This window comes from Triturus cristatus, chromosome 1_1, assembly GCF_964204655.1.
Source record: "Triturus cristatus chromosome 1_1, aTriCri1.1, whole genome shotgun sequence".
Taxonomy (NCBI): Eukaryota; Metazoa; Chordata; class Amphibia; order Caudata; family Salamandridae; genus Triturus; species Triturus cristatus.
This window is the reverse complement of record NC_140579.1, coordinates 811,965,558-812,109,736: the sequence shown is the minus strand read 5'-3', so window position 1 is coordinate 812,109,736 and position 144,179 is coordinate 811,965,558.

Sequence of the window (144,179 nt, the reverse complement as noted above, 5' to 3'; positions counted from 1 at the left end):
GCATGGTGAGCAAAAAAACGATGGATTTAGGCCCAGATCTCTGTACTGGGGTGAATGTATGACATTGTTCTGCATTCTGTCCATCAACAGTTCTTTTTGCATTTGTCAGCCCGAGTGGGACGGGTATGCTCAGACGTGAGTCCCGTGCTCTCCATGCCACTGGAATCAAGCTATCCTGGCTGAAGAGGGGGTGAAACCCCGAAACCGGTCCTAGGATGCTTGTTTCCAGTACAGGGAGTACCTGGCCTGCCAGTTCGGGCTGGACTGTTCCCATAGGGCACAGGTTCAAGACCGATTTGCATATGGCTGGGTTCAAACTGGAATGGCATGGTGAGCAAAAAAAACGATGGATTTAGGCCCAGATCTCTGTACTGGGGTGAATGTATGACATTGTTCTGCATTCTGTCCATCAACAGTTCTTTTTGCATTTGTCACCCCGAGTGGGACGGGTATGCTCAGACGTGAGTCCCGTGCTCTCCCTGCCACTGGAATGAAGCTATCCTGGTTTAAGAGGGGTGAAACCCCGAAACCAGTCCTAGGATGCTTGTTTCCAGTCCAGGGAGTACCTGGTCTGGCAGTTCGGGCTGGACTGTTCCCATAGGGCACAGGATCAAGACTGATTTGCATATGGCTGGGTCCAAACTGGAATGGCATGGTGAGCAAAAAAACGATGGATTTAGGCCCAGATCTCTATACTGGGGTGAATGTATGACATTGTTCTGCATTCTGTCCATCAACAGTTCTTTTTGCATTTGTCACCCCGAGTGGGACGGGTATGCTCAGACGTGAGTCCCGTACTCTCCATGCCACTGGAATCAAGCTATCCTGGCTGAAGAGGGGTGAGACCCCGAAACCGGTCCTAGGATGCTTGTTTCCAGTCCAGGGAGAACCTGGCCTGGCAGTTCGGGCTGGACTGTTCCCATAGGGCACAGGGTCAAGACTGATTTGCATATGGCTGGGTCCAAACTGGAATGGCATGGTGAGCAAAAACACGATGGATTTAGGCCCAGTTCTCTCTACTGGGGTGAATGTATGATATTGTTCTGCATTCTGTCCATCAACCGTTCTTTTTGCATTTGTCACCCCGAGTGAGACGGGTATGCTCAGACGTGAGTTCCGTACTCACCATGCCACTGGAATCAAGCTATCCTGGCTGAAGAGGGGTGAAACCCCGAAACCAGTCCTAGGATGCTTGTTTCCAGTCCAGGGAGTACCTGGCCTGGCAGTTCAGGCTGGACTGTTGCCAGAGGGCACAGGGTCAAGACTGATTTGCATATGGCTGGGTCCAAACTGGAATGGCATGGTGAGCAAAAAAACGATGGATTTGGGCCCAGATCTCTGTACTGGCGTGAATGTGTGACATTGTTCTGCATTCTGTCCATCAACAGTTCTTTTTGCATTTGTCACCCCGAGTGGGATGGGTATGCTCAGACGTGAGTCCCGTGCTCTCCATGCCACTGGAAACAAGCTATCGTGGCTGAAGAGGGGTGAAACCCCGAAACCGGTCCTAGGATGCTTGTTTCCAGTCCAGGGAGTACCTGACCTGGCAGTTCGGGCTGGACTGTTCCCATACGGCACAGGGTCAAGACTGATTTGCATATGGCTGGGTCCAAACTGGAATGGCATGGTAAGCAAAAAAACGATGGATTTAGGCCCAGATCTCTGTACTGGGGTGAATGTATGCCATTGTTCTGCATTCTGTCCATCAACAGATCTTTTTGCATTTGTCACCCTGAGTGGGACGGGTATGCTCAGACGTGAGTCCCGTGCTCTCCATGCCATTGGAATCAAGCTATCCTGGCTGAAGAGGGGGTGAAACCCCGAAACCGGTCCTAGGAGGCTTGTTTCCAGTCCAGGGAGTACCTGGGCTGCCAGTTCGGGCTGGACTGTTCCCATAGGGCACAGAGTCAAGACTGATTTGCATATGGCTGGGTTCAAACTGGAATGGCATGGTGAGCAAAAAAACGATGGATTTAGGCCCAGATCTCTGTACTGGGGTGAATGTATGACATTGTTCTGCATTCTGTCCATCAACAGTTCTTTTTGCATTTGTCACCCCGAGTGGGACGGGTATGCTCAGACGTGAGTCCCGTGCTCTCCATGCCACTGGAATCAAGTTATCCTGGCTGAAGAGGGGGTGAATCCCCGAAACCGGTCCTAGGATGCTTGTTTCCAGTCCAGGGAGTACCTGGCCTGCCAGTTCGGGCTGGACTGTTCCCATAGGGCACAGGGTCAAGACTGATTTGCATATGGCTGGGTTCAAACTGGAATGGCATGGTGAGCAAAAAAACGATGGATTTAGGCCCAGATCTCTGTACTGGGGTGAATGTATGACATTGTTCTGCATTCTGTCCATCAACAGTTCTTTTTGCATTTGTCACCCCGAGTGGGACGGGTATGCTCAGACGTGAGTCCCGTGCTCTCCATGCCACTGGAATCAAGCTATCCTGGCTGAAGAGGGGGTGAAACCCCGAAACCGGTCCTAGGATGCTTGTTTCCAGTCCAGGGAGTACCTGGCCTGCCAGTTCGGGCTGGACTGTTCCCATAGGGCACAGGGTCAAGACTGATTTGCATATGGCTGGGTTCAAACTGGAATGGCATGGTGAGCAAAAAAAACGATGGTTTTAGGGCCAGATCTCTGTACTGGGGTGAATGTATGACATTGTTCTGCATTCTGTCCATCAACAGTTCTTTTTGCATTTGTCACCCCGAGTGGGAGGGGTATGCTCAGACGTGAGTCCCGTGCTCTCCCTGCCACTGGAATCAAGCTATCCTGGTTGAAAAGGGGTGAAACCCCGAAACCAGTCCTAGGATGCTTGTTTCCAGTCCAGGGAGTACCTGGCCTGGCAGTTCGGGCTGGACTGTTCCCATAGGGCACAGGATCAAGACTGATTTGCATATGGCTGGGTCCAAACTGGAATGGCATGGTGAGCAAAAAAATGATGGATTTAGGCCCAGATCTCTATACTGGGGTGAATGTATGATATTGTTCTGCATTCTGTCCATCAACAGTTCTTTTTGCATTTGTCACCCCGAGTGGGACGGGTATGCTCAGACGTGAGTTCCGTACTCACCATGCCACTGGAATCAAGCTATCCTGGCTGAAGAGGGGTGAAACCCCGAAACCAGTCCTAGGATGCTTGTTTCCAGTCCAGGGAGTACCTGGCCTGGCAGTTCAGGCTGGACTGTTGCCAGAGGGCACAGGGTCAAGACTGATTTGCATATGGCTGGGTCCAAACTGGAATGGCATGGTGAGCAAAAAAACGATGGATTTGGGCCCAGATCTCTGTACTGGCGTGAATGTGTGACATTGTTCTGCATTCTGTCCATCAACAGTTCTTTTTGCATTTGTCACCCCGAGTGGGATGGGTATGCTCAGACGTGAGTCCCGTGCTCTCCATGCCACTGGAATCAAGCTATCGTGGCTGAAGAGGGGTGAAACCCCGAAACCGGTCCTAGGATGCTTGTTTCCAGTCCAGGGAGTACCTGACCTGGCAGTTCGGGCTGGACTGTTCCCATAGGGCACAGGGTCAAGACTGATTTGCATATGGCTGGGTCCAAACTGGAATGGCATGGTGAGCAAAAAAACGATGGATTTAAGCCCAGATCTCTGTACTGGGGTGAATGTATGACATTGTTCTGCATTCTGTCCATCAACAGTTCTTTTTGCATTTGTCACCCCGAGTGGGACGGGTATGCTCAGACGTGAGTCCCGTGCTCTCCATGCCACTGGAATCAAGTTATCCTGGCTGAAGAGGGGGTGAATCCCCGAAACCGGTCCTAGGATGCTTGTTTCCAGTCCAGGGAGTACCTGGCCTGCCAGTTCGGGCTGGACTGTTCCCATAGGGCACAGGGTCAAGACTGATTTGCATATGGCTGGGTTCAAACTGGAATGGCATGGTGAGCAAAAAAACGATGGATTTAGGCCCAGATCTCTGTACTGGGGTGAATGTATGACATTGTTCTGCATTCTGTCCATCAACAGTTCTTTTTGCATTTGTCACCCCGAGTGGGACGGGTATGCTCAGACGTGAGTCCCGTGCTCTCCATGCCACTGGAATCAAGCTATCCTGGCTAAAGAGGGGGTGAAACCCCGAAACCGGTCCTAGGATGCTTGTTTCCAGTCCAGGGAGTACCTGGCCTGCCAGTTCGGGCTGGACTGTTCCCATAGGGCACAGGGTCAAGACTGATTTGCATATGGCTGGGTTCACACTGGAATGGCATGGTGAGCAAAAAAAACGATGGATTTAGGCCCAGATCTCTGTACTGGGGTGAATGTATGACATTGTTCTGCATTCTGTCCATCAACAGTTCTTTTTGCATTTGTCACCCCGAGTGGGACGGGTATGCTCAGACGTGAGTCCCGTGCTCTCCCTGCCACTGGAATCAAGCTATCCTGGTTGAAGAGGGGTGAAACCCCGAAACCAGTCCTAGGATGCTTGTTTCCAGTCCAGGGAGTACCTGGCCTGGCAGTTCGGGCTGGACTGTTCCCATAGGGCACAGGATCAAGACTGATTTGCATATGGCTGGGTCCAAACTGGAATGGCATGGTGAGCAAAAAAACGATGGATTTAGGCCCAGATCTCTGTACTGGGGTGAATGTATGACATTGTTCTGCATTATGTCCATCAACCGTTCTATTTGCATTTGTCACCTCGAGTGGGACGGGTATGTTCAGACGTGAGTCCCGTGGTCTCCATGCCACTGGAATCAAGCTATCCTGGCTGAAGAGGGTGTGAAACCCCGAAACTGGTCCTAGGAGGCTTGTTTCCAGTCCAGGGAGTACCTGGCCTGCCAGTTCGGGCTGGACTGTTCCCATAGGGCACAGGGTCAAGACTGATTTGCATATGGCTGGGTTCAAACTGGAATGGCATGGTGAGCAAAAAAACGATGGATTTAGGCCCAGATCTCTGTACTGGGGTGAATGTATGACATTGTTCTGCATTCTGTCCATCAACAGTTCTTTTTGCATTTGTCACCCTGAGTGGGACGGGTATGTTCAGACGTGAGTCCCGTGCTCTCCATGCCACTGGAATCAAGCTATCCTGGCTGAAGAGGGGGTGAAACCCCGAAACCGGTCCTAGGATGCTTGTTTCCAGTCCAGGGAGTACCTGGCATGCCAGTTCGGGCTGGACTGTTCCCATAGGGCACAGGGTCAAGACTGATTTGCATATGGCTGGGTCCAAACTGGAATGGCATGGTGAGCAAAAAAACGATGGATTTAGGCCCAGATCTCTGTACTGGGGTGAATGTATGCCATTGTTCTGCATTCTGTCCATCAACAGATCTTTTTGCATTTGTCACCCTGAGTGGGACGGGTATGCTCAGACGTGAGTTCCGTGATCTCCATGCCACTGGAATCAAGCTATCCTGGCTAAAGAGGGGTAAAACCCCGAAACCAGTCCTAGGATGCTTGTTTCCAGTCCAGGGAGTACCTGGCCTGGCAGTTCGGGCTGGACTGTTGCCAGAGGGCACAGGGTCAAGACTGATTTGCATATGGCTGGGTCCAAACTGGAATGGCATGGTGAGCAAAAAACCGATGGATTTAGGCCCAGATCTCTGTACTGGGGTGAATGTATGCCATTGTTCTGCATTCTGTCCATCAACAGATCTTTTTGCATTTGTCACCCTGAGTGGGACGGGTATGCTCAGACGTGAGTCCCGTGCTCTCCATGCCACTGGAATCAAGCTATCCTGGCTAAAGAGGGGTGAAACCCCGAAACCGGTCCTAGGATGCTTGTTTCCAGTCCAGGGAGTACCTGGCCTGGCAGTTCGGGCTGGACTGTTCCCATAGGGCACAAGGTCAAGACTGATTTGCATATGGCTGGGTCCAAACTGGAATGGCATGGTGAGCAAAAACACGATGGATTTAGGCCCAGATCTCTGTACTGGGGTGAATGTATGACATTGTTCTGCATTCTGTCCATCAACCGTTCTTTTTGCATTTGTCACCCCGAGTGGGACGGGTATGCTCAGACGTGAGCCCCGTGCTCTCCATGCCACTGGAATCAAGCTATCCTGGCTGAAGAGGGGGTGAAACCCCGAAACCGGTCCTAGGATGCTTGTTTCCAGTCCAGGGAGTACCTGGCATGCCAGTTCGGGCTGGACTGTTCCCATAGGGCACAGGGTCAAGACTGATTTGCATATGGCTGGGTCCAAACTGGAATGGCATGGTGAGCAAAAAAACGATGGATTTAGGCCCAGATCTCTGTACTGGGGTGAATGTATGCCATTGTTCTGCATTCTGTCCATCAACAGATCTTTTTGCATTTGTCACCCTGAGTGGGACGGGTATGCTCAGACGTGAGTCCCGTGATCTCCATGCCACTGGAATCAAGCTATCCTGGCTAAAGAGGGGTGAAACCCCGAAACCAGTCCTAGGATGCTTGTTTCCAGTCCAGGGAGTACCTGGCCTGGCAGTTTGGGCTGGACTGTTGCCAGAGGGCACAGGGTCAAGACTGATTTGCATATGGCTGGGTCCAAACTGGAATGGCATGGTGAGCAAAAAAACGATGGATTTAGGCCCAGATCTCTGTACTGGGGTGAATGTATGCCATTGTTCTGCATTCTGTCCATCAACAGATCTTTTTGCATTTGTCACCCTGAGTGGGACGGGTATGCTCAGACGTGAGTCCCGTGCTCTCCATGCCACTGGAATCAAGCTATCCTGGCTAAAGAGGGGTGAAACCCCGAAACCGGTCCTAGGATGCTTGTTTCCAGTCCAGGGAGTACCTGGCCTGGCAGTTCGGGCTGGACTGTTCCCATAGGGCACAAGGTCAAGACTGATTTGCATATGGCTGGGTCCAAACTGGAATGGCATGGTGAGCAAAAACACGATGGATTTAGGCCCAGATCTCTGTACTGGGGTGAATGTATGACATTGTTCTGCATTCTGTCCATCAACCGTTCTTTTTGCATTTGTCACCCCGAGTGGGACGGGTATGCTCAGACGTGAGTCCCGTGCTCTCCATGCCACTGGAATCAAGCTATCCTGGCTGAAGAGGGGGTGAAACCCTGAAACCGGTCCTAGGAGGCTTGTTTCCAGTCCAGGGAGTACCTGGCCTGCCAGTTCGGGCTGGACTGTTCCCATAGGGCACAGGGTCAAGACTGATTTGCATATGGCTGGGTTCAAACTGGAATGGCATGGTGAGCAAAAAAACAATGGATTTAGGCCCAGATCTCTGTACTGGGGTGAATGTATGACATTGTTCTACATTATGTCCATCAACAGTTCTTTTTGCATTTGTCACCCCGTGTGGGACGGATATGCTCAGAAATGAGTCCCGTGCTCTCCATGCCATTGGAATCAAGCTATCCTGGCTGAAGAGGGGGTGAAACCCCGAAACCGGTCCTAGGAGGCTTGTTTCCAGTCCAGGGAGTACCTGGGCTGCCAGTTCGGGCTGGACTGTTCCCATAGGGCACAGAGTCAAGACTGATTTGCATATGGCTGGGTTCAAACTGGAATGGCATGGTGAGCAAAAAAACGATGGATTTAGGCCCAGTTCTCTCTACTGGGGTGAATGTATGATATTGTTCTGCATTCTGTCCATCAACCGTTCTTTTTGCATTTGTCACCCCGAGTGGGACGGGTATGCTCAGACGTGAGTTCCGTACTCACCATGCCACTGGAATCAAGCTATCCTGGCTGAAGAGGGGTGAAACCCCGAAACCAGTCCTAGGATGCTTGTTTCCAGTCCAGGGAGTACCTGGCCTGGCAGTTCAGGCTGGACTGTTGCCAGAGGGCACAGGGTCAAGACTGATTTGCATATGGCTGGGTCCAAACTGGAATGGCATGGTGAGCAAAAAAACGATGGATTTGGGCCCAGATCTCTGTACTGGCGTGAATGTGTGACATTGTTCTGCATTCTGTCCATCAACAGTTCTTTTTGCATTTGTCACCCCGAGTGGGATGGGTATGCTCAGACGTGAGTCCCGTGCTCTCCATGCCACTGGAATCAAGCTATCGTGGCTGAAGAGGGGTGAAACCCCGAAACCGGTCCTAGGATGCTTGTTTCCAGTCCAGGGAGTACCTGACCTGGCAGTTCGGGCTGGACTGTTCCCATAGGGCACAGGGTCAAGACTGATTTGCATATGGCTGGGTCCAAACTGGAATGGCATGGTAAGCAAAAAAACGATGGATTTAGGCCCAGATCTCTGTACTGGGGTGAATGTATGACATTGTTCTGCATTCTGTCCATCAACAGTTCTTTTTGCATTCGTCACCCCGAGTGGGACGGGTATGCTCAGACGTGAGTCCCGTGCTCTCCATGCCATTGGAATCAAGCTATCCTGGCTGAAGAGGGGGTGAAACCCCGAAACCGGTCCTAGGAGGCTTGTTTCCAGTCCAGGGAGTACCTGGGCTGCCAGTTCGGGCTGGACTGTTCCCATAGGGCACAGAGTCAAGACTGATTTGCATATGGCTGGGTTCAAACTGGAATGGCATGGTGAGCAAAAAAACGATGGATTTAGGCCCAGATCTCTGTACTGGGGTGAATGTATGACATTGTTCTGCATTCTGTCCATCAACAGTTCTTTTTGCATTTGTCACCCCGAGAGGGACGGGTATGCTCAGACGTGAGTCCCGTGCTCTCCATGCCACTGGAATCAAGTTATCCTGGCTGAATAGGGGGTGAATCCCCGAAACCGGTCCTAGGATGCTTGTTTCCAGTCCAGGGAGTACCTGGCCTGCCAGTTCGGGCTGGACTGTTCCCATAGGGCACAGGGTCACGACTGATTTGCATATGGCTGGGTTCAAACTGGAATGGCATGGTGAGCAAAAAAACGATGGATTTAGGCCCAGATCTCTGTACTGGGGTGAATGTATGACATTGTTCTGCATTCTGTCCATCAACAGTTCTTTTTGCATTTGTCACCCCGAGTGGGACGGGTATGCTCAGACGTGAGTCCCGTGCTCTCCATGCCACTGGAATCAAGCTATCCTGGCTAAAGAGGGGGTGAAACCCCGAAACCGGTCCTAGGATGCTTGTTTCCAGTCCAGGGAGTACCTGGCCTGCCAGTTCGGGCTGGACTGTTCCCATAGGGCACAGGGTCAAGACTGATTTGCATATGGCTGGGTTCAAACTGGAATGGCATGGTGAGCAAAAAAAACGATGGATTTAGGCCCAGATCTCTGTACTGGGGTGAATGTATGACATTGTTCTGCATTCTGTCCATCAACAGTTCTTTTTGCATTTGTCACCCCGAGTGGGACGGGTATGCTCAGACGTGAGTCCCGTGCTCTCCCTGCCACTGGAATCAAGCTATCCTGGTTGAAGAGGGGTGAAACCCCGAAACCAGTCCTAGGATGCTTGTTTCCAGTCCAGGGAGTACCTGGCCTGGCAGTTCGGGCTGGACTGTTCCCATAGGGCACAGGATCAAGACTGATTTGCATATGGCTGGGTCCAAACTGGAATGGCATGGTGAGCAAAAAAACTATGGATTTAGGCCCAGATCTCTATACTGGGGTGAATGTATGACATTGTTCTGCATTCTGTCCATCAACAGTTCTTTTTACATTTGTCACCCCGAGTGGGACGGGTATGCTCAGACGTGAGTCCCGTACTCTCCATGCCACTGGAATCAAGCTATCCTGGCTGAAGAGGGGTGAGACCCCGAAACCGGTCCTAGGATGCTTGTTTCCAGTCCAGGGAGTACCTGGCCTGGCAGTTCGGGCTGGACTGTTCCCATAGCGCAAAGGGTGAAGACTGATTTGCATATGGCTGGGTCCAAACTGGAATGGCATGGTGAGCAAAAAAACGATGGATTTAGGCCCAGATCTCTGTACTGGGGTGAATGTATGACATTGTTCTGCATTATGTCCATCAACCGTTCTATTTGCATTTGTCACCTCGAGTGGGACGGGTATGTTCAGACGTGAGTCCCGTGGTCTCCATGCCACTGGAATCAAGCTATCCTGGCTGAAGAGGGGGTGAAACCCCGAAACTGGTCCTAGGAGGCTTGTTTCCAGTCCAGGGAGTACCTGGCCTGCCAGTTCGGGCTGGACTGTTCCCATAGGGCACAGGGTCAAGACTGATTTGCATATGGCTGGGTTCAAACTGGAATGGCATGGTGAGCAAAAAAACGATGGATTTAGGCCCAGATCTCTGTACTGGGGTGAATGTATGACATTGTTCTGCATTATGTCCATCAACCGTTCTATTTGCATTTGTCACCCCGAGTGGGACGGGTATGTTCAGACGTGAGTCCCGTGGTCTCCATGCCACTGGAATCAAGCTATCCTGGCTGAAGAGGGGGTGAAACCCCGAAACTGGTCCTAGGAGGCTTGTTTCCAGTCCAGGGAGTACCTGGCCTGCCAGTTCGGGCTGGACTATTCCCATAGGGCACAGGGTCAAGACTGATTTGCATATGGCTGGGTTCAAACTGGAATGGCATGGTGAGCAAAAAAACTATGGATTTAGGCCCAGATCTCTGTACTGGGGTGAATGTATGACATTGTTCTGCATTCTGTCCATCAACAGTTCTTTTTGCATTTGTCACCCTGAGTGGGACGGGTATGCTCAGACGTGAGTCCCGTGCTCTCCATGCCACTGGAATCAAGCTATCCTGGCTGAAGAGGGGGTGAAACCCCGAAACCGGTCCTAGGATGCTTGTTTCCAGTCCAGGGAGTACCTGGCATGCCAGTTCGGGCTGGTCTGTTCCCATAGGGCACAGGGTCAAGACTGATTTGCATATGGCTGGGTCCAAACTGGAATGGCATGGTGAGCAAAAAAACGATGGATTTAGGCCCAGATCTCTGTACTGGGGTGAATGTATGCCATTGTTCTGCATTCTGTCCATCAACAGATCTTTTTGCATTTGTCACCCTGAGTGGGACGGGTATGCTCAGACGTGAGTCCCGTGATCTCCATGCCACTGGAATCAAGCTATCCTGGCTAAAGAGGGGTGAAACCCCGAAACCAGTCCTAGGATGCTTGTTTCCAGTCCAGGGAGTTCCTGGCCTGGCAGTTCGGGCTGGACTGTTGCCAGAGGGCACAGGGTCAAGACTGATTTGCATATGGCTGGGTCCAAACTGGAATGGCATGGTGAGCAAAAAAACGATGGATTTAGGCCCAGATCTCTGTACTGGGGTGAATGTATTCCATTGTTCTGCATTCTGTCCATCAACAGATCTTTTTGCATTTGTCACCCTGAGTGGGACGGGTATGCTCAGACGTGAGTCCCGTGATCTCCATGCCACTGGAATCAAGCTATCCTGGCTAAAGAGGGGTGAAACCCCGAAACCGGTCCTAGGATGCTTGTTTCCAGTCCAGGGAGTACCTGGCCTGGCAGTTCGGGCTGGACTGTTCCCATAGGGCACAAGGTCAAGACTGATTTGCATATGGCTGGGTCCAAACTGGAATGGCATGGTGAGCAAAAATACGATGGATTTAGGCCCAGATCTCTGTACTGGGGTGAATGTATGACATTGTTCTGCATTCTGTCCATCAACCGTTCTTTTTGCATTTGTCACCCCGAGTGGGACGGGTATGCTCAGACGTGAGTCCCGTGCTCTCCATGCCACTGGAATCAAGCTATCCTGGCTGAAGAGGGGGTGAAACCCTGAAACCGGTCCTAGGAGGCTTGTTTCCAGTCCAGGGAGTACCTGGCCTGCCAGTTCGGGCTGGACTGTTCCCATAGGGCACAGGGTCAAGACTGATTTGCATATGGCTGGGTTCAAACTGGAATGGCATGGTGAGCAAAAAAACAATGGATTTAGGCCCAGATCTCTGTACTGGGGTGAATGTATGACATTGTTCTACATTATGTCCATCAACAGTTCTTTTTGCATTTGTCACCCCGTGTGGGACGGATATGCTCAGAAATGAGTCCCGTGCTCTCCATGCCACTGGAATCAAGCTATCCTGGCTGAAGAGGGGTGAAACCCCGAAACCGGTCCTAGGATGCTTGTTTCCAGTCCAGGGAGTACCTGGCCTGGCAGTTCGGGCTGGACTGTTCCCATAGGGCACAGGGTCAAGACTGATTTGCATATGGCTGGGTCCAAACTGGAATGGCATGGTGAGCAAAAAAAACAATGGATTTAGGCCCAGATCTCTGTACTGGGGTGAATGTATGACATTGTTCTGCATTCTGTCCATCAACAGTTCTTTTTGCATTTGTCACCCCGAGTGGGACGGGTATGCTCATACGTGAGTCCCGTGCGCTCCTTGCCACTGGAATCAAGCTATCCTGGCTGAAGTGGGGTGAAACCCCGAAACCGGTCCTAGGATGCTTGTTTCCAGTACAGGGAGTACCTGGCCTGGCAGTTCGGGCTGGACTGTTCCCATAGGGCACAGGGTCAAGACTGATTTGCATATGGCTGGGTCCAAACTGGAATGGCATGGTGAGCAAAAAAACGATGGATTTAGGCCCAAATCTCTGTACTGGGGTGAATGTATGACATTGTTCTGCATTCTGTCCATCAACAGTTCTTTTTGCATTTGTCACCCCGAGTGGGACGGGTATGCTCAGACGTGAGTCACGTGCTCTCCATGCCAATGGAATCATGCTATCCTGGCTGAAGAGGGTTGAAACCCCGAAACCGGTCCTAGGATGCTTGTTTCCAGTCCACGGAGTACCTGGCCTGGCATTTCGGGCACAACTGTTCCCATAGGGCACAGGGTCAAGACTGATTTGCATATGGCTGGGTCCAAACTGGAATGGCATGGTGAACAAAAAAACGATGGATTTAGGCCCAGATCTCTGTACTGGGGTGAATGTATGACATTGTTCTACATTCTGTCCATCAACCGTTCGTTTTGCATTTGTCACCTCGAGTCGGACGGGCATGCTCAGACGTGAGTCCCATGCTCTCCATGCCACTGGAATCAAGCTATCCTGGCTGAAGAGGGGTAAAACCCCGAAACCGGTCCTAGGATGCTTGTTTTCAGTCCAGGGAGTACCTGGCCAGGCAGTTCGGGCTGGACTGTTCCCATAGGGCACAGGGTCAAGACTGATTTGCATATGGGTGGGTCCAAACTGGAATGGCATGCTGAGCAAAAAAACGATGGATTTAGGCCCAGATCTCTGCACTGGGGTGAATGTGTGACTTTGTTCTGCATTCTGTCCATCAACAGATCTTTTTGCATTTGTCACCCTGAGTGGGACGGGTATGCTCAGACGTGAGTCCCGTGCTCTCCATGCCACTGGAATCAAGCTATCCTGGCTGAAGAGGGGTGAAACCCTGAAACCGGTCCTAGGATGCTTGTTTCCAGTACAGGGAGTACCTGGCCTGGCAGTTCGGGCTGGACTGTTCCCACAGGGCACAGGGTCAAGACTGATTTGCATATGGCTGGGTCCAAACTGGAATGGCATGGTGAGCACAAAAACGATGGACTTAGGCCCAGATCTCTGTACTGGTGTGAATGTATGACATTGTTCTGCATTCTGTCCATCAACAGTTCTTTTTGCATTTGTCACCCCGAGTGGGACGGGTATGCTCAGACGTGAGTCCCGTGCTCTCCATGCCACTGGAATCAAGCTATCCTGGTTGAAGAGGGGTGAAACCCCGAAACCGGTCCTAGGATGCTTGTTTCAGTCCAGGGAGTACCTAGCCTGGCAGTTCGGGCTGGACTGTTCCCATAGGGCACAGGGTCAAGACTGATTTGCATATGGCTGGGTCCAAACTGGAATGGCATGGTGATCAAAAAAACGATGGATTTAGGCCCAGATCTCTATACTGGGGTGAATGTAAGACATTGTTCTGCATTCTGTCCATCAACAGTTCTTTTTGCATTTGTCACCCCGAGTGGGACGGGTATGCTCAGACGTGAGTTCCGTACTCGCCATACCACTGGAATCAAGCTATCCTGGTTGAAGAGGGGTGGAACCCCGAAACCAGTCCTAGGATGCTTGTTTCCAGTCCAGGGAGTACCTGGCCTGGCAGTTCGGGCTGGACTGTTGCCAGAGGGCACAGGGTCAAGACTGATTTGCATATGGCTGGGTCCAAACTGGAATGGCATGGTGAGCAAAAAAACGATGGATTTAGGCCCAGATCTCTGTACTGGGGTGAATGTATGCCATTGTTCTGCATTCTGTCCATCAACAGATCTTTTTGCATTTGTCACCCTGAGTGAGACGGGTATGCTCAGACGTGAGTCCCGTGCTCTCCAGGCCACTGGAATCAAGCTATCCTGGCTGAAGAGGGGTGAAACCCCGAAACCGGTCCTAGGATGCTTGTTTCCAGTCCAGGGAGTACCTGGCCTGGCAGTTCGGGCTGGACTGTTCCCATAGGGCACAGGGTCAAGACTGATTTGCATATGGCTGGGTTCAAACTGGAATGGCATGGTGAGCAAAAAAACGATGGATTTAGTCCCTGATCTCTGTACTGGGGTGAATGTTCGACATTGTTCTGCATTCTGTCCATCAACAGTTCTTTTTGCATTCGTCACCCCGAGAGGGACGGGTATGCTCAGACGTGAGTCCCGTGCTCTCCATGCCACTGGAATCAAGCTATCCTGGCTGAAGAGGGGGTGAAACCCCGAAACCGGTCCTAGGAGGCTTGTTTCCAGTCCAGGGAGTACCTGGGCTGCCAGTTCGGGCTGGACTGTTCCCATAGGGCACAGGGTCAAGACTGATTTGCATATGGCTGGGTCCAAACTGGAATGGCATGGTGAGCAAAAAAACGATGGATATAGGCCCAGATCTCTGTACTGGGGTGAATGTGTGACATTGTTCTGCATTCTGTCCATCAACAGTTCTTTTTGCATTTGTCACCCCGAGTGGGATGGGTATGCTTAGACGTGAGTCCCGTGCTCTCCATGCCACTGGAATCAAGCTATCCTGGCTGAAGAGGGGTGAAACCCCGAAACCGGTCCTAGGATGCTTGTTTCCAGTCCAGGGAGTACCTGAACTGGCAGTTCGGGCTGGACTGTTCCCATAGGGCACAGGGTCAAGACTGATTTGCATATGGCTGGGTCCAAACTGGAATGGCATGGTAAGCAAAAAAACGATGGATTTAGGCCCAGATCTCGTTACTGGGGTGAATGTATGACATTGTTCTGCATTCTGTCCATCAACAGTTCTTTTTGCATTCGTCACCCCGAGTGGGACGGGTATGCTCAGACGTGAGTCCCGTGCTCTCCATGCCACTGGAATCAAGCTATCCTGGCTGAAGAGGGGTGAAACCCCGAAACCGGTCCTAGGATGCTTGTTTCCAGTCCAGGGTGTACCTGGCCTGGCAGTTCGGGCTGGACTGCTCCCATAGGGCACAGGGTCAAGACTGATTTGCATATGGCTGGGTCCAAACTGGAATGGCATGGTGAGCAAAAAAACGATGGATATAGGCCCAGATCTCTGTACTGGGGTGAATGTGTGACATTGTTCTGCATTCTGTCCATCAACAGTTCTTTTTGCATTCGTCACCCCGAGAGGGACGGGTATGCTCAGACGTGTGTCCCGTGCTCTCCATGCCACTGGAATCAAGCTATCCTGGCTGAAGAGGGGGTGAAACCCCGAAACCGGTCCTAGGAGGCTTGTTTCCAGTCCAGGGAGTACCTGGGCTGCCAGTTCGGGCTGGACTGTTCCCATAGGGCACAGGGTCAAGACTGATTTGCATATGGCTGGGCCCAAACTGGAATGGCATGGTGAGCAAAAAAACGATGGATATAGGCCCAGATCTCTGTACTGGGGTGAATGTGTGACATTGTTCTGCATTCTGTCCATCAACAGTTCTTTTTGCATTTGTCACCCCGAGTGGGATGGGTATGCTTAGACGTGAGTCCCGTGCTCTCCATGCCACTGGAATCAAGCTATCCTGGCTGAAGAGGGGTGAAACCCCGAAACCGGTCTTAGGATGCTTGTTTCCAGTCCAGGGAGTACCTGAACTGGCAGTTCGGGCTGGACTGTTCCCATAGGGCACAGGGTCAAGACTGATTTGCATATGGCTGGGTCCAAACTGGAATGGCATGGTAAGCAAAAAAACGATGGATTTAGGCCCAGATCTCTTTACTGGGGTGAATGTATGACATTGTTCTGCATTCTGTCCATCAACAGTTCTTTTTGCATTCGTCACCCCGAGTGGGACGGGTATGCTCAGACGTGAGTCCCGTGCTCTCCATGCCACTGGAATCAAGCTTTCCTGGCTGAAGAGGGGTGAAACCCCGAAACCGGTCCTAGGATGCTTGTTTCCAGTCCAGGGTGTACCTGGCCTGGCAGTTCGGGCTGGACTGCTCCCATAGGGCACAGGGTCAAGACTGATTTGCATATGGCTGGGTCCAAACTGGAATGGCATGGTGAGCAAAAAAACGATGGATATAGGCCCAGATCTCTGTACTGGGGTGAATGTGTGACATTGTTCTGCATTCTGTCCATCAACAGTTCTTTTTGCATTTGTCACCCCGAGTGGGATGGGTATGCTCAGACGTGAGTCCCGTGCTCTCCATGCCACTGGAATCAAGCTATCCTGGCTGAAGAGGGGTGAAACCCCGAAACCGGTCCTAGGATGCTTGTTTCCAGTCCAGGGAGTACCTGAACTGGCAGTTCGGGCTGGACTGTTCCCATAGGGCACAGGGTCAAAACTGATTTGCATATGGCTGGGTCCAAACTGGAATGGCATGGTAAGCAAAAAAACGATGGATTTAGGCCCAGATCTCTGTACTGGGGTGAATGTATGACATTGTTCTGCATTCTGTCCATCAACAGTTCTTTTTGCATTCGTCACCCCGAGTGGGACGGGTATGCTCAGACGTGAGTCCCGTGCTCTCCATGCCATTGGAATCAAGCTATCCTGGCTGAAGAGGGGGTGAAACCCCGAAACCGGTCCTAGGAGGCTTGTTTCCAGTCCAGGGAGTACCTGGGCTGCCAGTTCGGGCCGGACTATTCCCATAGGGCACAGGGTCAAGACTGATTTGCATATGGCTGGGTTCAAACTGGAATGGCATGGTGAGCAAAAAAACGATGGATTTAGGCCCAGATCTCTGTACTGGGGTGAATGTATAACATTGTTCTGCATTCTGTCCATCAACAGTTCTTTTTGCATTTGTCAGCCCGAGTGGGACGGGTATGCTCAGACGTGAGTCCCGTGCTCTCCATGCCACTGGAATCAAGCTATCCTGGCTGAAGAGGGGGTGAAACCCCGAAACCGGTCCTAGGATGCTTGTTTCCAGTACAGGGAGTACCTGGCCTGCCAGTTCAGGCTGGACTGTTCCCATAGGGCACAGGTTCAAGACCGATTTGCATATGGCTGGGTTCAAACTGGAATGGCATGGTGAGCAAAAAAAACGATGGATATAGGCCCAGATCTCTGTACTGGGGTGAATGTGTGACATTGTTCTGCATTCTGTCCATCAACAGTTCTTTTTGCATTTGTCACCCAGAGTGGGATGGGTATGCTCAGACGTGAGTCCCGTACTCTCCATGCCACTGGAATCAAGCTATCCTGGCTGAAGAGGGGTGAAACCCCGAAACCGGTCCTAGGATGCTTGTTTCCAGTCCAGGGAGTACCTGAACTGGCAGTTCGGGCTGGACTGTTCCCATAGGGCACAGGGTCAAGACTGATTTGCATATGGCTGGGTCCAAACTGGAATGGCATGGTAAGCAAAAAAACGATGGATTTAGGCCCAGATCTCTGTACTGGGGTGAATGTATGACATTGTTCTGCATTCTGTCCATCAACAGTTCTTTTTGCATTCGTCACCCCGAGTGGGACGGGTATGCTCAGACGTGAGTCCCGTGCTCTCCATGCCATTGGAATCAAGCTATCCTGGCTGAAGAGGGGGTGAAACCCCGAAACCGGTCCTAGGAGGCTTGTTTCCAGTCCAGGGAGTACCTGGGCTGCCAGTTCGGGCCGGACTGTTCCCATAGGGCACAGGGTCAAGACTGATTTGCATATGGCTGGGTTCAAACTGGAATGGCATGGTGAGCAAAAAAACGATAGATTTAGGCCCAGATCTCTGTACTGGGGTGAATGTATGACATTGTTCTGCATTCTGTCCATCAACAGTCCTTTTTGCATTTGTCAGCCCGAGTGGGACGGGTATGCTCAGACGTGAGTCCCGTGCTCTCCATGCCACTGGAATCAAGCTATCCTGGCTGAAGAGGGGGTGAAACCCCGAAACCGGTCCTAGGATGCTTGTTTCCAGTACAGGGAGTACCTGGCCTGCCAGTTCGGGCTGGACTGTTCCCATAGGGCACAGGTTCAAGACCGATTTGCATATGGCTGGGTTCAAACTGGAATGGCATGGTGAGCAAAAAAAACGATGGATTTAGGCCCAGATCTCTGTACTGGGGTGAATGTATGACATTGTTCTGCATTCTGTCCATCAACAGTTCTTTTTGCATTTGTCACCCCGAGTGGGACGGGTATGCTCAGACGTGAGTCCCGTGCTCTCCCTGCCACTGGAATGAAGCTATCCTGGTTTAAGAGGGGTGAAACCCCGAAACCAGTCCTAGGATGCTTGTTTCCAGTCCAGGGAGTACCTGGCCTGGCAGTTCGGGCTGGACTGTTCCCATAGGGCACAGGATCAAGACTGATTTGCATATGGCTGGGTCCAAACTGGAATGGCATGGTGAGCAAAAAAACGATGGATTTAGGCCCAGATCTCTATACTGGGGTGAATGTATGACATTGTTCTGCATTCTGTCCATCAACAGTTCTTTTTGCATTTGTCACCCCGAGTGGGACGGGTATGCTCAGACGTGAGTCCCGTACTCTCCATGCCACTGGAATCAAGCTATCCTGGCTGAAGAGGGGTGAGACCCCGAAACCGGTCCTAGGATGCTTGTTTCCAGTCCAGGGAGAACCTGGCCTGGCAGTTCGGGCTGGACTGTTCCCATAGGGCACAGGGTCAAGACTGATTTGCATATGGCTGGGTCCAAACTGGAATGGCATGGTGAGCAAAAACACGATGGATTTAGGCCCAGTTCTCTCTACTGGGGTGAATGTATGATATTGTTCTGCATTCTGTCCATCAACCGTTCTTTTTGCATTTGTCACCCCGAGTGGGACGGGTATGCTCAGACGTGAGTTCCGTACTCACCATGCCACTGGAATCAAGCTATCCTGGCTGAAGAGGGGTGAAACCCCGAAACCTGTCCTAGGATGCTTGTTTCCAGTCCAGGGAGTACCTGGCCTGGCAGTTCAGGCTGGACTGTTGCCAGAGGGCACAGGGTCAAGACTGATTTGCATATGGCTGGGTCCAAACTGGAATGGCATGGTGAGCAAAAAAACGATGGATTTGGGCCCAGATCTCTGTACTGGCGTGAATGTGTGACATTGTTCTGCATTCTGTCCATCAACAGTTCTTTTTGCATTTGTCACCCCGAGTGGGATGGGTATGCTCAGACGTGAGTCCCGTGCTCTCCATGCCACTGGAATCAAGCTATCGTGGCTGAAGAGGGGTGAAACCCCGAAACCGGTCCTAGGATGCTTGTTTCCAGTCCAGGGAGTACCTGACCTGGCAGTTCGGGCTGGACTGTTCCCATAGGGCACAGGGTCAAGACTGATTTGCATATGGCTGGGTCCAAACTGGAATGGCCTGGTAAGCAAAAAAACGATGGATTTAGGCCCAGATCTCTGTACTGGGGTGAATGTATGACATTGTTCTGCATTCTGTCCATCAACAGTTCTTTTTGCATTCGTCACCACGAGTGGGACGGGTATGCTCAGACGTGAGTCCCGTGCTCTCCATGCCATTGGAATCAAGCTATCCTGGCTGAAGAGGGGTGAAACCCCGAAACCGGTCCTAGGAGGCTTGTTTCCAGTCCAGGGAGTACCTGGGCTGCCAGTTCGGGCTGGACTGTTCCCATAGGGCACAGAGTCAAGACTGATTTGCATATGGCTGGGTTCGAACTGGAATGGCATGGTGAGCAAAAAAAACGATGGATTTAGGCCCAGATCTCTGTACTGGGGTGTATGTATGACATTGTTCTGCATTCTGTCCATCAACAGTTCTTTTTGCATTTGTCACCCCGAGTGGGACGGGTATGCTCAGACGTGAGTCCCGTGCTCTCCATGCCACTGTAATCAAGTTATCCTGGCTGAAGAGGGGGTGAATCCCCGAAACCGGTCCTAGGATGCTTGTTTCCAGTCCAGGGAGTACCTGGCCTGCCAGTTCGGGCTGGACTGTTCCAATAGGGCACAGGGTCAAGACTGATTTGCATATGGCTGGGTTCTAACTGGAATGGCATGGTGAGCAAAAAAACGATGGATTTAGGCCCAGATCTCTGTACTGGGGTGAATGTATGACATTGTTCTGCATTCTGTCCATCAACAGTTCTTTTTGCATTTGTCACCCCGAGTGGGACGGGTATGCTCAGACGTGAGTCCCGTGCTCTCCATGCCACTAGAATCAAGCTATCCTGGCTGAAGAGGGGGTGAAACCCCGAAACCGGTCCTAGGATGCTTGTTTCCAGTCCAGGGAGTACCTGGCCTGCCAGTTCGGGCTGGACTGTTCCCATAGGGCACAGGGTCAAGACTGATTTGCATATGGCTGGGTTCAAACTGGAATGGCATGGTGAGCAAAAAAAACGATGGATTTAGGCCCAGATCTCTGTATTGGGGTGAATGTATGACATTGTTCTGCATTCTGTCCATCAACAGTTCTTTTTGCATTTGTCACCCCGAGTGGGACGGGTATGCTCAGACGTGAGTCCCGTGCTCTCCCTGCCACTGGAATCAAGCTATCCTGGTTGAAGAGGGGTGAAACCCCGAAACCAGTCCTAGGATGCTTGTTTCCAGTCCAGGGAGTACCTGGCCTGGCAGTTCGGGCTGGACTGTTCCCATAGGGCACAGGATCAAGACTGATTTGCATATGGCTGGGTCCAAACTGGAATGGCATGGTGAGCAAAAAAACGATGGATTTAGGCCCAGATCTCTATACTGGGGTGAATGTATGATATTGTTCTGTATTCTGTCCATCAACCGTTCTTTTTGCATTTGTCACCACGAGTGGGACGGGTATGCTCAGACGTGAGTTCCGTACTCACCATGCCACTGGAATCAAGCTATCCTGGCTGAAGAGGGGTGAAACCCCGAAACCAGTCCTAGGATGCTTGTTTCCAGTCCAGGGAGTACCTGGCCTGGCAGTTCAGGCTGGACTGTTGCCAGAGGGCACAGGGTCAAGACTGATTTGCATATGGCTGGGTCCAAACTGGAATGGCATGGTGAGCAAAAAAACGATGGATTTGGGCCCAGATCTCTGTACTGGCGTGAATGTGTGACATTGTTCTGCATTCTGTCCATCAACAGTTCTTTTTGCATTTGTCACCCCGAGTGGGATGGGTATGCTCAGACGTGAGTCCCGTGCTCTCCATGCCACTAGAATCAAGCTATCGTGGCTGAAGAGGGGTGAAACCCCGAAACCGGTCCTAGGATGCTTGTTTCCAGTCCAGGGAGTACCTGACCTGGCAGTTCGGGCTGGACTGTTCCCATAGGGCACAGGGTCAAGACTGATTTGCATATGGCTGGGTCCAAACTGGAATGGCATGGTAAGCAAAAAAACGATGGATTTAGGCCCAGATCTCTGTACTGGGGTGAATGTATGATATTGTTCTGCATTCTGTCCATCAACCGTTCTTTTTGCATTTGTCACCCCGAGTGGGACGGGTATGCTCAGACGTGAGTTCCGTACTCACCATGCCACTGGAATCAAGCTATCCTGGCTGAAGAGGGGTGAAACCCCGAAACCAGTCCTAGGATGCTTGTTTCCAGTCCAGGGAGTACCTGGCCTGGCAGTTCAGGCTGGACTGTTGCCAGAGGGCACAGGGTCAAGACTGATTTGCATATGGCTGGGTCCAAACTGGAATGGCATGGTGAGCAAAAAAACGATGGATTTGGGCCCAGATCTCTGTACTGGCGTGAATGTATGACATTGTTCTGCATTCTGTCCATCAACAGTTCTTTTTGCATTTGTCACCCCGAGTGGGATGAGTATGCTCAGACGTGAGTCCCGTGCTCCCCATGCCACTGGAATCAAGCTATCGTGGCTGAAGAGGGGTGAAACCCCGAAACCGGTCCTAGGATGCTTGTTTCCAGTCCAGGGAGTACCTGACCTGGCAGTTCGGGCTGGACTGTTCCCATAGCGCACAGGGTCAAGACTGATTTGCATATGGCTGGGTCCAAACTGGAATGGCATGGTGAGCAAAAAAACGATGGATTTAGGCCCAGATCTCTGTACTGGGGTGAATGTATGACATTGTTCTGCATTCTGTCCATCAACAGTTCTTTTTGCATTCGTCACCCCGAGTGGGACGGGTATGCTCAGACGTGAGTCCCGTGCTCTCCATGCCATTGGAATCAAGCTATCCTGGCTGAAGAGGGGGTGAATCCCCGAAACCGGTCCTAGGAGGCTTGTTTCCAGTCCAGGGAGTACCTGGGCTGCCAGTTCGGGCTGGACTGTTCCCATAGGGCACAGGATCAAGACTGATTTGCATATGGCTGGGTCCAAACTGGAATGGCATGGTGAGCAAAAAAACGATGGATTTAGGCCCAGATCTCTATACTGGGGTGAATGTATGATATTGTTCTGTATTCTGTCCATCAACCGTTCTTTTTGCATTTGTCACCACGAGTGGGACGGGTATGCTCAGACGTGAGTTCCGTACTCACCATGCCACTGGAATCAAGCTATCCTGGCTGAAGAGGGGTGAAACCCCGAAACCAGTCCTAGGATGCTTGTTTCCAGTCCAGGGAGTACCTGGCCTGGCAGTTCAGGCTGGACTGTTGCCAGAGGGCACAGGGTCAAGACTGATTTGCATATGGCTGGGTCCAAACTGGAATGGCATGGTGAGCAAAAAAACGATGGATTTGGGCCCAGATCTCTGTACTGGCGTGAATGTGTGACATTGTTCTGCATTCTGTCCATCAACAGTTCTTTTTGCATTTGTCACCCCGAGTGGGATGGGTATGCTCAGACGTGAGTCCCGTGCTCTCCATGCCACTAGAATCAAGCTATCGTGGCTGAAGAGGGGTGAAACCCCGAAACCGGTCCTAGGATGCTTGTTTCCAGTCCAGGGAGTACCTGACCTGGCAGTTCGGGCTGGACTGTTCCCATAGGGCACAGGGTCAAGACTGATTTGTATATGGCTGGGTCCAAACTGGAATGGCATGGTAAGCAAAAAAACGATGGATTTAGGCCCAGATCTCTGTACTGGGGTGAATGTATGATATTGTTCTGCATTCTGTCCATCAACCGTTCTTTTTGCATTTGTCACCCCGAGTGGGACGGGTATGCTCAGACGTGAGTTCCGTACTCACCATGCCACTGGAATCAAGCTATCCTGGCTGAAGAGGGGTGAAACCCCGAAACCAGTCCTAGGATGCTTGTTTCCAGTCCAGGGAGTACCTGGCCTGGCAGTTCAGGCTGGACTGTTGCCAGAGGGCACAGGGTCAAGACTGATTTGCATATGGCTGGGTCCAAACTGGAATGGCATGGTGAGCAAAAAAACGATGGATTTGGGCCCAGATCTCTGTACTGGCGTGAATGTATGACATTGTTCTGCATTCTGTCCATCAACAGTTCTTTTTGCATTTGTCACCCCGAGTGGGATGAGTATGCTCAGACGTGAGTCCCGTGCTCCCCATGCCACTGGAATCAAGCTATCGTGGCTGAAGAGGGGTGAAACCCCGAAACCGGTCCTAGGATGCTTGTTTCCAGTCCAGGGAGTACCTGACCTGGCAGTTCGGGCTGGACTGTTCCCATAGCGCACAGGGTCAAGACTGATTTGCATATGGCTGGGTCCAAACTGGAATGGCATGGTGAGCAAAAAAACGATGGATTTAGGCCCAGATCTCTGTACTGGGGTGAATGTATGACATTGTTCTGCATTCTGTCCATCAACAGTTCTTTTTGCATTCGTCACCCCGAGTGGGACGGGTATGCTCAGACGTGAGTCCCGTGCTCTCCATGCCATTGGAATCAAGCTATCATGGCTGAAGAGGGGGTGAATCCCCGAAACCGGTCCTAGGAGGCTTGTTTCCAGTCCAGGGAGTACCTGGGCTGCCAGTTCGGGCTGGACTGTTCCCATAGGGCACAGAGTCAAGACTGATTTGCATATGGCTGGGTTCAAACTGGAATGGCATGGTGAGCAAAAAAACGATGGATTTAGGCCCAGATCTCTGTACTGGGGTGAATGTATGACATTGTTCTGCATTCTGTCCATCAACAGTTCTTTTTGCATTTGTCAGCCCGAGTGGGACGGGTATGCTCAGACGTGAGTCCCGTGCTCTCCATGCCACTGGAATCAAGCTATCCTGGCTGAAGAGGGGGTGAAACCCCGAAACCGGTCCTAGGATGCTTGTTTCCAGTACAGGTAGTACCTGGCCTGCCAGTTCGGGCTGGACTGTTCCCATAGGGCACAGGTTCAAGACCGATTTGCATATGGCTGGGTTCAAACTGAAATGGCATGGTGAGCAAAAAAAACGATGGATTTAGGCCCAGATCTCTGTACTGGGGTGAATGTATGACATTGTTCTGCATTCTGTCCATCAACAGTTCTTTTTGCATGTGTCACCCCGAGTGGGACGGTTATGCTCAGACGTGAGTCCCGTGCTCTCCCTGCCACTGGAATGAAGCTATCCTGGTTTAAGAGGGGTGAAACCCCGAAACCAGTCCTAGGATGCTTGTTTCCAGTCCAGGGAGTACCTGGCCTGGCAGTTCGGGCTGGACTGTTCCCATAGGGCACAGGATCAAGACTGATTTGCATATGGCTGGGTCCAAACTGGAATGGCATGGTGAGCAAAAAAACGATGGATTTAGGCCCAGATCTCTATACTGGCGTGAATGTGTGACATTGTTCTGCATTCTGTCCATCAACAGTTCTTTTTGCATTTGTCACCCCGAGTGGGATGGGTATGCTCAGACGTGAGTCCCGTGCTCTCCATGCCACTGGAATCAAGCTATCGTGGCTGAAGAGGGGTGAAACCCCGAAACCGGTCCTAGGATGCTTGTTTCCAGTCCAGGGAGTACCTGACCTGGCAGTTCGGGCTGGACTGTTCCCATAGGGCACAGGGTCAAGACTGATTTGCATATGGCTGGGTCCAAACTGGAATGGCATGGTAAGCAAAAAAACGATGGATTTAGGCCCAGATCTCTGTACTGGGGTGAATGTATGACATTGTTCTGCATTCTGTCCATCAACAGTTCTTTTTGCATTCGTCACCCCGAGTGGGACGGGTATGCTCAGACGTGAGTCCCGTGCTCTCCATGCCATTGGAATCAAGCTATCCTGGCTGAAGAGGGGTGAAACCCCGAAACCGGTCCTAGGAGGCTTGTTTCCAGTCCAGGGAGTACCTGGGCTGCCAGTTCGGGCTGGACTGTTCCCATAGGGCACAGAGTCAAGACTGATTTGCATATGGCTGGGTTCAAACTGGAATGGCATGGTGAGCAAAAAAACGATGGATTTAGGCCCAGATCTCTGTACTGGGGTGAATGTATGACATTGTTCTGCATTCTGTCCATCAACAGTTCTTTTTGCATTTGTCACCCCGAGTGGGACGGGTATGCTCAGACGTGAGTCCCGTGCTCTCCATGCCACTGGAATCAAGTTATCCTGGCTGAAGAGGGGGTGAATCCCCGAAACCGGTCCAAGGATGCTTGTTTCCAGTCCAGGGAGTACCTGGCCTGCCAGTTCGGGCTGGACTGTTCCCATAGGGCACAGGGTCAAGACTGATTTGCATATGGCTGGGATCAAACTGGAATGGCATGGTGAGCAAAAAAACGATGGATTTAGGCCCAGATCTCTGTACTGGGGTGAATGTATGACATTGTTCTGCATTCTGTCCATCAACAGTTCTTTTTGCATTTGTCACCCCGAGTGGGACGGGTATGCTCAGACGTGAGTCCCGTGCTCTCCATGCCACTAGAATCAAGCTATCCTGGCTGAAGAGGGGGTGAAACCCCGAAACCGGTCCTAGGATGCTTGTTTCCAGTCCAGGGAGTACCTGACCTGGCAGTTCGGGCTGGACTGCTCCCATAGGGCACAGGGTCAAGACTGATTTGCATATGGCTGGGTCCAAACTGGAATGGCATGGTAAGCAAAAAAACGATGGATTTAGGCCCAGATCTCTGTACTGGGGTGAACATATGACATTGTTCTGCATTCTGTCCATCAACAGTTCTTTTTGCATTCGTCACCCCGAGTGGGACGTGTATGCTCAGACGTGAGTTCCGTGCTCTCCATGCCATTGGAATCAAGCTATCCTGGCTGAAGAGGGGGTGAAACCCCGAAACCGGTCCTAGGAGGCTTGTTTCCAGTCCAGGGAGTACCTGGGCTGCCAGTTCGGGCTGGACTGTTCCCATAGGGCACAGAGTCAAGACTGATTTGCATATGGCTGGGTTCAAACTGGAATGGCATGGTGAGCAAAAAAACGATGGATTTAGGCCCAGTTCTCTCTACTGGAGTGAATGTATGATATTGTTCTGCATTCTGTCCATCAACCGTTCTTTTTGCATTTGTCACCCCGAGTGGGACGGGTATGCTCAGACGTGAGTTCCGTACTCACCATGCCACTGGAATCAAGCTATCCTGGCTGAAGAGGGGTGAAACCCCGAAACCAGTCCTAGGATGCTTGTTTCCAGTCCAGGGAGTACCTGGCCTGGCAGTTCAGGCTGGACTGTTGCCAGAGGGCACAGGGTCAAGACTGATTTGCATATGGCTGGGTCCAAACTGGAATGGCATGGTGAGCAAAAAAACGATGGATTTGGGCCCAGATCTCTGTACTGGCGTGAATGTGTGACATTGTTCTGCATTCTGTCCATCAACAGTTCTTTTTGCATTTGTCACCCCGAGTGGGATGGGTATGCTCAGACGTGAGTCCCGTGCTCTCCATGCCACTGGAATCAAGCTATCGTGGCTGAAGAGGGGTGAAACCCCGAAACCGGTCCTAGGATGCTTGTTTCCAGTCCAGGGAGTACCTGACCTGGCAGTTCGGGCTGGACTGTTCCCATAGGGCACAGGGTCAAGACTGATTTGCATATGGCTGGGTCCAAACTGGAATGGCATGGTAAGCAAAAAAACGATGGATTTAGGCCCAGATCTCTGTACTGGGGTGAATGTATGACATTGTTCTGCATTCTGTCCATCAACAGTTCTTTTTGCATTCGTCACCCCGAGTGGGACGGGTATGCTCAGACGTGAGTCCCGTGCTCTCCATGCCATTGGAATCAAGCTATCCTGGCTGAAGAGGGGTGAAACCCCGAAACCGGTCCTAGGAGGCTTGTTTCCAGTCCAGGGAGTACCTGGGCTGGACTGTTCCCATAGGGCACAGAGTCAAGACTGATTTGCATATGGCTGGGTTCAAACTGGAATGGCATGGTGAGCAAAAAAACGATGGATTTAGGCCCAGATCTCTGTACTGGGGTGAATGTATGACATTGTTCTGCATTCTGTCCATCAACAGTTCTTTTTGCATTTGTCAGCCCGAGTGGGACGGGTATGCTCAGACGTGAGTCCCGTGCTCTCCATGCCACTGGAATCAAGCTATCCTGGCTGAAGAGGGGGTGAAACCCCGAAACCGGTCCTAGGATGCTTGTTTCCAGTACAGGTAGTACCTGGCCTGCCAGTTCGGGCTGGACTGTTCCCATAGGGCACAGGTTCAAGACCGATTTGCATATGGCTGGGTTCAAACTGGAATGGCATGGTGAGCAAATAAAACGATGGATTTAGGCCCAGATCTCTGTACTGGGGTGAATGTATGACATTGTTCTGCATTCTGTCCATCAACAGTTCTTTTTGCATTTGTCACCCCGAGTGGGACGGGTATGCTCAGACGTGAGTCCCGTCCTCTCCCTGCCACTGGAATGAAGCTATCCTGGTTTAAGAGGGGTGAAACCCCGAAATCAGTCCTAGGATGCTTGTTTCCAGTCCAGGGAGTACCTGGCCTGGCAGTTCGGGCTGGACTGTTCCCATAGGGCACAGGATCAAGACTGATTTGCATATGGCTGGGTCCAAACTGGAATGGCATGGTGAGCAAAAAAACGATGGATTTAGGCCCAGATCTCTATACTGGGGTGAATGTATGACATTGTTCTGCATTCTGTCCATCAACAGTTCTTTTTGCATTTGTCACCCGAGTGGGACGGGTATGCTCAGACGTGAGTCCCGTACTCTCCATGCCACTGGAATCAAGCTATCCTGGCTGAAGAGGGGTGAGACCCCGAAACCGGTCCTAGGATGCTTGTTTCCAGTCCAGGGAGAACCTGGCCTGGCAGTTCGGGCTGGACTGTTCCCATAGGGCACAGGGTCAAGACTGATTTGCATATGGCTGGGTCCAAACTGGAATGGCATGGTGAGCAAAAACACGATGGATTTAGGCCCAGTTCTCTCTACTGGGGTGAATGTATGACATTGTTCTGCATTCTGTCCATCAACAGTTCTTTTTGCATCTGTCACCCCGAGTGGGACGGGTATGCTCAGACGTGAGTCCCGTGCTCTCCCTGCCACTGGAATCAAGCTATCCTGGTTGAAGAGGGGTGAAACCCCGAAACCAGTCCTAGGATGCTTGTTTCCAGTCCAGGGAGTACCTGGCCTGGCAGTTCGGGCTGGACTGTTCCCATAGGGCACAGGATCAAGACTGATTTGCATATGGCTGGGTCCAAACTGGAATGGCATGGTGAGCAAAAAAACGATGGATTTAGGCCCAGATCTCTATACTGGGGTGAATGTATGATATTGTTCTGCATTCTGTCCATCAACCGTTCTTTTTGCATTTGTCACCACGAGTGGGATGGGTATGCTCAGACGTGAGTTCCGTACTCACCATGCCACTGGAATCAAGCTATCCTGGCTGAAGAGGGGTGAAACCCCGAAACCAGTCCTAGGATGCTTGTTTCCAGTCCAGGGAGTACCTGGCCTGGCAGTTCAGGCTGGACTGTTGCCAGAGGGCACAGGGTCAAGACTGATTTGCATATGGCTGGGTCCAAACTGGAATGGCATGGTGAGCAAAAAAACGATGGATTTGGGCCCAGATCTCTGTACTGGCGTGAATGTATGACATTGTTCTGCATTCTGTCCATCAACAGTTCTTTTTGCATTTGTCACCCCGAGTGGGATGAGTATGCTCAGACGTGAGTCCCGTGCTCCCCATGCCACTGGAATCAAGCTATCGTGGCTGAAGAGGGGTGAAACCCCGAAACCGGTCCTAGGATGCTTGTTTCCAGTCCAGGGAGTACCTGACCTGGCAGTTCGGGCTGGACTGTTCCCATAGCGCACAGGGTCAAGACTGATTTGCATATGGCTGGGTCCAAACTGGAATGGCATGGTGAGCAAAAAAACGATGGATTTAGGCCCAGATCTCTGTACTGGGGTGAATGTATGACATTGTTCTGCATTCTGTCCATCAACAGTTCTTTTTGCATTCGTCACCCCGAGTGGGACGGGTATGCTCAGACGTGAGTCCCGTGCTATCCCTGCCATTGGAATCAAGCTATCCTGGCTGAAGAGGGGGTGAATCCCCGAAACCGGTCCTAGGAGGCTTGTTTCCAGTCCAGGGAGTACCTGGGCTGCCAGTTCGGGCTGGACTGTTCCCATAGGGCACAGAGTCAAGACTGATTTGCATATGGCTGGGTTCAAACTGGAATGGCATGGTGAGCAAAAAAACGATGGATTTAGGCCCAGATCTCTGTACTGGGGTGAATGTATGACATTGTTCTGCATTCTGTCCATCAACAGTTCTTTTTGCATTTGTCAGCCCGAGTGGGACGGGTATGCTCAGACGTGAGTCCCGTGCTCTCCATGCCACTGGAATCAAGCTATCCTGGCTGAAGAGGGGGTGAAACCCCGAAACCGGTCCTAGGATGCTTGTTTCCAGTACAGGTAGTACCTGGCCTGCCAGTTCGGGCTGGACTGTTCCCATAGGGCACAGGTTCAAGACCGATTTGCATATGGCTGGGTTCAAACTGAAATGGCATGGTGAGCAAAAAAAACGATGGATTTAGGCCCAGATCTCTGTACTGGGGTGAATGTATGACATTGTTCTGCATTCTGTCCATCAACAGTTCTTTTTGCATTTGTCACCCCGAGTGGGACGGTTATGCTCAGACGTGAGTCCCGTGCTCTCCCTGCCACTGGAATGAAGCTATCCTGGTTTAAGAGGGGTGAAACCCCGAAACCAGTCCTAGGATGCTTGTTTCCAGTCCAGGGAGTACCTGGCCTGGCAGTTCGGGCTGGACTGTTCCCATAGGGCACAGGATCAAGACTGATTTGCATATGGCTGGGTCCAAACTGGAATGGCATGGTGAGCAAAAAAACGATGGATTTAGGCCCAGATCTCTATACTGGCGTGAATGTGTGACATTGTTCTGCATTCTGTCCATCAACAGTTCTTTTTGCATTTGTCACCCCGAGTGGGATGGGTATGCTCAGACGTGAGTCCCGTGCTCTCCATGCCACTGGAATCAAGCTATCGTGGCTGAAGAGGGGTGAAACCCCGAAACCGGTCCTAGGATGCTTGTTTCCAGTCCAGGGAGTACCTGACCTGGCAGTTCGGGCTGGACTGTTCCCATAGGGCACAGGGTCAAGACTGATTTGCATATGGCTGGGTCCAAACTGGAATGGCATGGTAAGCAAAAAAACGATGGATTTAGGCCCAGATCTCTGTACTGGGGTGAATGTATGACATTGTTCTGCATTCTGTCCATCAACAGTTCTTTTTGCATTCGTCACCCCGAGTGGGACGGGTATGCTCAGACGTGAGTCCCGTGCTCTCCATGCCATTGGAATCAAGCTATCCTGGCTGAAGAGGGGTGAAACCCCGAAACCGGTCCTAGGAGGCTTGTTTCCAGTCCAGGGAGTACCTGGGCTGCCAGTTCGGGCTGGACTGTTCCCATAGGGCACAGAGTCAAGACTGATTTGCACATGGCTGGGTTCAAACTGGAATGGCATGGTGAGCAAAAAAACGATGGATTTAGGCCCAGATCTCTGTACTGGGGTGAATGTATGACATTGTTCTGCATTCTGTCCATCAACAGTTCTTTTTGCATTTGTCACCCCGAGTGGGACGGGTATGCTCAGACGTGAGTCCCGTGCTCTCCATGCCACTGGAATCAAGTTATCCTGGCTGAAGAGGGGGTGAATCCCCGAAACCGGTCCAAGGATGCTTGTTTCCAGTCCAGGGAGTACCTGGCCTGCCAGTTCGGGCTGGACTGTTCCCATAGGGCACAGGGTCAAGACTGATTTGCATATGGCTGGGATCAAACTGGAATGGCATGGTGAGCAAAAAAACGATGGATTTAGGCCCAGATCTCTGTACTGGGGTGAATGTATGACATTGTTCTGCATTCTGTCCATCAACAGTTCTTTTTGCATTTGTCACCCCGAGTGGGACGGGTATGCTCAGACGTGAGTCCCGTGCTCTCCATGCCACTAGAATCAAGCTATCCTGGCTGAAGAGGGGGTGAAACCCCGAAACCGGTCCTAGGATGCTTGTTTCCAGTCCAGGGAGTACCTGACCTGGCAGTTCGGGCTGGACTGCTCCCATAGGGCACAGGGTCAAGACTGATTTGCATATGGCTGGGTCCAAACTGGAATGGCATGGTAAGCAAAAAAACGATGGATTTAGGCCCAGATCTCTGTACTGGGGTGAACATATGACATTGTTCTGCATTCTGTCCATCAACAGTTCTTTTTGCATTCGTCACCCCGAGTGGGACGGGTATGCTCAGACGTGAGTTCCGTGCTCTCCATGCCATTGGAATCAAGCTATCCTGGCTGAAGAGGGGGTGAAACCCCGAAACCGGTCCTAGGAGGCTTGTTTCCAGTCCAGGGAGTACCTGGGCTGCCAGTTCGGGCTGGACTGTTCCCATAGGGCACAGAGTCAAGACTGATTTGCATATGGCTGGGTTCAAACTGGAATGGCATGGTGAGCAAAAAAACGATGGATTTAGGCCCAGTTCTCTCTACTGGAGTGAATGTATGATATTGTTCTGCATTCTGTCCATCAACCGTTCTTTTTGCATTTGTCACCCCGAGTGGGACGGGTATGCTCAGACGTGAGTTCCGTACTCACCATGCCACTGGAATCAAGCTATCCTGGCTGAAGAGGGGTGAAACCCCGAAACCAGTCCTAGGATGCTTGTTTCCAGTCCAGGGAGTACCTGGCCTGGCAGTTCAGGCTGGACTGTTGCCAGAGGGCACAGGGTCAAGACTGATTTGCATATGGCTGGGTCCAAACTGGAATGGCATGGTGAGCAAAAAAACGATGGATTTGGGCCCAGATCTCTGTACTGGCGTGAATGTGTGACATTGTTCTGCATTCTGTCCATCAACAGTTCTTTTTGCATTTGTCACCCCGAGTGGGATGGGTATGCTCAGACGTGAGTCCCGTGCTCTCCATGCCACTGGAATCAAGCTATCGTGGCTGAAGAGGGGTGAAACCCCGAAACCGGTCCTAGGATGCTTGTTTCCAGTCCAGGGAGTACCTGACCTGGCAGTTCGGGCTGGACTGTTCCCATAGGGCACAGGGTCAAGACTGATTTGCATATGGCTGGGTCCAAACTGGAATGGCATGGTAAGCAAAAAAACGATGGATTTAGGCCCAGATCTCTGTACTGGGGTGAATGTATGACATTGTTCTGCATTCTGTCCATCAACAGTTCTTTTTGCATTCGTCACCCCGAGTGGGACGGGTATGCTCAGACGTGAGTCCCGTGCTCTCCATGCCATTGGAATCAAGCTATCCTGGCTGAAGAGGGGTGAAACCCCGAAACCGGTCCTAGGAGGCTTGTTTCCAGTCCAGGGAGTACCTGGGCTGCCAGTTCGGGCTGGACTGTTCCCATAGGGCACAGAGTCAAGACTGATTTGCACATGGCTGGGTTCAAACTGGAATGGCATGGTGAGCAAAAAAACGATGGATTTAGGCCCAGATCTCTGTACTGGGGTGAATGTATGACATTGTTCTGCATTCTGTCCATCAACAGTTCTTTTTGCATTTGTCACCCCGAGTGGGACGGGTATGCTCAGACGTGAGTCCCGTGCTCTCCATGCCACTGGAATCAAGTTATCCTGGCTGAAGAGGGGGTGAATCCCCGAAACCGGTCCAAGGATGCTTGTTTCCAGTCCAGGGAGTACCTGGCCTGCCAGTTCGGGCTGGACTGTTCCCATAGGGCACAGGGTCAAGACTGATTTGCATATGGCTGGGATCAAACTGGAATGGCATGGTGAGCAAAAAAACGATGGATTTAGGCCCAGATCTCTGTACTGGGGTGAATGTATGACATTGTTCTGCATTCTGTCCATCAACAGTTCTTTTTGCATTTGTCACCCCGAGTGGGACGGGTATGCTCAGACGTGAGTCCCGTGCTCTCCATGCCACTAGAATCAAGCTATCCTGGCTGAAGAGGGGGTGAAACCCCGAAACCGGTCCTAGGATGCTTGTTTCCAGTCCAGGGAGTACCTGACCTGGCAGTTCGGGCTGGACTGCTCCCATAGGGCACAGGGTCAAGACTGATTTGCATATGGCTGGGTCCAAACTGGAATGGCATGGTAAGCAAAAAAACGATGGATTTAGGCCCAGATCTCTGTACTGGGGTGAACATATGACATTGTTCTGCATTCTGTCCATCAACAGTTCTTTTTGCATTCGTCACCCCGAGTGGGACGGGTATGCTCAGACGTGAGTTCCGTGCTCTCCATGCCATTGGAATCAAGCTATCCTGGCTGAAGAGGGGGTGAAACCCCGAAACCGGTCCTAGGAGGCTTGTTTCCAGTCCAGGGAGTACCTGGGCTGCCAGTTCGGGCTGGACTGTTCCCATAGGGCACAGAGTCAAGACTGATTTGCATATGGCTGGGTTCAAACTGGAATGGCATGGTGAGCAAAAAAACGATGGATTTAGGCCCAGTTCTCTCTACTGGAGTGAATGTATGATATTGTTCTGCATTCTGTCCATCAACCGTTCTTTTTGCATTTGTCACCCCGAGTGGGACGGGTATGCTCAGACGTGAGTTCCGTACTCACCATGCCACTGGAATCAAGCTATCCTGGCTGAAGAGGGGTGAAACCCCGAAACCAGTCCTAGGATGCTTGTTTCCAGTCCAGGGAGTACCTGGCCTGGCAGTTCAGGCTGGACTGTTGCCAGAGGGCACAGGGTCAAGACTGATTTGCATATGGCTGGGTCCAAACTGGAATGGCATGGTGAGCAAAAAAACGATGGATTTGGGCCCAGATCTCTGTACTGGCGTGAATGTGTGACATTGTTCTGCATTCTGTCCATCAACAGTTCTTTTTGCATTTGTCACCCCGAGTGGGATGGGTATGCTCAGACGTGAGTCCCGTGCTCTCCATGCCACTGGAATCAAGCTATCGTGGCTGAAGAGGGGTGAAACCCCGAAACCGGTCCTAGGATGCTTGTTTCCAGTCCAGGGAGTACCTGACCTGGCAGTTCGGGCTGGACTGTTCCCATAGGGCACAGGGTCAAGACTGATTTGCATATGGCTGGGTCCAAACTGGAATGGCATGGTAAGCAAAAAAACGATGGATTTAGGCCCAGATCTCTGTACTGGGGTGAATGTATGACATTGTTCTGCATTCTGTCCATCAACAGTTCTTTTTGCATTCGTCACCCCGAGTGGGACGGGTATGCTCAGACGTGAGTCCCGTGCTCTCCATGCCATTGGAATCAAGCTATCCTGGCTGAAGAGGGGTGAAACCCCGAAACCGGTCCTAGGAGGCTTGTTTCCAGTCCAGGGAGTACCTGGGCTGGACTGTTCCCATAGGGCACAGAGTCAAGACTGATTTGCATATGGCTGGGTTCAAACTGGAATGGCATGGTGAGCAAAAAAACGATGGATTTAGGCCCAGATCTCTGTACTGGGGTGAATGTATGACATTGTTCTGCATTCTGTCCATCAAGAGTTCTTTTTGCATTTGTCAGCCCGAGTGGGACGGGTATGCTCAGACGTGAGTCCCGTGCTCTCCATGCCACTGGAATCAAGCTATCCTGGCTGAAGAGGGGGTGAAACCCCGAAACCGGTCCTAGGATGCTTGTTTCCAGTACAGGTAGTACCTGGCCTGCCAGTTCGGGCTGGACTGTTCCCATAGGGCACAGGTTCAAGACCGATTTGCATATGGCTGGGTTCAAACTGGAATGGCATGGTGAGCAAATAAAACGATGGATTTAGGCCCAGATCTCTGTACTGGGGTGAATGTATGACATTGTTCTGCATTCTGTCCATCAACAGTTCTTTTTGCATTTGTCACCCCGAGTGGGACGGGTATGCTCAGACGTGAGTCCCGTGCTCTCCCTGCCACTGGAATGAAGCTATCCTGGTTTAAGAGGGGTGAAACCCCGAAATCAGTCCTAGGATGCTTGTTTCCAGTCCAGGGAGTACCTGGCCTGGCAGTTCGGGCTGGACTGTTCCCATAGGGCACAGGATCAAGACTGATTTGCATATGGCTGGGTCCAAACTGGAATGGCATGGTGAGCAAAAAAACGATGGATTTAGGCCCAGATCTCTATACTGGGGTGAATGTATGACATTGTTCTGCATTCTGTCCATCAACAGTTCTTTTTGCATTTGTCACCCCGAGTGGGACGGGTATGCTCAGACGTGAGTCCCGTACTCTCCATGCCACTGGAATCAAGCTATCCTGGCTGAAGAGGGGTGAGACCCCGAAACCGGTCCTAGGATGCTTGTTTCCAGTCCAGGGAGAACCTGGCCTGGCAGTTCGGGCTGGACTGTTCCCATAGGGCACAGGGTCAAGACTGATTTGCATATGGCTGGGTCCAAACTGGAATGGCATGGTGAGCAAAAACACAATGGATTTAGGCCCAGTTCTCTCTACTGGGGTGAATGTATGACATTGTTCTGCATTCTGTCCATCAACAGTTCTTTTTGCATCTGTCACCCCGAGTGGGACGGGTATGCTCAGACGTGAGTCCCGTGCTCTCCCTGCCACTGGAATCAAGCTATCCTGGTTGAAGAGGGGTGAAACCCCGAAACCAGTCCTAGGATGCTTGTTTCCAGTCCAGGGAGTACCTGGCCTGGCAGTTCGGGCTGGACTGTTCCCATAGGGCACAGGATCAAGACTGATTTGCATATGGCTGGGTCCAAACTGGAATGGCATGGTGAGCAAAAAAACGATGGATTTAGGCCCAGATCTCTATACTGGGGTGAATGTATGATATTGTTCTGCATTCTGTCCATCAACCGTTCTTTTTGCATTTGTCACCACGAGTGGGACGGGTATGCTCAGACGTGAGTTCCGTACTCACCATGCCACTGGAATCAAGCTATCCTGGCTGAAGAGGGGTGAAACCCCGAAACCAGTCCTAGGATGCTTGTTTCCAGTCCAGGGAGTACCTGGCCTGGCAGTTCAGGCTGGACTGTTGCCAGAGGGCACAGGGTCAAGACTGATTTGCATATGGCTGGGTCCAAACTGGAATGGCATGGTGAGCAAAAAAACGATGGATTTGGGCCCAGATCTCTGTACTGGCGTGAATGTGTGACATTGTTCTGCATTCTGTCCATCAACAGTTCTTTTTGCATTTGTCACCCCGAGTGGGATGGGTATGCTCAGACGTGAGTCCCGTGCTCTCCATGCCACTGGAATCAAGCTATCGTGGCTGAAGAGGGGTGAAACCCCGAAACCGGTCCTAGGATGCTTGTTTCAAGTCCAGGGAGTACCTGACCTGGCAGTTCGGGCTGGACTGTTCCCATAGGGCACAGGGTCAAGACTGATTTGCATATGGCTGGGTCCAAACTGGAATGGCATGGTAAGCAAAAAAACGATGGATTTAGGCCCAGATCTCTGTACTGGGGTGAATGTATGATATTGTTCTGCATTCTGTCCATCAACCGTTCTTTTTGCATTTGTCACCCCGAGTGGGACGGGTATGCTCAGACGTGAGTTCCGTACTCACCATGCCACTGGAATCAAGCTATCCTGGCTGAAGAGGGGTGAAACCCCGAAACCAGTCCTAGGATGCTTGTTTCCAGTCCAGGGAGTACCTGGCCTGGCAGTTCAGGCTGGACTGTTGCCAGAGGGCACAGGGTCAAGACTGATTTGCATATGGCTGGGTCCAAACTGGAATGGCATGGTGAGCAAAAAAACGATGGATTTGGGCCCAGATCTCTGTACTGGCGTGAATGTGTGACATTGTTCTGCATTCTGTCCATCAACAGTTCTTTTTGCATTTGTCACCCCGAGTGGGATGGGTATGCTCAGACGTGAGTCCCGTGCTCCCCATGCCACTGGAATCAAGCTATCGTGGCTGAAGAGGGGTGAAACCCCGAAACCGGTCCTAGGATGCTTGTTTCCAGTCCAGGGAGTACCTGACCTGGCAGTTCGGGCTGGACTGTTCCCATAGCGCACAGGGTCAAGACTGATTTGCATATGGCTGGGTCCAAACTGGAATGGCATGGTGAGCAAAAAAACGATGGATTTAGGCCCAGATCTCTGTACTGGGGTGAATGTATGACATTGTTCTGCATTCTGTCCATCAACAGTTCTTTTTGCATTCGTCACCCCGAGTGGGACGGGTATGCTCAGACGTGAGTCCCGTGCTCTCCATGCCATTGGAATCAATCTATCCTGGCTGAAGAGGGGGTGAATCCCCGAAACCGGTCCTAGGAGGCTTGTTTCCAGTCCAGGGAGTACCTGGGCTGCCAGTTCGGGCTGGACTGTTCCCATAGGGCACAGAGTCAAGACTGATTTGCATATGGCTGGGTTCAAACTGGAATGGCATGGTGAGCAAAAAAACGATGGATTTAGGCCCAGTTCTCTCTACTGGGGTGAATGTATGATATTGTTCTGCATTCTGTCCATCAACCGTTCTTTTTGCATTTGTCACCCCGAGTGGGACGGGTATGCTCAGACGTGAGTTCCGTACTCACCATGCCACTGGAATCAAGCTATCCTGGCTGAAGAGGGGTGAAACCCCGAAACCAGTCCTAGGATGCTTGTTTCCAGTCCAGGGAGTACCTGACCTGGCAGTTCGGGCTGGACTGTTCCCATAGGGCACAGGGTCAAGACTGATTTGCATATGGCTGGGTCCAAACTGGAATGGCATGGTGAGCAAAAAAACGATGGATTTGGGCCCAGATCTCTGTACTGGCGTGAATGTGTGACATTGTTCTGCATTCTGTCCATCAACAGTTCTTTTTGCATTTGTCACCCCGAGTGGGATGGGTATGCTCAGACGTGAGTCCCGTGCTCCCCATGCCACTGGAATCAAGCTATCGTGGCTGAAGAGGGGTGAAACCCCGAAACCAGTCCTAGGATGCTTGTTTCCAGTCCAGGGAGTACCTGGCCTGGCAGTTCAGGCTGGACTGTTGCCAGAGGGCACAGGGTCAAGACTGATTTGCATATGGCTGGGTCCAAACTGGAATGGCATGGTGAGCAAAAAAACGATGGATTTGGGCCCAGATCTCTGTACTGGCGTGAATGTGTGACATTGTTCTGCATTCTGTCCATCAACAGTTCTTTTTGCATTTGTCACCCCGAGTGGGATGGGTATGCTCAGACGTGAGTCCCGTGCTCCCCATGCCACTGGAATCAAGCTATCGTGGCTGAAGAGGGGTGAAACCCCGAAACCGGTCCTAGGATGCTTGTTTCCAGTCCAGGGAGTACCTGACCTGGCAGTTCGGGCTGGACTGTTCCCATAGCGCACAGGGTCAAGACTGATTTGCATATGGCTGGGTCCAAACTGGAATGGCATGGTGAGCAAAAAAACGATGGATTTAGGCCCAGATCTCTGTACTGGGGTGAATGTATGACATTGTTCTGCATTCTGTCCATCAACAGTTCTTTTTGCATTCGTCACCCCGAGTGGGACGGGTATGCTCAGACGTGAGTCCCGTGCTCTCCATGCCATTGGAATCAAGCTATCCTGGCTGAAGAGGGGGTGAATCCCCGAAACCGGTCCTAGGAGGCTTGTTTCCAGTCCAGGGAGTACCTGGGCTGCCAGTTCGGGCTGGACTGTTCCCATAGGGCACAGAGTCAAGACTGATTTGCATATGGCTGGGTTCAAACTGGAATGGCATGGTGAGCAAAAAAACGATGGATTTAGGCCCAGTTCTCTCTACTGGGGTGAATGTATGATATTGTTCTGCATTCTGTCCATCAACCGTTCTTTTTGCATTTGTCACCCCGAGTGGGACGGGTATGCTCAGACGTGAGTTCCGTACTCACCATGCCACTGGAATCAAGCTATCCTGGCTGAAGAGGGGTGAAACCCCGAAACCAGTCCTAGGATGCTTGTTTCCAGTCCAGGGAGTACCTGACCTGGCAGTTCGGGCTGGACTGTTCCCATAGGGCACAGGGTCAAGACTGATTTGCATATGGCTGGGTCCAAACTGGAATGGCATGGTGAGCAAAAAAACGATGGATTTGGGCCCAGATCTCTGTACTGGCGTGAATGTGTGACATTGTTCTGCATTCTGTCCATCAACAGTTCTTTTTGCATTTGTCACCCCGAGTGGGATGGGTATGCTCAGACGTGAGTCCCGTGCTCCCCATGCCACTGGAATCAAGCTATCGTGGCTGAAGAGGGGTGAAACCCCGAAACCGGTCCTAGGATGCTTGTTTCCAGTCCAGGGAGTACCTGACCTGGCAGTTCGGGCTGGACTGTTCCCATAGGGCACAGGGTCAAGACTGATTTGCATATGGCTGGGTCCAAACTGGAATGGCATGGTAAGCAAAAAAACGATGGATTTAGGCCCAGATCTCTGTACTGGGGTGAATGTATGACATTGTTCTGCATTCTGTCCATCAACAGTTCTTTTTGCATTCGTCACCCCGAGTGGGACGGGTATGCTCAGACGTGAGTCCCGTGCTCTCCATGCCATTGGAATCAAGCTATCCTGGCTGAAGAGGGGGTGAAACCCCGAAACCGGTCCTAGGAGGCTTGTTTCCAGTCCAGGGAGTACCTGGGCTGCCAGTTCGGGCTGGACTGTTCCCATAGGGCACAGAGTCAAGACTGATTTGCATATGGCTGGGTTCAAACTGGAATGGCATGGTGAGCAAAAAAACGATGGATTTAGGCCCAGATCTCTGTACTGGGGTGAATGTATGACATTGTACTGCATTCTGTCCATCAACAGTTCTTTTTGCATTTGTCAGCCCGAGTGGGACGGGTATGCTCAGACGTGAGTCCCGTGCTCTCCATGCCACTGGAATCAAGCTATCCTGGCTGAAGAGGGGGTGAAACCCCGAAACCGGTCCTAGGATGCTTGTTTCCAGTACAGGTAGTACCTGGCCTGCCAGTTCGGGCTGGACTGTTCCCATAGGGCACAGGTTCAAGACCGATTTGCATATGGCTGGGTTCAAACTGGAATGGCATGGTGAGCAAAAAAAACGATGGATTTAGGCCCAGATCTCTGTACTGGGGTGAATGTATGACATTGTTCTGCATTCTGTCCATCAACAGTTCTTTTTGCATTTGTCACCCCGAGTGGGACGGGTATGCTCAGACGTGAGTCCCGTGCTCTCCCTGCCACTGGAATGAAGCTATCCTGGTTTAAGAGGGGTGAAACCCCGAAACCAGTCCTAGGATGCTTGTTTCCAGTCCAGGGAGTACCTGGCCTGGCAGTTCGGGCTGGACTGTTCCCATAGGGCACAGGATCAAGACTGATTTGCATATGGCTGGGTCCAAACTGGAATGGCATGGTGAGCAAAAAAACGATGGATTTAGGCCCAGATCTCTATACTGGGGTGAATGTATGACATTGTTCTGCATTCTGTCCATCAACAGTTCTTTTTGCATTTGTCACCCCGAGTGGGACGGGTATGCTCAGACGTGAGTCCCGTACTCTCCATGCCACTGGAATCAAGCTATCCTGGCTGAAGAGGGGTGAGACCCCGAAACCGGTCCTAGGATGCTTGTTTCCAGTCCAGGGAGAACCTGGCCTGGCAGTTCGGGCTGGACTGTTCCCATAGGGCACAGGGTCAAGACTGATTTGCATATGGCTGGGTCCAAACTGGAATGGCATGGTGAGCAAAAACACGATGGATTTAGGCCCAGTTCTCTCTACTGGGGTGAATGTATGATATTGTTCTGCATTCTGTCCATCAACCGTTCTTTTTGCATTTGTCACCCCGAGTGGGACGGGTATGCTCAGACGTGAGTTCCGTACTCACCATGCCACTGGAATCAAGCTATCCTGGCTGAAGAGGGGTGAAACCCCGAAATCAGTCCTAGGATGCTTGTTTCCAGTCCAGGGAGTATCTGGCCTGGCAGTTCAGGCTGGACTGTTGCCAGAGGGCACAGGGTCAAGACTGATTTGCATATGGCTGGGTCCAAACTGGAATGGCATGGTGAGCAAAAAAACGATGGATTTGGGCCCAGATCTCTGTACTGGCGTGAATGTGTGACATTGTTCTGCATTCTGTCCATCAACAGTTCTTTTTGCATTTGTCACCCCGAGTGGGATGGGTATGCTCAGACGTGAGTCCCGTGCTCTCCATGCCACTGGAATCAAGCTATCGTGGCTGAAGAGGGGTGAAACCCCGAAACCGGTCCTAGGATGCTTGTTTCCAGTCCAGGGAGTACCTGACCTGGCAGTTCGGGCTGGACTGTTCCCATAGGGCACAGGGTCAAGACTGATTTGCATATGGCTGGGTCCAAACTGGAATGGCATGGTAAGCAAAAAAACGATGGATTTAGGCCCAGATCTCTGTACTGGGGTGAATGTATGACATTGTTTTGCATTCTGTCCATCAACAGTTCTTTTTGCATTCGTCACCCCGAGTGGGACGGGTATGCTCAGACGTGAGTCCCGTGCTCTCCATGCCATTGGAATCAAGCTATCCTGGCTGAAGAGGGGTAAAACCCCAAAACCGGTCCTAGGAGGCTTGTTTCCAGTCCAGGGAGTACCTGGGCTGCCAGTTCGGGCTGGACTGTTCCCATAGGGCACAGAGTCAAGACTGATTTGCATATGGCTGGGTTCAAACTGGAATGGCATGGTGAGCAAAAAAACGATGGATTTAGGCCCAGATCTCTGTACTGGGGTGAATGTATGACATTGTTCTGCATTCTGTCCATCAACAGTTCTTTTTGCATTTGTCACCCCGAGTGGGACGGGTATGCTCAGACGTGAGTCCCGTGCTCTCCATGCCACTGGAATCAAGTTATCCTGGCTGAAGAGGGGGTGAATCCCCGAAACCGGTCCTAGGATGCTTGTTTCCAGTCCAGGGAGTACCTGGCCTGCCAGTTCGGGCTGGACTGTTCCCATAGGGCACAGGGTCAAGACTGATTTGCATATGGCTGGGTTCAAACTGGAATGGCATGGTGAGCAAAAAAACGATGGATTTAGGCCCAGATCTCTGTACTGGGGTGAATGTATGACATTGTTCTGCATTCTGTCCATCAACAGTTCTTTTTGCATTTGTCACCCCGAGTGGGACGGGTATGCTCAGACGTGAGTCCCGTGCTCTCCATGCCACTAGAATCAAGCTATCCTGGCTGAAGAGGGGGTGAAACCCCGAAACCGGTCCTAGGATGCTTGTTTCCAGTCCAGGGAGTACCTGGCCTGCCAGTTCGGGCTGGACTGTTCCCATAGGGCACAGGGTCAAGACTGATTTGCATATGGCTGGGTTCAAACTGGAATGGCATGGTGAGCAAAAAAAACGATGGATTTAGGCCCAGATCTCTGTACTGGGGTGAATGTATGACATTGTTCTGCATTCTGTCCATCAACAGTTCTTTTTGCATTTGTCACCCCGAGTGGGACGGGTATGCTCAGACGTGAGTCCTGTGCTCTCCCTGCCACTGGAATCAAGCTATCCTGGTTGAAGAGGGGTGAAACCCCGAAACCAGTCCTAGGATGCTTGTTTCCAGTCCAGGGAGTACCTGGCCTGGCAGTTCGGGCTGGACTGTTCCCATAGGGCACAGGATCAAGACTGATTTGCATATGGCTGGGTCCAAACTGGAATGGCATGGTGAGCAAAAAAACGATGGATTTAGGCCCAGATCTCTATACTGGGGTGAATGTATGATATTGTTCTGCATTCTGTCCATCAACCGTTCTTTTTGCATTTGTCACCCCGAGTGGGACGGGTATGCTCAGACGTGAGTTCCGTACTCACCATGCCACTGGAATCAAGCTATCCTGGCTGAAGAGGGGTGAAACCCCGAAACCAGTCCTAGGATGCTTGTTTCCAGTCCAGGGAGTACCTGGCCTGGCAGTTCAGGCTGGACTGTTGCCAGAGGGCACAGGGTCAAGACTGATTTGCATATGGCTGGGTCCAAACTGGAATGGCATGGTGAGCAAAAAAACGATGGATTTGGGCCCAGATCTCTGTACTGGCGTGAATGTGTGACATTGTTCTGCATTCTGTCCATCAACAGTTCTTTTTGCATTTGTCACCCCGAGTGGGATGGGTATGCTCAGACGTGAGTCCCGTGCTCTCCATGCCACTGGAATCAAGCTATCGTGGCTGAAGAGGGGTGAAACCCCGAAACCGGTCCTAGGATGCTTGTTTCCAGTCCAGGGAGTACCTGACCTGGCAGTTCGGGCTGGACTGTTCCCATAGGGCACAGGGTCAAGACTGATTTGCATATGGCTGGGTCCAAACTGGAATGGCATGGTAAGCAAAAAAATGATGGATTTAGGCCCAGATCTCTGTACTGGGGTGAACATATGACATTGTTCTGCATTCTGTCCATCAACAGTTCTTTTTGCATTCGTCACCCCGAGTGGGACGGGTATGCTCAGACGTGAGTTCCGTGCTCTCCATGCCATTGGAATCAAGCTATCCTGGCTGAAGAGGGGGTGAAACCCCGAAACCGGTCCTAGGAGGCTTGTTTCCAGTCCAGGGAGTACCTGGGCTGCCAGTTCGGGCTGGACTGTTCCCATAGGGCACAGAGTCTAGACTGATTTGCATATGGCTGGGTTCAAACTGGAATGGCATGGTGAGCAAAAAAACGATGGATTTAGGCCCAGTTCTCTCTACTGGAGTGAATGTATGATATTGTTCTGCATTCTGTCCATCAACCGTTCTTTTTGCATTTGTCACCCCGAGTGGGACGGGTATGCTCAGACGTGAGTTCCGTACTCACCATGCCACTGGAATCAAGCTATCCTGGCTGAAGAGGGGTGAAACCCCGAAACCAGTCCTAGGATGCTTGTTTCCAGTCCAGGGAGTACCTGGCCTGGCAGTTCAGGCTGGACTGTTGCCAGAGGGCACAGGGTCAAGACTGATTTGCATATGGCTGGGTCCAAACTGGAATGGCATGGTGAGCAAAAAAACGATGGATTTGGGCCCAGATCTCTGTACTGGCGTGAATGTGTGACATTGTTCTGCATTCTGTCCATCAACAGTTCTTTTTGCATTTGTCACCCCGAGTGGGATGGGTATGCTCAGACGTGAGTCCCGTGCTCTCCATGCCACTGGAATCAAGCTATCGTGGCTGAAGAGGGGTGAAACCCCGAAACCGGTCCTAGGATGCTTGTTTCCAGTCCAGGGAGTACCTGACCTGGCAGTTCGGGCTGGACTGTTCCCATAGGGCACAGGGTCAAGACTGATTTGCATATGGCTGGGTCCAAACTGGAATGGCATGGTAAGCAAAAAAACGATGGATTTAGGCCCAGATCTCTGTACTGGGGTGAATGTATGACATTGTTCTGCATTCTGTCCATCAACAGTTCTTTTTGCATTCGTCACCCCGAGTGGGACGGGTATGCTCAGACGTGAGTCCCGTGCTCTCCATGCCATTAGAATCAAGCTATCCTGGCTGAAGAGGGGTGAAACCCCGAAACCGGTCCTAGGAGGCTTGTTTCCAGTCCAGGGAGTACCTGGGCTGCCAGTTCGGGCTGGACTGTTCCCATAGGGCACAGAGTCAAGACTGATTTGCATATGGCTGGGTTCAAACTGGAATGGCATGGTGAGCAAAAAAACGATGGATTTAGGCCCAGATCTCTGTACTGGGGTGAATGTATGACATTGTTCTGCATTCTGTCCATCAACAGTTCTTTTTGCATTTGTCAGCCCGAGTGGGACGGGTATGCTCAGACGTGAGTCCCGTGCTCTCCATGCCACTGGAATCAAGCTATCCTGGCTGAAGAGGGGGTGAAACCCCGAAACCGGTCCTAGGATGCTTGTTTCCAGTACAGGTAGTACCTGGCCTGCCAGTTCGGGCTGGACTGTTCCCATAGGGCACAGGTTCAAGACCGATTTGCATATGGCTGGGTTCAAACTGGAATGGCATGGTGAGCAAAAAAAACGATGGATTTAGGCCCAGATCTCTGTACTGGGGTGAATGTATGACATTGTTCTGCATTCTGTCCATCAACAGTTCTTTTTGCATTTGTCACCCCGAGTGGGACGGGTATGCTCAGACGTGAGTCCCGTGCTCTCCCTGCCACTGGAATGAAGCTATCCTGGTTTAAGAGGGGTGAAACCCCGAAACCAGTCCTAGGATGCTTGTTTCCAGTCCAGGGAGTACCTGGCCTGGCAGTTCGGGCTGGACTGTTCCCATAGGGCACAGGATCAAGACTGATTTGCATATGGCTGGGCCCAAACTGGAATGGCATGGTGAGCAAAAAAACGATGGATTTAGGCCCAGATCTCTATACTGGGGTGAATGTATGACATTGTTCTGCATTCTGTCCATCAACAGTTCTTTTTGCATTTGTCACCCCGAGTGGGACGGGTATGCTCAGACGTGAGTCCCGTACTCTCCATGCCACTGGAATCAAGCTATCCTGGCTGAAGAGGGGTGAGACCCCGAAACCGGTCCTAGGATGCTTGTTTCCAGTCCAGGGAGAACCTGGCCTGGCAGTTCGGGCTGGACTGTTCCCATAGGGCACAGGGTCAAGACTGATTTGCATATGGCTGGGTCCAAACTGGAATGGCATGGTGAGCAAAAACACGATGGATTTAGGCCCAGTTCTCTCTACTGGGGTGAATGTATGATATTGTTCTGCATTCTGTCCATCAACCGTTCTTTTTGCATTTGTCACCCCGAGTGGGACGGGTATGCTCAGACGTAAGTTCCGTACTCACCATGCCACTGGAATCAAGCTATCCTGGCTGAAGAGGGGTGAAACCCCGAAACCAGTCCTAGGATGCTTGTTTCCAGTCCAGGGAGTACCTGGCCTGGCAGTTCAGGCTGGACTGTTGCCAGAGGGCACAGGGTCAAGACTGATTTGCATATGGCTGGGTCCAAACTGGAATGGTATGGTGAGCAAAAAAACGATGGATTTGGGCCCAGATCTCTGTACTGGCGTGAATGTGTGACATAGTTCTGCATTCTGTCCATCAACAGTTCTTTTTGCATTTGTCACCCCGAGTGGGATGGGTATGCTCAGACGTGAGTCCCGTGCTCTCCATGCCACTGGAATCAAGCTATCGTGGCTGAAGAGGGGTGAAACCCCGAAACCGGTCCTAGGATGCTTGTTTCCAGTCCAGGGAGTACCTGACCTGGCAGTTCGGGCTGGACTGTTCCCATAGGGCACAGGGTCAAGACTGATTTGCATATGGCTGGGTCCAAACTGGAATGGCATGGTAAGCAAAAAAACGATGGATTTAGGCCCAGATCTCTGTACTGGGGTGAATGTATGACATTGTTCTGCATTCTGTCCATCAACAGTTCTTTTTGCATTCATCACCCCGAGTGGGACGGGTATGCTCAGACGTGAGTCCCGTGCTCTCCATGCCATTGGAATCAAGCTATCCTGGCTGAAGAGGGGTGAAACCCCGAAACCGGTCCTAGGAGGCTTGTTTCCAGTCCAGGGAGTACCTGGGCTGCCAGTTCGGGCTGGACTGTTCCCATAGGGCACAGAGTCAAGACTGATTTGCATATGGCTGGGTTCAAACTGGAATGGCATGGTGAGCAAAAAAACGATGGATTTAGGCCCAGATCTCTGTACTGGGGTGAATGTATGACATTGTTCTGCATTCTGTCCATCAACAGTTCTTTTTGCATTTGTCACCCCGAGTGGGACGGGTATGCTCAGACGTGAGTCCCGTGCTCTCCATGCCACTGGAATCAAGTTATCCTGGCTGAAGAGGGGGTGAATCCCTGAAACCGGTCCTAGGATGCTTGTTTCCAGTCCAGGGAGTACCTGGCCTGCCAGTTCGGGCTGGACTGTTCCCATAGGGCACAGGGTCAAGACTGATTTGCATATGGCTGGGTTCAAACTGGAATGGCATGGTGAGCAAAAAAACGATGGATTTAGGCCCAGATCTCTGTACTGGGGTGAATGTATGACATTGTTCTGCATTCTGTCCATCAACAGTTCTTTTTGCATTTGTCACCCCGAGTGGGACGGGTATGCTCAGACGTGAGTCCCGTGCTCTCCATGCCACTAGAATCAAGCTATCCTGGCTGAAGAGGGGGTGAAACCCCGAAACCGGTCCTAGGATGCTTGTTTCCAGTCCAGGGAGTACCTGGCCTGCCAGTTCGGGCTGGACTGTTCCCATAGGGCACAGGGTCAAGACTGATTTGCATATGGCTGGGTTCAAACTGGAATGGCATGGTGAGCAAAAAAAACGATGGATTTAGGCCCAGATCTCTGTACTGGGGTGAATTTATGACATTGTTCTGCATTCCGTCCATCAACAGTTCTTTTTGCATTTGTCACCCCGAGTGGGACGGGTATGCTCAGACGTGAGTCCCGTGCTCTCCCTGCCACTGGAATCAAGCTATCCTGGTTGAAGAGGGGTGAAACCCCGAAACCAGTCCTAGGATGCTTGTGTCCAGTCCAGGGAGTACCTGGCCTGGCAGTTCGGGCTGGACTGTTCCCATAGGGCACAGGATCAAGACTGATTTGCATATGGCTGGGTCCAAACTGGAATGGCATGGTGAGCAAAAAAACGATGGATTTAGGCCCAGATCTCTATACTGGGGTGAATGTATGATATTGTTCTGCATTCTGTCCATCAACCGTTCTTTTTGCATTTGTCACCCTGAGTGGGACGGGTATGCTCAGACGTGAGTTCCGTACTCACCATGCCACTGGAATCAAGCTATCCTGGCTGAAGAGGCGTGAAACCCCGAAACCAGTCCTAGGATGCTTGTTTCCAGTCCAGGGAGTACCTGGCCTGGCAGTTCAGGCTGGACTGTTGCCAGAGGGCACAGGGTCAAGACTGATTTGCATATGGCTGGGTCCAAACTGGAATGGCATGGTGAGCAAAAAAACGATGGATTTGGGCCCAGATCTCTGTACTGGCGTGAATGTGTGACATTGTTCTGCATTCTGTCCATCAACAGTTCTTTTTGCATTTGTCACCCCGAGTGGGATGGGTATGCTCAGACGTGAGTCCCGTGCTCTCCATGCCACTGGAATCAAGCTATCGTGGCTGAAGAGGGGTGAAACCCCGAAACCGGTCCTAGGATGCTTGTTTCCAGTCCAGGGAGTACCTGACCTGGCAGTTCGGGCTGGACTGTTCCCATAGGGCACAGGGTCAAGACTGATTTGCATATGGCTGGGTCCAAACTGGAATGGCATGGTAAGCAAAAAAACGATGGATTTAGGCCCAGATCTCTGTACTGGGGTGAACATATGACATTGTTCTGCATTCTGTCCATCAACAGTTCTTTTTGCATTCGTCACCCCGAGTGGGACGGGTATGCTCAGACGTGAGTCCCGTGCTCTCCATGCCATTGGAATCAAGCTATCCTGGCTGAAGAGGGGGTGAAACCCCGAAACCGGTCCTAGGAGGCTTGTTTCCAGTCCAGGGAGTACCTGGGCTGCCAGTTCGGGCTGGCCTGTTCCCATAGGGCACAGAGTCAAGACTGATTTGCATATGGCTGGGTTCAAACTGGAATGGCATGGTGAGCAAAAAAATGATGGATTTAGGCCCAGTTCTCTCTACTGGGGTGAATGTATGATATTGTTCTGCATTCTGTCCATCAACCGTTCTTTTTGCATTTGTCACCCCGAGTGGGACGGGTATGCTCAGACGTGAGTTCCGTACTCACCATGCCACTGGAATCAAGCTATCCTGGCTGAAGAGGGGTGAAACCCCGAAACCAGTCCTAGGATGCTTGTTTCCAGTCCAGGGAGTACCTGGCCTGGCAGTTCAGGCTGGACTGTTGCCAGAGGGCACAGGGTCAAGACTGATTTGCATATGGCTGGGTCCAAACTGGAATGGCATGGTGAGCAAAAAAACGATGGATTTGGGCCCAGATCTCTGTACTGGCGTGAATGTGTGACATTGTTCTGCATTCTGTCCATCAACAGTTCTTTTTGCATTTGTCACCCCGAGTGGGATGGGTATGCTCAGACGTGAGTCCCGTGCTCTCCATGCCACTGGAATCAAGCTATCGTGGCTGAAGAGGGGTGAAACCCCGAAACCGGTCCTAGGATGCTTGTTTCCAGTCCAGGGAGTACCTGACCTGGCAGTTCGGGCTGGACTGTTCCCATAGGGCACAGGGTCAAGACTGATTTGCATATGGCTGGGTCCAAACTGGAATGGCATGGTAAGCAAAAAAACGATGGATTTAGGCCCAGATCTCTGTACTGGGGTGAATGTATGACATTGTTCTGCATTCTGTCCATCAACAGTTCTTTTTGCATTCGTCACCCCGAGTGGGACGGGTATGCTCAGACGTGAGTCCCGTGCTCTCCATGCCATTGGAATCAAGCTATCCTGGCTGAAGAGGGGTGAAACCCCGAAACCGGTCCTAGGAGGCTTGTTTCCAGTCCAGGGAGTACCTGGGCTGCCAGTTCGGGCTAGACTGTTCCCATAGGGCACAGAGTCAAGACTGATTTGCATATGGCTGGGTTCAAACTGGAATGGCATGGTGAGCAAAAAAACGATGGATTTAGGCCCAGCTCTCTGTACTGGGGTGAATGTATGACATTGTTCTGCATTCTGTCCATCAACAGTTCTTTTTGCATTTGTCACCCCGAGTGGGACGGGTATGCTCAGACGTGAGTCCCGTGCTCTCCATGCCACTGGAATCAAGTTATCCTGGCTGAAGAGGGGGTGAATCCCCGAAACCGGTCCTAGGATGCTTGTTTCCAGTCCAGGGAGTACCTGGCCTGCCAGTTCGGGCTGGAATGTTCCCATAGGGCACAGGGTCAAGACTGATTTGCATATGGCTGGGTTCAAACTGGAATGGCATGGTGAGCAAAAAAACGATGGATTTAGGCCCAGATCTCTGTACTGGGGTGAATGTATGACATTGTTCTGCATTCTGTCCATCAACAGTTCTTTTTGCATTTGTCACCCCGAGTGGGACGGGTATGCTCAGACGTGAGTCCCGTGCTCTCCATGCCACTAGAATCAAGCTATCCTGGCTGAAGAGGGGGTGAAACCCCGAAACCGGTCCTAGGATGCTTGTTTCCAGTCCAGGGAGTACCTGGCCTGCCAGTTCGGGCTGGACTGTTCCCATAGGGCACAGGGTCAAGACTGATTTGCATATGGCTGGGTTCAAACTGGAATGGCATGGTGAGCAAAAAAAACGATGGATTTAGGCCAAGATCTCTGTACTGGGGTGAATGTATGACATTGTTCTGCATTCTGTCCATCAACAGTTCTTTTTGCATTTGTCACCCCGAGTGGGACGGGTATGCTCAGACGTGAGTCCCGTGCTCTCCCTGCCACTGGAATCAAGCTATCCTGGTTGAAGAGGGGTGAAACCCCGAAACCAGTCCTAGGATGCTTGTTTCCAGTCCAGGGAGTACCTGGCCTGGCAGTTCGGGCTGGACTGTTCCCATAGGGCACAGAGTCAAGACTGATTTGCATATGGCTGGGTTCAAACTGGAATGGCATGGTGAGCAAAAAAACGATGGATTTAGGCCCAGTTCTCTCTACTGGGGTGAATGTATGATATTGTTCTGCATTCTGTCCATCAACCGTTCTTTTTGCATTTGTCACCCCGAGTGGGACGGGTATGCTCAGACGTGAGTTCCGTACTCACCATGCCACTGGAATCAAGCTATCCTGGCTGAAGAGGGGTGAAACCCCGAAACCAGTCCTAGGATGCTTGTTTCCAGTCCAGGGAGTACCTGGCCTGGCAGTTCAGGCTGGACTGTTGCCAGAGGGCACAGGGTCAAGACTGATTTGCATATGGCTGGGTCCAAACTGGAATGGCATGGTGAGCAAAAAAACGATGGATTTGGGCCCAGATCTCTGTACTGGCGTGAATGTGTGACATTGTTCTGCATTCTGTCCATCAACAGTTCTTTTTGCATTTGTCACCCCGAGTGGGATGGGTATGCTCAGACGTGAGTCCCGTGCTCTCCATGCCACTGGAATCAAGCTATCATGGCTGAAGAGGGGTGAAACCCCGAAACCGGTCCCAGGATGCTTGTTTCCAGTCCAGGGAGTACCTGACCTGGCAGTTCGGGCTGGACTGTTCCCATAGGGCACAGGGTCAAGACTGATTTGCATATGGCTGGGTCCAAACTGGAATGGCATGGTAAGCAAAAAAACGATGGATTTAGGCCCAGATCTCTGTACTGGGGTGAATGTATGACATTGTTCTGCATTCTGTCCATCAACAGTTCTTTTTGCATTCGTCACCCCGAGTGGGACGGGTATGCTCAGACGTGAGTCCCGTGCTCTCCATGCCATTGGAATCAAGCTATCCTGGCTGAAGAGGGGGTGAAACCCCGAAACCGGTCCTAGGAGGCTTGTTTCCAGTCCAGGGAGTACCTGGGCTGCCAGTTCGGGCTGGACTGTTCCCATAGGGCACAGAGTCAAGACTGATTTGCATATGGCTGGGTTCAAACTGGAATGGCATGGTGAGCAAAAAAACGATGGATTTAGGCCCAGATCTCTGTACTGGGGTGAATGTATGACATTGTTCTGCATTCTGTCCATCGAACAGTTCTTTTTGCATTTGTCACCCCGAGTGGGACGGGTATGCTCAGACGTGAGTCCCGTGCTCTCCATGCCACTGGAATCAAGCTATCCTGGCTGAAGAGGGGGTGAAACCCCGAAACCGGTCCTAGGATGCTTGTTTCCAGTCCAGGGAGTACCTGGCCTGCCAGTTCGGGCTGGACTGTTCCCATAGGGCACAGGGTCAAGACTGATTTGCATATGGCTGGGTTCAAACTGGAATGGCATGGTGAGCAAAAAAAACGATGGATTTAGGCCCAGATCTCTGTACTGGGGTGAATGTATGACATTGTTCTGCATTCTGTCCATCAACAGTTCTTTTTGCATTTGTCACCCCGAGTGGGACGGGTATGCTCAGACGTGAGTCCCGTGCTCTCCCTGCCACTGGAATCAAGCTATCCTGGTTGAAGAGGGGTGAAACCCCGAAACCAGTCCTAGGATGCTTGTTTCCAGTCCAGGGAGTACCTGGCCTGGCAGTTCGGGCTGCACTGTTCCCATAGGGCACAGGATCAAGACTGATTTGCATATGGCTGGGTCCAAACTGGAATGGCATGGTGAGCAAAAAAACGATGGATTTAGGCCCAGATCTCTATACTGGGGTGAATGTATGACATTGTTCTGCATTCTGTCCATCAACAGTTCTTTTTGCATTTGTCACCCCGAGTGGGACGGGTATGCTCAGACGTGAGTCCCGTACTCTCCATGCCACTGGAATCAAGCTATCCTGGCTGAAGAGGGGGTGAAACCCCGAAACCGGTCCTAGGAGGCTTGTTTCCAGTCCAGGGAGTACCTGGGCTGCCAGTTCGGGCTGGACTGTTCCCATAGGGCACAGAGTCAAGACTGATTTGCATATGGCTGGGTTCAAACTGGAATGGCATGGTGAGCAAAAAAACGATGGATTTAGGCCCAGATCTCTGTACTGGGGTGAATGTATGACATTGTTCTGCATTCTGTCCATCAACAGTTCTTTTTGCATTTGTCACCCCGAGTGGGACGGGTATGCTCAGACGTGAGTCCCGTGCTCTCCATGCCACTGGAATCAAGCTATCCTGGCTGAAGAGGGGGTGAAACCCCGAAACCGGTCCTAGGATGCTTGTTTCCAGTCCAGGGAGTACCTGGCCTGCCAGTTCGGGCTGGACTGTTCCCATAGGGCACAGGGTCAAGACTGATTTGCATATGGCTGGGTTCAAACTGGAATGGCATGGTGAGCAAAAAAAACGATGGATTTAGGCCCAGATCTCTGTACTGGGGTGAATGTATGACATTGTTCTGCATTCTGTCCATCAACAGTTCTTTTTGCATTTGTCACCCCGAGTGGGACGGGTATGCTCAGACGTGAGTCCCGTGCTCTCCCTGCCACTGGAATCAAGCTATCCTGGTTGAAGAGGGGTGAAACCCCGAAACCAGTCCTAGGATGCTTGTTTCCAGTCCAGGGAGTACCTGGCCTGGCAGTTCGGGCTGCACTGTTCCCATAGGGCACAGGATCAAGACTGATTTGCATATGGCTGGGTCCAAACTGGAATGGCATGGTGAGCAAAAAAACGATGGATTTAGGCCCAGATCTCTATACTGGGGTGAATGTATGACATTGTTCTGCATTCTGTCCATCAACAGTTCTTTTTGCATTTGTCACCCCGAGTGGGACGGGTATGCTCAGACGTGAGTCCCGTACTCTCCATGCCACTGGAATCAAGCTATCCTGGCTGAAGAGGGGTGAGACCCCGAAACCGGTCCTAGGATGCTTGTTTCCAGTTCAGGGAGTACCTGGCCTGGCAGTTCGGGCTGGACTGTTCCCATAGCGCAAAGGGTGAAGACTGATTTGCATATGGCTGGGTCCAAACTGGAATGGCATGGTGAGCAAAAAAACGATGGATTTAGGCCCAGATCTCTGTACTGGGGTGAATGTATGACATTGTTCTGCATTATGTCCATCAACCGTTCTATTTGCATTTGTCACCCCGAGTGGGACGGGTATGTTCAGACGTGAGTCCCGTGGTCTCCATGCCACTGGAATCAAGCTATCCTGGCTGAAGAGGGGGTGAAACCCCGAAACTGGTCCTAGGAGGCTTGTTTCCAGTCCAGGGAGTACCTGGCCTGCCAGTTCGGGCTGGACTATTCCCATAGGGCACAGGGTCAAGACTGATTTGCATATGGCTGGGTTCAAACTGGAATGGCATGGTGAGCAAAAAAACGATGGATTTAGGCCCAGATCTCTGTACTGGGGTGAATGTATGACATTGTTCTGCATTCTGTCCATCAACAGTTCTTTTTGCATTTGTCACCCCGAGTGGGACGGGTATGCTCAGACGTGAGTCCCGTGCTCTCCATGCCAGTGGAATCAAGCTATCCTGGCTGAAGAGGGGGTGAAACCCCGAAACCGGTCCTAGGATGCTTGTTTCCAGTCCAGGGAGTACCTGGCATGCCAGTTCGGGCTGGACTGTTCCCATAGGGCACAGGGTCAAGACTGATTTGCATATGGCTGGGTTCAAACTGGAATGGCATGGTGAGCAAAAAAACGATGGATTTAGGCCCAGATCTCTGTACTGGGGTGAATGTATGACATTGTTCTGCATTATGTCCATCAACAGTTCTTTTTGCATTTGTCACCCCGTGTGGGACGGGTATGCTCAGACGTGAGTCCCATGCTCTCCATGCCACTGGAATCAAGCTATCCTGGCTGAAGAGGGGGTGAAACCCCGAAACCGGTCCTAGGATGCTTGTTTCCAGTCTCGGGCTGGACTGTTCCCATAGGGCACAGGGTCAAGACTGATTTGCATATGGCTGGGTTCAAACTGGAATGGCATGGTGAGCAAAAAAAAACGATGGATTTAGGACCAGATCTCTATACTGGGGTGAATGTAAGACATTGTTCTGCATTCTGTCCATCAACAGTTCTTTTTGCATTTGTCACCTCGAGTCGGACGGGCATGCTCAGACTTGAGTCCCATGCTCTCCATGCCACTGGAATCAAGCTATCCTGGCTGAAGAGGGGTGAAACCCCGAAACCGGTACTAGGATGCTTGTTTTCAGTCCAGGGAGTACCTGGCCAGGCAGTTCGGGCTGGACTGTTCCCATAGGGCACAGGGTCAAGACTGATTTGCATATGGGTGGGTCCAAACTGGAATGGCATGGTGAGCACAAAAACGATGGACTTAGGCCCAGATCTCTGTAATGGTGTGAATGTATGACATTGTTCTGCATTCTGTCCATCAACAGTTCTTTTTGCATTTGTCACCCGAGTGGGACGGGTATGCTCAGACGTGAGTCCCGTGCTCTCCATGCCACTGGAATCAAGCTGTCCTGGTTGAAGAGGGGTGAAACCCCGAAACCGGTCCTAGGATGCTTGTTTCAGTCCAGGGAGTACCTAGCCTGGCAGTTCGGGCTGGACTGTTCCCATAGGGCACAGGGTCAAGACTGATTTGCATATGGCTGGGTCCAAACTGGAATGGCATGGTGATCAAAAAAACGATGGATTTAGGCCCAGATCTCTATACTGGGGTGAATGTAAGACATTTTTCTGCATTCTGTCCATCAACAGTTCTTTTTGCATTTGTCACCCCGAGTGGGATGGGTATGCTCAGACGTGAGTTCCGTACTCGCCATGCCACTGGAATCAAGCTATCCTGGTTGAAGAGGGGTGAAACCCCGAAACCAGTCCTAGGATGCTTGTTTCCAGTCCAGGGAGTACCTGGCCTGGCAGTTCGGGCTGGACTGTTGCCAGAGGGCACAGGGTCAAGACTGATTTGCATATGGCTGGGTTCAAACTGGAATGGCATGGTGAGCAAAAAAACGATGGATTTAGGCCCAGATCTCTGTACTGGGGTGAATGTATGACATTGTTCTGCATTCTGTCCATCAACAGTTCTTTTTGCATTTGTCACCCCGAGTGGGACGGGTATGCTCATACGTGAGTCCCGTGCGCTCCTTGCCACTGGAATCAAGCTATCCTGGCTGAAGTGGGGTGAAACACCGAAACCGGTCCTAGGATGCTTGTTTCCAGTACAGGGAGTACCTGGCCTGGCAGTTCGGGCTGGACTGTTCCCATAGGGCACAGGGTCAAGACTGATTTGCATATGGCTGGGTCCAAACTGGAATGGCATGGTGAGCAAAAAAACGATGGATTTAGGCCCAGATCTCTGTACTGGGGTGAATGTATGACATTGTTCTGCATTCTGTCCATCAACAGTTCTTTTTGCATTTGTCACCCCGAGTGGGACGGGTATGCTCAGACATGAGTCACGTGCTCTCCATGCCAATGGAATCATGCTATCCTGGCTGAAGAGGGTTGAAACCCCGAAACCGGTCCTAGGATGCTTGTTTCCAGTCCACGGAGTACCTGGCCTGGCAGTTCGGGCACAACTGTTCCCATAGGGCACAGGGTCAAGACTGATTTGCATATGGCTGGGTCCAAACTGGAATGGCATGGTGAACAAGAAAACGATGGATTTAGGCCCAGATCTCTGTACTGGGGTGAATGTATGACATTGTTCTACATTCTGTCCATCAACAGTTCTTTTTGCATTTGTCACCTCGAGTCGGACGGGCATGCTCAGACGTGAGTCCCATGCTCTCCATGCCACTGGAATCAAGCTATCCTGGCTGAAGAGGGGTGAAACCCCGAAACCGGTACTAGGATGCTTGTTTTCAGTCCAGGGAGTACCTGGCCAGGCAGTTCGGGCTGGACTGTTCCCATAGGGCACAGGGTCAAGACCTATTTTGCATATGTGTGGGTCCAAACTGGAATGGCATGGTGAGCAAAAAAACGATGGATTTAGGCCCAGATCTCTGCACTGGGGTGAATGTATGACTTTGTTCTGCATTCTGTCCATCAACAGATCTTTTTGCATTTGTCACCCTGAGTGGGACGGGTATGCTCAGACGTGAGTCCCGTGCTCTCCATGCCACTGGAATCAAGCTATCCTGGCTGAAGAGGGGTGAAACCCTGAAACCGGTCCTAGGATGCTTGTTTCCAGTACAGGGAGTACCTGGCCTGGCAGTTCGGGCTGGACTGTTCCCACAGGGCACAGGGTCAAGACTGATTTGCATATGGCTGGGTCCAAACTGGAATGGCATGGTGAGCACAAAAACGATGGACTTAGGCCCAGATCTCTGTACTGGTGTGAATGTATGACATTGTTCTGCATTCTGTCCATCAACAGTTCTTTTTGCATTTGTCACCCCGAGTGGGACGGGTATGCTCAGACGTGAGTCCCGTGCTCTCCATGCCACTGGAATCAAGCTATCCTGGTTGAAGAGGGGTGAAACCCCGAAACCGGTCCTAGGATGCTTGTTTCCAGTCCAGGGAGTACCTGGCCTGGCAGTTCGGGCTGGACTGTTCCCATAGGGCACAGGGTCAAGACTGATTTGCATATGGCTGGGTCCAAACTGGAATGGCATGGTGAGCAAAAAACGATGGATATAGGCCCAGATCTCTGTACTGGGGTGAATGTGTGACATTGTTCTGCATTCTGTCCATCAACAGTTCTTTTTGCATTTGTCACCCCGAGTGGGATGGGTATGCTCAGACGTGAGTCCCGTGCTCTCCATGCCACTGGAATCAAGCTATCCTGGCTGAAGAGGGGGTGAAACCCCGAAACCGGTCCTAGGAGGCTTGTTTCCAGTCCAGGGAGTACCTGGGCTGCCAGTTCGGGCTGGACTGTTCCCATAGGGCACAGGGTCAAGACTGATTTGCATATGGCTGGGTTCAAACTGGAATGGCATGGTGAGCAAAAAAACGATGGATTTAGGCCCAGATCTCTGTACTGGGGTGAATGTATGACATTGTTCTGCATTCTGTCCATCAACAGTTCTTTTTTCATTTGTCACCCCGAGTGGGACGGGTATGCTCAGACGTGAGTCCCGTGCTCTCCATACCACTGGAATCAAGCTATGCTGGTTGAAAAGGGGTGAAACCCCGAAACCGGTCCTAGGATGCTTGTTTCCAGTCCAGGGAGTACCTAGCCTGGCAGTTCGGGCTGGACTGTTCCCATAGGGCACCGGGTCAAGACTGATTTGCATATGGCTGGGTCCAAACTGGAATGGCATGGTGAGCAAAAAAACGATGGATTTAGGCCCAGATCTCTATACTGGGGTGAATGTATGACATTGTTCTGCATTCTGTCCATCAACAGTTCTTTTTGTATTTGTCACCCCGAGTGGGACGGGTATGCTCAGACGTGAGTTCCGTACTCGCCATGCCACTGGAATCAAGCTATCCTGGCTGAAGAGGGGTGAAACCCCGAAACCAGTCCTAGGATGCTTGTTTCCAGTCCAGGGAGTACCTGGCCTGGCAGTTCGGGCTGGACTGTTGCCAGAGGGCACAGGTCAAGACTGATTTGCATATGGCTGGGTCCAAACTGGAATGGCATGGTGAGCAAAAAAACAATGGATTTAGGCCCAGATCTCTGTACTGGGGTGAATGAATGCCATTGTTCTGCATTCTGTCCATCAACAGATCTTTTTGCATTTGTCACCCTGAGTGGGACGGGTATGCTCAGACGTGAGTCCCGTGCTCTCCATGCCACTGGAATCAAGCTATCCTGGCTGAAGAGGGGTGAAACTCCGAAACCGGTCCTAGGATGCTTGTTTCCAGTCCAGGGAGTACCTGGCCTGGCAGTTCGGGCTGGACTGTTCCCATAGGGCACAGGGTCAAGACTGATTTGTATATGGCTGGGTCCAAACTGGAATGGCATGGTGAGCAAAAAAACAATGGATATAGGCCCAGATCTCTGTACTGGGGTGAATGTGTGACATTGTTCTGCATTCTGTCCATCAACAGTTCTTTTTGCATTTGTCACCCCGAGTGGGATGGGTATGCTCAGACGTGAGTCCCGTGCTCTCCATGCCACTGGAATCAAGCTATCCTAGCTGAAGAGGGGTGAAACCCCGAAACCGGTCCTAGGATGCTTGTTTCCAGTCCAGGGAGTACCTGGCCTGCCAGTTCGGGCTGGACTGTTCCCATAGGGCACAGGGTCAAGACTGATTTGCATATGGCTGGGTTCAAACTGGAATGGCATGGTGAGCAAAAAAAAACAATGGATTTAGGCCCAGATCTCTGTACTGGGGTGAATGTATGACATTGTTCTGCATTCTGTCCTTCAACAGTTCTTTTTGCATTTGTCACCCCGAGTGGGACGGGTATGCTCAGACGTGAGTCCCGTGCTCTCCCTGCCACTGGAATCAAGCTATCCTGGTTTAAGAGGGGTGAAACCCCGAAACCAGTCCTAGGATGCTTGTTTACAGTCCAGGGAGTACCTGGCCTGGCAGTTCGGGCTGGACTGTTCCCATAGGGCACAGGGTCAAGACTGATTTGCATATGGCTGGGTCCAAACTGGAATGGCATGGTAAGCAAAAAAACGATGGATTTAGGCCCAGATCTCTATACTGGGGTGAATGTATGACATTGTTCTGCATTCTGTCCATCATCAGTTCTTTTTGCATTCGTCACCCCGAGTGGGACGGGTATGCTCAGACGTGAGTCCCGTGCTCTCCATGCCACTGGAATCAAGCTATCCTGGCTGAAGAGGGGGTGAAACCCCGAAACCGGTCCTAGGAGGCTTGTTTCCAGTCCAGGGAATACCTGGGCTGCCAGTTCGGGCGAGACTGTTCCCATAGGGCACAGGGTCAAGACTGATTTGCATATGGCTGGGTCCAAACTGGAATGGCATGGTGAGCAAAAAAACGATGGATTTAGGCCCAGATCTCTATACTGGGGTGAATGTATGACATTGTTCTGCATTCTGTGCATCAACAGTTCTTTTTGCATTTGTCACCCCGAGTGGGACGGGTATGCTCAGACGTGAGTTCCGTACTCGCCATGCCACTGGAATCAAGCTATCCTGGCTGAAGAGGGGTGAAACCCCGAAACCAGTCCTAGGATGCTTGTTTCCAGTCCAGGGAGTACCTGGCCTGGCAGTTCGGGCTGGACTGTAGCCAGAGGGCACAGGTGAAGACTGATTTGCATATGGCTGGGTCCAAACTGGAATGGCATGGTGAGCAAAAAAACAATGGATTTAGGCCCAGATCTCTGTACTGGGGTGAATGTATGCCATTCTTCTGCATTCTGTCCATCAACAGATCTTTTTGCATTTGTCACCCTGAGTGGGACGGGTATGCTCAGACGTGAGTCCCGTGCTCTCCATGCCACTGGAATCAAGCTATCCTGGCTGAAGAGGGGTGAAACCCCGAAACCGGTCCTAGGATGCTTGTTTCCAGTCCAGGGAGTACCTGACCTGGCAGTTCGGGCTGGACTGTTCCCATAGGGCACAGGGTCAAGACTGATTTGCATATGGCTGGGTCCAAACTGGAATGGCATGGTAAGCAAAAAAACGATGGATTTAGGCCCAGATCTCTATACTGGGGTGAATGTATGACATTGTTCTGCATTCTGTTCATCAACAGTTCTTTTTGCATTCGTCACCCCGAGTGGGACGGGTATGCTCAGACGTGAGTCCCGTGCGCTCCATGCCACTGGAATCAAGCTATCCTGGCTGAAGAGGGGGTGAAACCCCGAAACCGGTCCTAGGATGCTTGTTTCCAGTCCAGGGAGTACCTGGCCTGCCAGTTCGGGCTGGACTGTTCCCATAGGGCACAGGGTCAAGACTGATTTGCATATGGCTGGGTTCAAACTGGAATGGCATGGTGAGCAAAAAAAAACAATAGATTTAGGCCCAGATCTCTGTACTGGGGTGAATGTATGACATTGTTCTGCATTCTGTCCATCAACAGTTCTTTTTGCATTTGTCACCCCGAGTGGGACGGGTATGCTCAGACGTGAGTCCCGTGCTCTCCCTGCCACTGGAATCAAGCTATCCTGGTTTAAGAGGGGTGAAACCCCGAAACCAGTCCTAGGATGCTTGTTTCCAGTCCAGGGAGTACCTGGCCTGGCAGTTCGGGCTGGACTGTTCCCATAGGGCACAGGATCAAGACTGATTTGCATATGGCTGGGTCCAAACTGGAATGGCATGGTGAGCAAAAAAACAATGGATTTAGGCCCAGATCTCTATACTGGGGTGAATGTATGACATTGTTCTGCATTCTGTCCATCGACAGTTCTTTTTGCATTTGTCACCCCGAGTGGGACGGGTATGCTCAGACGTGAGTCCCGTACTCTCCATGCCACTGGAATCAAGCTATCCTGGCTGAAGAGGGGTGAGATCCCGAAACCGGTCCTAGGATGCTTGTTTCCAGTCCAGGGAGTACCTGGCCTGGCAGTTCGGGCTGGACTGTTCCCATAGGGCACAGGGTCAAGACTGATTTGCATATGGCTGGGTCCAAACTGGAATGGCATGGTGAGCAAAAACACGATGGATTTAGGCCCAGATCTCTCTACTGGGGTGAATGTATGACATTGTTCTGCATTCTGTCCATCAACCGTTCTTTTTGCATTTGTCACCCCGAGTGGGACGGGTATGCTCAGACGTGAGTTCCGTACTCGCCATGCCACTGGAATCAAGCTATCCTGGCTGAAGAGGGGTGAAACCCCGAAACCAGTCCTAGGATGCTTTTTTCCAGTCCAGGGAGTACCTGGCATGGCAGTTCAGGCTGGACTGTTGCCAGAGGGCACAGGGTCAAGACTGATTTGCATATGGCTGGGTCCAAACTGGAATGGCATGGTGAGCAAAAAAACGATGGATTTAGGCCCAGATCTCTGTACTGGGGTGAATGTAGGACATTGTTCTGCATTCTGTCCATCAACAGATCTTTTTGCATTTGTCACCCTGAGTGGGACGAGTATTCTCAGACGTGAGTCCCGTGCTCTCCATGCCACTGGAATCAAGCTATCCTGGCTGAAGAGGGGTGAAACCCCGAAACCGGTCCTAGGATGCTTGTTTCCAGTCCAGGGAGTACCTGGCCTGGCAATTCGGGCTGGACTGTTCCCATAGGGCACAGGGTCAAGACTGATTTGTATATGGCTGGGTCCAAACTGGAATGGCATGGTGAGCAAAAAAACAATGGATATAGGCCCAGATCTCTGTACTGGGGTGAATGTGTGACATTGTTCTGCATTCTGTCCATCAACAGTTCTTTTTGCATTTGTCACCCCGAGTGGGACGGGTATGCTCATACGTGAGTCCCGTACGCTCCTTGCCACTGGAATCAAGCTATCCTGGCTGAAGTGGGATGAAACACCGAAACCGGTCCTAGGATGCTTGTTTCCAGTACAGGGAGTACCTGGCCTGGCAGTTCGGGCTGGACTGTTCCCATAGGGCACAGGGTCAAGACTGATTTGCATATGGCTGGGTCCAAACTGGAATGGCATGGTGAGCAAAAAAACGATGGATTTAGGCCCAGATCTCTGTACTGGGGTGAATGTATGACATTGTTCTGCATTCTGTCCATCAACAGTTCTTTTTGCATTTGTCACCCCGAGTGGGACGGGTATGCTCAGACATGAGTCACGTGCTCTCCATGCCAATGGAATCATGCTATCCTGGCTGAAGAGGGTTGAAACCCCGAAACCGGTCCTAGGATGCTTGTTTCCAGTCCACGGAGTACCTGGCCTGGCAGTTCGGGCACAACTGTTCCCATAGGGCACAGGGTCAAGACTGATTTGCATATGGCTGGGTCCAAACTGGAATGGCATGGTGAACAAAAAAACGATGGATTTAGGCCCAGATCTCTGTACTGGGGTGAATGTATGACATTGTTCTACATTCTGTCCATCAACAGTTCTTTTTGCATTTGTCACCTCGAGTCGGACGGGCATGCTCAGACGTGAGTCCCATGCTCTCCATGCCACTGGAATCAAGCTATCCTGGCTGAAGAGGGGTGAAACCCCGAAACCGGTACTAGGATGCTTGTTTTCAGTCCAGGGAGTACCTGGCCAGGCAGTTCGGGCTGGACTGTTCCCATAGGGCACAGGGTCAAGACCTATTTTGCATATGTGTGGGTCCAAACTGGAATGGCATGGTGAGCAAAAAAACGATGGATTTAGGCCCAGATCTCTGCACTGGGGTGAATGTATGACTTTGTTCTGCATTCTGTCCATCAACAGATCTTTTTGCATTTGTCACCCTGAGTGGGACGGGTATGCTCAGACGTGAGTCCCGTGCTCTCCATGCCACTGGAATCAAGCTATCCTGGCTGAAGAGGGGTGAAACCCTGAAACCGGTCCTAGGATGCTTGTTTCCAGTACAGGGAGTACCTGGCCTGGCAGTTCGGGCTGGACTGTTCCCACAGGGCACAGGGTCAAGACTGATTTGCATATGGCTGGGTCCAAACTGGAATGGCATGGTGAGCACAAAAACGATGGACTTAGGCCCAGATCTCTGTACTGGTGTGAATGTATGACATTGTTCTGCATTCTGTCCATCAACAGTTCTTTTTGCATTTGTCACCCCGAGTGGGACGGGTATGCTCAGACGTGAGTCCCGTGCTCTCCATGCCACTGGAATCAAGCTATCCTGGTTGAAGAGGGGTGAAACCCCGAAACCGGTCCTAGGATGCTTGTTTCAGGCCAGGGAGTACCTAGCCTGGCAGTTTGGGCTGGACTGTTCCCATAGGGCACAGGGTCAAGACTGATTTGCATATGGCTGGGTCCAAACTGGAATGGCATGGTGATCAAAAAAACGATGGATTTAGGCCCAGATCTCTATACTGGGGTGAATGTAAGACATTGTTCTGCATTCTGTCCATCAACAGTTCTTTTTGCATTTGTCACCCCGAGTGGGACGGGTATGCTCAGACGTGAGTTCCGTACTCGCCATGCCACTGGAATCAAGCTATCCTGGTTGAAGAGGGGTGAAACCCCGAAACCAGTCCTAGGATGCTTGTTTCCAGTCCAGGGAGTACCTGGCCTGGCAGTTCGGGCTGGACTGTTGCCAGAGGGCACAGGGTCAAGACTGATTTGCATATGGCTGGGTCCAAACTGGAATGGCATGGTGAGCAAAAAAACGATGGATTTAGGCCCAGATCTCTATACTGGGGTGAATGTATGACAGTGTTCTGCATTCTGTCCATCAACAGTTCTTTTTGTATTTGTCACCCCGAGTGGGACGGGCATGCTCAGACGTGAGTCCTGTGCTCTCCAGGCCACTGGAATCAAGCTATCCTGGCTGAAGAGGGGTGAAACCCCGAAACCGGTCCTAGGATGCTTGTTTCCAGTCCAGGGAGTACCTGGCCTGGCAGTTCGGGCTGGACTGTTCCCATAGGGCACAGGGTCAAGACTGATTTGCATATGGCTGGGTCCAAACTGGAATGGGATGGTGAGCAAAAAACGATGGATATAGGCCCAGATCTCTGTACTGGGGTGAATGTGTGACATTGTTCTGCATTCTGTCCATCAACAGTTCTTTTTGCATTTGTCACCCCGAGTGGGATGGGTATGCTCAGACGTGAGTCCCGTGCTCTCCATGCCACTGGAATCAAGCTATCCTGGCTGAAGAGGGGGTGAAACCCCGAAACCGGTCCTAGGAGGCTTGTTTCCAGTCCAGGGAGTACCTGGGCTGCCAGTTCGGGCTGGACTGTTCCCATAGGGCACAGGGTCAAGACTGATTTGCATATGGCTGGGTTCAAACTGGAATGGCATGGTGAGCAAAAAAACGATGGATTTAGGCCCAGATCTCTGTACTGGGGTGAATGTATGACATTGTTCTGCATTCTGTCCATCAACAGTTCTTTTTGCATTTGTCACCCCGAGTGGGACGGGTATGCTCAGACGTGAGTCCCGTGCTCTCCATGCCACTGGAATCAAGCTATGCTGGTTGAAAAGGGGTGAAACCCCGAAACCGGTCCTAGGATGCTTGTTTCCAGTCCAGGGAGTACCTAGCCTGGCAGTTCGGGCTGGACTGTTCCCATAGGGCACAGGGTCAAGACTGATTTGCATATGGCTTTGTCCAAACTGGAATGGCATGGTGAGCAAAAAAACGATGGATTTAGGCCCAGATCTCTATACTGGGGTGAATGTATGACATTGTTCTGCATTCTGTCCATCAACAGTTCTTTTTGTATTTGTCACCCCGAGTGGGACGGGTATGCTCAGACGTGAGTTCCGTACTCGCCATGCCACTGGAATCAAGCTATCCTGGCTGAAGAGGGGTGAAACCCCGAAACCAGTCCTAGGATGCTTGTTTCCAGTCCAGGGAGTACCTGGCCTGGCAGTTCGGGCTGGACTGTTGCCAGAGGGCACAGGTCAAGACTGATTTGCATATGGCTGGGTCCAAACTGGAATGGCATGGTGAGCAAAAAACAATGGATTTAGGCCCAGATCTCTGTACTGGGGTGAATGTATGCCATTGTTCTGCATTCTGTCCATCAACAGATCTTTTTGCATTTGTCACCCTGAGTGGGACGGGTATGCTCAGACGTGAGTCCCGTGCTCTCCATGCCACTGGAATCAAGCTATCCTGGCTGAAGAGGGGTGAAACTCCGAAACCGGTCCTAGGATGCTTGTTTCCAGTCCAGGGAGTACCTGGCCTGGCAGTTCGGGCTGGACTGTTCCCATAGGGCACAGGGTCAAGACTGATTTGTATATGGCTGGGTCCAAACTGGAATGGCATGGTGAGCAAAAAAACAATGGATATAGGCCCAGATCTCTGTACTGGGGTGAATGTGTGACATTGTTCTGCATTCTGTCCATCAACAGTTCTTTTTGCATTTGTCACCCCGAGTGGGATGGGTATGCTCAGACGTGAGTCCCGTGCTCTCCATGCCACTGGAATCAAGCTATCCTAGCTGAAGAGGGGTGAAACCCCGAAACCGGTCCTAGGATGCTTGTTTCCAGTCCAGGGAGTACCTGGCCTGCCAGTTCGGGCTGGACTGTTCCCATAGGGCACAGGGTCAAGACTGATTTGCATATGGCTGGGATCAAACTGGAATGGCATGGTGAGCAAAAAAAAACAATGGATTTAGGCCCAGATCTCTGTACTGGGGTGAATGTATGACATTGTTCTGCATTCTGTCCTTCAACAGTTCTTTTTGCATTTGTCACCCCGAGTGGGATGGGTATGCTCAGACGTGAGTCCCGTGCTCTCCCTGCCACTGGAATCAAGCTATCCTGGTTTAAGAGGGGTGAAACCCCGAAACCAGTCCTAGGATGCTTGTTTACAGTCCAGGGAGTACCTGGCCTGGCAGTTCGGGCTGGACTGTTCCCATAGGGCACAGGGTCAAGACTGATTTGCATATGGCTGGGTCCAAACTGGAATGGCATGGTAAGCAAAAAAACGATGGATTTAGGCCCAGATCTCTATACTGGGGTGAATGTATGACATTGTTCTGCATTCTGTCCATCATCAGTTCTTTTTGCATTCGTCACCCCGAGTGGGACGGGTATGCTCAGACGTGAGTCCCGTGCTCTCCATGCCACTGGAATCAAGCTATCCTGGCTGAAGAGGGGGTGAAACCCCGAAACCGGTCCTAGGAGGCTTGTTTCCAGTCCAGGGAATACCTGGGCTGCCAGTTCGGGCGAGACTGTTCCCATAGGGCACAGGGTCAAGACTGATTTGCATATGGCTGGGTCCAAACTGGAATGGCATGGTGAGCAAAAAAACGATGGATTTAGGCCCAGATCTCTATACTGGGGTGAATGTATGACATTGTTCTGCATTCTGTGCATCAACAGTTCTTTTTGCATTTGTCACCCCGAGTGGGACGGGTATGCTCAGACGTGAGTTCCGTACTCGCCATGCCACTGGAATCAAGCTATCCTGGCTGAAGAGGGGTGAAACCCCGAAACCAGTCCTAGGATGCTTGTTTCCAGTCCAGGGAGTACCTGGCCTGGCAGTTCGGGCTGGACTGTAGCCAGAGGGCACAGGTCAAGACTGATTTGCATATGGCTGGGTCCAAACTGGAATGGCATGGTGAGCAAAAAAACAATGGATTTAGGCCCAGATCTCTGTACTGGGGTGAATGTATGCCATTGTTCTGCATTCTGTCCATCAACAGATCTTTTTGCATTTGTCACCCTGAGTGGGACGGGTATGCTCAGACGTGAGTCCCGTGCTCTCCATGCCACTGGAATCAAGCTATCCTGGCTGAAGAGGGGTGAAACCCCGAAACCGGTCCTAGGATGCTTGTTTCCAGTCCAGGGAGTACCTGACCTGGCAGTTCGGGCTGGACTGTTCCCATAGGGCACAGGGTCAAGACTGATTTGCATATGGCTGGGTCCAAACTGGAATGGCATGGTAAGCAAAAAAACGATGGATTTAGGCCCAGATCTCTATACTGGGGTGAATGTATGACATTGTTCTGCATTCTGTTCATCAACAGTTCTTTTTGCATTCGTCACCCCGAGTGGGACGGGTATGCTCAGACGTGAGTCCTGTGCGCTCCATGCCACTGGAATCAAGCTATCCTGGCTGAAGAGGGGGTGAAACCCCGAAACCGGTCCTAGGATGCTTGTTTCCAGTCCAGGGAGTACCTGGCCTGCCAGTTCGGACTGGACTGTTCCCATAGGGCACAGGGTCAAGACTGATTTGCATATGGCTGGGTTCAAACTGGAATGGCATGGTGAGCAAAAAAAAACAATGGATTTAGGCCCAGATCTCTGTACTGGGGTGAATGTATGACATTGTTCTGCATTCTGTCCATCAACAGTTCTTTTTGCATTTGTCACCCCGAGTGGGACGGGTATGCTCAGACGTGAGTCCCGTGCTCTCCCTGCCACTGGAATCAAGCTATCCTGGTTTAAGAGGGGTGAAACCCCGAAACCAGTCCTAGGATGCTTGTTTCCAGTCCAGGGAGTACCTGGCCTGGCAGTTCGGGCTGGACTGTTCCCATAGGGCACAGGATCAAGACTGATTTGCATATGGCTGGGTCCAAACTGGAATGGCATGGTGAGCAAAAAAACAATGGATTGAGGCCCAGATCTCTATACTGGGGTGAATGTATGACATTGTTCTGCATTCTGTCCATCGACAGTTCTTTTTGCATTTGTCACCCCGAGTGGGACGGGTATGCTCAGACGTGAGTCCCGTACTCTCCATGCCACTGGAATCAAGCTATCCTGGCTGAAGAGGGGTGAGATCCCGAAACCGGTCCTAGGATGCTTGTTTCCAGTCCAGGGAGTACCTGGCCTGGCAGTTCGGGCTGGACTGTTCCCATAGGGCACAGGGTCAAGACTGATTTGCATATGGCTGGGTCCAAACTGGAATGGCATGGTGAGCAAAAACACGATGGATTTAGGCCCAGATCTCTCTACTGGGGTGAATGTATGACATTGTTCTGCATTCTGTCCATCAACCGTTCTTTTTGCATTTGTCACCCCGAGTGGGACGGGTATGCTCAGACGTGAGTTCCGTACTCGCCATGCCACTGGAATCAAGCTATCCTGGCTGAAGAGGGGTGAAACCCCGAAACCAGTCCTAGGATGCTTGTTTCCAGTACAGGGAGTACCTGGCGTGGCAGTTCAGGCTGGACTGTTGCCAGAGGGCACAGGGTCAAGACTGATTTGCATATGGCTGGGTCCAAACTGGAATGGCATGGTGAGCAAAAAAACGATGGATTTAGGCCCAGATCTCTGTACTGGGGTGAATGTAGGACATTGTTCTGCATTCTGTCCATCAACAGATCTTTTTGCATTTGTCACCCTGAGTGGGACGAGTATGCTCAGACGTGAGTCCCGTGCTCTCCATGCCACTGGAATCAAGCTATCCTGGCTGAAGAGGGGTGAAACCCCGAAACCGGTCCTAGGATGCTTGTTTCCAGTCCAGGGAGTACCTGGCCTGGCAATTCGGGCTGGACTGCTCCCATAGAGCACAGGGTCAAGACTGATTTGCATATGGCTGGGTCCAAACTGGAATGGCATGGTGAGCAAAAAAACGATGGATATAGGCCCAGATCTCTGTACTGGGGTGAATGTGTGACATTGTTCTGCATTCTGTCCATCAACAGTTCTTTTTGCATTTGTCACCCCGAGTGGGATGGGTATGCTCAGACGTGAGTCCCGTGCTCTCCATGCCACAGGAATCAAGCTATCCTGGCTGAAGAGGGGTGAAACCCCGAAACCGGTCCTAGGATGCTTGTTTCCAGTCCAGGGAGTACCTGAACTGGCAGTTCGGGCTGGACTGTTCCCATAGGGCACAGGGTCAAGACTGATTTGCATATGGCTGGGTCCAAACTGGAATGGCATGGTAAGCAAAAAAACGATGGATTTAGGCCTAGATCTCTGTACTGGGGTGAATGTATGACATTGTTCTGCATTCTGTCCATCAACAGTTCTTTTTGCATTCGTCACCCCGAGTGGGACGGGTATGCTCAGACGTGAGTCCCGTGCTCTCCATGCCATTGGAATCAAGCTATCCTGGCTGAAGAGGGGGTGAAACCCCGAAACCGGTCCTAGGAGGCTTGTTTCCAGTCCAGGGAGTACCTGGGCTGCCAGTATGGCTGGACTGTTCCCATAGAGCACAGGGTCAAGACTGATTTGCATATGGCTGGGTTCAAACTGGAATGGCATGGTGAGCAAAAAAACGATGGATTTAGGCCCAGATCTCTGTACTGGGGTGAATGTATGACATTGTTCTGCATTCTGTCCATCAACAGTTCTTTTTGCATTTGTCACCCCGAGTGGGACGGGTATGCTCAGACGTGAGTCCCGTGCTCTCCCTGCCACTGGAATCAAGCTATCCTGGTTTAAGAGGGGTGAAACCCCGAAACCAGTCCTAGGATGCTTGTTTCCAGTCCAGGGAGTACCTGGCCTGGCAGTTCGGGCTGGACTGTTCCCATAGGGCACAGGATCAAGACTGATTTGCATATGGCTGGGTCCAAACTGGAATGGCATGGTGAGCAAAAAAACGATGGATTTAGGCTCAGATCTCTATACTGGGGTGAATGTATGACATTGTTCTGCATTCTGTCCATCAACAGTTCTTTTTGCATTTGTCACCCCGAGTGGGACAGGTATGCTCAGACGTGAGTCCCGTACTCTCCATGCCACTGGAATCAAGCTATCCTGGCTGAAGAGGGGTGAGACCCCGAAACCGGTCCTAGGATGCTTGTTTCCATTCCAGGGAGTACCTGGCCTGGCAGTTCGGGCTGGACTGTTCCCATAGGGCACAGGGTCAAGACTGATTTGCATATGGCTGGGTCCAAACTGGAATGGCATGGTGAGCAAAAACACGATGGATTTAGGCCCAGATCTCTCTAATGGGGTGAATGTATGACATTGTTCTGCATTCTGTCCATCAACCGTTCTTTTTGCATTTGTCACCCCGAGTGGGACGGGTATGCTCAGACGTGAGTTCCGTACTCGCCATGCCACTGGAATCAAGCTATCCTGGCTGAAGAGGGGTGAAACCCTGAAACCAGTCCTAGGATGCTTGTTTCCAGTCCAGGGAGTACCTGGCCTGGCAGTTCAGGCTGGACTGTTGCCAGAGGGCACAGGGTCAAGACTGATTTGCATATGGCTGGGTCCAAACTGGAATGGCATGGTAAGCAAAAAAACAATGGATTTAGGCCCAGATCTCTGTACTGGGGTGAATGTATGACATTGTTCTGCATTCTGTCCATCAACAGTTCTTTTTGCATTCGTCACCCCGAGTGGGACGGGTATGCTCAGACGTGAGTCCCGTGCTCTCCATGCCATTGGAATCAAGCTATCCTGGCTGAAGAGGGGGTGAAACCCCGAAACCGGTCCTAGGATGCTTGTTTCCAGTCCAGGGAGTACCTGGCCTGGCAGTTCGGGCTGGACTGTTCCCATAGGGCACAGGGTCAAGACTGATTTGCATATGGCTGGGTCCAAACTGGAATGGCATGGTGAGCAAAAAAACGATGGATATAGGCCCAGATCTCTTTACTGGGGTGAATGTGTGACATTGTTCTGCATTCTGTCCATCAACAGTTCTTTTTGCATTTGTCACCCCGAGTGGGATGGGTATGCTCAGACGTGTGTCCCGTGCTCTCCATGCCACTGGAATCAAGCTATCCTGGCTGAAGAGGGGTGAAACCCCGAAACCGGTCCTAGGATGCTTGTTTCCAGTCCAGGGAGTACCTGACCTGGCAGTTCGGGCTGGACTGTTCCCATAGGGCACAGGGTCAAGACTGATTTGCATATGGCTGGGTCCAAACTGGAATGGCATGGTAAGCAAAAAAACTATGGATTTAGGCCCAGATCTCTATACTGGGGTGAATGTATGACATTGTTCTGCATTCTGTCCATCATCAGTTCTTTTTGCATTCGTCACCCCGAGTGGGACGGGTATGCTCAGACGTGAGTCCCGTGCTCTCCATGCCACTGGAATCAAGCTATCCTGGCTGAAGAGGGGGTGAAACCCCGAAACCGGTCCTAGGAGGCTTGTTTCCAGTCCAGGGAATACCTGGGCTGCCAGTTCGGGCGAGACTGTTCCCATAGGGCACAGGGTCAAGACTGATTTGCATATGGCTGGGTCCAAACTGGAATGGCATGGTGAGCAAAAAAACTATGGATTTAGGCCCAGATCTCTATACTGGGGTGAATGTATGACATTGTTCTGCATTCTGTCCATCAACAGTTCTTTTTGCATTTGTCACCCCGAGTGGGACGGGTATGCTCAGACGTGAGTTCCGTACTCGCCATGCCACTGGAATCAAGCTATCCTGGCTGAAGAGGGGTGAAACCCCGAAACCAGTCCTAGGATGCTTGTTTCCAGTCCAGGGAGTACCTGGCCTGGCAGTTCGGGCTGGACTGTTGCCAGAGGGCACAGGTCAAGACTGATTTGCATATGGCTGGGTCCAAACTGGAATGGCATGGTGAGCAAAAAAACAATGGATTTAGGCCCAGATCTATGTACTAGGGTGAATGTATGCCATTGTTCTGCATTCTGTCCATCAACAGATCTTTTTGCATTTGCCACCCTGAGTGGGACGGGTATGCTCAGACGTGAGTCCCGTGCTCTCCATGCCACTGGAATCAAGCTATCCTGGCTGAAGAGGGGTGAAACCCCGAAACCGGTCCTAGGATGCTTGTTTCCAGTCCAGGGAGTACCTGACCTGGCAGTTCGGGCTGGACTGTTCCCATAGGGCACAGGGTCAAGACTGATTTGCATATGGCTGGGTCCAAACTGGAATGGCATGGTAAGCAAAAAAACGATGGATTTAGGCCCAGATCTCTATACTGGGGTGAATGTATGACATTGTTCTGCATTCTGTCCATCAACAGTTCTTTTTGCATTCGTTACCCCGAGTGGGACGGGTATGCTCAGACGTGAGTCCCGTGCTCTCCATGCCACTGGAATCAAGCTATCCTGGCTGAAGAGGGGGTGAAACCCCGAAACCAGTCCTAGGAGGCTTGTTTCCAGTCCAGGGAATACCTGGGCTGCCAATTCGGGCGAGACTGTTCCCATAGGGCACAGGGTCAAGACTGATTTGCATATGGCTGGGTTCAAACTGGAATGGCATGGTGAGCAAAAAAACGATGGATTTAGGCCCAGATCTCTGTACTGGGGTGAATGTATGACATTGTTCTGCATTCTGTCCATCAACAGTTCTTTTTGCATTTGTCACCCAGAGTGGGACTTGTATGCTCAGACGTGAGTCCCGTGCTCTCCATGCCACTGGAATCAAGCTATCCTGGCTGAAGAGGGGGTGAAACCCCAAAACCGGTCCTAGGATGCTTGTTTCCAGTCCAGGGAGTACCTGGCCTGCCAGTTCGGGCTGGACTGTTCCCATAGGGCACAGGGTCAAGACTGATTTGCATATGGCTGGGTTCAAACTGGAATGGCATGATGAGCAAAAAAAAACAATGGATTTAGGCCCAGATCTCTGTACTGGGGTGAATGTATGACATTGTTCTGCATTCTGTCCATCAACAGTTCTTTTTGCATTTGTCACCCCGAGTGGGACGGGTATGCTCAGACGTGAGTCCCGTGCTCTCCCTGCCACTGGAATCAAGCTATCCTGGTTTAAGAGGGGTGAAACCACGAAACCAGTCCTAGGATGCTTGTTTCCAGTCCAGGGAGTACCTGGCCTGGCAGTTCGGGCTGGACTGTTCCCATAGGGCACAGGATCAAGACTGATTTGCATATGGCTGGGTCCAAACTGGAATGGCATGGTGAGCAAAAAAACGATGGATTTAGGCCCAGATCTCTCTACTGGGGTGAATGTATGACATTGTTCTGCATTCTGTCCATCAACCGTTCTTTTTGCATTTTTCACCCCGAGTGGGACGGGTATGCTCAGACGTGAGTTCCGTACTCGCCATGCCACTGGAATCAAGCTATCCTGGCTGAAGAGGGGTGAAACCCCGAAACCAGTCCTAGGATGCTTGTTTCCAGTCCAGGGAGTACCTGGCCTGGCAGTTCAGGCTGGACTGTTGCCAGAGGGCACAGGGTCAAGACTGATTTGCATATGGCTGGGTCCAAACTGGAATGGCATGGTGAGCAAAAAAATGATGGATTTAGGCCCAGATCTCTGTACTGGGGTGAATGTAGGACATTGTTCTGCATTCTGTCCATCAACAGATCTTTTTGCATTTGTCACCCTGAGTGGGACGAGTATGCTCAGACGTGAGTCCAGTGCTCTCCATGCCACTGGAATCAAGCTATCCTGGCTGAAGAGGGGTGAAACCCTGAAACCGGTCCTAGGATGCTTGTTTCCAGTCCAGGGAGTACCTGGCCTGGCAGTTCGGGCTGGACTGCTCCCATAGGGCACAGGGTCAAGACTGATTTGCATATGGCTGGGTCCAAACTGGAATGGCATGGTGAGCAAAAAAACGATGGATATAGGCCCAGATCTCTGTACTGAAGTGAATGTGTGACATTGTTCTGCATTCTGTCCATCAACAGTTCTTTTTGCATTTGTCACCCCGAGTGGGATGGGTATGCTCAGACGTGAGTCCCGTGCTCTCCATGCCACTGGAATCAAGCTATCCTGGCTGAAGAGGGGTGAAACCCCGAAACCGGTCCTAGGATGCTTGTTTCCAGTCCAGGGAGTACCTGAACTGGTAGTTCGGGCTGGACTGTTCCCATAGGGCACAGGGTCAAGACTGATTTGCATATGGCTGGGTCCAAACTGGAATGGCATGATAAGCAAAAAAACGATGGATTTAGGCCCAGATCTCTAGACTGGGGTGAATGTATGACATTGTTCTGCATTCTGTCCATCAACAGTTCTTTTTGCATTCGTCACCCCGAGTGGGACGGGTATGCTCAGACGTGAGTCCCGTGCTCTCCATGCCATTGGAATCAAGCTATCCTGGCTGAAGAGGGGGTGAAACCCCGAAACCGGTCCTAGGAGGCTTGTTTCCAGTCCAGGGAGTACCTGGGCTGCCAGTTCGGGCTGGACTGTTCCCATAGGGCACAGGTTTAAGACTGATTTGCATATGGCTGGGTTCAAACTGGAATGGCATGGTGAGCAAAAAAACGATGGATTTAGGCCCAGATCTCTGTACTGGGGTGAATGTATGACATTGTTCTGCATTCTGTCCATCAACAGTTCTTTTTGCATTTGTCACCCCGAGTGGGACGGGTATGCTCAGACGTGAGTCCCGTGCTCTCCATGCCACTAAATGAAGCTATCCTGGCTGAAGAGGGGGTGAAACCACGAAACCGGTCCTAGGATGCTTGTTTCCAGTCCAGGGAGTACCTGGCCTGCCAGTTCGGGCTGGACTGTTCCTATAGGGCACAGGTTCAAGACTGATTTGCATATGGCTGGGTTCAAACTGGAATGACATGGTGAGCAAAATAAATGATGGATTTAGGCCCAGATCTCTGTACTGGGGTGAATGTATGACATTGTTCTGCATTCTGTCCATCAACAGTTCTTTTTGCATTTGTCACCCCGAGTGGGACGGGTATGCTCAGACGTGAGTCCCGTGCTCTCCCTGCCACTGGAATCAAGCTATCCTGGTTTAAGAGGGGTGAAACCCCGAAACCAGTCCTAGGATGCTTGTTTCCAGTCCAGGGAGTACCTGGCCTGGCAGTTCGGGCTGGACTGTTCCCATAGGGCAAAGGATCAAGACTGATTTGCATATGGCTGGGTCCAAACTGGAATGGCATGGTGAGCACAAAAACGATGGATTTAGGCCCAGATCTCTATACTGGGGTGAATGTATGACATTGTTCTGCATTCTGTCCATCAACAGTTCTTTTTGCATTTGTCACCCCGAGTGGGACAGGTATGCTCAGACGTGAGTCCCGTACTCTCCATGCCACTGGAATCAAGCTATCCTGCCTGAAGAGGGGTGAGACCCCGAAACCGGTCCTAGGATGCTTGTTTCCATTCCAGGGAGTACCTGGCCTGGCAGTTCGGGCTGGACTGTTCCCATAGGGCACAGGGTCAAGACTGATTTGCATATGGCTGGGTCCAAACTGGAATGGCATGGTGAGCAAAAACACGATGGATTTAGGCCCAGATCTCTCTACTGGGGTGAATGTATGACATTGTTCTGCATTCTGTCCATCAGCCGTTCTTTTTGCATTTGTCACCCCGAGTGGGACGGGTATGCTCAGACGTGAGTTCCGTACTCGCCATGCCACTGGAATCAAGCTATCCTGGCTGAAGAGGGGTGAAACCCCGAAACCAGTCCTAGGATGCTTGTTTCCAGTCCAGGGAGTACCTGGCCTGGCAGTTCAGGCTGGACTGTTGCCAGAGGGCACAGGGTCAAGACTGATTTGCATATGGCTGGGTCCAAACTGGAATGGCATGGTAAGCAAAAAAACGATGGATTTAGGCCCAGATCTCTGTACTGGGGTGAATGTATGACATTGTTCTGCATTCTGTCCATCAACAGTTCTTTTTGCATTCGTCACCCCGAGTGGGACGGGTATGCTCAGACGTGAGTCCCGTGCTCTCCATGCCATTGGAATCAAGCTATCCTGGCTGAAGAGGGGGTGAAACCCCGAAACCGGTCCTAGGAGGCTTGTTTCCAGTCCAGGGAGTACCTGGGCTGCCAGTTCGGGCTGGACTGTTCCCATAGTATTATAAAGGAACAGTGGTCCCATTCAATTCGAGTAAATTAAAGTGCCACAATTAGTTCAATGAAAAAGTGGGTTTTATGTTTAAAGACAATGCAAAAATAACTAAAAAATTACTGTAAATAGTGAGAAAATTAATAAAACAGTGAGTGAGTTGGTGGCAGGGTAATAGGAAATCAGCCGATTTCCGGTACCCAGGCAAGTGATTTTAAAAGGTGACTTTTTGGTGCTCAAAGGTAATTGTTATCAAAAAGTCAATAAAACATTTCATACTCCGACATTTCAATTTTGTAATACACTGGAGTTTAGAAATGATTGTCGACGACGTTTCGATCCCTTAACACGTAGTGGGATCTCTTCAGGACAAGAAAATGATAATTAATTGCCTGGGAGAAAGCCTAGTGGGGAGGGGGAGAAAAAATAAAAAATAAAAATATGCAAGGTTAGGAAGAGAGCATAGGAAGAGTAAAGAGGGGCGAGAATAGCTAGAGGGTAATATGCGAGAAGGGAGGGATGTTGAGGGGGTGGTGCAAGAATTAAAAATTAATAAGGGGGGGGTTCGGAACTTACAGTGAGAGGATGACCCAATCAATTAGTAACTGTTGCGCAGCCGCGCCAGCCAAAACTAGACGATCCTAGTGTTGTAGTCCGGAATGAGGTATAGGCAAGAAATATAGCCTGTGGGGAAGAGGGAGAGTCAATGCGGGGGAGGAGTGAGGGAACGTAGGGTGCAGGTGGAGGAAGGTTGTGCAAGGGCTTACCAGCGATAAAAAGCGGGAAACAATTAGGATGAAGCGCCCCGTCAAAAACCGTCACAACCTGGGCTCGACGGAAGTCAAAATTCCGTGTGGGCTGATAGGTGAGCCTGGAGAAGAATAGGAGGGTTAGGAGGGGGTGAGGGAGTGACTGAATGTGTGAGTAAGGGGAGACAAGCGGGTTACGGCTTACCAGGGGAGCGGCGAAAAATAGGGAGGGTTGGTCCAAAAGGGCGAGTCAGGTCTGTGTTGTACACGATAGGAATTCCGAGGCAGCCCGGTCGGGCTTGTTGATGGGTTCGAAAACCTACATTCTGCGGGGAGAAGGGAGGAATAGTGAATTCGGAGGTGGTGGGGGTTGGTATTGTAGTTACGGGACAAGAGGAATAAAACTCACCGTGGGGCGGAAGTCCGGGAAATAAGCGAAGGAATTGGTTAAATAGTTACGATGCAAGCCGCATAACCCACGAGGACCTGTGAAAGGGAGGGAGGGAATCGAGTGAGAAAGGGCGAGTAATGTGTGGGAAGTGAGAAGTGAGCGAGCGAGTGTGTCTTACCTGGGGAGCTCGCGAGGATCAAGCTAAGCGTCAGGGTGCGGGCTGTGTGAATGGAGCCTCAGTGGGACGGAAGTGCACTGGTGAAATGGAAACGCCCAGTAACCGAAAGCGAAGAGGGCCAAGGTGTGGTGGAATAAGAGGGCGGCCATGATGGAATGGTCAAGGAAGCCAATAGAAACAAGGATTGCGAAGATAACCCAGATAGGAAATTAGTAGTAAGGAAAGTAGCGCCTCAGGATGAGGGGCGAGGAGCAATAGGGAAAGGAGGAAATGGGGGATAAGTTAGTATAATGTTAAAATACTTCAGTTATAACAAGGGAGTGGAAGGAAAGGGGTTAGAGGGCATGGAAAGGCAAAAGAATTGCTCGGTACTTGGTACATAGATTTAGAGAGAAAACACATTTCAGTAATTTTACGCATGGTAAAGTGTACACAAGGAGATATTCATGGATTAGAGTAGATTAGACCAGTCCTCAAGTCGGTTCAGTCCAGAGTGATGGCTATCACAGCGAATTATCCATTTGAGTTCCTCTTTGTTGAGGACAGATGCAATGTTCATGTTCCTTGTGGACTGTGTGATAACGCTGATCACCTGCCATCTCAAGTCGTCCTCGGTATGATTAAGTTGTGTGAAATGTTCAACAAGAGGAGCGTTAGCCGTCTTGCAGCGGATTCTGCTTCTATGTTGGCAAATGCGAATCCTAATTTTCTGCGTCGTTTGTCCCACATAGATCAAATTGCACGGGCATGTTATGGCATATATAACATTAATAGTGTTACAATTAGAAAAATTGTTCAAGGTGACGTTAATGTTAGCATGCACGAAGGTTTTAGTATCCAATGTGAGGCAGCAGACACTACAGTTAGTACATTTGAAGTGGCCCACTAGTCGTGGTAGATTGCAAAAGGTTCTCAGGGTAGAGTCCCTGTTAGGTTCTGGAATTGCGGCCCTGACTAGATGATCCTTAATACTTTTGTTCTTTTTAAATGCAAAGATAGGGCACTCTATACGGAGGTTTCCAGCATTCAGTGTAGGCCAATGTCTCTTGATACATTTTTTCACTATGTTAGAAATAGGTGTAAAGGTGGTGACACACACGAGTTTGTCGTTCTGTTTCTTATCCTTTGGAGTGAGTAGGGTTTCCCTCGGGCAGTACCAGGCTCTTTTAAGCGATCTCTTGACTAATTTACGTGGGTAACCTCTGTCAGTCAATTTTTTGAGTAGCAGGTTAGCTTCAGAGAAATAGTCTCGTTTGAAGAAGCAATTGCGCCGTATCCGCAAGAATTGTGAGTATGGAAGTGAGTCGCGAAGGGCTCTGGGGTGGTGACTGCTGTATGCCAAAAGAGTGTTTTTCTCAGTGGGTTTGCGGTAAAGGGTGGTGTAGAGACCCTCGTTTTGAGCAATGATAGTGAGATCCAGGAAGGCTATTTGTTCTTTACTGCTGTTAACAGTAAATTTTAAACCATTGCTGTGATGATTAAGCCAGTTATGGAATTGAGCTAGGTGGTCTGTGTTACTGTTCCATATAAGGAAAATATCATCGATGTAACGTTTCCACTCTTGTATGTAGGGCCTGAAGGGATTATGGGGGGATAGTATGGTATTGGTTTCCAGCCAATCCATGTACAGTATCGCGAAATTTGGAGCGAAAACTGCGCCCATACTGGTTCCTTTAACTTGTTGGTAAAATGTACCATCAAAAAGGAAGAAATTCTTTGTGAGGCAAATTTTGAGAAGGTGAATGATGAAAGAGGTGGGGACTGAATGAGGTTGTGGCCTAGTATTAAGAGTGGATCTTATTACGTCAATGCCTTCATCATGGGGAATGTTGGTGTAGAGTGACTCCACATCGAGGGTGCAAAGGAGATCGCTGAGGGGGTTAAAGGGAAGTCCCTCTATAAAATTTATCATGGCCATGGTATCTTTAATGTAGCATCGAGTGATAGGAACGAAGTCTCTGATAAAGAAATCGATATAGCGACCCAATGGTTCCAAGATTGAGCCACAACCCGACACAATGGGGCGACCCGGGGGGGTGGTGGGGTTCTTATGTATCTTGGGCAGGGTGTAAATTACTGGTGTGCGGGGACTTTTGGTGTTGAGAAATTGAAATTCATTCTTGGTCAGAAAGCCTTGGGTTAGGCCTTCTTCAGTGATATCAAGAATGAGTTTTTGAATATCTTTGGTGGGATCAGAGGGCAATCTCAGATAGTGGTCTGTTCTAGAGAGTTGTGTCAGTATGCCCTGTTTGTAGGAGTCAGTGTTTTGAGTGTTTAGGGCACAGGGTCAAGACTGATTTGCATATGGCTGGGTCCAAACTGGAATGGCATGGTAAGCAAAAAAAGATGGATTTAGGCCCAGATCTCTGTACTGGGGTGAATGTATGACATTGTTCTGCATTCTGTCCATCAACAGTTCTTTTTGCATTCGTCACCCCGAGTGGGACGGGTATGCTCAGACGTGAGTCCTGTGCTCTCCATGCCATTGGAATCAAGCTATCCTGGCTGAAGAGGGGGTGAAACCCCGAAACCGGTCCTAGGAGGCTTGTTTCCAGTCCAGGGAGTACCTGGGCTGCCAGTTCGGGCTGGACTGTTCCCATAGGGCACAGAGTCAAGACTGATTTGCATATGGCTGGGTTCAAACTGGAATGGCATGGTGAGCAAAAAAATGATGGATTTAGGCCCAGATCTCTGTACTGGGGTGAATGTATGACAATGTTCTGCATTCTGTCCATCAACAGTTCTTTTTGCATTTGTCACCCAGAGTGGGACGGGTATGCTCAGACGTGAGTCCCTTGCTCTCCATGCCACTGGAATCAAGCTATCCTGGCTGAAGAGGGGGTGAAACCCCGAAACCGGTCCTAGGAGGCTTGTTTCCAGTCCAGGGAGTACCTGGCCTGCCAGTTCGGGCTGGACTGTTCCCATAGGGCACAGGGTCAAGACTGATTTGCATATGGCTGGGTTCAAACTGGAATGGCATGGTGAGCAAAAAAAACGATGGATTTAGGCCCAGATCTCTGTACTGGGGTGAATGTATGACATTGTTCTGCATTCTGTCCATCAACAGTTCTTTTTGCATTTGTCACCCCGAGTGGGACGGGTATGCTCAGACGTGAGTCCCGTGCTCTCCATGCCACTGGAATCAAGCTATCCTGGTTGAAGAGGGGTGAAACCCCAAAACCAGTCCTAGGATGCTTGTTTCCAGTCCAGGGAGTACCTGGCCTGGCAGTTCGGGCTGGACTGTTCCCATAGGGCACAGGATCAAGACTGATTTGCATATGGCTGGGTCCAAACTGGAATGGCATGGTGAGCAAAAAAACGATGGATTTAGGCCCAGATCTCTATACTGGGGTGAATGTATGACATTGTTCTGCATTCTGTCCATCAACAGTTCTTTTTGCATTTGTCACCCCGAGTGGGACGGGTATGCTCAGACGTGAGTCCCGTACTCTCCATGCCACTGGAATCAAGCTATCCTGGCTGAAGAGGGGTGAGACCCCGAAACCGGTCCTAGGATGCTTGTTTCCAGTCCAGGGAGTACCTGGCCTGGCAGTTCGGGCTGGACTGTTCCCATAGCGCACAGGGTGAAGACTGATTTGCATATGGCTGGGTCCAAACTGGAATGGCATGGTGAGAAAAAAACGATGGATTTAGGCCCAGATCTCTGTACTGGGGTGAATGTATGACATTGTTCTGCATTCTGTCCATCAACAGTTCTTTTTGCATTTGTCACCCCGAGTGGGACGGGTATGCTCAGACGTGAGTCTCATGCTCTCCCTGCCACTGGAATCAAGCTATCCTGGTTGAAGAGGGGTGAATCCCCGAAACCAGTCCTAGGATGCTTGTTTCCAGTCCAGGGAGTACCTGGCCTGGCAGTTCGGGCTGGACTGTTCCCATAGGGCACAGGATCAAGACTGATTTGCATATGGCTGGGTCCAAACTGGAATGGCATGGTGAGCAAAAAAACGATGGATTTAGGCCCAGATCTCTATACTGGGGTGAATGTATGACATTGTTCTGCATTCTGTCCATCAACAGTTCTTTTTGCATTTGTCACCCCGAGTGGGACGGGTATGCTCAGACGTGAGTCCCGTACTCTCCATGCCACTGGAATCAAGCTATCCTGGCTGAAGAGGGGTGAGACCCCGAAACCGGTCCTAGGATGCTTGTTTCCAGTCCAGGGAGTACCTGGCCTGGCAGTTCGGGCTGGACTGTTCCCATAGGGCACAGGATCAAGACTGATTTGCATATGGCTGGGTCCAAACTGGAATGGCATGGTGAGCAAAAAAACGATGGATTTAGGCCCAGATCTCTTTACTGGGGTGAATGTATGACATTGTTCTGCATTCTGTCCATCAACCGTTCTTTTTGCATTTGTCACCCCGAGTGGGACAGGTATGCTCAGACGTAAGTCCCGTGCTCTCCCTGCCACTGGAATCAAGCTATCCTGGTTGAAGAGGGGTGAAACCCCGAAACCAGTCCTAGGATGCTTGTTTCCAGTCCAGGGAGTACCTGGCCTGGCAGTTCAGGCTGGACTGTTGCCAGAGGGCACAGGGTCAAGACTGATTTGCATATGGCTGGGTCCAAACTGGAATGGCATGGTGAGCAAAAAAACGATGGATTTAGGCCCAGATCTCTATACTGGGGTGAATGTATGACATTGTTCTGCATTCTGTCCATCAACAGTTCTTTTTGCATTTGTCACCTGGAGTGGGACGGGTATGCTCAGACATGAGTCCCGTACTCTCCATGCCACTGGGATCAAGCTATCCTGGCTGAAGAGGGGTGAGACCCCGAAACCGGTCCTAGGATGCTTGTTTCCAGTCCAGGGAGTACCTGGCCTGGCAGTTCGGGCTGGACTGTTCCCATAGCGCACAGGGTGAAGACTGATTTGCATATGGCTGGGTCCAAACTGGAATGGCATGGTGAGCAAAAACACGATGGATTTAGGCCCAGATCTCTGTACTGGGGTGAAAGTATGACATTGTTCTGCATTCTGTCCATCAACCGTTTTATTTGCATTTGTCACCCCGAGTGGGACGGGTATACTCAGACGTGAGTCCTGTGCTCTCCATGCCACTGGAATTAAGCCATCCTGGCTGAAGAGGGGGTGAAACCCCGAAACCGGTCCTAGGATGCTTGTTTCCAGTCCAGGGAGTACCTGGCATGCCAGTTCGGGCTGGACTGTTCCCATAGGGCACAGGGTCAAGACTGATTTGCATATGGCTGGGTTCAAACTGCAATGGCATGGTGAGCAAAAAAACGATGGATTTAGGACCAGATCTCTGTACTGGGGTGAATGTATGACATTGTTCTGCATTCTGTCCATCAACAGTTCTTTTTGCATTTGTCACCCCGAGTGGGACGGGTATGCTCAGACGTGAGTCTCATGCTCTCCCTGCCACTGGAATCAAGCTATCCTGGTTGAAGAGGGGTGAAACCCCGAAACCAGTCCTAGGATGCTTGTTTCCAGTCCAGGGAGTACCTGGCCTGGCAGTTCGGGCTGGACTTTTCCCATAGGGCACAGGATCAAGACTGATTTGCATATGGCTGGTTCCAAACTGGAATGGCATGGTGAGCAAAAAACGATGGATTTAGGCCCAGATCTCTGTACTGGGGTGAATGTATGACATTGTTCTGCATTCTGTCCATCAACAGTTCTTTTTGCATTTGTCACCCCGAGTGGGACGGGTATGCTCAGACTTGAGTCCCGTGCTCTCCATGCCACTGGAATCAAGCTATCCTGGCTGAAGAGGGGGTGAAACCCCGAAACCGGTCCTAGGATGCTTGTTTCCAGTCCAGGGAGTACCTGGCCTGCCAGTTCGGGCTGGACTGTTCCCATAGGGCACAGGGTCAAGACTGATTTGCTTATGGCTGGGATCAAACTGGAATGGCATGGTGAGCAAAAAAACGATGGATTTAGGCCCAGATCTCTGTACTGGGGTGAATGTATGACATTGTTCTGCATTTTGTCCATCAACAGTTCTTTTTGCATTTGTCACCCCGAGTGGGACGGGTATGCTCAGACGTGAGTCCCGTGCTCTCCATGCCACTGGAATCAAGCTATCCTGGCTGAAGAGGGGGTGAAACCCCGAAACCGGTCCTAGGATGCTTGTTTCCAGTCCAGGGAGTACCTGGCATGCCAGTTCGGGCTGGACTGTTCCCATAGGGCACAGGGTCAAGACTGATTTGCATATGGCTGGGTCCAAACTGGAATGGCATGGTGAGCAAAAAAACGATGGATTTAGGCCCAGATCTCTATACTGGGGTGAATGTATGACATTGTTCTGCATTCTGTCCATCAACAGTTCTTTTTGCATTTGTCACCCCGAGTGGGACGGGTATGCTCAGACGTGAGTCCCGTACTCTCCATGCCACTGGAATCAAGCTATCCTGGCTGAAGAGGGGTGAGACCCCAAAACCGGTCCTAGGATGCTTGTTTCCAGTCCAGGGAGTACCTGGCCTGGCAGTTCGGGCTGGACTGTTCCCATAGCGCACAGGGTGAAGACTGATTTGCATATGGCTGGGTCCAAACTGGAATGGCATGGTGAGCAAAAACACGATGGATTTAGGCCCAGATCTCTGTACTGGGGTGAATGTATGACATTGTTCTGCATTCTGTCCATCAACCGTTCTATTTGCATTTGTCACCCCGAGTGGGACGGGTATGTTCAGACGTGAGTCTCGTGGTCTCCATGCCACTGGAATCAAGCTATCCTGGCTGAAGAGGGGGTGAAACCCCGAAACTGGTCCTAGGAGGCTTGTTTCCAGACCAGGGAGTACCTGGCCTGCCAGTTCGGGCTGGACTGTTCCCATAGGGCACAGGGTCAAGACTGATTTGCATATGGCTGGGTTCAAACTGGAATGGCATGGTGAGCAAAAAAACGATGGATTTAGGCCCAGATCTCTGTACTGGGGTGAATGTATGACATTGTTCTGCATTCTGTCCATCAACAGTTCTTTTTGCATTTGTCACCCAGAGTGGGACGGGTATACTCAGACGTGAGTCCCGTGCTCTCCATGCCACTGGAATCAAGCTATCCTGGCTGAAGAGGGGGTGAAACCCCGAAACCGGTCCTAGGATGCTTGTTTCCAGTCCAGGGAGTACCTGGCATGCCAGTTCGGGCTGGACTGTTCCCATAGGGCACAGGGTCAAGACTGATTTGCATATGGCTGGGTTCAAACTGGAATGGCATGGTGAGCAAAAAAACGATGGATTTAGGACCAGATCTCTGTACTGGGGTGAATGTATGACATTGTTCTGCATTCTGTCCATCAACAGTTCTTTTTGCATTTGCCACCCCGAGTGGGACGGGTATGCTCAGACGTGAGTCACGTACTCTCCATGCCACTGGAATCAAGCTATCCTGGTGGAAGAGGGGTGAGACCCCGAAACCGGTCCTAGGATGCTTGTTTCCAGTCCAGGGAGTACCTGGCCTGGCAGTTCGGGCTGGACTGTTCCCATAGGGCACAGGGTCAAGACTGATTTGCATATGGCTGGGTCCAAACTGGAATGGCATGGTGAGCAAAAACACGATGGATTTAGGCCCAGATCTCTGTACTGGGGTGAATGTATGACATTGTTCTGCATTCTGTCCATCAACCGTTCTTTTTGCATTTTTTACCCCGAGTGGGACGGGTATGCTCAGACGTGAGTCCCGTGCTCTCCATGCCACTGGAATCAAGCTATCCTGGCTGAAGAGGGAGTGAAACCCCAAAACCGGTCCTAGGAGGCTTGTTTCCAGTCCAGGGAGTACCTGGCCTGCCAGTTCGGGCTGGACTGTTCCAATAGGGCACAGGGTCAAGACTGATTTGCATATGGCTGGGTTCAAACTGGAATGGCATGGTGAGCAAAAAAACGATGGATTTAGGCCCAGATCTCTGTACTGGGGTGAATGTATGACATTGTTCTGCATTCTGTCCATCAACAGTTCTTTTTGCATTTGTCACCCCGAGTGGGACGGGTATGCTCAGACGTGAGTCCCGTGCTCTCCATGCCACTGGAATCAAGCTATCCTGGCTGAAGAGGGGGTGAAACCCCGAAACCGGTCCTAGGATGCTTGTTTCCAGTCCAGGGAGTACCTGGCATGCCAGTTCGGGCTGGACTGTTCCCATAGGGCACAGGGTCAAGACTGATTTGCATATGGCTGGGTCTAAACTGGAATGGCATGGTGAGCAAAAACACAATGGATTTAGGCCCAGATCTCTGTACTGGGGTGAATGTATGACATTGTTCTGCATTCTGTCCATCAACAGTTCTTTTTGCATTTGTCACCCCGAGTGGGACGGGTATGCTCAGACGTGAGTCCCGTGCTCTCCATGCCACTGGAATCAAGCTATCCTGGCTGAAGAGGGGGTGGAACCCCGAAACCGGTCCTAGGAGGCTTGTTTCCAGTCCAGGGAGTACCTGGCCTGCCAGTTCAGGCTGGACTGTTCAAATAGGGCACAGGGTCAAGACTGATTTGCCTATGGCTGGGTTCAAACTGGAATGGCATGGTGAACAAAAAAACGATGGATTTAGGCCCAGATCTCTGTACTGGGGTGAATGTATGACATTGTTCTGCATTCTGTCCATCAACCGTTCTATTTGCATTTGTCACCCCAAGTGGGACGGGTATGTTCAGACGTGAGTCCCGTGGTCTCGATGCCACTGGAATCAAGCTATCCTGGCTGAAGAGGGGGTGAAACCCCGAAACTGGTCCTAGGAGGCTTGTTTCCAGTCCAGGGAGTACCTGGCCTGCCAGTTCTGGCTGGACTGTTCCCATAGGGCACAGGGTCAAGACTGATTTGCATATGGCTGGGTTCAAACTGGAATGGCATGGTGAGCAAAAAAACGATGGATTTAGGCCCAGATCTCTGTACTGGGGTGAATGTATGACATTGTTCGGCATTCTGTCCATCAACAGTTCTTTTTGCATTTGTCACCCCGAGTGGGACGGGTATGCTCAGACGTGAGTCCCGTGCTCTCCATGCCACTGGAATCAAGCTATCCTGGCTGAAGAGGGGGTGAAACCCCGAAACCGGTCCTAGGATGCTTGTTTCCAGTCCAGGGAGTACCTGGCATGCCAGTTCGGGCTGGACTGTTCCCATAGGGCACAGGGTCAAGACTGATTTGCATATGGCTGGGTTCAAACTGGAATGGCATGGTGGGCAAAAAAACGATGGATTTAGGACCAGATCTCTGTACTGGGGTGAATGTATTACATTGTTCTGCATTCTGTCTATCAACAGTTCTTTTTGCATTTGTCACCCCGAGTGGGACGGGTATGCTCAGACGTGAGTCCCATGCTCTCCCTGCCACTGGAATCAAGCTATTCTGGTTGAAGAGGGATGAAACCCCGAAACCAGTCCTAGGATGCTTGTTTCCAGTCCAGGGAGTACCTGGCCTGGCAGTTCGGGCTGGACTGTTCCCATAGGGCACAGGATCAAGACTGATTTGCATATGGCTGTGTCCAAACTGGAATGGCATGGTGAGCAAAAAAACGATGGATTTAGGCCCAGATCTCTATACTGGGGTGAATGTATGACATTGTTCTGCATTCTGTCCAACAACAGTTCTTTTTGCATTTGCCACCCCGAGTGGGACGGGTATGCTCAGACGTGAGTCCCGTACTCTACATGCCACTGGAATCAAGCTATCCTGGCTGAAGAGGGGTGAGACCCCGAAACCGGTCCTAGGATGCTTGTTTCCAGTCCAGGGAGTACCTGGCCTGGCAGTTCGGGCTGGACTGTTCCCATAGGGCACAGGGTCAAGACTGATTTGCATATGGCTGGGTCCAAACTGGAATGGCATGGTGAGCAAAAACACGATGGATTTAGGCCCAGATCTCTGTACTGGGGTGAATGTATGACATTGTTCTGCATTCTGTCCATCAACCGTTCTTTTTGCATTTTTCACCCCGAGTGGGACGGGTATGCTCAGACGTGAGTCCCGTGCTCTCCATGCCACTGGAATCAAGCTATCCTGGCTGAAGAGGGAGTGAAACCCCAAAACCGGTCCTAGGAGGCTTGTTTCCAGTCCAGGGAGTACCTGGCCTGCCAGTTCGGGCTGGACTGTTCCAATAGGGCACAGGGTCAAGACTGATTTGCATATGGCTGGGTTCAAACTGGAATGGCATGGTGAGCAAAAAAACGATGGATTTAGGCCCAGATCTCTGTACTGGGGTGAATGTATGACATTGTTCTGCATTCTGTCCATCAACAGTTCTTTTTGCATTTGTCACCCCGAGTGGGACGGGTATGCTCAGACGTGAGTCCCGTGCTCTCCATGCCCCTGGAATCAAGCTATCCTGGCTGAAGAGGGGGGCGAAACCCCGAAACCGGTCCTAGGATGCTTGTTTCCAGTCCAGGGAGTACCTGGCATGCCAGTTCGGGCTGGACTGTTCCCATAGGGCACAGGGTCAAGACTGATTTGCATATGGCTGGGTCCAAACTGGAATGGCATGGTGAGCAAAAACACAATGGATTTAGGCCCAGATCTCTGTACTGGGGTGAATGTATGACATTGTTCTGCATTCTGTCCATCAACAGTTCTTTTTGCATTTGTCACCCCGAGTGGGACGGGTATGCTCAGACGTGAGTCCCGTGCTCTCCATGCCACTGGAATCAAGCTATCCTGGCTGAAGAGGGGGTGAAACCCCGAAACCGGTCCTAGGAGGCTTGTTTCCAGTCCAGGGAGTACCTGGCCTGCCAGTTCGGTCTGGACTGTTCCCATAGGGCACAGGGTCAAGACTGATTTGCCTATGGCTGGATTCAAACTGGAATGGCATGGTGAACAAAAAAACGATGGATTTAGGCCCAGATCTCTGTACTGGGGTGAATGTATGACATTGTTCTGCATTCTGTCCATCAACCGTTCTATTTGCATTTGTCACCCCAAGTGGGACGGGTATGTTCAGACGTGAGTCCCGTGGTCTCCATGCCACTGGAATCAAGCTATCCTGGCTGAAGAGGGGGTGAAACCCCGAAACTGGTCCTAGGAGGCTTGTTTCCAGTCCAGGGAGTACCTGGCCTGCCAGTTCTGGCTGGACTGTTCCCATAGGGCACAGGGTCAAGATTGATTTGCATATGGCTGGGTTCAAACTGGAATGGCATGGTGAGCAAAAAAACGATGGATTTAGGCCCAGATCTCTGTACTGGGGTGAATGTATGACATTGTTCTGCATTCTGTCCATCAACAGTTCTTTTTGCATTTGTCACCCCGAGTGGGACGGGTATGCTCAGACGTGAGGCCCGTGCTCTCCATGCCACTGGAATCAAGCTATCCTGGCTGAAGAGGGGGTGAAACCCCGAAACCGGTCCTAGGATGCTTGTTTCCAGTCCAGGGAGTACCTGGCATGCCAGTTCGGGCTGGACTGTTCCCATAGGGCACAGGGTCAAGACTGATTTGCATATGGCTGGGTTCAAACTAGAATGGCATGGTGAGCAAAAAAACGATGGATTTAGGACCAGATCTCTGTACTGGGGTGAATGTATGACATTGTTCTGCATTCTGTCCATCAACAGTTCTTTTTGCATTTGTCACCCCGAGTGGGACGGGTATGCTCAGACGTGAGTCCCATGCTCTCCCTGCCACTGGAATCAAGCTATCCTGGTTGAAGAGGGGTGAAACCCCGAAACCAGTCCTAGGATGCTTGTTTCCAGTCCAGGGAGTACCTGGCCTGGGAGTTCGGGCTGGACTGTTCCCATAGGGCACAGGATCAAGACTGATTTGCATATGGCTGGGTCCAAACTGGAATGGCATGGTGAGCAAAAAAACGATGGATTTAGGCCCAGATCTCTATACTGGGGTGAATGTATGACATTGTTCTGCATTCTGTCCATCAACAGTTCTTTTTGCATTTGTCACCCCGAGTGGGACGGGTATGCTCAGACGTGAGTCCCGTACTCTACATGCCACTGGAATCAAGCTATCCTGGCTGAAGAGGGGTGAGACCCCGAAACCGGTCCTAGGATGCTTGTTTCCAGTCCAGGGAGTACCTGGCCTGGCAGTTCGGGCTGGACTGTTCCCATAGGGCACAGGGTCAAGACTGATTTGCATATGGCTGGGTCCAAACTGGAATGGCATGGTGAGCAAAAACACGATGGATTTAGGCCCAGATCTCTGTACTGGGGTGAATGTATGACATTGTTCTGCATTCTGTCCATCAACCGTTCTTTTTGCATTTTTCACCCCGAGTGGGACGGGTATGCTCAGACGTGAGTCCCGTGCTCTCCATGCCACTGGAATCAAGCTATCCTGGCTGAAGAGGGAGTGAAACCCCAAAACCGGTCCTAGGAGGCTTGTTTCCAGTCCAGGGAGTACCTGGCCTGCCAGTTCGGGCTGGACTGTTCCAATAGGGCACAGGGTCAAGACTGATTTGCATATGGCTGGGTTCAAACTGGAATGGCATGGTGAGCAAAAAAACGATGGATTTAGGCCCAGATCTCTGTACTGGGGTGAATGTATGACATTGTTCTGCATTCTGTCCATCAACAGTTCTTTTTGCATTTGTCACCCCGAGTGGGACGGGTATGCTCAGACGTGAGTCCCGTGCTCTCCATGCCACTGGAATCAAGCTATCCTGGCTGAAGAGGGGGGCGAAACCCCGAAACCGGTCCTAGGATGCTTGTTTCCAGTCCAGGGAGTACCTGGCATGCCAGTTCGGGCTGGACTGTTCCCATAGGGCACAGGGTCAAGACTGATTTGCATATGGCTGGGTCCAAAGTGGAATGGCATGGTGAGCAAAAACACAATGGATTTAGGCCCAGATCTCTGTACTGGGGTGAATGTATGACATTGTTCTGCATTCTGTCCATCAACAGTTCTTTTTGCATTTGTCACCCCGAGTGGGACGGGTATGCTCAGACGTGAGTCCCGTGCTCTCCATGCCACTGGAATCAAGCTATCCTGGCTGAAGAGGGGGTGAAACCCCGAAACCGGTCCTAGGAGGCTTGTTTCCAGTCCAGGGAGTACCTGGCCTGCCAGTTCGGTCTGGACTGTTCCCATAGGGCACAGGGTCAAGACTGATTTGCCTATGGCTGGATTCAAACTGGAATGGCATGGTGAACAAAAAAACGATGGATTTAGGCCCAGATCTCTGTACTGGGGTGAATGTATGACATTGTTCTGCATTCTGTCCATCAACCGTTCTATTTGCATTTGTCACCCCAAGTGGGACGGGTATGTTCAGACGTGAGTCCCGTGGTCTCCATGCCACTGGAATCAAGCTATCCTGGCTGAAGAGGGGGTGAAACCCCGAAACTGGTCCTAGGAGGCTTGTTTCCAGTCCAGGGAGTACCTGGCCTGCCAGTTCTGGCTGGACTGTTCCCATAGGGCACAGGGTCAAGATTGATTTGCATATGGCTGGGTTCAAACTGGAATGGCATGGTGAGCAAAAAAACGATGGATTTAGGCCCAGATCTCTGTACTGGGGTGAATGTATGACATTGTTCTGCATTCTGTCCATCAACAGTTCTTTTTGCATTTGTCACCCCGAGTGGGACGGGTATGCTCAGACGTGAGGCCCGTGCTCTCCATGCCACTGGAATCAAGCTATCCTGGCTGAAGAGGGGGTGAAACCCCGAAACCGGTCCTAGGATGCTTGTTTCCAGTCCAGGGAGTACCTGGCATGCCAGTTCGGGCTGGACTGTTCCCATAGGGCACAGGGTCAAGACTGATTTGCATATGGCTGGGTTCAAACTAGAATGGCATGGTGAGCAAAAAAACGATGGATTTAGGACCAGATCTCTGTACTGGGGTGAATGTATGACATTGTTCTGCATTCTGTCCATCAACAGTTCTTTTTGCATTTGTCACCCCGAGTGGGACGGGTATGCTCAGACGTGAGTCCCATGCTCTCCCTGCCACTGGAATCAAGCTATCCTGGTTGAAGAGGGGTGAAACCCCGAAACCAGTCCTAGGATGCTTGTTTCCAGTCCAGGGAGTACCTGGCCTGGGAGTTCGGGCTGGACTGTTCCCATAGGGCACAGGATCAAGACTGATTTGCATATGGCTGGGTCCAAACTGGAATGGCATGGTGAGCAAAAAAACGATGGATTTAGGCCCAGATCTCTATACTGGGGTGAATGTATGACATTGTTCTGCATTCTGTCCATCAACAGTTCTTTTTGCATTTGTCACCCCAAGTGGGACGGGTATGCTCAGACGTGAGTCCCGTACTCTCCATGCCACTGGAATCAAGCTATCCTGGCTGAAGAGGGGGTGAAACCCCGAAACCGGTCCTAGGAGGCTTGTTTCCAGTCCAGGGAGTACCTGGCCTGCTAGTTCGGGCTGGACTGTTCCCATAGGGCACAGGGTCAAGACTGATTTGCATATGGCTGGGTTCAAACTGGAATGGCATGGTGAGCAAAAAAACGATGGATTTAGGCCGAGATCTCTGTACTGGGGTGAATGTATGACATTGTTCTGCATTCTGTCCATCAACCGTTCTATTTGCATTTGTCACCCCGAGTGGGACGGGTATGTTCAGACGTGAGTCCCGTGGTCTCCATGCCACTGGAATCAAGCTATCCTGGCTGAAGAGGGGGTGAAACCCCGAAACTGGTCCTAGGAGGCTTGTTTCCAGTCCAGGGAGTACCTGGCCTGCCAGTTCGGGCTGGACTGTTCCCATAGGGCACAGGGTCAAGACTGATTTGCATATGGCTGGGTTCAAACTGGAATGGCATGGTGAGCAAAAAAACGATGGATTTAGGCCCAGATCTCTGTACTGGGGTGAATGTATGACATTGTTCTGCATTCTGTCCATCAACAGTTCTTTTTGCATTTGTCACCCCGAGTGGGACGGGTATGCTCAGACGTGAGTCCTGTGCTCTCCATGCCACTGGAATCAAGCTATTCTGGCTGAAGAGGGGAAGAAACCCCGAAACCGGTCCTAGGATGCTTGTTTCCAGTCCAGGGAGTACCTGGCATGCCAGTTCGGGCTGGACTGTTCCCATAGGGCACAGGGTCAAGACTGATTTGCATATGGCTGGGTTCAAACTGGAATGGCATGGTGAGCAAAAAAACGATGGATTTAGGACCAGATCTCTGTACTGGGGTGAATGTATGACATTGTTCTGCATTCTGTCCATCAACAGTTCTTTTTGCATTTGTCACCCCGAGTGGGACGGGTATGCTCAGACGTGAGTCCCATGCTCTCCCTGCCACTGGAATCAAGCTATCCTGGTTGAAGAGGGGTGAAACCCCGAAACCAGTCCTAGGATGCTTGTTTCCAGTCCAGGGAGTACCTGGCCTGGCAGTTCGGGGTGGACTGTTCCCATAGGGCACAGGGTCAAGACTGATTTGCATATGGCTGGGTCCAAACTGGAATGGCATGGTGTGCAAAAACACGATGGATTTAGGCCCAGATCTCTCTAATGGGGTGAATGTATGACATTGGTCTGCATTCTGTCAATCAACCGTTCTTTTTGCATTTGTCACCCCGAGTGGGACGGGTATGCTCAGACGTGAGTTCCGTACTCGCCATGCCACTGGAATCAAGCTATCCTGGCTGAAGAGGGGTGAAACCCCGAAACCAGTCCTAGGATGCTTGTTTCCAGTCCAGGGAGTACCTGGCCTGGCAGTTCAGGCTGGACTGTTGCCAGAGGGCACAGGGTCAAGACTGATTTGCATATGGCTGGGTCCAAACTGGAATGGCATGGTGAGCAAAAAAACGATGGATTTAGGCCCAGATCTCTGTACTGGGGTGAATGTCGGACATTGTTCTACATTCTGTCCATCAACAGATCTTTTTGCATTTGTCACCCTGAGTGGGACGAGTATGCTCAGACGTGAGTCCCGTGCTCTCCATGCCACTGGAATCAACTATCCTGGCTGAAGAGGGGTGAAACCCCGAAACCGGTCCTAGGATGCTTGTTTCCAGTCCAGGGAGTACCTGGCCTGGCAGTTCGGGCTGGACTGATCCCATAGGGCACAGGGTCAGGACTGATTTGCATATGGCTGGGTCCAAACTGGAATGGCATTGTGAGCAAAAAAACGATGGATATAGGCCCAGATCTCTGTACTGGGGTGAATGTGTGACATTGTTCTGCATTCTGTCCATCAACAGTTCTTTTTGCATTTGTCACCCGAGTGGGATGGGTATGCTCATACGTGAGTCCCGTGCTCTCCATGCCACTGGAATCAAGCTATCCTGGCTGAAGAGGGGTGAAACCCCGAAACCGGTCCTAGGATGCTTGTTTCCAGTCCAGGGAGTACCTGAACTGGCAGTTCGGGCTGGACTGTTCCCATAGGGCACAGGGTCAAGACTGATTTGCATATGGCTGGGTCCAAACTGGAATGGCATGGTAAGCAAAAAAACGATGGATTTAGGCCCAGATCTCTGTACTGGGGTGAATGTATGACATTGTTCTGCATTCTGTCCATCAACAGTTCTTTTTGCATTCGTCACCCCGAGTGGGACGGGTATGCTCAGACGTGAGTCCCGTGCTCTTCATGCCATTGGAATCAAGCTATCCTGGCTGAAGAGGGGGTGAAACCCCGAAACCGGTCCTAGGATGCTTGTTTCCAGTCCAGGGAGTACCTGGCCTTCCAGTTCGGGCTGGACTGTTCCCATAGGGCACAGGTTCAAGACTGATTTGCATATGGCTGGGTTCAAACTGGAATGTCATGGTGAGCAAAATAAACGATGGATTTAGGCCCAGATCTCTGTACTGGGGTGAATGTATGACATTGTTCTGCATTCTGTCCATCAACAGTTCTTTTTGCATTTGTCACCCCGAGTGGGACGGGTATGCTCAGACGTGAGTCCCGTGCTCTCCCTGCCACTGGAATCAAGCTATCCTGGTTTAAGAGGGGTGAAACCCCGAAACCAGTCCTAGGATGCTTGTTCCCAGTCCAGGGAGTACCTGGCCTGGCAGTTCGGGCTGGACTGTTCCCATAGGGCACAGGATCAAGACTGATTTGCATATGGCTGGGTCCAAACTGGAATGGCATGGTGAGCAAAAAAATGATGGATTTAGGCCCAGATCTCTATACTGGGGTGAATGTATGGCATTGTTCTGCATTCTGTCCATCGACAGTTCTTTTTGCATTTGTCACCCCGAGTGGGACAGGTATGCTCAAACGTGAGTCCCGTACTCTCCATGCCACTGGAATCAAGCAATCCTGGCTGAAGAGGGGTGAGACCCCGAAACGGTCCTAGGATGCTTGTTTCCATTCCAGGGAGTACCTGGCCTGGCAGTTCAGGCTGGACTGTTCCCATAGGGCACAGGGTCAAGACTGGTTTGCATATGGCTGGGTCCAAACTGGAATGGCATGGTGAGCAAAAACACGATGGATTTAGGCCCAGATCTCTCTACTGGGGTGAATGTATGACATTGTTCTGCATTCTGTCCATCAACCGTTCTTTTTGCATTTGTCACCCCGAGTGGGACAGGTATGCTCAGACGTGAGTTCCGTACTCGCCATGCCACTGGAATCAAGCTATCCTTGCTGAAGAGGGGTGAAACCCCGAAACCAGTCCTAGGATGCTTGTTTCCAGTCCAGGGAGTACCTGGCCTGGCAGTTCAGGCTGGACTGTTGCCAGAGGGCACAGGGTCAAGACTGATTTGCATATGGCTGGGTCCAAACTGGAATGGCATGGTGAGCAAAAAAAGATGGATTTAGGCCCAGATCTCTGTACTGGGGTTAATGTATGACATTGTTCTGCATTCTGTCCATCAACAGTTCTTTTTGCATTTGTCACCCCGAGTAGGACGGGTATGCTCAGACGTGAGTCCCGTGCTCTCCATGCCACTGGAATCAAGCTATCCTGGCTGAAGAGGGGGTGAAACCCCGAAACTGGTCCTAGGAGGCTTGTTTCCAGTCCAGGGAGTACCTGGCCTGCCAGTTCGGGCTGGACTGTTCCCATAGGGCACAGGGTCAAGACTGATTTGCCTATGGCTGGGTTCAAACTGGAATGGCATGGTGAACAAAAAAACGATGGATTTAGGCCCAGATCTCTGTACTGGGGTGAATGTATGACATTGTTCTGCATTCTGTCCATCAACCGTTCTATTTGCATTTGTCACCCCAAGTGGGACGGGTATGTTCAGACGTGAGTCCCGTGGTCTCCATGCCACTGTAATCAAGCTATCCTGGCTGAAGAGGGGGTGAAACCCCGAAACTGGTCCTAGGAGGCTTGTTTCCAGTCCAGGGAGTACCTGGCCTGCCAGTTCTGGCTGGACTGTTCCCATAGGGCACAGGGTCAAGACTGATTTGCATATGGCTAGGTTCAAACTGGAATGGCATGGTGAGCAAAAAAACGATGGATTTCGGCCCAGATCTCTGTACTGGGGTGAATGTATGACATTGTTCTGCATTCTGTCCATCAACAGTTCTTTTTGCATTTGTCACCCCGAGTGGGACGGGTATGCTCAGACGTGAGTCCCGTGCTCTCCATGCCACTGGAATTAAGCTATCCTGGTTGAAGAGGGGGTGAAACCCCGAAACCGGTCCTAGGATGCTTGTTTCCAGTCCAGGGAGTACCTGGAATGCCAGTTCGGGCTGGACTGTTCCCATAGGGCACAGGGTCAAGACTGATTTGCATATGGCTGGGTTCAAACTGGAATGGCATGGTGAGCAAAAAAACGATGGATTTAGGAACAGATCTCTGTACTGGGGTGAATGTATGACATTGTTCTGCATTCTGTCCATCAACTGTTCTTTTTGCATTTGTCACCCCGAGTGGGACGGGTATGCTCAGACGTGAGTCCCATGCTCTCCCTGCCACTGGAATCAAGCTATCCTGGTTGAAGAGGGGTGAAACCCCGAAACCAGTCCTAGGATGCTTGTTTCCAGTCCAGGGAGTACCTGGCCTGGGAGTTCGGGCTGGACTGTTCCCATAGGGCACAGGATCAAGACTGATTTGCATATGGCTGGGTCCAAACTGGAATGGCATGGTGAGCAAAAAAACGATGGATTTAGGCCCAGATCTCTATACTGGGGTGAATGTATGACATTGTTCTGCATTCTGTCCAACAACAGTTCTTTTTGCATTTGTCACCCCGAGTGGGACGGGTATGCTCAGACGTGAGTCCCGTACTCTCCATGCCACTAGAATCAAGCTATCCTGGCTGAAGAGGGGGTGAAACCCCGAAACCGGTCCTAGGAGGCTTGTTTCCAGTCCAGGGAGTACCTGGCCTGCTAGTTCGGGCTGGACTGTTCCCATAGGGCACAGGGTCAAGACTGATTTGCATATGGCTGGGTTCAAACTGGAATGGCATGGTGAGCAAAAAAACGATGGATTTAGGCCGAGATCTCTGTACTGGGGTGAATGTATAACATTGTTCTGCATTCTGTCCATCAACCGTTCTATTTGCATTTGTCACCCCGAGTGGGACGGGTATGTTCAGACGTGAGTCCCGTGGTCTCCATGCCACTGGAATCAAGCTATCCTGGCTGAAGAGGGGGTGAAACCCCGAAACTGGTCCTAGGAGGCTTGTTTCTAGTCCAGGGAGTACCTGGCCTGCCAGTTCGGGCTGGACTGTTCCCATAGGGCACAGGGTCAAGACTGATTTGCATATGGCTGGGTTCAAACTGGAATGGCATGGTGAGCAAAAAAACGATGGATTTAGGCCCAGATCTCTGTACTGGGGTGAATGTATGACATTGTTCTGCATTCTGTCCATCAACAGTTCTTTTTGCATTTGTCACCCCGAGTGGGACGGGTATGCTCAGACGTGAGTCCCGTGCTCTCCATGCCACTGGAATCAAGCTATTCTGGCTGAAGAGGGGAAGAAACCCCGAAACCGGTCCTAGGATGCTTGTTTCCAGTCCAGGGAGTACCTGGCATGCCAGTTCGGGCTGGACTGTTCCCATAGGGCACAGGGTCAAGACTGATTTGCATATGGCTGGGTTCAAACTGGAATGGCATGGTGAGCAAAAAAACGATGGATTTAGGACCAGATCTCTGTACTGGGGTGAATGTATGACATTGTTCTGCATTCTGTCCATCAACAGTTCTTTTTGCATTTGTCACCCCGAGTGGGACGGGTATGCTCAGACGTGAGTCCCGTACTCTCCATGCCACTGGAATCAAGCTATCCTGGCTGAAGAGGGGTGAGACCCCGAAACCGGTCCTAGGATGCTTGTTTCCAGTCCAGGGAGTACCTGGCCTGGCAGTTCGGGCTGGACTGTTCCCATAGGGCACAGGATCAAGACTGATTTGCATATGGCTGGGTCCAAACTGGAATGGCATGGTGAGCAAAAAAATGATGGATTTAGGCCGAGATCTCTGTACTGGGGTGAATGTATAACATTGTTCTGCATTCTGTCCATCAACCGTTCTATTTGCATTTGTCACCCCGAGTGGGACGGGTATGTTCAGACGTGAGTCCCGTGGTCTCCATGCCACTGGAATCAAGCTATCCTGGCTGAAGAGGGGGTGAAACCCCGAAACTGGTCCTAGGAGGCTTGTTTCTAGTCCAGGGAGTACCTGGCCTGCCAGTTCGGGCTGGACTGTTCCCATAGGGCACAGGGTCAAGACTGATTTGCATATGGCTGGGTTCAAACTGGAATGGCATGGTGAGCAAAAAAACGATGGATTTAGGCCCAGATCTCTGTACTGGGGTGAATGTATGACATTGTTCTGCATTCTGTCCATCAACAGTTCTTTTTGCATTTGTCACCCCGAGTGGGACGGGTATGCTCAGACGTGAGTCCCGTGCTCTCCATGCCACTGGAATCAAGCTATTCTGGCTGAAGAGGGGAAGAAACCCCGAAACCGGTCCTAGGATGCTTGTTTCCAGTCCAGGGAGTACCTGGCATGCCAGTTCGGGCTGGACTGTTCCCATAGGGCACAGGGTCAAGACTGATTTGCATATGGCTGGGTTCAAACTGGAATGGCATGGTGAGCAAAAAAACGATGGATTTAGGACCAGATCTCTGTACTGGGGTGAATGTATGACATTGTTCTGCATTCTGTCCATCAACAGTTCTTTTTGCATTTGTCACCCCGAGTGGGACGGGTATGCTCAGACGTGAGTCCCATGCTCTCACTGCCACTGGAATCAAGCTATCCTGGTTGAAGAGGGGTGAAACCCCGAAACCAGTCCTAGGATGCTTGTTTCCAGTCCAGGGAGTACCTGGCCTGGGAGTTCGGGCTGGACTGTTCCCATAGGGCACAGGATCAAGACTGATTTGCATATGGCTGGGTCCAAACTGGAATGGCATGGTGAGCAAAAAAACAATGGATTTAGGCCCAGATCTCTATACTGGGGTGAATGTATGACATTGTTCTGCATTCTGTCCATCAACAGTTCTTTTTGCATTTGTCACCCCGAGTGGGACGGGTATGCTCAGACGTGAGTCCCGTACTCTCCATGCCACTGGAATCAAGCTATCCTGGCTGAAGAGGGGTGAGACCCCGAAACCGGTCCTAGGATGCTTGTTTCCAGTCCAGGGAGTACCTGGCCTGGCAGTTCGGGGTGGACTGTTCCCATAGGGCACAGGGTCAAGACTGATTTGCATATGGCTGGGTCCAAACTGGAATGGCATGGTGTGCAAAAACACGATGGATTTAGGCCCAGATCTCTCTACTGGGGTGAATGTATGACATTGTTCTGCATTCTGTCCATCAACCGTTCTTTTTGCATTTGTCACCCCGAGTGGGACGGGTATGCTCAGACGTGAGTTCCGTACTCGCCATGCCACTGGAATCAAGCTATCCTTGCTGAAGAGGGGTGAAACCCCGAAACCAGTCCTAGGATGCTTGTTTCCAGTCCAGGGAGTACCTGGCCTGGCAGTTCAGGCTGGACTGTTGCCAGAGGGCACAGGGTCAAGACTGATTTGCATATGGCTGGGTCCAAACTGGAATGGCATGTTGAGCAAAAAAAAAAGGATTTAGGCCCAGATCTCTGTACTGGAGTGAATGTATGACATTGTTCTGCATTCTGTCCATCAACAGATCTTTTTGCATTTGTCACCCTGAGTGGGACGGGTATGCTCAGACGTGAGTCCCGTGCTCTCCATGCCACTGGAATCAAGCTATCCTGGCTGAAGAGGGGTGAAACCCCGAAACCGGTCCTAGGATGCTTGTTTCCAGTACAGGGAGTACCTGACCTGGCAGTTCGGCCTGGACTGTTCCCATAGGGCACAGGGTCAAGACTGATTTGCATATGGCTGGGTCCAAACTGGAATGGCATGGTAAGCAAAAAACGATGGATTTAGGCCCAGATCTCTGTACTGGGGTGAATGTATGACATAGTTCTGCATTCTGTCCATCAACAGTTCTTTTTGCATTCGTCATCCCGAGTGGGACGGGTATGCTCAGACGTGAGTCCCGTGCTCTCCATGCCATTGGAATCAAGCTATCCTGGCTGAAGAGGGGGTGAAACCCAGAAACCGGTCCAAGGAGGCTTGTTTCCAGTCCAGGGAGTACCTGGGCTGCCAGTTCGGGCTGGACTGTTCCCATAGGGCACAGAGTCAAGACTGATTTGCATATGGCTGGGTTCAAACTGGAATGGCATGGTGAGCAAAAAAACGATGGATTTAGGCCCAGATCTCTGTACTGGGGTGAATGTATGACAATGTTCTGCATTCTGTCCATCAACAGTTCTTTTTGCATTTGTCACCCCGAGTGGGACGGGTATGCTCAGACGTGAGTCCCGTACTCTCCATGCCACTGGAATCAAGCTATCCTGGCTGAAGAGGGGTGAGACCCCGAAACCGGTCCTAGGATGCTTGTTTCCATTCCAGGGAGTACCTGGCCTGGCAGTTCGGGCTGGACTGTTCCCATAGGGCACAGGGTCAAGACTGATTTGCATATGGCTGGGTCCAAACTGGAATGGCATGGTGAGCAAAAACACAATGGATTTAGGCCCAGATCTCTCTACTGGGGTGAATGTATGACATTGTTCTGCATTCTGTCCATCAACCGTTCTTTTTGCATTTGTCACCCCGAGTGGGACGGGTATGCTCAGACGTGAGTTCCGTACTCGCCATGCAACTGGAATCAAGCTATCCTTGCTGAAGAGGGGTGAAACCCCGAAACCAGGCCTAGGATGCTTGTTTCCAGTCCAGGGAGTACCTGGCCTGGCAGTTCAGGCTGGACTGTTGCCAGAGGGCACAGGGTCAAGACTGATTTGCATATGGCTGGGTCCAAACTGGAATGGCATGGTGAGCAAAAAAACGATGGATTTAGGCCCAGATCTCTGTACTGGGGTGAATGTATGACATTGTTCTGCATTCTGTCCATCAACAGATCTTTTTGCATTTGTCACCCCGAGTGGGACGGGTATGCTCAGACGTGAGTCCCGTGCTCTCCATGCCACTGGAATCAAGCTATCCTGGCTGAAGAGGGGTGAAACCCCGAAACCGGTCCTAGGATGCTTGTTTCCAGTACAGGGAGTACCTGGCCTGGCAGTTCGGGCTGGACTGTTCCCATAGGGCACAGGGTCAAGACTGATTTCCATATGGCTGGGTCCAAACTGGAATGGCATGGTGAGCAAAAAAACGATGGATTTAGGCCCAGATCTCTGTACTGGGGTGAATGTGTGACATTGTTCTGCATTCTGTCCATCAACAGTTCTTTTTGAATTTGTCACCCCGAGTGGGATGGGTATGCTCAGACGTGAGTCCCGTGCTCTCCATGCCACTGGAATCAAGCTATCCTGGCTGAAGAGGGGTGAAACCCCGAAACCGGTCCTAGGATGCTTGTTTCCAGTCCAGGGAGTACCTGACCTGGCAGTTCGGGCTGGACTGTTCCCATAGGGCACAGGGTCAAGACTGATTTGCATATGGCTGGGTCCAAACTGGAATGGCATGGTAAGCAAAAAAACGATAGATTTAGGCCCAGATCTCTGTACTGGGGTGAATGTATGACATTGTTCTGCATTCTGTCCATCAACAGTTCTTTTTGCATTCGTCACCCCGAGTGGGACGGGTATGCTCAGACGTGAGTCCCGTGTTCTCCATGCCATTGGAATCAAGCTATCCTGGCTGAAGAGGGGGTGAAACCCAGAAACCGGTCCTAGGAGGCTTGTTTCCAGTCCAGGGAGTACCTGGGCTGCCAGTTCAGGCCGGACTGTTCCCATAGGGCACAGAGTCAAGACTGATTTGCATATGGCTGGGTTCAAACTGGAATGGCATGGTGAGCAAAAAAACGATGGATTTAGGCCCAGATCTCTGTACTGGGGTGAATGTATGACAATGTTCTGCATTCTGTCCATCAACAGTTCTTTTTGCATTTGTCACCCCGAGTGGGACGGGTATGCTCAGACGTGAGTCCCATGCTCTCCCTGCCACTGGAATCAAGCTATCCTGGTTGAAGAGGGGTGAAACCCCGAAACCAGTCCTAGGATGCTTGTTTCCAGTCCAGGGAGTACCTGGCCTGGGAGTTCGGGCTGGACTGTTCCCATAGGGCACAGGATCAAGACTGATTTGCATATGGCTGGGTCCAAACTGGAATGGCATGGTGAGCAAAAAAACGATGGATTTAGGCCCAGATCTCTATACTGGGGTGAATGTATGACATTGTTCTGCATTCTGTCCATCAACAGTTCTTTTTGCATTTGTCACCCCGAGTGGGACGGGTATGCTCAGACGTGAGTCCCGTACTCTCCATGCCACTGGAATCAAGCTATCCTGGCTGAAGAGGGGTGAGACCCCGAAACCGGTCCTAGGATGCTTGTTTCCAGTCCAGGGAGTACCTGGCCTGGCAGTTCGGGGTGGACTGTTCCCATAGGGCACAGGGTCAAGACTGATTTGCATATGGCTGGGTCCAAACTGGAATGGCATGGTGTGCAAAAACACGATGGATTTAGGCCCAGATTTCTCTACTGGGGTGAATGTATGACATTGGTCTGCATTCTGTCCATCAACCGTTCTTTTTGCATTTGTCACCCCGAGTGGGACGGGTATGCTCAGACGTGAGTTCCGTACTCGCCATGCCACTGGAATCAAGCTATCCTGGCTGAAGAGGGGTGAAACCCCGAAACCAGTCCTAGGATGCTTGTTTCCAGTCCAGGGAGTACCTGGCCTGGCAGTTCAGGCTGGACTGTTGCCAGAGGGCACAGGGTCAAGACTGATTTGCATATGGCTGGGTTCAAACTGGAATGGCATGGTGAGCAAAAAAACGATGGATTTAGGCCCAGATCTCTGTACTGGGGTGAATGTATGACATTGTTCTGCATTCTGTCCATCAACAGATCTTTTTGCATTTGTCACCCTGAGTGGGACGAGTATGCTCAGACGTGAATCCCGTGCTCTCCATGCCACTGGAATCAACTATCCTGGCTGAAGAGGGGTGAAACCCCGAAACCGGTCCTAGGATGCTTGTTTCCAGTCCAGGGAGTACCTGGCCTGGCAGTTCGGGCTGGACTGCTCCCATAGGGCACAGGGTCAAGACTGATTTGCATATGGCTGGGTCCAAACTGGAATGGCATGGTGAGCAAAAAAACGATGGATATAGGCCCAGATCTCTGTACTGGGGTGAATGTGTGACATTGTTCTGCATTCTGTCCATCAACAGTTCTTTTTGAATTTGTCACCCCGAGTGGGACGGGTATGCTCAGACGTGAGTCCCGTACTCTCCATGCCACTGGAATCAAGCTCTCCTGGCTGAAGAGGGGTGAGACCCCGAAACCGGTCCTAGGATGCTTGTTTCCATTCCAGGGAGTACCTGGCCTGGCACTTCGGGCTGGACTGTTCCCATAGGGCACAGGGTCAAGACTGATTTGCATATGGCTGGGTCCAAACTGGAATGGCATGGTGAGCAAAAACACAATGGATTTAGGCCCAGATCTCTCTACTGGGGTGAATGTATGACATTGTTCTGCATTCTGTCCATCAACCGTTCTTTTTGCATTTGTCACCCCGAGTGGGACGGGTATGCTCAGACGTGAGTTCCGTACTCGCCATGCCACTGGAATCAAGCTATCCTTGCTGAAGAGGGGTGAAACCCCGAAACCAGGCCTAGGATGCTTGTTTCCAGTCCAGGGAGTACCTGGCCTGGCAGTTCAGGCTGGACTGTTGCCAGAGGGCACAGGGTCAAGACTGATTTGCATATGGCTGGGTCCAAACTGGAATGGCATGGTGAGCAAAAAAACGATGGATTTAGGCCCAGATCTCTGTACTGGGGTGAATGTATGACATTGTTCTGCATTCTGTCCATCAACAGATCTTTTTGCATTTGTCACCCTGAGTGGGACGGGTATGCTCAGACGTGAGTCCCGTGCTCTCCATGCCACTGGAATCAAGCTATCCTGGCTGAAGAGGGGTGAAACCCCGAAACCGGTCCTAGGATGCTTGTTTCCAGTACAGGGAGTACCTGGCCTGGCAGTTCGGGCTGGACTGTTCCCATAGGGCACAGGGTCAAGACTGATTTCCATATGGCTGGGTCCAAACTGGAATGGCATGGTGAGCAAAAAAACGATGGATTTAGGCCCAGATCTCTGTACTGGGGTGAATGTGTGACATTGTTCTGCATTCTGTCCATCAACAGTTCTTTTTGAATTTGTCACCCCGAGTGGGATGGGTATGCTCAGACGTGAGTCCCGTGCTCTCCATGCCACTGGAATCAAGCTATCCTGGCTGAAGAGGGGTGAAACCCCGAAACCGGTCCTAGGATGCTTGTTTCCAGTCCAGGGAGTACCTGACCTGGCAGTTCGGGCTGGACTGTTCCCATAGGGCACAGGGTCAAGACTGATTTGCATATGGCTGGGTCCAAACTGGAATGGCATGGTAAGCAAAAAAACGATGGATTTAGGCCCAGATCTCTGTACTGGGGTGAATGTATGACATTGTTCTGCATTCTGTCCATCAACAGTTCTTTTTGCATTCGTCACCCCGAGTGGGACGGGTATGCTCAGACGTGAGTCCCGTGTTCTCCATGCCATTGGAATCAAGCTATCCTGGCTGAAGAGGGGGTGAAACCCAGAAACCGGTCCTAGGAGGCTTGTTTCCAGTCCAGGGAGTACCTGGGCTGCCAGTTCAGGCCGGACTGTTCCCATAGGGCACAGAGTCAAGACTGATTTGCATATGGCTGGGTTCAAACTGGAATGGCATGGTGAGCAAAAAAACGATGGATTTAGGCCCAGATCTCTGTACTGGGGTGAATGTATGACAATGTTCTGCATTCTGTCCATCAACAGTTCTTTTTGCATTTGTCACCCCGAGTGGGACGGGTATGCTCAGACGTGAGTCCCATGCTCTCCCTGCCACTGGAATCAAGCTATCCTGGTTGAAGAGGGGTGAAACCCCGAAACCAGTCCTAGGATGCTTGTTTCCAGTCCAGGGAGTACCTGGCCTGGGAGTTCGGGCTGGACTGTTCCCATAGGGCACAGGATCAAGACTGATTTGCATATGGCTGGGTCCAAACTGGAATGGCATGGTGAGCAAAAAAACGATGGATTTAGGCCCAGATCTCTATACTGGGGTGAATGTATGACATTGTTCTGCATTCTGTCCATCAACAGTTCTTTTTGCATTTGTCACCCCGAGTGGGACGGGTATGCTCAGACGTGAGTCCCGTACTCTCCATGCCACTGGAATCAAGCTATCCTGGCTGAAGAGGGGTGAGACCCCGAAACCGGTCCTAGGATGCTTGTTTCCAGTCCAGGGAGTACCTGGCCTGGCAGTTCGGGGTGGACTGTTCCCATAGGGCACAGGGTCAAGACTGATTTGCATATGGCTGGGTCCAAACTGGAATGGCATGGTGTGCAAAAACACGATGGATTTAGGCCCAGATCTCTCTACTGGGGTGAATGTATGACATTGGTCTGCATTCTGTCCATCAACCGTTCTTTTTGCATTTGTCACCCCGAGTGGGACGGGTATGCTCAGACGTGAGTTCCGTACTCGCCATGCCACTGGAATCAAGCTATCCTGGCTGAAGAGGGGTGAAACCCCGAAACCAGTCCTAGGATGCTTGTTTCCAGTCCAGGGAGTACCTGGCCTGGCAGTTCAGGCTGGACTGTTGCCAGAGGGCACAGGGTCAAGACTGATTTGCATATGGCTGGGTCCAAACTGGAATGGCATGGTGAGCAAAAAAACGATGGATTTAGGCCCAGATCTCTGTACTGGGGTGAATGTCGGACATTGTTCTGCATTCTGTCCATCAACAGATCTTTTTGCATTTGTCACCCTGAGTGGGACGAGTATGCTCAGACGTGAATCCCGTGCTCTCCATGCCACTGGAATCAACTATCCTGGCTGAAGAGGGGTGAAACCCCGAAACCGGTCCTAGGATGCTTGTTTCCAGTCCAGGGAGTACCTGGCCTGGCAGTTCGGGCTGGACTGCTCCCATAGGGCACAGGGTCAAGACTGATTTGCATATGGCTGGGTCCAAACTGGAATGGCATGGTGAGCAAAAAAACGATGGATATAGGCCCAGATCTCTGTACTGGGGTGAATGTGTGACATTGTTCTGCATTCTGTCCATCAACAGTTCTTTTTGCATTTGTCACCCCGAGTGGGATGGGTATGCTCATACGTGAGTCCCGTGCTCTCCATGCCACTGGAATCAAGCTATCCTGGCTGAAGAGGGGTGAAACCCCGAAACCGGTCCTAGGATGCTTGTTTCCAGTCCAGGGAGTACCTGAACTGGCAGTTCGGGCTGGACTGTTCCCATAGGGCACAGGGTCAAGACTGATTTGCATATGGCTGGGTCCAAACTAGAATGGCATGGTAAACAAAAAAACGATGGATTTAGGCCCAGATCTCTGTACTGGGGTGAATGTATGACATTGTTCTGCATTCTGTCCATCAACAGTTCTTTTTGCATTCGTCACCCCGAGTGGGACGGGTATGCTCAGACGTGAGTCCCGTGCTCTTCATGCCATTGGAATCAAGCTATCCTGGCTGAAGAGGGGGTGAAACACCGAAACCGGTCCTAGGATGCTTGTTTCCAGTCCAGGGAGTACCTGGCCTGCCAGTTCGGGCTGGACTGTTCCCATAGGGCACAGGTTCAAGACTGATTTGCATATGGCTGGGTTCAAATTGGAATGTCATGGTGAGCAAAATAAACGATGGATTTAGGCCCAGATCTCTGTACTGGGGTGAATGTATGACATTGTTCTGCATTCTGTCCATCAACAGTTCTTTTTGCATTTGTCACCCCGAGTGGGACGGGTATGCTCAGACGTGAGTCCCGTGCTCTCCCTGCCACTGGAATCAAGCTATCCTGGTTTAAGAGGGGTGAAACCCCGAAACCAGTCCTAGGATGCTTGTTCCCAGTCCAGGGAGTACCTGGCCTGGCAGTTCGGGCTGGACTGTTCCCATATGGCACAGGATCAAGACTGATTTGCATATGGCTGGGTCCAAACTGGAATGGCATGGTGAGCAAAAAAACGATGGATTTAGGCCCAGATCTCTATACTGGGGTGAATGTATGGCATTGTTCTGCATTCTGTCCATCAACAGTTCTTTTTGCATTTGTCACCCCGAGTGGGACAGGTATGCTCAGACGTGAGTCCCGTACTCTCCATGCCACTGGAATCAAGCTATCCTGGCTGAAGAGGGGTGAGACCCCGAAACCGGTCCTAGGATGCTTGTTTCCATTCCAGGGAGTACCTGGCCTGGCAGTTCAGGCTGGACTGTTCCCATAGGGCACAGGGTCAAGACTGGTTTGCATATGGCTGGGTCCAAACTGGAATGGCATGGTGAGCAAAAACACGATGGATTTAGGCCCAGATCTCTCTACTGGGGTGAATGTATGACATAGTTCTGCATTCTGTCCATCAACAGTTCTTTTTGCATTCGTCACCCCGAGTGGGACGGGTATGCTCAGACGTGAGTCCCGTGCTCTCCATGCCATTGGAATCAAGCTATCCTGGCTGAAGAGGGGATGAAACCCAGAAACCGGTCCAAGGAGGCTTGTTTCCAGTCCAGGGAGTACCTGGGCTGCCAGTTCGGGCTGGACTGTTCCCATAGGGCACAGAGTCAAGACTGATTTGCATATGGCTGGGTTCAAACTGGAATGGCATGGTGAGCAAAAAAACGATGGATTTAGGCCCAGATCTCTGTACTGGGGTGAATGTATGACAATGTTCTGCATTCTGTCCATCAACAGTTCTTTTTGCATTTGTCACCCCGAGTGGGACGGGTATGCTCAGACGTGAGTCCCGTACTCTCCATGCCACTGGAATCAAGCTATCCTGGCTGAAGAGGGGTGAGACCCCGAAACCGGTCCTAGGATGCTTGTTTCCATTCCAGGGAGTACCTGGCCTGGCAGTTCGGGCTGGACTGTTCCCATAGGGCACAGGGTCAAGACTGATTTGCATATGGCTGGGTCCAAACTGGAATGGCATGGTGAGCAAAAACACGATGGATTTAGGCCCAGATCTCTCTACTGGGGTGAATGTATGACATTGTTCTGCATTCTGTCCATCAACCGTTCTTTTTGCATTTGTCACCCCGAGTGGGACGGGTATGCTCAGACGTGAGTTCCGTACTCGCCATGCCACTGGAATCAAGCTATCCTTGCTGAAGAGGGGTGAAACCCCGAAACCAGGCCTAGGATGCTTGTTTCCAGTCCAGGGAGTACCTGGCCTGGCAGTTCAGGCTGGACTGTTGCCAGAGGGCACAGGGTCAAGACTGATTTGCATATGGCTGGGTCCAAACTGGAATGGCATGGTGAGCACAAAAACGATGGATTTAGGCCCAGATCTCTGTACTGGGGTGAATGTATGACATTGTTCTGCATTCTGTCCATCAACAGATCTTTTTGCATTTGTCACCCTGAGTGGGACGGGTATGCTCAGACGTGAGTCCTGTGCTCTCCATGCCACTGGAATCAAGCTATCCTGGCTGAAGAGGGGTGAAACCCCGAAACCGGTCCTAGGATGCTTGTTTCCAGTACAGGGAGTACCTGGCCTGGCAGTTCGGGCTGGACTGTTCCGATAGGGCACAGGGTCAAGACTGATTTCCATATGGCTGGGTCCAAACTGGAATGGCATGGTGAGCAAAAAAACGATGGATTTAGGCCCAGATCTCTGTACTGGGGTGAATGTGTGACATTGTTCTGCATTCTGTCCATCAACAGTTCTTTTTGCATTTGTCACCCCGAGTGGGATGGGTATGCTCAGACGTGAGTCCCGTGCTCTCCATGCCACTGGAATCAAGCTATCCTGGCTGAAGAGGGGTAAAACCCCGAAACCGGTCCTAGGATGCTTGTTTCCAGTCCAGGGAGTACCTGACCTGGCAGTTCGGGCTGGACTGTTCCCATAGGGCACAGGGTCAAGACTGATTTGCATATGGCTGGCTCCAAACTGGAATGGCATGGTAAGCAAAAAAACGATGGATTTAGGCCCAGATCTCTGTACTGGGGTGAATGTATGACATTGTTCTGCATTCTGTCCATCAACAGTTCTTTTTGCATTCGTCACCCCGAGTTGGACGTGTATGCTCAGACGTGAGTCCTGTGCTCTCCATGCCATTGGAATCAAGCTATCCTGGCTGAAGAGGGGGTGAAACCCAGAAACCGGTCCTAGGAGGCTTGTTTCCAGTCCAGGGAGTACCTGGGCTGCCAGTTCAGGCCGGACTGTTCCCATAGGGCACAGAGTCAAGACTGATTTGCATATGGCTGGGTTCAAACTGGAATGGCATGGTGAGCAAAAAAACGATGGATTTAGGCCCATATCTCTGTACTGGGGTGAATGTATGACAATGTTCTGCATTCTGTCCATCAACAGTTCTTTTTGCATTTATCACCCCGAGTGGGACGGGTATGCTCAGACGTGAGTCCCTTGCTCTCCATGCCACTGGAATCAAGCTATCCTGGCTGAAGAGGGGGTGAAACCCCGAAACCGGTCCTAGGATGCTTGTTTCCAGTCCAGGGAGTACCTGGCCTGCCAGTTCGGGCTGGACTGTTCCCATAGGGCTCAGGGTCAAGACTGATTTGCATATGGCTGGGTTCAAACTGGAATGGCATGGTGAGCAAAACAACGATGGATTTAGGCCCAGATCTCTGTACTGGGGTGAATGTATGATATTGTTCTGCATTCTGTCCATCAACAGTTCTTTTTGCATTTGTCACCCCGAGTGGGACGGGTATGCTCAGACGTGAGTCCCGTTCTCTCCATGCCACTGGAATCAAGCTATCCTGGCTGAAGAGGGGGTGAAACCCCGAAACCGGTCCTAGGAGGCTTGTTTCCAGTCCAGGGAGTACCTGGCCTGCCAGTTCGGGCTGGACTGTTCCCATAGGGCACAGGGTCAAGACTGATTTGCATATGGCTGGGTTCAAACTGGAATGGCATGGTGAGCAAAACAAACGATGGATTTAGGCCCAGATCTCTGTACTGGGGTGAATGTATGACATTGTTCTGCATTCTGTCCATCAACAGTTCTTTTTGCATTTGTCACCCCGAGTGGGACGGGTATGCTCAGACGTGAGTCCCGTGCTCTCCCTGCCACTGGAATCAAGCTATCCTGGTTGAAGAGGGATGAAACCCCGAAACCAGTCCTAGGATGCTTGTTTCCAGTCCAGGGAGTACCTGGCCTGGCAGTTCGGGCTGGACTGTTCCCATAGGGCACAGGATCAAGACTGATTTGCATATGGCTGGGTCCAAACTGGAATGGCATGGTGAGCAAAAAAACGATGGATTTAGGCCCAGATCTCTATACTGGGGTGAATGTATGACATTGTTCTGCATTCTGTCCATCAACACTTCTTTTTGCATTTGTCACCCCGAGTGGGACGGGTATGCTCAGACGTGAGTCCCGTGCTCTCCATGCCACTGGAATCAAGCTATCCTGGCTGAAGATGGGTGAAACCCTGAAACCGGTCCTAGGATGCTTGTTTCCAGTACAGGGAGTACCTGGCCTGGCAGTTCGGGCTGGACTGTTTCCACAGGGCACAGGGTCAAGACTGATTTGCATATGGCTGGGTCCAAACTGGAATGGCATGGTGAGCAAAAAAATGATGGACTTAGGCCCAGATCTCTGTACCTGGGTGAATGTATGACATTGTTCTGCATTCTGTCCATCAACAGTTCTTTTTGCATTTGTCACCCCGAGTGGGACGGGTATGCTCAGACGTGAGTCCCGTGCTCTCCATGCCACTGGAATCAAGCTATCCTGGTTGAAGAGGGGTGAAACCCCGAAACCGGTCCTAGGATGCTTGTTTCCAGTCCAGGGAGTACCTGGCCTGGCAGTTCGGGCTGGACTGTTCCCATAGGGCACAGGGTCAAGACTGATTTGCATATGTGTGGGTCCAAACTGGAATGGCATGGTGAGCAAAAAAACGATGGATGTAGGCCCAGATCTCTGTGCTGGGGTGAATGTATGACTTTGTTCTGCATTCTGTCCATCAACAGATCTTTTTGCATTTGTCACCCTGAGTGGGACGGGTATGCTCAGACGTGAGTCCCGTGCACTCCATGCCACTGGAATCAAGCTATCCTGGCTGAAGAGGGGTGAAACCCCGAAACCGGTCCTAGGATGCTTGTTTCCAGTCCAGGGAGTACCTGGCCTGGCAGTTCGGGCTGGACTGTTTCCACAGGGCACAGGGTCAAGACTGATTTGCATATGGCTGGGTCCAAACTGGAATGGCATGGTGAGCAAAAAAAACAATGGATTTAGGCCCAGATCTCTGTACTGGGGTGAATGTATGACATTGTTCTGCATTCTGTTCATCAACATTTCTTTTTGCATTTGTCACCCCGAGTGGGACGGGTATGCTCAGACGTGAGTCCCGTGCTCTCCATGCCACTGGAATCAAGCTATCCTGGCTGAAGAGGGGTGAAACCTCGAAACCGGTCCTAGGATGCTTGTTTCCAGTACAGGGAGTACCTGGCCTGGCAGTTCGGGCTGGACTGTTCCCATAGGGCACAGGGTCAAGACTGATTTGCATATGGCTGGGTCGAAAATGGAATGGCATGGTGAGCAAAAAAACGATGGATGTAGACCCAGATCTCTGTACTGGGGTGAATGTATGACATTGTTCTGCATTCTGTCCATCAACAGTTCTTTTTGCATTTGTCACCCCGAGTGGGACGGGTATGCTCAGACGTGAGTCCCGTGCTCTCCATGCCACTAGAATCAAGCTATCCTGGCTGAAGAGGGGTGAAACCCCGAAACCGGTCCTAGGATGCTTGTTTCCAGTCCAGGGAGTACCTGGCCTGGCAGTTCGGGCAGAACTGTTCCCATAGGGCACAGGGTCAAGACTGATTTGCATATGGCTGGGTCCAAACTGGAATGGCATGGTGAACAAAAAAACGATGGATTTAGGCACAGATCTCTGTACTGGGGTGAATGTATGACAATGTTCTGCATTCTGTCCATCAACAGTTCTTTTTGCATTAGTCACCTCGAGTGGGACGGGTATGCTCAGACGTATATCCCGTGCTCTCCATGCCACTGGAATCAAGCTATCATGGCTGAAGGGGGGTGAAACCCCGAAACCGGTCCTAGGATGCTTTTTTCCAGTCCAGGGAGTACCTGGCCAGGCAGTTCGGGCTGGACTGTTCCCATAGGGCACAGGCTCAAGACTGATTTGCATATGGCTGGGTCCAAACTGGAATGGCATGGTGAGCAAAAAAATGATGGATTTAGGCCCAGATCTCTGTTCTGGGGTGAATGTATGACATTGTTCTGCATTCTGTCCATCAACAGTTCTTTTTGCATTTGTCATCAGAGTGGGACGGGTATGCTCAGACGTGAGTCCTGTGCTCTCCATGCCACTGGAATCAAGCTATCCTGGCTGAAGAGGGGTGGCGCCCCGAAACCGGTGCTAGGATGCTTGTTTCCAGTACAGGGAGTACCTGGCCTGGCAGTTCGGGCTGGACTGTTGCCATAGGGCACAGGGTCAAGACTGATTTGCATATGGCTGGTTCCAAACTGGAATGGCATGGTGAGCAACCAAACGATGGATTTAGGCCCAGATCTCTGTACTGGGGTGAATATTTGCCATTGTTCTGCATTCTGTCCATCACCAGTTCTTTTTGCATATGTCACCTCGAGTGGGACGGGTATGCTCAGACGTGAGTCCCGTACTCTCCATGCCACTGGAATCAAGCTATCCTGGCTGAAGAGGGGTGAGACCCCAAAACCGGTCCTAGGATGCTTGTTTCCAGTCCAGGGAGTACCTGGCCTGGCAGTTCGGGCTTTACTGTTCCCAGAGGGCACAGGGTCAAGACTGATTTGCATATGGCTGGGTCCAAACTGGAATGGCATGGTGAGCAAAAACACAATGGATTTAGGCCCAGATCTCTGTACTGGGGTGAATGTATGACATTGTTCTGCATTCTGTCCATCAACAGTTCTTTTTGCATTTGTCACCCCGAGTGGGACGGGTATGCTCAGACGTGAGTCCCGTGCTCTCCATGCCACTGGAATCAAGCTATCCTGGCTGAAGAGGGGGTGAAACCCCGAAACCGGTCCTAGGATGCTTCTTTCCAGTCCAGGGAGTACCTGGCCTGCCAGTTCGGGCTGGACTGTCCCCATAGGGCACAGAGTCAAGACTGATTTGCATATGGCTGGGTTCAAACTGGAATGGCATGGTGAGCAAAAAAACGATGGATTTAGGCCCAGAGCTCTGTACTGGGGTGAATGTATGACATTGTTCTGCATTCTGTCCATCAACAGTTCTTTTTGCATTTGTCACCTCGAGTGGGACGGGTATGCTCAGACTTGAGTCCCGTGCTCTCCATGCCACTGGAATCAAGCTATCCTGGCTGAAGAGGGGTGAGACCCCAAAACCGGTCCTAGGATGCTTGTTTCCAGTCCAGGGAGTACCTGGCCTGGCAGTTCGGGCTTTACTGTTCCCAGAGGGCACAGGGTCAAGACTGATTTGCATATGGCTGGGTTCAAACTGGAATGGCATGGTGAGCAAAAAAACGATGGATTTAGGCCCAGATCTCTGTACTGGGGTGAATGTATGACAATGTTCTGCATTCTGTCTATCAACAGTTCTTTTTGCATTTGTCACCCCGAGTGGGACGGGTATGCTCAGACGTGAGTCCTGTACTCTCCATGCCACTGGAATCAAGCTATCCTGGCTTAAGAGGGGTGAGACCCCGAAACCGGTCCTAGGATGCTTGTTTACATTCCAGGGAGTACCTGGCCTGGCAGTTCGGGCTGGACTGTTCCCATAGGGCACAGGGTCAAGACTGATTTGCATATGGCTGGGTCCAAACTGGAATGGCATGGTGAGCAAAAACACGATGGATTTAGGCCCAGATCTCTCTACTGGGGTGAATGTATGACATTGTTCTGCATTCTGTCCATCAACCGTTCTTTTTGCATTTGTCACCCCGAGTGGGACGGGTATGCTCAGACGTGAGTTCCGTACTCGCCATGCCACTGGAATCAAGCTATCCTTGCTGAAGAGGGGTGAAACCCCGAAACCAGGCCTAGGATGCTTGTTTCCAGTACAGGGAGTACCTGGCCTGGCAGTTCGGGCTGGACTGTTCCCATAGGGCACAGGGTCAAGACTGATTTCCATATGGCTGGGTCCAAACTGGAATGGCATGGTGAGCAAAAAAACGATGGATTTAGGCCCAGATCTCTGTACTGGGGTGAATGTGTGACATTGTTGTGCATTCTGTCCATCAACAGTTCTTTTTGCATTTGTCACCCCGAGTGGGATGGGTATGCTCAGACGTGAGTCCCGTGCTCTCCATGCCACTGGAATCAAGCTATCCTGGCTGAAGAGGGGTAAAACCCCGAAACCGATCCTAGGATGCTTGTTTCCAGTCCAGGGAGTACCTGACCTGGCAGTTCGGGCTGGACTGTTCCCATAGGGCACAGGGTCAAGACTGATTTGCATATGGCTGGGTCCAAACTGGAATGGCATGGTAAGCAAAAAAACGATGGATTTAGGCCCAGATCTCTGTACTGGGGTGAATGTATGACATTGTTCTGCATTCTGTCCATCAACAGTTCTTTTTGCATTCGTCACCCCGAGTGGGACGGGTATGCTCAGACGTGAGTCCTGTGCTCTCCATGCCATTGGAATCAAGCTATCCTGGCTGAAGAGGGGGTGAAACCCAGAAACCGGTCCTAGGAGGCTTGTTTCCAGTCCAGGGAGTACCTGGGCTGCCAGTTCAGGCCGGACTGTTCCCATAGGGCACAGAGTCAAGACTGATTTGCATATGGCTGGGTTCAAACTGGAATGGCATGGTGAGCAAAAAAACGATGGATTTAGGCCCAGATCTCTGTACTGGGGTGAATGTATGACAATGTTCTGCATTCTGTCCATCAACAGTTCTTTTTGCATTTGTCACCCCGAGTGGGACGGGTATGCTCAGACGTGAGTCCGTTGCTCTCCATGCCACTGGAATCAAGCTATCCTGGCTGAAGAGGGGGTGAAACCCCGAAACCGGTCCTAGGATGCTTGTTTCCAGTCCAGGGAGTAACTGGCCTGCCAGTTCGGGCTGGACTGTTCCCATAGGGCTCAGGGTCAAGACTGATTTGCATATGGCTGGGTTCAAACTGGAATGGCATGGTGAGCAAAAAAACGATGGATTTAGGCCCAGATCAATGTACTGGGGTGAATGTATGACATTGTTCTGCATTCTGTCCATCAACAGTTCTTTTTGCATTTGTCACCCCGAGTGGGACGGGTATGCTCAGACGTGAGTCCCGTTCTCTCCATGCCACTGGAATCAAGCTATCCTGGCTGAAGAGGGGGTGAAACCCCGAAACCGGTCCTAGGAGGCTTGTTTCCAGTCCAGGGAGTACCTGGCCTGCCAGTTCGGGCTGGACTGTTCCCATAGGGCACAGGGTCAAGACTGATTTGCATATGGCTGGGTTCAAACTGGAATGGCATGGTGAGCAAAAAAAACGATGGATTTAGGCCCAGATCTCTGTACTGGGGTGAATGTATGACATTGTTCTGCATTCTGTCCATCAACAGTTCTTTTTGCATTTGTCACCCCGAGTGGGACGGGTATGCTCAGACGTGAGTCCCGTGCTCTCCCTGCCACTGGAATCAAGCTATCCTGGTTGAAGAGGGATGAAACCCCGAAACCAGTCCTAGGATGCTTGTTTCCAGTCCAGGGAGTACCTGGCCTGGCAGTTCGGGCTGGACTGTTCCCATAGGGCACAGGATCAAGACTGATTTGCATATGGCTGGGTCCAAACTGGAATGGCATGGTGAGCAAAAAAACGATGGATTTAGGCCCAGATCTCTATACTGGGGTGAATGTATGACATTGTTCTGCATTCTGTCCATCAACACTTCTTTTTGCATTTGTCACCCCGAGTGGGACGGGTATGCTCAGACGTGAGTCCTGTGCTCTCCATGCCACTGGAATCACGCTATCCTGGCTGAAGATGGGTGAAACCCTGAAACCGGTCCTAAGATGCTTGTTTCCAGTACAGGGAGTACCTGGCCTGGCAGTTCGGGCTGGACTGTTTCCACAGGGCACAGGGTCAAGACTGATTTGCATATGGCTGGGTCCAAACTGGAATGGCATGGTGAGCAAAAAAATGATGGACTTAGGCCCAGATCTCTGTACCTGGGTGAATGTATGACATTGTTCTGCATTCTGTCCATCAACAGTTCTTTTTGCATTTGTCACCCCGAGTGGGACGGGTATGCTCAGACGTGAGTCCCGTGCTCTCCATGCCACTGGAATCAAGCTATCCTGGTTGAAGAGGGGTGAAACCCCGAAACCGGTCCTAGGATGCTTGTTTCCAGTCCAGGGAGTACCTGGCCTGGCAGTTCGGGCTGGACTGTTCCCATAGGGCACAGGGTCAAGACTGATTTGCATATGTGTGGGTCCAAACTGGAATGGCATGGTGAGCAAAAAAACGATGGATGTAGGCCCAGATCTCTGTACTGGGGTGAATGTATGACTTTGTTCTGCATTCTGTCCATCAACAGATCTTTTTGCATTTGTCACCCTGAGTGGGACGGGTATGCTCAGACGTGAGTCCCGTGCACTCCATGCCACTGGAATCAAGCTATCCTGGCTGAAGAGGGGTGAAACCCCGAAACCGGTCCTAGGATGCTTGTTTCCAGTCCAGGGAGTACCTGGCCTGGCAGTTCGGGCTGGACTGTTCCCACAGGGCACAGGGTCAAGACTGATTTGCATATGGCTGGGTCCAAACTGGAATGGCATGGTAAGCAAAAAAAACAATGGATTTAGGCCCAGATCTCTGTACTGGGGTGAATGTATGACATTGTTCTGCATTCTGTTCATCAACATTTCTTTTTGCATTTGTCACCCCGAGTGGGACGGGTATGCTCAGACGTGAGTCCCGTGCTCTCCATGCCACTGGAATCAAGCTATCCTGGCTGAAGAGGGGTGAAACCTCGAAACCGGTCCTAGGATGCTTGTTTCCAGTACAGGGAGTACCTGGCCTGGCAGTTCGGGCTGGACTGTTCCCATAGGGCACAGGGTCAAGACTGATTTGCATATGGCTGGGTCGAAAATGGAATGGCATGGTGAGCAAAAAAACGATGGATGTAGACCCAGATCTCTGTACTGGGGTGAATGTATGACATTGTTCTGCATTCTGTCTATCAACAGTTCTTTTTGCATTTGTCACCCCGAGTGGGACGGGTATGCTCAGACGTGAGTCCTGTGCTCTCCATGCCACTGGAATCAAGCTATCCTGGCTGAAGAGGGGTGAAACCCCGAAACCGGTCCTAGGATGCTTGTTTCCAGTCCAGGGAGTACCTGGCCTGGCAGTTCGGGCAGAACTGTTCCCATAGGGCACAGGGTCAAGACTGATTTGCATATGGCTGGGTCCAAACTGGAATGGCATGGTGAACAAAAAAACGATGGATTTAGGCACAGATCTCTGTACTGGGGTGAATGTATGACAATGTTCTGCATTCTGTCCATCAACAGTTCTTTTTGCATTAGTCACCTCGAGTGGGACGGGTATGCTCAGACGTATATCCCGTGCTCTCCATGCCACTGGAATCAAGCTATCCTGGCTGAAGAGGGGTGAAACCCCGAAACCGGTCCTAGGATGCTTTTTTCCAGTCCAGGGAGTACCTGGCCAGGCAGTTCGGGCTGGACTGTTCCCATAGGGCACAGGCTCAAGACTGATTTGCATATGGCTGGGTCCAAACTGGAATGGCATGGTGAGCAAAAAAATGATGGATTTAGGCCCAGATCTCTGTTCTGGGGTGAATGTATGACATTGTTCTGCATTCTGTCCATCAACAGTTCTTTTTGCATTTGTCCTCAGAGTGGGACGGGTATGCTCAGACGTGAGTCCTGTGCTCTCCATGCCACTGGAATCAAGCTATCCTGGCTGAAGAGGGGTGGCGCCCCGAAACCGGTGCTAGGATGCTTGTTTCCAGTACAGGGAGTACCTGGCCTGGCAGTTCGGGCTGGACTGTTGCCATAGGGCACAGGGTCAAGACTGATTTGCATATGGCTGGTTCCAAACTGGAATGGCATGGTGAGCAACCAAACGATGGATTTAGGCCCAGATCTCTGTACTGGGGTGAATATTTGCCATTGTTCTGCATTCTGTCCATCACCAGTTCTTTTTGCATATGTCACCTCGAGTGGGACGGGTATGCTCAGACGTGAGTCCCGTACTCTCCATGCCACTGGAATCAAGCTATCCTGGCTGAAGAGGGGTGAGACCCCAAAACCGGTCCTAGGATGCTTGTTTCCAGTCCAGGGAGTACCTGGCCTGGCAGTTCGGGCTTTACTGTTCCCAGAGGGCACAGGGTCAAGACTGATTTGCATATGGCTGGGTCCAAACTGGAATGGCATGGTGAGCAAAAACACAATGGATTTAGGCCCAGATCTCTGTACTGGGGTGAATGTATGACATTGTTCTGCATTCTGTCCATCAACAGTTCTTTTTGCATTTGTCACCCCGAGTGGGACGGGTATGCTCAGACGTGAGTCCCGTGCTCTCCATGCCACTGGAATCAAGCTATCCTGGCTGAAGAGGGGGTGAAACCCCGAAACCGGTCCTAGGATGCTTCTTTCCAGTCCAGGGAGTACCTGGCCTGCCAGTTCGGGCTGGACTGTCCCCATAGGGCACAGAGTCAAGACTGATTTGCATATGGCTGGGTTCAAACTGGAATGGCATGGTGAGCAAAAAAACGATGGATTTAGGCCCAGAGCTCTGTACTGGGGTGAATGTATGACATCGTTCTGCATTCTGTCCATCAACAGTTCTTTTTGCATTTGTCATCTCGAGTGGGACGGGTATGTTCAGACTTGAGTCCCGTGCTCTCCATGCCACTAAAATCAAGCTATCCTGGCTGAAGAGGGGTGAAACCCCGAAACCGGTCCTAGGATGCTTGTTCCAGTCCAGGGAGTACCTGGCCAGGCAGTTCAGGCTGGACTGTTCCCCTAGGGCACAGGGTCAAGACTGATTTGCATATGGGTGGGTCCAAACTGGAATGGCATGGTGAGCAAAAAAACGATGGATTTAGGCACAGATCTCTGTACTGGGGTGAATGTATGACTTTGTTCTGCATTCTGTCCATCAACAGATCTTTTTGCATTTGTCACCCTGAGTGGGACGGGTATGCTCAGACGTGAGTCTCGTGCTCTCCATGCCACTGGAATCAAGCTATCCTGGCTGAAGAGGGGTGAAACCCTGAAACCGGTCCTAGGATGCTTGTTTCCAGTACAGGGAGTACCTGGCCTGGCAGTTCGGGCTGGACTGTTCCCACAGGGCACAGGGTCAAGACTGATTTGCATATGGCTGGGTCCAAACTGGAATGGCATGGTGAGCAAAAAAACGATGGATTTAGGCCCAGTTCTCTGTTCTGGAGTGAATGTATGACATTGTTCTGCATTCTGTCCATCAACAGTTCTTTTTGCATTTGTCACCAGAGTGGGACTTGTATGCTCAGACGTGAGTCCTGTGCTCTCCATGCCACTGGAATCAAGCTATCCTGGCTGAAGAGGGGTGAAACCCCGAAACCGGTCCTAGGATGCTTGTTTCCAGTCCAGAGAGTACCTGGCCTGGCAGTTCGGGCTGGACTGTTGCCATAGGGCACAGGGTCAAGACTGATTTGCATATGGCTGGGTCCAAACTGGAATGGCATGGTGAGCAAAAAAACGATGGACTTAGGCCCAGATCTCTGTACTGGGGTGAATGTATGACATTGTTCTGCATTCTGTCCATCAATAGTTCTTTTTGCATTTGTCACCCCGAGTGGGACAGGTATGCTCAGACGTGAGTCCCGTGCTCTCCATGCCACTGGAATAAAGCTATCCTGGTTGAAGAGGGGTGAAACCCCAAAACCGGTCCTAGGATGCTTGTTTCCAGTTTAGGGAGTACCTGGCCTGGCAGTTCGAGCTGGACAGTTCCCATAGGGCACAGGATCAAGACTGATTTGCATAGGCCTGGGTCCAAACTGGAATGGCATGGTGAGCAAACAAACGATGGATTTAGGCCCATATCTCTGTACTGGGGTGAATGTATGCCATTGTTCTGCATTCTATCCATCAACAGATCTTTTTGCATTTGTCACCCTGAGTGGGACGGGTATGCTCAGACGTGAGTCCCGTGCTCTCCATGCCACTGGAATCAAGCTATCCTGGCTGAAGAGGGGTGAAACCCCGAAACCGGTCCTAGGATGCTTGTTTCCAGTCCAGGGAGTACCTGGCCTGGCAGTTCGGGCTGGACTGTTCCCATAGGGCACAGGGTCAAGACTGATTTGCATATGGGTGAGTCCAAACTGGAATGGCATGGTGAGCAAAAAAACGATGGATGTAGGCCCAGATCTCTGTACTGGGGTGAATGTATGACTTTGTTCTGCATTCTGTCCATCAACAGATCTTTTTGCATTTGTCACCCTGAGTGGGACGGGTATGCTCAGACGTGAGTCCCGTGCTCTCCATGCCACTGGAATCAAGCTATCCTGGCTGAAGAGGGGTGAAACCCCGAAACCGGTCCTAGGATGCTTGTTTCCAGTCCAGGGAGTACCTGGCCTGGCATTTCGGGCTGGACTGTTCCCACAGGGCACAGGGTCAAGACTGATTTGCATATGGCTGGGTCCAAACTGGAATGGCATGGTGAGCAAAAAAAACAATGGATTTAGGCCCAGATCTCTGTACTGGGGTGAATGTATGACATTGTTCTGCATTGTGTTCATCAACAGGTCTTTTTGCATTTGTCACCACAAGTGGGACGGGTATGCTCAGACGTGAGTCCCGTGCTCTCTATGCCACTGGAATCAAGCTTTCCTGGCTGAAGAGGGGTGAAACCCCGAAACCGGTCCTAGGATGCTTGTTTCCAGTACAGGGAGTACCTGGCCTGGCAGTTTGGGCTGGACTGTTCCCATAGGGCACAGGGTCAAGACTGATTTGCATATGGCTGGGTCGAAACTGGAATGGCATGGTGAGCAAAAAAACGATGGATTTTGGCCCAGATCTCTGTACTGGGGTGAATGTATGACATTGTTCTGCATTCTGTCCATCAACAGTTCTTTTTGCATTTGTCACCCCGAGTGGGACGGGTATGCTCAGACGTGAGTCCCGTGCTCTCCATGCCACTGGAATCAAGCTATCCTGGCTGAAGAGGGGTGAAACCCCGAAACCGGTCCTAGGATGCTTGTTTCCAGTCCAGGGAGTACCTGGCCTGGCAGTTCGGGCAGAACTGTTCCCATAGGGCACAGGGTCAAGACTGATTTGCATATGGCTAGGTCCAAACTGGAATGGCATGGTGAACAAAAAAACGATGGATTTAGGCCCAGATCTCTGTACTGGGGTGAATGTATGACATTGTTCTGCATTCTGTCCATCAACAGTTCTTTTTGCATTTGTTACCTCGAGTGGGACAGGTATGCTCAGACGTATATCCCGTGCTCTCCATGCCACTGGAATCAAGCTATCCTGGCTGAAAAGGGGTGAAACCCCGAGACCGGTCCTCGGATGCTTGTTTCCAGTCCAGGGAGTACCTGGCCAGGCAGTTCGGGCTGGACTGTTCCCACAGGGCACAGGGTCAAGACTGATTTGCATATGGCTGGGTCCAAACTGGAATGGCATGGTGAGCAAAAAAACGATGGATTTAGGCCCAGATCTCTGTTCTGGGGTGAATGTATGACATTGTTCTGCATTCTGTCCATCAACAGTTCTTTCTGCATTTGTCACCAGAGTGGGACGGGTATGCTCAGACGTTAGTCCTGTGCTCTCCATGCCACTGGAATCAAGCTATCCTGGCTGAAGAGGGGTGAAACCCCGAAACCGGTCCTAGGATGCTTGTTTCCAGTACAGGGAGTACCTGGCCTGGCAGTTCGGGCTGGACTGTTGCCATAGGGCACAGGGTCAAGACTGATTTGCATATGGCTGGGTCCAAACTGAAATGGCATGGTGAGCAAAAAACGATGGACATAGGCCCAGATCTCTGTACTGGGGTGAATGTATGACATTGTTCTGCATTCTGTCCATCAACATTTCTTTTTGCATTTCTCACCAGAGTGGGACGGGTATGCTCAGACGTGAGTCCTGTGCTCTCCATGCCACTGGAATCAAGCTATCCTGGCTGAAGTCGGGTGAAACCCCGAAACCGGTCCTAGGATGCTGGTTTCCAGTACAGGGAGTACCTGGCCTGGCAGTTCGGGCTGGGCTGTTGCCATAGGGCACAGGGTCAAGACTGATTTGCATATGGCTGGGACCAAACTGGAATGGCATGGTTAGCAAAAAAACGATGGACTTAGGCCCAGATCTCTGTACTGGGGTGAATGTATGACATTGTTCTGCATTCTGTCCATCAACAGTTCTTTTTGCATTTGTCACCCCGAGTGGGACGGGTATGCTCAGATGTGAGTCCCGTGCTCTCCATGCCACTGGAATCAAGCTATCCTGGTTGAAGAGGGGTGAAACCCCGAAACCAGTCCGAGGATGCTTGTTTCCAGTCCAGGGAGTACCTGGCCTGGCAGTTCGGGCTGGACTGTTCCCATAGGGCACAGGATCAAGACTGATTTGCATATGGCTGGGTCCAAACTGGAATGGGATGGTGAGCAAACAAACGATGGATTTAGGCCCAGATCTCTGTACTGGGGTGAATGTATGCCATTGTTCTGCATTCTGTCCATCAACAGATCTTTTTGCATTTGTCACCCCGAGTGGGACGGGTATGCTCAGACGTGAGTCCCGTGCTCTCCATGCCACTGGAATCAAGCTATCCTGGCTGAAGAGGGGTGAAACCCCAAAACCGGTCCTAGGATGCTTGTTTCCAGTCCAGGGAGTACCTGGCCTGGCAGTTCCGGCTGGACTGTTCCCATAGGGCACAGGGTCAAGACTGATTTGCATATGGCTGGGTCTAAACTGGAATGGCATGGTGAGCAAAAAAACAATGGATTTAGTCCCTGATCTCTATTCTGGAGTGAATGTATGACATTGTTCTGCATTCTGTCCATCACCAGTTCTTTTTATATTTGTCACCCCGAGTGGGACGGGTATGCTCAGACGTGAGTCCCGTACTCTCCATGCCACTGGAATCAAGCTATCCTGGCTGAAGAGGGGTGAGACCCCGAAACCGGTCCTAGGATGCTTGTTTTCAGTCCAGGGAGTACCTGGCCTGGCAGTTCGGGCTGGACTGTTCCCAGAGGGCACAGGGTCAAGACTGATTTGCATATGGCTGGGTTCAAACTGGAATGGCATGGTGAGCAAAAACACAATGGATTTAGGCCCAGATCTCTGTACTGGGGTGAATGTATGACATTGTTCTGCATTCTGTCCATCAACAGTTCTTTTTGCATTTGTCACCCCGAGTGGGACGGGTATGCTCAGACGTGAGTCCCGTGCTCTCCATGCCACTGGAATGAAGCTATCCTGGCTGAAGAGGGGTGAAACCCCAAAACCGGTCCTAGGATGCTTGTTTTCAGTCCAGGGAGTACCTGGCCTGGCAGTTCCGGCTGGACTGTTCCCATAGGGCACAGGGTCAAGACTGATTTGCATATGGCTGGGTTCAAACTGGATTGGCATGGTGAGCAAAAAAACTATGGATTTAGGCCCAGATCTCTGTACTGGGGTGAATGTATGACTTTGTTCTGCATTCTGTCCATCAACAGATCTTTTTGCATTTGTCACCTCGAGTGGGACGGGTATGCTCAGACGTATATCCCGTGCTTTCCATGCCACTGGAATCAAGCTATCCTGGCTGAAGAGGGGTGAAACCCCGAAACCGGTCCTAGGATGCTTTTTTCCAGTCCAGGGAGTACCTGGCCAGGCAGTTCGGGCTGGACTGTTCCCACAGGGCACAGGCTCAATACTGATTTGCATATGGCTGGGTCCAAACTGGAATGGCATGGTGAGCAAAAAAACGATGGATTTGGGCCCAGATCTCTGTTCTGGGGTGAATGTATGACATTGTTCTGCATTCTGTCCATCAACAGTTCTTTTTGCATTTGTCATCAGAGTGGGACGGGTATGCTCAGACGTGAGTCCTGTGCTCTCCATGCCACTGGAATCAAGCTATCCTGGCTGAAGAGGGGTGGCGCCCCGAAACTGGTGCTAGGATGCTTGTTTCCAGTACAGGGAGTACCTGGCCTGGCAGTTCGGGCTGGACTGTTGCCATAGGGCACAGGGTCAAGACTGATTTGCATATGGCTGGTTCCAAACTGGAATGGCATGGTGAGCAACCAAACGATGGATTTAGGCCCAGATCTCTGTACTGGGGTGAATATTTGCCATTGTTCTGCATTCTGTCCATCACCAGTTCTTTTTGCATATGTCACCTCGAGTGGGACGGGTATGCTCAGACTTGAGTCCCGTACTCTCCATGCCACTGGAATCAAGCTATCCTGGCTGAAGAGGGGTGAGACCCCAAAACCGGTCCTAGGATGCTTGTTTCGAGTCCAGGGAGTACCTGGCCTGGCAGTTCGGGCTTTACTGTTCCCAGGGGGCACAGGGTCAAGACTGATTTGCATATGGCTGGGTCCAAACTGGAATGGCATGGTGAGCAAAAAAACGATGGATTTAGGCCCAGATCTCTGTACTGGGATGAATGTATGACATTGTTCTGCATTCTGTCCATCAACAGTTCTTTTTGCATTTGTCACCCCGAGTGGGACGGGTATGCTCAGACGTGAGTCCCGTGCTCTCCATGCCACTGGAATCAAGCTATCCTGGCTGAAGAGGGGGTGAAACCCCGAAACCGGTCCTAGGATGCTTCTTTCCAGTCCAGGGAGTACCTGGCCTGCCAGTTCGGGCTGGACTGTCCCCATAGGGCACAGAGTCAAGACTGATTTGCATATGGCTGGGTTCAAACTGGAATGGCATGGTGAGCAAAAAAACGATGGATTTAGGCCCAGAGCTCTGTACTGGGGTGAATGTATGACATTGTTCTGCATTATGTCCATCAACAGTTCTTTTTGCATTTGTCACTTCGAGTGGGACGGGTATGCTCAGACTTGAGTCCCGTGCTCTCCATGCCACTAAAATCAAGCTATCCTGGCTGAAGAGGGGTGAAACCCCGAAACCGGCCCTAGGATGCTTGTTCCAGTCCAGGGAGTACCTGGCCAGGCAGTTCAGGCTGGACTGTTCCCCTAGGGCACAGGGTCAAGACTGATTTGCATATGGGTGGGTCCAAACTGGAATGGCATGGTGAGCAAAAAAACGATGGATTTAGGCACAGATCTCTGAACTGGGGTGAATGTATGACTTTGTTCTGCATTCTGTCCATCAACAGATCTTTTTGCATTTGTCACCCTGAGTGGGACGGGTATGCTCAGACGTGAGTCCCGTGCTCTCCATGCCACTGGAATCAAGCTATCCTGGCTGAAGAGGGGTGAAACCCTGAAACCGGTCCTAGGATGCTTGTTTCCAGTACAGGGAGTACCTGGCCTGGCAGTTCGGGCTGGACTGTTCCCACAGGGCACAGGGTCAAGACTGATTTGCATATGGCTGGGTCCAAACTGGAATGGCATGGTGAGCAAAAAAACGATGGATTTAGGCCCAGATCTCTGTTCTGGAGTGAATGTATGACATTGTTCTGCATTCTGTCCATCAACAGTTCTTTTTGCATTTGTCACCAGAGTGGGACTTGTATGCTCAGACGTGAGTCCTGTGCTCTCCATGCCACTGGAATCAAGCTATCCTGGCTGAAGAGGGGTGAAACCCCGAAACCGGTCCTAGGATGCTTGTTTCCAGTCCAGAGAGTACCTGGCCTGGCAGTTTGGGCTGGACTGTTGCCATAGGGCACAGGGTCAAGACTGATTTGCATATGGCTGGGTCCAAACTGGAATGGCATGGTGAGCAAAAAAACGATGGACTTAGGCCCAGATCTCTGTACTGGGGTGAATGTATGACATTGTTCTGCATTCTGTCCATCAATAGTTCTTTTTGCATTTGTCACCCCGAGTGGGACGGGTATGCTCAGACGTGAGTCCCGTGCTCTCCATGCCACTGGAATAAAGCTATCCTGGTTGAAGCGGGGTGAAACCCCGAAACCGGTCCTAGGATGCTTGTTTCCAGTTTAGGGAGTACCTGGCCTGGCAGTTCGAGCTGGACAGTTCCCATAGGGCACAGGATCAAGACTGATTTGCATAGGCCTGGGTCCAAACTGGAATGGCATGGTGAGCAAACAAACGATGGATGTAGGCCCAGATCTCTGTACTGGGGTGAATGTATGACTTTGTTCTGCATTCTGTCCATCAACAGATCTTTTTGCATTTGTCACCCTGAGTGGGACGGGTATGCTCAGACGTGAGTCCCGTGCTCTCCATGCCACTGGAATCAAGCTATCCTGGCTGAAGAGGGGTGAAACCCCGAAACCGGTCCTAGGATGCTTGTTTCCAGTCCAGGGAGTACCTGGCCTGGCAGTTCGGGCTGGACTGTTCCCACAGGGCACAGGGTCAAGACTGATTTGCATATGGCTGGGTCCAAACTGGAATGGCATGGTGAGCAAAAAAAACAATGGATTTAGGCCCAGATCTATGTACTGGGGTGAATGTATGACATTGTTCTGCATTCTGTTCATCAACAGTTCTTTTTGCATTTGTCACCCCGAGTGGGACGGGTATGCTCAGACGTGAGTCCCGTGCTCTCTATGCCACTGGAATCAAGCTTTCCTGGCTGAAGAGGGGTGAAACCCCGAAACCGGTCCTTGGATGCTTGTTTCCAGTACAGGGAGTACCTGGCCTGGCAGTTCGGGCTGGACTGTTCCCATAGGGCACAGGGTCAAGACTGATTTGCATATGGCTGGGTCGAAACTGGAATGGCATGGTGAGCAAAAAAACGATGGATTTTGGCCCAGATCTCTGTACTGGGGTGAATGTATGACATTGTTCTGCATTCTGTCCATCAACAGTTCTTTTTGCATTTGTCACCCCGAGTGGGACGGGTATGCTCAGACGTGAGTCCCGTGCTCTCCATGCCACTGGAATCAAGCTATCCTGGCTGAAGAGGGGTGAAACCCCGAAACCGGTCCTAGGATGCTTGTTTCCAGTCCAGGGAGTACCTGGCCTGGCAGTTCGGGCAGAACTGTTCCCATAGGGCACAGGGTCAAGACTGATTTGCATATGGCTAGGTCCAAACTGGAATGGCATGGTGAACAAAAAAACGATGGATTTAGGCCCAGATCTCTGTACTGGGGTGAATGTATGACATTGTTCTGCATTCTGTCCATCAACAGTTCTTTTTGCATTTGTCACCTCGAGTGGGACAGGTATGCTCAGACGTATATCCCGTGCTCTCCATGCCACTGGAATCAAGCTATCCTGGCTGAAAAGGGGTGAAACCCCGAGACCGGTCCTAGGATGCTTGTTTCCAGTCCAGGGAGTACCTGGCCAGGCAGTTCGGGCTGGACTGTTCCCACAGGGCACAGGGTCAAGACTGATTTGCATATGGCTGGGTCCAAACTGGAATGGCATGGTGAGCAAAAAAACGATGGATTTAGGCCCAGATCTCTGTTCTGGGGTGAATGTATGACATTGTTCTGCATTCTGTCCATAAACAGTTCTTTCTGCATTTGTCACCAGAGTGGGACGGGTATGCTCAGACGTTAGTCCTGTGCTCTCCATGCCACTGGAATCAAGCTATCCTGGCTGAAGAGGGGTGAAACCCCGAAACCGGTCCTAGGATGCTTGTTTCCAGTACAGGGAGTACCTGGCCTGGCAGTTTGGGCTGGACTGTTGCCATAGGGCACAGGGTAAAGACTGATTTGCATATGGCTGGGTCCAAACTGGAATGGCATGGTGAGCAAAAAAACGATGGACATAGGCCCAGATCTCTGTACTGGGGTGAATGTATGACATTGTTCTGCATTCTGTCCATCAACAGTTCTTTTTGCATTTGTCACCAGAGTGGGACGGGTATGCTCAGACGTGAGTCCTGTGCTCTCCATGCCACTGGAATCAAGCTATCCTGGCTGAAGTCGGGTGAAACCCCGAAACCGGTCCTAGGATGCTGGTTTCCAGTACAGGGAGTACCTGGCCTGGCAGTTCGGGCTGGACTGTTGCCATAGGGCACAGGGTCAAGACTGATTTGCATATGGCTGGGTCCAAACTGGAATGGCATGGTGAGCAAAAAAACGATGGACTTAGGCCCAGATCTCTGTACTGGGGTGAATGTATGACATTGTTCTGCATTCTGTCCATCAACAGTTCTTTTTGCATTTGTCACACCGAGTGGGACGGGTATGCTCAGATGTGAGTCCCGTGCTCTCCATGCCACTGGAATCAAGCTATCCTGGTTGAAGAGGGGTGAAACCCCGAAACCAGTCCGAGGATGCTTGTTTCCAGTCCGAGAGTACCTGGCCTGGCAGTTCGGGCTGGACTGTTCCCATAGGGCACAGGATCAAGACTGATTTGCATATGGCTGGGTCCAAACTGGAATGGGATGGTGAGCAAACAAACGATGGATTTAGGCCCAGATCTCTGTACTGGGGTGAATGTATGACATTGTTCTGCATTCTGTCCATCAACAGTTCTTTTTGCATTTGTCACCTCGAGTGGGACAGGTATGCTCAGACGTATATCCCGTGCTCTCCATGCCACTGGAATCAAGCTATCCTGGCTGAAAAGGGGTGAAACCCCGAGACCGGTCCTAGGATGCTTGTTTCCAGTCCAGGGAGTACCTGGCCAGGCAGTTCGGGCTGGACTGTTCCCACAGGGCACAGGGTCAAGACTGATTTGCATATGGCTGGGTCCAAACTGGAATGGCATGGTGAGCAAAAAAACGATGGATTTAGGCCCAGATCTCTGTTCTGGGGTGAATGTATGACATTGTTCTGCATTCTGTCCATCAACAGTTCTTTCTGCATTTGTCACCAGAGTGGGACGGGTATGCTCAGACGTTAGTCCTGTGCTCTCCATGCCACTGGAATCAAGCTATCCTGGCTGAAGAGGGGTGAAACCCCAAAACCGGTCCTAGGATGCTTGTTTCCAGTACAGGGAGTACCTGGCCTGGCAGTTCGGGCTGGACTGTTGCCATAGGGCACAGGGTAAAGACTGATTTGCATATGGCTGGGTCCAAACTGGAATGGCATGGTGAGCAAAAAAACGATGGACATAGGCCCAGATCTCTGTACTGGGGTGAATGTATGACATTGTTCTGCATTCTGTCCATCAACAGTTCTTTTTGCATTTGTCACCAGAGTGGGACGGGTATGCTCAGACGTGAGTCCTGTGCTCTCCATGCCACTGGAATCAAGCTATCCTGGCTGAAGTCGGGTGAAACCCCGAAACCGGTCCTAAGATGCTGGTTTCCAGTACAGGGAGTACCTGGCCTGGCAGTTCGGGCTGGACTGTTGCCATAGGGCACAGGGTCAAGACTGATTTGCATATGGCTGGGTCCAAACTGGAATGGCATGGTGAGCAAAAAAACGATGGACTTAGGCCCAGATCTCTGTACTGGGGTGAATGTATGACATTGTTCTGCATTCTGTCCATCAACAGTTCTTTTTGCATTTGTCACCCCGAGTGGGACGGGTATGCTCAGATGTGAGTCCCGTGCTCTCCATGCCACTGGAATCAAGCTATCCTGGTTGAAGAGGGGTGAAACCCCGAAACCAGTCCGAGGATGCTTGTTTCCAGTCCGGGGAGTACCTGGCCTGGCAGTTCGGGCTGGACTGTTCCCATAGGGCACAGGATCAAGACTGATTTGCATATGGCTGGGTCCAAACTGGAATGGGATGGTGAGCAAACAAACGATGGATTTAGGCCCAGATCTCTGTACTGGGGTGAATGTATGCCATTGTTCTGCATTCTGTCCATCAACAGATCTTTTTGCATTTGTCACCCCGAGTGGGACGGTTATGCTCAGACGTGAGTCCCGTGCTCTCCATGCCACTGGAATCAAGCTATCCTGGCTGAAGAGGGGTGAAACCCCAAAACCGGTCCTAGGATGCTTGTTTTCAGTCCAGGGAGTACCTGGCCTGGCAGTTCCGGCTGGACTGTTCCCATAGGGCACAGGGTCAAGACTGATTTGCATATGGCTGGGTTCAAACTGGATTGGCATGGTGAGCAAAAAAACGATGGATTTAGGCCCAGATCTCTGTACTGGGGTGAATGTATGACTTTGTTCTGCATTCTGTCCATCAACAGATCTTTTTGCATTTGTCACCCTGAGTGGGACGGGTATGCTCAGACGTGAGTCCCGTGCTCTCCATGCCACTGGAATCAAGCTATCCTGGCTGAAGATGGGTGAAACCCTGAAACCGGTCCTAGGATGCTTGTTTCCAGTACAGGGAGTACCTGGCCTGGCAGTTCGGGCTGGACTGTTTCCACAGGGCACAGGGTCAAGACTGATTTGCATACGGCTGGGTCCAAACTGGAATGGCATGGTGAGCAAAAAAATGATGGACTTAGGCCCAGATCTCTGTACTTGGGTGAATGTATGACATTGTTCTGCATTCTGTCCATCAACAGTTCTTTTTGCATTTGTCACCCCGAGTGGGACGGGTATGCTCAGACGTGAGTCCCGTGCTCTCCATGCCACTGGAATCAAGCTATCCTGGTTGAAGAGGGGTGAAATCCCCGAAACCGGTCCTAGGATGCTTGTTTCCAGTCCAGGGAGTACCTGGCCTGGCAGTTCGGGCTGGACTGTTCCCATAGGGCACAGGGTCAAGACTGATGTGCATATGGGTGGGTCCAAACTGGAATGGCATGGTGAGCAAAAAAACGATGGATGTAGGCCCAGATCTCTGTACTGGGGTGAATGTATGACTTTGTTCTGCATTCTGTCCATCAACAGATCTTTTTGCATTTGTCACCCTGAGTGGGACGGGTATGCTCAGACGTGAGTCCCGTGCTCTCCATGCCACTGGAATCAAGCTATCCTGGCTGAAGAGGGGTGAAACCCCGAAACCGGTCCTAGGATGCTTGTTTCCAGTCCAGGGAGTACCTGGCCTGGCAGTTCGGGCTGGACTGTTCCCACAGGGCACAGGGTCAAGACTGATTTGCATATGGCTGGGTCCAAACTGGAATGGCATGGTGAGCAAAAAAAACAATGGATTTAGGCCCAGATCTCTGTACTGGGGTGAATGTATGACATTGTTCTGCATACTGTTCATCAACAGTTCTTTTTGCATTTGTCACCCCGAGTGGGACGGGTATGCTCAGACGTGAGTCCCGTGCTCTCCATGCCACTGGAATCAAGCTATCCTGGCTGAAGAGGGTGAAACCCCGAAACCGGTCCTAGGATGCTTGTTTCCAGTACAGGGAGTACCTGGCCTGGCAGTTCGGGCTGGACTGTTCCCATAGGGCACAGGGTCAAGACTGATTTGCATATGGCTGGGTCGAAACTGGAATGGCATGGTGAGCAAAAAAACGATGGATGTAGGCCCAGATCTCTGTACTGGGGTGATTGTATGACATTGTTCTGCATTCTGTCCATCAACAGTTCTTTTTGCATTTGTCACCCCGAGTGGGACGGGTATGCTCAGACGTGAGTCCCGTGCTCTCCATGCCACTGGAATCAAGCTATCCTGGCTGAAGAGGGGTGAAACCCCGAAACCGGTCCTAGGATGCTTGTTTCCAGTCCAGGGAGTACCTGGCCTGGCAGTTCGGGCAGAACTGTTCCCATAGGGCACAGGGTCAAGACTGATTTGCACATGGCTGGGTCCAAACTGGAATGGCATGGTGAACAAAAAAACGATGGATTTAGGCACAGATCTCTGTACTGGGGTGAATGTATGACAATGTTCTGCATTCTGTCCATCAACAGTTCTTTTTGCATTTGTCACCTCGAGTGGGACGGGTATGCTCAGACGTATATCCCGTGCTCTCCATGCCACTGGAATCAAGCTATCCTGGCTGAAGAGGGGTGAAACCCCGAAACCGGTCCTAGGATGCTTTTTTCCAGTCCAGGGAGTACCTGGCCAGGCAGTTCGGGCTGGACTGTTCCCATAGGGCACAGGCTCAAGACTGATTTGCATATGGCTGGGTCCAAACTGGAATGGCATGGTGAGCAAAAAAACGTTGGATTTAGGCCCAGATCTCTGTTCTGGGGTGAATGTATGACATTGTTCTGCATTCTGTCCATCAACAGTTCTTTTAGCATTTGTCATCAGAGTGGGACGGGTATGCTCAGACGTGAGTCCTGTGCTCTCCATGCCACTGGAATCAAGCTATCCTGGCTGAAGAGGGGTGGCGCCCCGAAACCGGTGCTAGGATGCTTGTTTCCAGTACAGGGAGTACCTGGCCTGGCAGTTCGGGCTGGACTGTTGCCATAGGGCAAAGGGTCAAGACTGATTTGCATATGGCTGGTTCCAAACTGGAATGGCATGGTGAGCAACCAAACGATGGATTTAGGCCCAGATCTCTGTACTGGGGTGAATGTTTGCCATTGTTCTGCATTCTGTCCATCACCAGTTCTTTTTGCATGTGTCACCTCGAGTGGGACGGGTATTCTCAGACTTGAGTCCCGTGCTCTCCATGCCACTGGAATCAAGCTATCCTGGCTGAAGAGAGGTGAAACCCCGAAACCGGTCCTAGGATGCTTGTTTCCAGTCCAGGGAGTACCTGGCCAGGCAGTTCAGGCTGGACTGTTCCCATAGGGCACAGGGTCAAGACTGATTTGCATATGGGTGGGTCCAAACTGGAATGGCATGGTGAGCAAAAAAACGATGGATTTAGGCACAGATCTCTGTACTGGGGTGAATGTATGACTTTGTTCTGCATTCTGTCCATCAACAGATCTTTTTGCATTTGTCACCCTGATTGGGACGGGTATGCTCAGACGTGAGTCCCATGCTCTCCATGCCACTGGAATCAAGCTATCCTGGCTGAAGAGGGGTGAAACCCTGAAACCGGTCCTAGGATGCTTGTTTCCAGTACAGGGAGTACCTGGCCTGGCAGTTCGGGCTGAACTGTTCCCACAGGGCACAGGGTCAAGACTGATTTGCATATGGCTGGGTCCAAACTGGAATGGCATGGTGAGCAAAAAAACGATGGATTTAGGCCCAGATCTCTGTTCTGGGGTGAATGTATGACATTGTTCTGCATTCTGTCCATCAACAGTTCTTTTTGCATTTGTCACCAGAGTGGGACTTGTATGCTCAGACGTGAGTCCTGTGCTCTCCATGCCACTGGAATCAAGCTATCCTGGCTGAAGAGGGGTGAAACCCCGAAACCAGTCCTAGGATACTTGTTTCCAGTCCATAGAGTACCTGGCCTGGCAGTTCGGGCTGGACTGTTGCCATAGGGCACAGGGTCAAGACTGATTTGCATATGGCTGGGTCCAAACTGGAATGGTATGGTGAGCAAAAAAACGATGGATTTAGACCCAGATCTCTGTACTGGGGTGAATGTATGACATTGTTCTGCATTCTGTCCATCAACAGTTCTTTTTGCATTTGTCACCCCGAGTGGGACGGGTATGCTCGGACGTGAGTCCCGTGCTCTCCATGCCACTGGAATAAAGCTATCCTGGTTGAAGAGGGGTGAAACCCCGAAACCGGTCCTAGGATGCTTGTTTCCAGTTTAGGGAGTACCTGGCCTGGCAGTTCGGGCTGGACAGTTTCCATAGGGCACAGGATCAAGACTGATTTGCATATGGCTGGGTCCAAACTGGAATGGCATGGTGAGCAAACAAACGATGGATTTAGGCCCAGATCTCTGTACTGGGGTGAATGTATGCCATTGTTCTGCATTCTGTCCATCAACAGATCTTTTTGCATTTGTCACCCTGAGTGGGACGGGTATGCTCAGACGTGAGTCCCGTGCTCTCCATGCCACTGGAATCAAGCTATCCTGGCTGAAGAGGGGTGAACCCCCGAAACCGGTCCTAGGATGCTTGTTTCCAGTCCAGGGAGTACCTGGCCTGGCAGTTTGGGCTGGACTGTTCCCATAGGGCACAGGGTCAAGACTGATTTGCATATGGGTGGGTCCAAACTGGAATCGCATGGTGAGCAAAAAAACGATGGATGTAGGCCCAGATCTCTGTACTGGGGTGAATGTATGACTTTGTTCTGCATTCTGTCCATCAACAGATCTTTTTGCATTTGTCACCCTGAGTGGGACGGGTATTCTCAGACGTGAGTCCCGTGCTCTCCATGCCACTGGAATCAAGCTATCCTGGCTGAAGAGGGGTGAAACCCTGAAACCGGTCCTAGGATGCTTGTTTCCAGTCCAGGGAGTACCTGGCCTGGCAGTTCGGGCTGGATTGTTCCCACAGGGCACAGGGTCAAGACTGATTTGCATATGGCTGGGTCCAAACTGGAATGGCATGGTGAGCAAACAAACGATGGATTTAGGCCCAGATCTCTGTACTGGGGTGAATGTATGACATTGTTCTGCATTCTGTCCATCAACAGATCTTTTTGCATTTGTCACCCCGAGTGGGACGGGTATGCTCAGACGTGAGTCCCGTGCTCTCCATGCCACTGGAATCAAGCTATCCTGGCTGAAGAGGGGTGAAACCCCAAAACCGGTCCTAGGATGCTTGTTTCCAGTCCAGGGAGTACCTGGCCTGGCAGTTCCGGCTGGACTGTTCCCATAGGGCACAGGGTCAAGACTGATTTGCATATGGCTGGGTCTAAACTGGAATGGCATGGTGAGCAAAAAAACAATGGATTTAGTCCCTGATCTCTATTCTGGAGTGAATGTATGACATTGTTCTGCATTCTGTCCATCACCAGTTCTTTTTATATTTGTCACCCCGAGTGGGACGGGTATGCTCAGACGTGAGTCCCGTACTCTCCATGCCACTGGAATCAAGCTATCCTGGCTGAAGAGGGGTGAGACCCCGAAACCGGTCCTAGGATGCTTGTTTTCAGTCCAGGGAGTACCTGGCCTGGCAGTTCGGGCTGGACTGTTCCCAGAGGGCACAGGGTCAAGACTGATTTGCATATGGCTGGGTTCAAACTGGAATGGCATGGTGAGCAAAAACACAATGGATTTAGGCCCAGATCTCTGTACTGGGGTGAATGTATGACATTGTTCTGCATTCTGTCCATCAACAGTTCTTTTTGCATTTGTCACCCCGAGTGGGACGGGTATGCTCAGACGTGAGTCCCGTGCTCTCCATGCCACTGGAATGAAGCTATCCTGGCTGAAGAGGGGTGAAACCCCAAAACCGGTCCTAGGATGCTTGTTTTCAGTCCAGGGAGTACCTGGCCTGGCAGTTCCGGCTGGACTGTTCCCATAGGGCACAGGGTCAAGACTGATTTGCATATGGCTGGGTTCAAACTGGATTGGCATGGTGAGCAAAAAAACGATGGATTTAGGCCCAGATCTCTGTACTGGGGTGAATGTATGACTTTGTTCTGCATTCTGTCCATCAACAGATCTTTTTGCATTTGTCACCCTGAGTGGGACGGGTATGCTCAGACGTGAGTCCCGTGCTCTCCATGCCACTGGAATCAAGCTATCCTGGCTGAAGATGGGTGAAACCCTGAAACCGGTCCTAGGATGCTTGTTTCCAGTACAGGGAGTACCTGGCCTGGCAGTTCGGGCTGGACTGTTTCCACAGGGCACAGGGTCAAGACTGATTTGCATACGGCTGGGTCCAAACTGGAATGGCATGGTGAGCAAAAAAATGATGGACTTAGGCCCAGATCTCTGTACTTGGGTGATGGTATGACATTGTTCTGCATTCTGTCCATCAACAGTTCTTTTTGCATTTGTCACCCAGAGTGGGACGGGTATGCTCAGACGTGAGTCCCGTGCTCTCCATGCCACTGGAATCAAGCTATCCTGGTTGAAGAGGGGTGAAACCCCGAAACCGGTCCTAGGATGCTTGTTTCCAGTCCAGGGAGTACCTGGCCTGGCAGTTCAGGCTGGACTGTTCCCACAGGGCACAGGGTCATGACTGATTTGCATATGGCTGGGTCCAAACTGGAATGGCATGGTGAGCAAAAAAAACAATGGATTTAGGCCCAGATCTCTGTACTGGGGTGAATGTATGACATTGTTCTGCATACTGTTCATCAACAGTTCTTTTTGCATTTGTCACCCCGAGTGGGACGGGTATGCTCAGACGTGAGTCCCGTGCTCTCCATGCCACTGGAATCAAGCTATCCTGGCTGAAGAGGGTGAAACCCCGAAACCGGTCCTAGGATGCTTGTTTCCACTACAGGGAGTACCTGGCCTGGCAGTTCGGGCTGGACTGTTCCCATAGGGCACAGGGTCAAGACTGATTTGCATATGGCTGGGTCGAAACTGGAATGGCATGGTGAGCAAAAAAACGATGGATGTAGGCCCAGATCTCTGTACTGGGGTGATTGTATGACATTGTTCTGCATTCTGTCCATCAACAGTTCTTTTTGCATTTGTCACCCCGAGTGGGACGGGTATGCTCAGACGTGAGTCCCGTGCTCTCCATGCCACTGGAATCAAGCTATCCTGGCTGAAGAGGGGTGAAACCCCGAAACCGGTCCTAGGATGCTTGTTTCCAGTCCAGGGAGTACCTGGCCTGGCAGTTCGGGCAGAACTGTTCCCATAGGGCACAGGGTCAAGACTGATTTGCATATGGCTGGGTCCAAACTGGAATGGCATGGTGAACAAAAAAACGATGGATTTAGGCACAGATCTCTGTACTGGGGTGAATGTTAGACAATGTTCTGCATTCTGTCCATCAACAGTTCTTTTTGCATTTGTCACCTCGAGTGGGACGGGTATGCTCAGACGTATATCCCGTGCTCTCCATGCCACTGGAATCAAGCTATCCTGGCTGAAGAGGGGTGAAACCCCGAAACCGGTCCTAGGATGCTTTTTTCCAGTCCAGGGAGTACCTGGCCAGGCAGTTCGGGCTGGACTGTTCCCATAGGGCACAGGCTCAAGACTGATTTGCATATGGCTGGGTCCAAACTGGAATGGCATGGTGAGCAAAAAAACGATGGATTTAGGCCCAGATCTCTGTTATGGGGTGAATGTATGACATTGTTCTGCATTCTGTCCATCAACAGTTCTTTTTGCATTTGTCATCAGAGTGGGACGGGTATGCTCAGACGTGAGTCCTGTGCTCTCCATGCCACTGGAATCAAGCTATCCTGGCTGAAGAGGGGTGGCGCCCCGAAACCGGTGCTAGGATGCTTATTTCCAGTACAGGGAGTACCTGGCCTGGCAGTTCGGGCTGGACTGTTGCCATAGGGCAAAGGGTCAAGACTGATTTGCATATGGCTGGTTCCAAACTGGAATGGCATGGTGAGCAACCAAACGATGGATTTAGGCCCAGATCTCTGTACTGGGATGAATGTTTGCCATTGTTCTGCATTCTGTCCATCACCAGTTCTTTTTGCATTTGTCACCTCGAGTGGAACGGGTATTCTCAGACTTGAGTCCCGTGCTCTCCATGCCACTGGAATCAAGCTATCCTGGCTGAAGAGAGGTGAAACCCCGAAACCGGTCCTAGGATGCTTCTTTCCAGTCCAGGGAGTACCTGGCCAGGCAGTTCAGGCTGGACTGTTCCCATAGGGCACATAATCAAGACTGATTTGCATATGGGTGGGTCCAAACTGGAATGGCATGGTGAGCAAAAAAACGATGGATTTAGGCACAGATCTCTGTACTGGGGTGAATGTATGACTTTGTTCTGCATTCTGTCCATCAACAGATCTTTTTGCATTTGTCACCCTGAGTGGGACGGGTATGCTCAGACGTGAGTCCCATGCTCTCCATGCCACTGGAATCAATCTATCCTGGCTGAAGAGGGGTGAAACCCTGAAACCGGTCCTAGGATGCTTGTTTCCAGTACAGGGAGTACCTGGCCTGGCAGTTCGGGCTGAACTGTTCCCACAGGGCACAGGGTCAACACTGATTTGCATATGGCTGGGTCCAAACTGGAATGGCATGGTGAGCAAAAAAACGATGGATTTAGGCCCAGATCCCTGTTCTGGGGTGAATGTATGACATTGTTCTGCATTCTGTCCATCAACAGTTCTTTTTGCATTTGTCACCAGAGTGGGACTTGTATGCTCAGACGTGAGTCCTGTGCTCTCCATGCCACTGGAATCAAGCTATCCTGGCTGAAGAGTGGTGAAACCCCGAAACCAGTCCTAGGATACTTGTTTCCAGTCCATAGAGTACCTGGCCTGGCAGTTCGGGCTGGACTGTTGACATAGGGCACAGGGTCAAGACTGATTTGCATATGGCTGGGTCCAAACTGGAATGGTATGGTGAGCAAAAAAACGATGGACTTAGACCCAGATCTCTGTACTGGGGTGACTGTATGACATTGTTCTACATTCTGTCCATCAACAGTTCTTTTTGCATTTGTCACCCCGAGTGGGACGGGTATGCTCAGACGTGAGTCCCGTGCTCTCCATGCCACTGGAATAAAGCTATCCTGGTTGAAGAGGGGTGAAACCCCGAAACCGGTCCTAGGATGCTTGTTTCCAGTTTAGGGAGTACCTGGCCTGGCAGTTCGGGCTGGACAGTTCCCATAGGGCACAGGATCAAGACTGATTTGCATATGGCTGGGTCCAAACTGGAATGGCATGGTGAGCAAACAAACGATGGATTTAGGCCCAGATCTCTGTACTGGGGTGAATGTATGCCATTGTTCTGCATTCTGTCCATCAACAGATCTTTTTGCATTTGTCACCCTGAGTGGGACGGGTATGCTCAGACGTGAGTCCCGTGCTCTCCATGCCACTGGAATCAAGCTATCCTGGCTGAAGAGGGGTGAACCCCCGAAACCGGTCCTAGGATGCTTGTTTCCAGTCCAGGGAGTACCTGGCCTGGCAGTTTGGGCTGGACTGTTCCCATAGGGCACAGGGTCAAGACTGATTTGCATATGGGTGGGTCCAAACTGGAATCGCATGGTGAGCAAAAAAACGATGGATGTAGGCCCAGATCTCTGTACTGGGGTGAATGTATGACTTTGTTCTGCATTCTGTCCATCAACAGATCTTTTTGCATTTGTCACCCTGAGTGGGACGGGTATGCTCAGACGTGAGTCCCGTGCTCTCCATGCCACTGGAATCAAGCTATCCTGGCTGAAGAGGGGTGAAACCCTGAAACCGGTCCTAGGATGCTTGTTTCCAGTCCAGGGAGTACCTGGCCTTGCAGTTCGGGCTGGACTGTTCCCACAGGGCACAGGGTCAAAACTGATTTGCATATGGCTGGGTCCAAACTGGAATGGCATGGTGAGCAAAAAAACCAATGGATTTAGGCCCAGATCTCTGTACTGGGGTGAATGTATGACATTGTTCTGCATCGTGTTCATCAACAGTTCTTTTTGCATTTGTCACCCCGAGTGGGACGGGTATGCTCAGACGTGAGTCCTGTGCTCTCCATGCCACTGGAATCAAGCTTTCCTGGCTGAAGAGGGGTGAAACCCTGAAACCGGTCCTAGGATGCTTGTTTCCAGTACAGGGAGTACCTGGCCTGGCAGTTTGGGCTGGACTGTTCCCATAGGGCACAGGGTCAAGACTGATTTGCATATGGGTGGGTCCAAACTGGAATGGCATGGTGAGCAAAAAAACGATGGATTTAGGCCCAGATCTCTGTACTGGGGTGAATGTATGACTTTGTTCTGCATTCTGTCCATCAACAGATCTTTTTGCATTTGTCACCCTGAGTGGGACGGGTATGCTCAGACTTGAGTCCCGTGCTCTCCATGCCACTGGAATCAAGCTATCCTGGCTGAAGAGGGGTGAACCCCCGAAACCGGTCCTAGGATGCTTGTTTCCAGTCCAGGGAGTACCTGGCCTGGCAGTTTGGGCTGGACTGTTCCCATAGGGCACAGGGTCAAGACTGATTTGCATATGGGTGGGTCCAAACTGGAATCGCATGGTGAGCAAAAAAACGATGGATGTAGGCCCAGATCTCTGTACTGGGGTGAATGTATGACTTTGTTCTGCATTCTGTCCATCAACAGATCTTTTTGCATTTGTCACCCTGAGTGGGACGGGTATGCTCAGACGTGAGTCCCGTGCTCTCCATGCCACTGGAATCAAGCTATCCTGGCTGAAGAGGGGTGAAACCCTGAAACCGGTCCTAGGATGCTTGTTTCCAGTCCAGGGAGTACCTGGCCTTGCAGTTCGGGCTGGACTGTTCCCACAGGGCACAGGGTCAAAACTGATTTGCATATGGCTGGGTCCAAACTGGAATGGCATGGTGAGCAAAAAAAACAATCGATTTAGGCCCAGATCTCTGTACTGGGGTGAATGTATGACATTGTTCTGCATCGTGTTCATCAACAGTTCTTTTTGCATTTGTCACCCCGAGTGGGACGGGTATGCTCAGACGTGAGTCCTGTGCTCTCCATGCCACTGGAATCAAGCTTTCCTGGCTGAAGAGGGGTGAAACCCCAAAACCGGTCCTAGGATGCTTGTTTCCAGTACAGGGAGTACCTGGCCTTGCAGTTCGGGCTGGACTGTTCCCACAGGGCACAGGGTCAAGACTGATTTGCATATGGGTGGGTCCAAACTGGAATGGCATGGTGAGCAAAAAAACGATGGATTTAGGCCCAGATCTCTGTACTGGGGTGAATGTATGACTTTGTTCTGCATTCTGTCCATCAACAGATCTTTTTGCATTTGTCACCCTGAGTGGGACGGGTATGCTCAGACGTGAGTCCCGTGCTCTCCATGCCACTGGAATCAAGCTATCCTGGCTGAAGATGGGTGAAACCCTGAAACCGGTCCTAGGATGCTTGTTTCCAGTACAGGGAGTACCTGGCCTGGCAGTTCGGGCTGGACTGTTTCCACAGGGCACAGGGTCAAGACTGATTTGCATATGGCTGGGTCCAAACGGGAATGGCATGGTGGGCAAAAAAATGATGGACTTAGGCCCAGATCTCTGTACTGGGGTGAATGTATGACATTGTTCTGCATTCTGTCCATCAACAGTTCTTTTTGCATTTGTCACCCCGAGTGGGACGGGTATGCTCAGACGTGAGTCCCGTGCTCTCCATGCCACTGGAATCAAGCTATCCTGGTTGAAGAGGGGTGAAACCCCGAAACCGGTCCTAGGATGCTTGTTTCCAGTCCAGGGAGTACCTGGCCTGGCAGTTCGGGCTGGACTGTTCCCATAGGGCACAGGGTCAAGACTGATTTGCATATGGGTGGGTCCAAACTGGAATGGCATGGTGAGCAAAAAAACGATGGATGTAGTCCCAGATCTCTGTACTGGGGTGAATGTATGACTTTGTTCTGCATTCTGTCCATCAACAGATCTTTTTGCATTTGTCACCCTGAGTGGGACGGGTATGCTCAGACGTGAGTCCCGTGCTCTCCATGCCACTGGAATCAAGCTATCCTGGCTGAAGAGGGGTGAAACCCCGAAACCGGTCCTAGGATGCTTGTTTCCAGTCCAGGGAGTACCTGGCCTGGCAGTTCGGGCTGGACTGTTCCCACAGGGCACAGGGTCAAGACTGATTTGCATATGGCTGGGTCCAAACTGGAATGGCATGGTGAGCAAAAAAAACAATGGATTTAGGCCCAGATCTCTGTACTGGGGTGAATGTATGACATTGTTCTGCATTCTGTTCATCAACAGTTCTTTTTGCATTTGTCACCCCGAGTGGGACGGGTATGCTCAGACGTGAGTCCCGTGCTCTCCATGCCACTGGAATCAAGCTATCCTGGCTGAAGAGGGGTGAAACCCCGAAACCGGTCCTAGGATGCTTGTTTCCAGTACAGGGAGTACCTGGCCTGGCAGTTCGGGCTGGACTGTTCCCATAGGGCACAGGGTCAAGACTGATTTGCACATGGGTGGGTCCAAACTGGAATGGCATGGTGAGCAAAAAAACGATGGATTTAGGCCCAGATCTCTGTACTGGGGTGAATGTATGACTTTGTTCTGCATTCTGTCCATCAACAGATCTTTTTGCATTTGTCACCCTGAGTGGGACGGGTATGCTCAGACGTGAGTCCCGTGCTCTCCATGCCACTGGAATCAAGCTATCCTGGCTGAAGAGGGGAGAAACCCCGAAACCGGTCCTAGGATGCTTGTTTCCAGTCCAGGGAGTACCTGGCCTGGCAGTTCGGGCAGAACTGTTCCCATAGGGCACAGGGTCAAGACTGATTTGCATATGGCTGGGTCCAAACTGGAATGGCATGGTGAACAAAAAAACGATGGATTTAGGCCCAGATCTCTGTACTGGGGTGAATGTATGACAATGTTCTGCATTCTGTCCATCAACAGTTCTTTTTGCATTTGTCACCTCGAGTGGGACAGGTATGCTCAGACGTATATCCCGTGCTCTCCATGCCACTGGAATCAAGCTATCCTGGCTGAAGAGGGGTGAAACCCCGAAACCGGTCCTAGGATGCTTTTTTCCAGTCCAGGGAGTACCTGGCCAGGCAGTTCGGGCTGGACTGTTCCCACAGGGCACAGGCTCAAGACTGATTTGCATATGGCTGGGTCCAAACTGGAATGGCATGGTGAGCAAAAAAACGATGGATTTAGGCCCAGATCTCTGTTCTGGGGTGAATGTATGACATTGTTCTGCATTCTGTCCATCAAGAGTTCTTTTTGCATTTGTCATCAGAGTGGGACGGGTATGCTCAGACGTGAGTCCTGTGCTCTCCATGCCACTGGAATCAAGCTATCCTGGCTAAAGAGGGGTGGCGCCCCGAAACCGGTGCTAGGATGCTTGTTTCCAGTACAGGGAGTACCTGGCCTGGCAGATCGGGCTGGACTGTTGCCATAGGGCACAGGGTCAAGACTGATTTGCATATGGCTGGTTCCAAACTGGAATGGCATGGTGAGCAACCAAACGATGGATTTAGGCCCAGATCTCTGTACTGGGGTGAATGTTTGCCATTGTTCTGCATTCTGTCCATCACCATTTCTTTTTGCATTTGTCACCCCGAGTGGGACGGGTATGCTCAGACGTGAGTCCCGTACTCTCCATGCCACTGGAATCAAGCTATCCTGGCTGAAGAGGGGTGAGACCCCGAAACCGGTCCTAGGATGCTTGTTTCCAGTCCAGGGAGTACCTGGCCTGGCAGTTCGGGCTTTACTGTTCCCAGAGGGCACAGGGTCAAGACTGATTTGCATATGGCTGGGTCCAAACTGGAATGGCATGGTGAGCAAAAAAACGATGGATTTAGGCCCAGATCTCTGTACTGGGGTGAATGTATGACATCGTTCTGCATTCTGTCCATCAACAGTTCTTTTTGCATTTGTCACCTCGCGTGGGACGGGTATGCTCAGACTTGAGTCCCGTGCTCTCCATGCCACTGGAATCAAGCTATACTGGCTGAAGAGGGGTGAAACCCCGAAACCGGTCCTAGGATGCTTGTTTCCAGTCCAGGGAGTACCTGGCCAGGCAGTTCAGACTGGACTGTTCCCCTAGGGCACAGGGTCAAGACTGATTTGCATATGGGTGGGTCCAAACTGGAATGGCATGGTGAGCAAAAAAACGATGGATTTAGGCACAGATCTCTGTACTGGGGTGAATGTATGACTTTGTTCTGCATTCTGTCCATCAACAGATCTTTTTGCATTTGTCACCCTGAGTGGGACGGGTATGCTCAGACGTGAGTCCCGTGCTCTCCATGCCACTGGAATCAAGCTATCCTGGCTGAAGAGGGGTGAAACCCTGAAACCGGTCCTAGGATGCTTGTTTCCAGTACAGGGAGTACCTGGCCTGGCAGTTCGGGCTGGACTGTTCCCTCAGGGCACAGGGTCAAGACTGATTTGCATATGGCTGGGTCCAAACTGGAATGGCATGGTGAGCAAAAACACGATGGATTTAGGCCCAGATCTCTGTACTGGGGTGAATGTATGACATTGTTCTGCATTCTGTCCATCAACAGTTCTTTTTGCATTTGTCACCCCGAGTGGGACGGGTATGCTCAGACGTGAGTCCCGTGCTCTCCATGCCACTGGAATCAAGCTATCCTGGCTGAAGAGGAGTGAAACCCTGAAACCGGTCCTAGGATGCTTGTTTCCAGTACAGGGAGTATCTGGCCTGGCAGTTCGGGCTGGACTGTTCCCATAGGGCACAGGGTCAAGACTGATTTGCATATGGCTGGGTCGAAACTGGAATGGCATGGTGAGCAAAAAAACGATGGATGTAGTCCCAGATCTCTGTACTGGGGTGAATATATGACTTTGTTCTGCATTCTGTCCATCAACAGTTCTTTTTGCATTTGTCACCCCGAGTGGGACGGGTATGCTCAGACGTGAGTCCCGTGCTCTCCATGCCACTGGAATCAAGCTATCCTGGTTGAAGAGGGGTGAAACCCCGAAACCGGTCCTAGGATGCTTGTTTCCAGTCCAGGGAGTACCTGGCCTGGCAGTTCGGGCTCGACTGTTCCCACAGGGCACAGGGTCAAGACTGATTTGCATATGGCTGGGTCCAAACTGGAATGGCATGGTGAGCAAAAAAAACAATGGATTTAGGCCCAGATCTATGTACTGGGGTGAATGTATGACATTGTTCTGCATTCTGTTCATCAACAGTTCTTTTTGCATTTGTCACCCCGAGTGGGACGGGTATGCTCAGACGTGAGTCCCGTGCTCTCCATGCCACTGGAATCAAGCTATCCTGGCTGAAGAGGGGTGAAACCCCGAAACCAGTCCTAGGATGCTTGTTTCCAGTACAGGGAGTACCTGGCCTGGCAGTTCGGGCTGGACTGTTCCCATAGGGCACAGGGTCAAGACTGATTTGCATATGGGTGGGTCCAAACTGGAATGGCATGGTGAGCAAAAAAACGATGGATTTAGGCCCAGATCTCTGTACTGGGGTGAATGTATGACTTTGTTCTGCATTCTGTCCATCAACAGATCTTTTTGCATTTGTCACCCTGAGTGGGACGGGTATGCTCAGACGTGAGTCCCGTGCTCTCCATGCCACTGGAATCAAGCTATCCTGGCTGAAGATGGGTGAAACCCTGAAACCGGTCCTAGGATGCTTGTTTCCAGTACAGGGAGTACCTGGCCTGGCAGTTCGGGCTGGACTGTTTCCACAGGGCACAGGGTCAAGACTGATTTGCATATGGCTGGGTCCAAACGGGAATGGCATGGTGGGCAAAAAAATGATGGACTTAGGCCCAGATCTCTGTACTGGGGTGAATGTATGACATTGTTCTGCATTCTGTCCATCAACAGTTCTTTTTGCATTTGTCACCCCGAGTGGGACGGGTATGCTCAGACATGAGTCCCGTGCTCTCCATGCCACTGGAATCAAGCTATCCTGGTTGAAGAGGGGGGAAACCCCGAAACCGGTCCTAGGATGC